This window comes from Erinaceus europaeus, chromosome 9 (genome assembly GCF_950295315.1).
Source record: "Erinaceus europaeus chromosome 9, mEriEur2.1, whole genome shotgun sequence".
Lineage (NCBI taxonomy): Eukaryota > Metazoa > Chordata > Mammalia > Eulipotyphla > Erinaceidae > Erinaceus > Erinaceus europaeus.
The window spans coordinates 26146313-26290491 of record NC_080170.1 but is presented as its reverse complement, the minus strand read 5'-3'; the positions used below and the strand labels follow the sequence as shown (position 1 = coordinate 26290491).

Genomic DNA, 144179 nt, shown 5'->3' with positions numbered 1-144179 from the left:
AAAGCTTTCCCTCTGCAGGTAGGGACCAGGGGCTCCAACCAGGGTCTTTGTGCACTGTAATGGGTGCACTCAACCAGGTACACCACCACCCAGCCTTTCCTTTTCTTTCCTCGCTTCCTCCCTCTCTCCTTCCTTGTTTCTCTTTCTTTCTCTCTTCCTTCCTTCCTTTCTTTTCTTTCTTTCCTTCCTTCCTTCCTTCCTTCCTTCCTTCCTTCCTTCCTTCCTTTCTCCCTTCCTTTCTTTCATTCTTTCTTTCTTTTGGCAGACAGAAAGAATGAAAGAAACCACAGCACTGAAGTTTCCTTCAATTCTGTGGGGCCAGGTTTGAACCTGGATCATATACATTGCAAAGTAGCTCATTATCTAGGTGGGCAGCTTTGCTGACCTATATTTTGCTTCTTATATGTTATTTTAATGTTCTTTTTTTCCTGTTGAAAAAAAGAACACCAGTATATAAACTAGACCCTACATTTTGGAAGTGGGAGTAACTAGTAACTAAATGACTATATAGTAGCCTACACCCTCCAGCTTAGCACTCAGGTTGACTCGGTATAACATCATTAATAAACTTCTTTTTTTATATTAATAAACTTCTTATTTACTAAACTGTGAGTTTATTTCACAGAAATCATTCTTTCAGGTAACAAATGCAATAAAAGCTTAGACTGGGGATCTGGAAGTAGTGCACAGGGTTAAGCACACATAGAATGAAGTGCAAGGACATGCACAAGGATCTCAGTTTGAGCCTGGCTCCCTGCCTGATGGGTGGGGGGCAGTCACTTCACAAGTGGTGAAGCAGGTCTGCATGTGTCTGTCTCTCTCCCCTCTATCTTCCCCTCCTCTCTCAATTTCTCTTTGTCCTGTCCAATAAAAAAGAAAAAAAAAATGACTACCAGAAAGTGGATTTGTAGTGCCGGCACTGAACCACAGCAATAACCCTGTAGGAAAGAAAAAAAAAAAAAAAGCTTAGACTTATCAATGAGTAAAATCATTCCTTGACATTTGGGGGATTGACTCATTTAATTCCAATATTGGTGTTGCATTTGCCCTTCAGATGTTAGTTTTCTCTTTTTTGGATGATAGCTCACTAGGTAGGACACGCACCTTGTCATGTGTAGCTACCCAAGTTTGAATCCTGGCACCACAAGAGAAGGGCTATGGGACAGGAGGAAGATCTGGTGCTGTGGTATCACTATTTGACTGAAAAAGTGACTCAAAGGTCACACACACAGACACACACACACACAGACACACACACACAATGTGGGGGGGGGCAGAGAGAGAGAGGAGAGAGAGAGACTTATTCATTATCTTTAAGGAGTACACTTGCTAAAATGCTGTCCATACAAGCAGATACTTCTGGAGTTTCTTCAAAGGAAGATACATCACTATTTATTTTTTCCCTGTAGCTAATTTTGGGCTTGTACAAACCTCTCAACAGTGCGCCCCTCTCCCACCCCTGACCCCCGGCATAGAATAAAGTGATTTCCTCTAGCTTCTTGATGAAACATCCCACTCCTTAAAGTAGGAAAATAGGAAGAAAAGAAGAAGGAGAACAAAGAAGAAAGAAAATGAGAAAGAAAGAAAGAAAAGGGAAGAAAAGAAAAAAGGACATTGGAGAGCAGTGGGTTTGCTGTGCAGCTCCAGCAATAACCGTGATGGCAAAAGGTAATTAAAAAAAATTTTGCTCTTACTGTATACCAATAGCAACCAATAAAAGCTTCTGTAATTGCCCTTACCACCTGCTAGATAATATTTCTCTTATCTCCTAGGCTAGGATACTTGTATAATACAACACTGCTTTCTTCCTCACTTTTTTCTTTTGTCTTAGTTATACCAGTGTTCATAAAAAAGTTTGATGAAATGAGTTTAACTCCCCCCCCCATTTTATTTGATAGGGCAAAAAGAAATTGGGAGAGGACAGGGAGATAGAGAGAGGGAGAGATAGACACCTGCAGACCTGCTTCACCATGTGAAACGTTCTCCCTGCAGGTGCGGAGTAGGGACTCGAACCCAGGTCCTTGAACATAGTACGTGCACCACATAGTACAGGGAGCACCACCACCCAGTCTCCTGATAAAATGAAATGAGTTTACAGAGTTCCCCCTTTACTACAATGGTGGTGGCTGCGGTACGTTTCAGTCAGGATGATGCATTTTGCAGGTGAAATATGTGAAAACTTCCCCCCTAACTAGAGCTTAACGAATATGCAAAATGAATGTGTAAATGCTTCATTACTTAATAGCACTGTTTCCAATTAGTTCCTGCCTCTAGGTTTCATTTTCCCTATGTGATTTAGATGATGTTTTACCTAAGACAAAGTAAACCAGAGATTAAATTAATGGCTCAGCATACAACAGAGGGAATCACTATTAGTATATAACATTCAATGACATTTGATAAAAAGTACTGCTAAATATTGACCGGACTCTGTCTGTGCTCTGGGGAAGTAACACTATGAGCATTCTGATTTTATTTATTTATTCCCTTTTGTTGCTCTTGTTTATTGTTGTAGTTGTTATTGATGTCGTTGTTGTTGGATAGGACAGAGAGAAATGGAGAGAGGAGGGAAAGACAGAGAGGGGGAGAGGAAGACAGACATTTGCAGACCTGCTTCACTGCCTGTGAAGCAACTTCCTGCAGTTGGGGAGCCGGGGTGCCGGGGCTTGAACCGGATCCTTACGCTGGTCCTTGAGCTTTGCGCCACATGCGCTTAACCTACTGCGCCACCGCCCGACTCCCGAGCATTCTGATTTTTATTTCATTTTTATTTCTTCTTCATTTTATTTCTCTTTTCTCAGAATAGAGCATTTACAAATTTAATAAAAGTGTCCCTTGACAGGGAAAATGTGATTTATTCATCCTCCCTGTAGAAAGTTTGTGTCTGCCCCTTTAAAAAGAGTGTTGGGGTGCTTTGTTGCAAGAAGTATCATCTGTACTTAACATTAAAATTTTCTCAGTACAGCAGGGAGTTAGGGTTGGGTTTGGGAGGGAGTCGCCTCCAGTTTAGGAAGCTACGTGATGATGCAGAGAAATTTAACTCTGTGTACTTCACTAACTAGACTCAAGTTCCCCCCCGCCCCCGGGGTTCAGTGTCTGCAGTATGAATCCACTACTCTTGAAGGCCATTTCCCCCATTTTGTTGCCCTCACTGTTATTTTTTTATATTTATTTATTTATTCCCTTTCATTGCCTTTGCTGTTTTATTGTTGTAGTTATTGTTGTTGTCGTTGTTGTATAGGACAGAGAAAAATGGAGAGAGGAGGGGAAGACAGAGAGGAGGACAGAAAGATAGATACCTTCAGACCTGTGAAGCGACTCCCATGCAAGTGGGGAGCCGGGGGCTCGAACAGGGATCAGTGTGTGGGTCCTTGCGCTTCGGGCCACGTGCGCTTACCTCGCTGCGCTACAGCCTGACTCCCGGCCTTGTTTTTATTATTGTTGCCATTGCTGTTGTTGCTGAACAGGACAGAAATCGAGAGAGGAGGAGAAGACAGGTGGAGAGAAAGACAGCTGCAGACCTGCTTCACTTCTTGTGAAGTGATCCACCTGCAGGTGAGGAGCTGGGGGCTTGAACCGGCATCCTCACGCAGGTCCTTACCGACTACAGTACTGCCTGGCATTGTAGACTCAAATTTTTATGAGTGAAATACATTGTACTTCTCAAAGGCATCCCAATACATTCAAGACATTGAGTCTCTAAAATGACAGGCTTGGTGGGGACTGGGTGATAGTGCACTCAGTTGAGCTCACATATAACCAAGCAACTAGGACCCTGGTTCATACCATTGGTCCCCAGCTGCAATAGGGGAAGCTTCACAAGATGTGGAACAGTGCTGAAGGTGTCTCTCCCCACCTCCTACTTCCTCTCTCTCTCCTCTTTTTAAAAAATTATTTCTTATCTTTAAATTATTATTATTATTATTATTACCTCCAGAGTTATTGCTGGGGCATGGTGCAGGAATCAGCTTTCAAGATCCTGTATCCACCATTACAATAAAGAGACGTGACAACTCCATAACCAGAAAAGTTTCCTTGTCAAATCGTAACCATCCTAGAATTGGAGAGGGAAATGGCTGTTTGGTAGTAAGTGCTCATCGAAACTCCTCTGTGCCTTGAAGGAAGAAAATATGACTTCATCTCTTAGGACTGCTCTCCCCACCCATCCCCTCTCTCCCCATCACTCCCCTCTCTCCCCTTCCTTTCCCACTCATGTTCCTCTCCCTACCTTTTTAAAATTTATTTATTCCCTTTTATTGCCCTTTTTATTGTTGTGGTTATTATTGCTGTTATTGATGCTATTGTTGTTGGATAGGACAGAGAGAAATAGAGAGAGGAAGGGAAGACAGAGGGGGGAAGATAGACACCTGCAGACTTACTTCACCACCTGTGAAATGACTCTCCTGCAGGTGGGGAGCCTGGGGCTTGAACCTGGAGACTTACACTGATCCTTGCGATTTGCACCACGTGTGCTTAACCTGCTCTGCTACCACTGAACCCCCCCTCCCTTTATTTTTATTAGCCAGAGCACTGTTCAGTGTTCTGCTTTGGCTTAGGGTAGTGCTAGGAATTGAACCTGGGAGTTCAAAGCCTCACTCAAGAAAATCGTTTGCATAACAATTATGCTGGCTCTCCACCTGTCATGCTTTTTTTTTTCTTTGCCTCCAGGGTTATTGCTGGGGCTCCTGCACAAATCCACTGCTCCTGGAGGCTGTTTTCTCCCATTTTTTTGTTGCCCTTGTTGTTTATCATTGTTGTTGTTATTATGATTGTTATTGCTGTCGTTGTTGTTGGATAGGACAGAGAGAAATTGAGGGAGGATGGGAAAGGCAGAGAGGGGAAGAGAAAGACACCTGCAGATTGCCTGTGAAGCGACCCCCTGCAGGTGGGGAGCTGGGGTTCAAAGTGGGATCCTTACACTGGTCCTTTCACTTTGTGCCATGTATGTTTAACCCACTGTGCTAATGCCCAGCCACCTGCTTTTTTTTTTTTTAATCTGAAAAAGTTAGTTTGGATCAGTGAAGCCCTGAGGTGACAATAAACAAACAAATAAAAATACATTTAATTATAAGAGAGGAAGAAAAGACATCCAGAACATTGCTCAGTTCTGGCATATGGTAGTGCCAGGGATTGAACCTGTGCCCTCTAGACTTCAGGAATGAGTCTGGTGCACAATAGCTGTGTATCTCTTTAGCCATAAAAATGGTTTTCTTTCTCCAAATTTTAACTCAGCTCATCTGCATTCTAGGCTCAGCCATATCAGCTACCAACTGAAACCACATTGCCAACCATTTAATCTTTTTGAGCCACTCTTTCCTTTATCTGTAGAAAGGTCTGTGTTACGCAGGGGTTTGTAAAGCCATCTAAAGTCTCTTTTAACTCTAACAGCAGGCTTGGGAAGTGACACAACCAATCAAGTGTTGCCCTCTCAAGTATGAGGACCTATCTGCCATATTTATTTATTTATTTATTTATTTATTTATTTATTTATTTATTATCACACAAAGAGAGAAAGAGAGGGGGAGAGAATAGGACAGAGAAATAGAGAGAGGACAGGAAGACAGAGAGGGGGAGAGAAAGATAAACACCTGCAGACCTGCTTCACTGTCTATGAAGCGAGCGACTCTCCTGCAGGTGGGGAGCCAGGGACTCGAACCAGGATCAGTGTGCCGATCCTTGCACTTCTTTTGTGCTTAACCCACTGCCCCAGCATGTGTTTATGCTTATGTTTCTTTATGTAGGTGATATTTAGATAATGAGTGTGACTATTGTTTTAGTATTAGATGGAATTCTAATTCAGTCAATACACTGACAGAACTGTAGTCATGGACTAGCTCTACATCATGCTTCATCTAACAACCAGTATCTCTAGACATAAACACACTAGAAGTGTGAGTTTCCCTGTGTGAGTTTCCCTAGGTGAGACAATTGACCTTCCTCCATCTCCACCACCTACCTTCATTCTAACCGGCAGGGTCAGTGAGGAAACCCACTTGTGAGGTTCTGGGAGGGGCATAGCTACAACCTGGAGAGCTGGATGGGGAAGACACAGTGGGTGAGACCTCCTTCTCTGGCCTCTTGCCTGCAGGAGGTACAACAGAAGCAACAGCAGGTGAATCTGAAAGGTCTCTGCATTGTCATGACTTCTTGGTCCACACAATCTGTGACCTGGAGGACAAAAGGCCTTAGTGTCCACTAGGTGTTCCTGGTGAAATCATCTGTTTCTTCAGTAATCATATAAACCATCTGGTCTAAGTTGATTTTAGTATCTATGCTATTATTAGTTTAACAACATTCCATTTTTAAAAGGCAAAGGATGAGAGATATCTTAAATTAGAAGTTGTTAAAAGAGCCTTCTAAAAGTATTTCTGCATAATTCCCAAGGGTGCAAATAAAAGTGTCTTTTTACAAGCCCCAGCTGAACCATACAATGAAATGGAGCACCAAAGCATTTCATAATATTTGCCAGTCTTTAAATCACTGGGAATTTAAACTGTTTATGTCATGCTCAGAGTAAGACAATTTGAATTTTTTTTCACATAACAGGAAAAAAATAAAACTTTCCAAAATAAGACTGATCACATACAATACCTATATTTAGAATACACTAGTTAGAGAGAATATTTTGAATAGTTATATATTACATTATGAATTAGTTCATGAAAAATGGTATGATGACCACAATCAATATATTTCACATAGAATGAAGAAACAAGAAGAGTTGAAACTTTGTGTTGTAGTTAAATGAATATGAAGAAAGACACTTTCAGTGTTAGGGACCATTTACTGAGGAAGGAGGTTGGATTTGTGTGTTCTATTTGTTCTGTCCTGGTTACAAAGCAAAATTACTGCACTAGAATTCAAGTACATCTCGACTCTGGGTGTACACTATTAGTTCATTTAGCTTTGCTCTTCTTTATTTTCCTCATCTGTAGAGAGTGAATGATGATTAGGGGTGGGGACAGTATGGTGGCTATGTGAAAAGACCTTCATGTCTGAACCTTCAAGATCCCAGATTAAATCCCTGGCATCACCATAAGCCAGAGCTGAACAGCATCCCAGTAAATGTAAATAAATAGATAGATAAATAAATAAACAAACAAAGGTTTAATTTTCTCTCTGTGTGTATTTGTATGTGTGTAGTGGGTTTGATCAAATAATATATATATATATATATATATAGAGAGAGAGAGAGAGAGAGAGAGAGTAATTTTCAGTCTTGGACTGGAAGGTTATAGGATTCAATAAATAAAATTTATAACCTCATTCCTTTCACTACTTTCTAGAGGTTAGTCTTTTCTCTATCAGTTACTAAAACTGGTAATATTTGAAGGATATTAAATACTAGAGATTTCTGCCTGGTTTAAATATTGTGAGACATTACTACTAAAAGTATACCTGCTTTTCAAGGGGCCTAAATGCTGAGGAATGTGCATGTTGTCCAACTATTGGGATTGGGTAAAGAAATTAGAAAATAGAATCAGGACAAATTAGTATTAGAAAAAGAGATTGAGGGGCGGAGCCAAGATGGCGACTTTGGAGCCACAGCTGCCCTAAGCTCCAAGAGGCAGCAGCCTGTAACCCAGAATCTGCTGGATCTGCCACCAGGTTCCAGATGCCAGCATGACTCCGACCAGACTTCCCTGGACTGAAGACCATACCAATGTGTCCTGGAGCTCCACTTCCCCAGAACCCCACCCTACTAGGGAAAGAGAGAGGCAGACTGGGAGTATGGATCAAACAGTCAACATACATGTTCAGTGGGGAAGCAATTACAGAAGCCAGACCTTCTACCTTCTGCAACCCACAATGACCCTGGGTCCATGCTCCCAGAGGGATAGAGAATGGGAAAGCTATCAGGGGAGGGGGTGGGAAATGGAGATTGGGCGGTGGGAATTGTGTGGAGTTGTACCCCTCCTACCCTATGGTTTTGTTAATTAATCCTTTCTTAAATAAAAAAATTATAAAAAAAAATTTATTTTAAACGATTTTATAGTTGAACACTTGACCAGAAGGATGTGGGGAGAGGAAGACAGAGCAGGATGGGGGAAAAGACATGGGATTGAACAATTGGATGTCACTGCACTCAGTTGTGTGTGCGTGTCTTTAAGCTTGAAGAATGCAGGGCAGGTAACTCCTGGTAGAGTTAACATCCAAGACTCTTTATTTCCTGATCAGATGTTTAGAAAATCACTTCTAGAATGCTAACTGTTGTACAACTCACTATAAATCATCGCTATTTACAGGCATATGAGGTAATTTCAGGGATCATTCTTCACAACCTCCTGCTGCACAGAGTGTAATAGGAAGAGAGTCTGGGCCCAGGCAGAAATAAGGCTTCAGTGAGTCATCAAATGTCTGCCAGATAGAATGGATGTGGGAGTTGTCACTAAAAAAAAAAAAAAAAAAAAAAAAAAGAGTCTGCAGTGAGTACCCCCAACACTTCATCTGCACTATTCCAGCCTTTAGGTCCATGATTGTTCAACAATTTGTTTGGCTTTGTATGTTAACTCTCTTTTCAGCCACCAGGTTCCAGATGCTAGTATGATGTCTACCAGACTTCCCTGTGCAGAGGACCCCACCAATGTGTGCTGGAGCTCCGCTTCCCCAGAGACCCACCTTACTAGGGAAAGAGAGAGGCAGACTGGGAGTATGGGTCGACCAGTCAACGCCCATGTTCAGTGGGGAAGCAATTACAGAAACCAAACCTTCCACCTTCTACAACCCACAATGACCCTGGTTCCATATTCCCAGAGGGATAGAGAATGGGAAAGCTATCAGGGGAGGGGATGGGATATGGAGATCTGGTGGTGGGAATTGTGTGGAGTTTTACCCCCTCTTGTCCTGTGGTTTTGTTAATGTCTCCGTTCTTAAGTAAATAAATAATTTAAAAAGAAAATTATTTTGGATACAGAGAGAAATCAAGAAAGAAGGGGGAGATAGAGAAGGAAAGAGACAAACACCTGCAAGCACTGCTTCACTTCTTGTGAAGCTTCCCCTGCATGTGAGGACAGAGCATGAGCCCAGATCCTTGTACCCTGTAATGCATGCTCTCAACTGCCCCTCCCATCTTACTTTTTGTAAGGTGGAGAGGGAGACTACTGTGTGCTGGATCTCATTATTCCCTGGCAATTTCATTCAGAGAAAGAAACAGAAGGAAAGGCACCACAGCACTGCTTCATCACTTTAGGAGCTTTCCCTGGTGCTGAGGGCTTGCTAGCAGGGGAGAGGAGAGGCTCTGAAAAGTAAGGTAGGCTGTCCTCTGCTCAGAGAGTGTTTTTCAAGTTGAAACCACAACGAAGCACCCAGGGGTAAGAACAGTAAGTAAAACATCTCTCCTGCCAGCCCTCACCCACCACTTTTTTTTTTTTTTTTTTTTTTAAATCAGAGCACTGCTCAGCTCTGATTTATGGTGGTGCATGTGATTGACTGGATGTGGGACTTACGGTGCCTCAGGCCGTGCACAGCCCACCGCTCACCTAAGCAGCTCCCATCACCCCGCTTGCCACAACTTTTTTAATAATTTATTTTTATTTGTAGAATGGAAATATTGACAAGACCATAGGATAAGAGGGGCTCTATGCCACACAGTTCCCACCACCAGAACTCCGTATTCAATTCTCTCCCTTGACAGCTTTTCCATTCTTTATCCCTCTGGGAGTATGGACCTAGGGCCATTATGGGGCGCAGAAGGTGGAAGGTACGGCTTCTGTAATTGCTTACCCACTGAACATGGGCATTGGCAGGTCGATCCATACCCCCAGCCTGTCTCACTCTTTTCCTAGTGGTGCAGGGAACTGGGGAGGTGGGGATTCAGGACACATTGGTGGGGTCCTCTGCCCAGTGAAGTTTGGCTGGCATCATAGTATCATCTGGAACCTAATGACTGAAAAAGAGTTAAGATATAAAGCAGAATAAATTGTTGACTAATCAGGGAGTCGGACTGTAGCGCAGTGGGTTAAGCGCAGGTGGCGCAAAGCGCAACGACTGGCATAAGGATCTGGGTTCGAGCCCCTGGCTCCCCACCTGCAGGGGAGCCGCTTCACAGGCGGTGAAGCAGGTCTGCAGGTGTCTGTCTTTCTCTCCCCCTCTCTGTCTTCCCCTCCTCTCTCCATTTCTCTCTGTCCTATCCAACAACAACCACATCAATAACTACAACAATAATAAAAAGACAACAAGGACAACAGAATAGAAAATAAATAAAATTAAAAAAAAATTGTTGACTAATCATGAACTTAAAGGCTGGAATATTGCAGATGAAGATTTGGGGGTATTCCTTTTGGAAAAAACTAGGTATATATTCCACGGGGCCTATGGCTTTACTAGTTTTTGTTTGCGCCTGACATCTAATATGCAAGTGCCCTAAGTTATTGTCTGGTGGGGGGGATGGTGTCACAGTTGGAAAAAGGACCAGAAATCTAGATCAGGGAAGAGAGTAGCTCCCAAATATGGGAAAAGTATATAAATACTGTTAGCTGTAGACCCCATGGATTTGGTCTGGGGCCCTTAGTCAGCATCTGAGCCCACACCCTCTCTCTACCCCCCCCACCCCCGCCCTCAGCTGTCCTATCCAATCAGGGAAGCCCATCGTCCAATTGGACTCCTGCCATGTTAATGCTTCAGGAGGGGAAATGAAGCTGGGAGGCTTTGCTCCTAGCAGAAGCCAAGGAAGTTGCAGGGTAAGATCTAGTCTCTTGCCTCTGAGGGCAAGGAAGGGTTTCTGCCCTGTGAGGTCCAGCCAGGCTGAGAGGATTCTGCAACAGCAGAGGGGAGAGGAGGGGTTCCTTCGCAACCTCTCCCCTCTTGCACACACCGAGGGCGCCCAGGCTGGAGCTGCAACTTCTTCCAGGGGAGGGAGTGAGGGGTGAGGGGTGTCCAGTGGCGACAGAGCAGGGGTGTCCTTCGTGTTTTCTGATGTTTTTAGCAGATGTGACACAAGTGACTTGACCCTTGTCAGACGTTCTCGGGGCTTCAGGGATGCGGTGTGGGGGCGGGGGGAGCACAGAACCCTGACTGGGCGGGTGTCAGGGTCCCGGCTGGATCCTGCGAGGCGTCAGAAGTGGACAGAAAGACAGAAGTGGACAGAAGGAGTTGACCTGGCAGAGCTCTGCGCTGGAGCTGGAAAGGTTTGGATCAGGGGGCCCTGGTTTCAGGAGCTTCCTTCCCATTTTGATTTTTTGTCAGTATCTTATCTGTGTGAGAATAAAATTTTGCAAAACAAAAGTGGTGTTTTGTTGTCGGTTTTTTCATTAGAAATTGCACGGAGGGCCTGGGGAGAGAGCATAATCATTATGGTTATGCAAGCGACTTTCATACCTGAGGTTCCAAGGTCCCAGGTTCAGCCCTAGGCACCAAGATAAGCCTAAACCAAAGTTGAGGAGAAAGAAAAAAAAGAAAGGAAGAACATGAGACTTTTGCCAAGTGTAGAAATATCCCATGAGGGAGTGGGGCGGTAGCGCAGCAGGTTAAGCGCACATGGCGCAAAGCTCAAGGACGGGCTATAGGATCCCGGTTTGAGCCCCGGGCTCCCCACCTGCAGGGGAGTCGCTTCACAGGTGGTGAAGCAGGTCTGCAGGTGTCTCTCTTTCTCTCCTCCTCTCTGTCTTCCCCTCCTCTCTCCATTTCTCTCTGTCCTATCTAACAACTACGACAACACCAATAACAACAACAATAATAACTACAACAATAAAAAAACAAGGGCAACAAAAAAGGAAAATAAAAAAATATTTTAAAAAAAGGAAAAAGAAATATTTCCATGAAGTGGAAACTAAAGACACAGCCATCAAACTCAGGGCTGATTTTGATGTTTATCATGTTGTAACATGGATCAGTACTTCTTTTCGTCGTTATTTTAAATTATTATTCCTATTATTGCCAGCAGATATATCTCTGGGGTGGGGGTTGTGCCTACAGGATTCCTCTACTCCAAGTGGACACTTTTTTCTTTTTAGATGAAGGGAGAAAGAGAAGGAGTGACAAAGGAAAGGCACCACAACAGTCTTCCACTGTTTGTAAAGCTTCCCTCATGTAGGTGCTCCCATGTGCTGGCTGGGTCCTTGAACCAAGGTCCTCCAGCATGGCAAAGCATGCCCTCTACTGGGTGAATCATTTCCTGCTCCATGCCCACCCCACTCCATTTCTCTTTCCTGGTAAATACTTCCTGGTATAGATGTTTATTTACACATTCATACATTGATCTTAATTTTTTTCTGACCATATTATTTTCCCCCAAAACATAGTAAACTATTATTAATCCTAAATAGTTAATGCTTTTTTGTAATTATATTATTATTGTTTGTTATTATGCTACCAGTTTTTGCTGGAGCTTAGTGTCTGCACCACAACTCTGTCATTCCCAGTACCATCCCTCCTCCCCCACTTCTTCCCCCCTTTTCTCTTTCTTTTTTGATAGGAAGAGAGAAAAAGAGAGACACCTGTATCATTTCTCCACCACTTGTGAACCTTTTCCCTTGTAGATGGTGACCTTTATCTTACCTCAGTTCATCGCCATGGTAACTTGCACTCTACTAGTGGGTATTCATTGCCCAGACTTTTTTTTTTTTAATTTTTATTTAAGAAAGGATTAATGAACAAAAACATAAGGTAGGAGGGGTACAACTCCACACAATTCCCACCACCCAATCTCCATAACCCACCCCCTCCCATGATAGCTTTCCCATTCTCTAGCCCTCTGGGAGCATGGACCCAGGGTCATTGAGGGTTGCAGAAGGTGGAAGGTCTGGCTTCTGTAATTGCTTCCCCGCTGAACATGGGCGTTGACTGGTCGGTCCATACTCCCAGTCTGCCTCTCTCTTTCCCTAGTAAGGTGTGTCTCTGGGGAAGCTGAGCTCCAGGACACATTGGTGGGGTCTTCAATCCAGGGAAGCCTGGTCAGCATCCTAGTGGCATCTGGAACCTGGTGACTGAAAAGAGAGTTAACATACGAAGCCAAACAAATTGTTGAGCAATCCCAAGCTTGGAATAGTGCAGAGGAAGTGTTAGGGAGGTACTCACTGCAAACTCTAGTGTACTTCTGCTTTCAGGTATATATTTTGCAGTAGTTTATGGATACGTGTGAACATAAGCTCTCTCTCACAGAAACTGCTGTACATCTAGGTTATGGGACTTTGTTAGAAAGTGAACTACCTGAGATGAAATTAGAGTGTACTATAAAAGGAAAGGTCTCACCTGAGTAATGAAGCTGAAGGGTTGTCATTCCACATGTGAAGTCTCTGGACATAGTCTGAGGTGAAGCATGTTGAGGTGGCAATCGTTGCGTTGGTTAGGTTGTGATCGGCGGATGCAATATTATTTGGTTTGGATTGGGAGATGCATACGGGAAAGTGGGCCCTATCCAAGGGTTCCAGGACTGGGGGAAGTAGTGGAGATGTGAGGTTCCTGTTGTCTTAGGGTTCAAAAAGACAATCGATAGTTAATGTTATCATCACATTATTTGTTAATTGGGTTAACTTTGAAAAGTCCTTTTGTTATGGTTTGCTGTAAAATATCCAGTATCTTGTATATAGCTGTGCTATTGGATGCTTCTAATCTACTTGGTCTAGGCTTTTGAGAGAGTGCGCATATCAAATACACAGCCTATATATTAAAAAGATTCAGTTTGTGTTTTGAGAAACTTTGAGACATACCATTGATTTTCCGCCTCTCATATTAATTAACTACTGATTTATATGTCTACATTTTGCTAGGACTGTACATAAACACCATTCCCACCACCAAAAGACTGTGACCCATCCCTCCCGCCCTCTCCCACCCCCCACTGGCCCAGGAAGCTGCATGTCTACCCCTCACCACTGGGTTTTTACTTTGGTGCCCTACTTTCCCAGACTTTTTTTTTTTTCTCTCTTTTACAGAGCACTGATCAGCTCTGGTTTGTGATGGTGCTGGGATTGAGCTTGGGGGGACTTGAGGCATGCAGGTCATTTGCATAACCATTATAAATCATCTTTCTGGCCCTGTAACTATATATTTATATTTTTAAAATTTATTTATTATTGGATAGAGACAGAGAGAAATTGAGAGGAGAGTAGAGGAGAGACAAAGAGAAACCTGCAGCCCTGCTTCACACTTGTGAAGCATCCCTTTTGTAGGTGGGGACCAGGGACTTGAATCCAGGTCCTTGTGCACTGTAGTGTGTGCACTTAACCAGGTGCACCACTGCCTGGCCCCCGACTATATTTTTAAGTCATGGTCATGGATTGCCCAGATTAAACATTTCTATGTATCTGTAAGACTTTGAGCATGAAAAGTTGATTAAGATTGCCATACAAGCAGGGACACTACTAGAGGAAGGTCAGTAGAATTCATGATGCTCAATTCCCTTAGGAGATTACACATATCCAGTGCCAAAGATAAGTGATGAAAGATTTTTCTAATTAGTTCCCAGAAATTCTGTGATGATTCTTTCAATATCTTAAAAGAAATGAAGTTAAACTAAGCAGAATGTATGATGTTTATCTCACACTTGATTACTTGTGGAATGAAGGAGTGATTCAATAAGTAGGAAGCACTGGATATCTTGCCAGGTGAAGTTGCTGCAAATAAGCCACCAGGTTTCATTAGTTCATAATAAAACCATCCTAATGAACTAAAACGATCCTGTGTCCTGTCTTCTCTTTTGTTTACTACTTATATCTTGATAGTTCAGAGTTTCTACACAAGACAACAAACTTTTTATATATTGAAAAAGCCCTAAAGAAAAGATACTGTGATTCGTGCTCAAATTTGATATTTGGAAAGATAGTAAATCTTTATTTTTATCTACTATTGGCACAATAATGCCAGCCTTCATGTTTTAAAGAATCTTTGTGGGGGCCGGGTCTTAGCACATTAAGTGCACATGGCTAGAAGTGCAAGGACTGGCATAGTGATCCTGGTTTGATCCCCTGTGTGCCCCACCTCCAGGAGGGTCGCTTCATGGGTAATGAAGCAGGTCTGCAGGTGTCTATCTTTCTCTCCCCCACTCTGTCTTCCCTCCTCTCTCCATTTCTCTCTGTCCTATCCAGCAACAACAGAAATGGCGACAATAATAACAACGACATAAAGGGCAACAAAATGTGAAAAATAACCTCCAGGAGCAGTGGATTCATAGTGCAGGCATTGAGCCCCAGCAAGATCCCTGGAGGCAAAAAAAAAAAAAAAAAAGAATCTTTGTGAAGATTAAGAGAAAAGGCTGCAATACTCTCTGAGAATAACTTCTTTGAATTTGTATTCGGGTGTTAATACAAATAGTGGTATAGTGGGAGATTAGTAAATATTTGCTGTGTATTTCACAACTGAATAGTTACTCAAATAAAAGTGTTTAAAAGTAACATTGGATTTAATAAGTCTCTCTTTTCTCTTTTTGGTCTGCCAATTTGACTACTTCTGTGTTTTCCTTGTTTAGATTAAATGGTCATCATTTCTGAGCTTATAGAACCAACAGTTTCTGCAAAGTTTTAGAACACAGTGCTTTTTCTTCTAATGAAAACACTCACTAAGCCCTTCCTTGTTAGGAAGCTGAATGGTGGTGCATCTGTTATCATGTACAAGGACCAGGGTTCAAGCCCACTGGTCCATACAAGTTGTGAAATCAGTGTTGCAGGTTTCTCTCTTTCTCCCATTTTATCTCCCCTTCCACTCTTAATTTCTCTTTATCTTATCAAATAAAACAATAAACAAATAATTATTAAGACAATTTTTAATAGACTTGGGCAAATTCATGGATGTTTGGGATAAGTAAGTCTCTCTAGTTCTAAGCAGATGAAAGAATTATTTACCTGATTATCACTGTTTATTTATTTAGTTCCTAGAAAATAAGTAAATAAAGGTTTAAGGAGCCCAGAAAGCTTCTGACACAATAAAATTGCATCAAAGAGAAAGTTCAACTCTTAGAAAATCGTGATAGAATTAAGAGGTGGAACAAATTAATGAGCCATTAGAATAAAGCAATAAAATAATAGCAAGGTGCAAAAGCTAAGGTGATCTACGCAAAAGGATTTTTCATGAGAAAAGTAAAATGTGTCATGACCCTTTACTGAGTTCTAGACAATCTTGAGAGAACTGAGAAAACACATTTCCTTTGTGATTTCTTCATGGTAGATTCAAGAGAACTAAATTACAATGAGAAGCAACTAATTAAAATTAAAACATGTTTTTTTTCACAAAAGATGTCTTCTTGAATAACAGTCATTGTGGTGCACAATGTATTTGTCCAGTTCACTTATTTAGTCCAAGAAGACTTTAAACTATTTTGTATTTGGGAACAGGGCAGTGACATACCTGGTAAAGTGTACACATTACCCTGCACAAAGACTCGGGTCCAAGCCCCCAGTTCCCACATGCAGATTGAAGTGGTGCAATGAAGATTCACATGAGCAATGAGACAAGTGCTGCCTCTTTCCCTCCTCTCTCAATTTCTAGCTGTTCTGTCAAAGAATTTTTTTTTAAAAAAAAAAAAACCTATTTTTTAAAATTTGGGGCTGGGGAAATGGCATCATGGTTATGCAGAGACTTTTATGCCTGAGGCTCCAAGGTCCCAGGTTCAATCCCCAGCACTACCATATGCCAGAGCTGAGCAGTGCTCTGGTATCTCTCCCCTCTCCCTGTATCTCTCGTTAAAATAAATAAATAAAATATTAAAAAATAAGATTTACTTGAATGAGGGAGATATAGATAGATAGATAGATAGATAGATAGATAGATAGATAGATAGATAGGCACCAGAATACTTCTCAGTTCTGGCTTATGTTTGTGCTGGTGGCTGCACCTGGAATCTCAGAGACTGAAGCATGAAACTCTTGCATAACCATTATGCTGTCTTCCAATCCCATAATAGAAGATTTCAAAGGGGAAAGTACTTGGTGTTTGTATCAATATGAGAAAAATAAATAAATTCATTAAATAATGGAAGCATGGTGATTGCAAAAATTTTTTATTAAAGAAATGTCAGACTGATTATAGAGTTATGAATAAAGGAAAAACAAACAAACCAGAAATTGAATTTCATATGTTGCAAGTATATTTATCTTATTTTTGATGTATTTTTTTATTGGGGCATTAATGGTTTACAGTAAATATAGTTGTTGAAATGTGTAAAATTTCTCAATTTTCTGCAAAATATTCTCATCCCCAGCTTGGGTCCTCCTCCACCATCATGCTTCGGAACCTGAAAGCCTTCCTCATGCCCCAGAGTCCTTTACTTTGGTGCAATTCACACAAGTATATTTAAATGAAGCATACAATCATTTTGATAGTAAAACATCTGCAACAGATGAAGTATATGTGAAAATAATTCACAAGTATATTATGCCTAGACAAATTTGAACTCCCCACAGAATAATTTGAAGTTGAATTCCAGTGAGCTTTTAAAAAATGAAGACACAAAGAAAATGTGTCCTTTTTTATGTCTCTCTGTATTATCTCTCTTAGTGGTATCTGAGAAGATGTGAAAAGTGAATAAAAAGCAGATAAAATGCAGGCTAAAAATAGTATCAAACTTTCCTCAGTACATACTTTTTACAGTAACAAAATATGAAAATAAAAAAAGGGTTTTGTTCGGACTATAGCATTAATTTATATTTGGAACTTGAGCATTTTCTGCTTTTTTTTTTCCTTAACAATAAAAATAGATTTTGCATACCTTGGGCCTGAAATGCAACTCAGACTTCCAGACTTCCATGAAATCAACTCTCTTTCTCACTTTCTTCCCCCTCCACCCCCCCACCCCCCGCTCCCACCACACACTCTACAGTGTCTTTTCCCTTACTGTTTAAAGTCTCTGGCAGGTTTATGGCCTTAATTTTCTTTGAATAAACTCATGAATATGTATATATCAAAGTGGTATATATTTCTGTGTTTGTGCAGTATTCATGATATATTTTTAAATGTTGGTGGAAAAACTGTATTAATAAGAGTAATTTATTGACTGGATACTGAGGTGTCTTCCATGCTCCACAGGAGAAGAACATCTGAGCCTCAACATATGTGTCGAATTATGATTGTCAAACATAGCTGCCCCTTTTTGTAGATAATTGAAAAAAAAAATCCAGACTCTCAGCACCACTCCTGAGACTCTGATGTAGTTGTTATAATATAGGGTCGAGAAATTAATACTGTATTCAGTTATAGAATTTTGTCAGTTCAGAACCAGTATATCTTCTAAATCCATCATTTTCTTTTGCCTCTCTATATTGTCTTTATAGAATTCTAATTACAGTCTGGATTTTTCTATTCCTGAGTTCATGGGGTTGAAAATGGTCCCTGAACCAAATGACTATGGAATGAGTGGATGGATCTCTTGTACAAGCATGGTTGTGTCTGTGGTGACCTCTACATGAAGTGAGGCCCTTGCTGTTCAGTTTCCAGAAATGGTGGCCCAGAGCAGGTAATATTTATCTGGGAGAGGACATTTCAACAAAATGTCTAACTCTTTTTCTTAAAATATTTCAGTTTGATGTATTTTCACATTGACAGGTGAAATGCATTTTAAATAATGAAATTATTATTTTTCACTCAACTACCTCAATTCTGTATTTACTAGTTTCCAAAACATTATATTTTATTATATATTAACATAATCTATCTATCTATATTTTCTTCTGCTGTGCAGAGGTATCTGCTGTTAGGAGGCAACCATGGTGTTCTTGAGCCTTGGTTTGCCTGATGGACAAGGAAGTCTGTGAAAGGTGAAGGGGTAGGGACAAGGGAAGGTAGGAGTGGTAGGTGGTGGTACAGAGGCATGCTTTTTCCTTTCCAGCTACCTACACATATAATAAGAGTGTCAAAGATCTTCTGTGTGGGTCTAATGATCTTTTTTAAAAAAAATTTTATTTATAAAAAGGAAACACTGACAAAAACCATAGGATAAGAGGGGTACAACTCCACACAGTTACCACCACCAGAACTCTGTATCCCCTCCCCTCCCCTGATAGCTTCCCTAATCTTTATCCCTCTGGGAGTATGGACCAGGGTCATTATGGGGTGCAGAAGGTGGAAGGTCTTGCTTCTAAAATTGCTTCCCTGCTGACCATGGGCATTGACAGGTTGATCCATACTCCCAGCTTGTCTCTCTCCTTAGTGAGGTGGGGCTCTGGGGAAGTGGGGTTTCAGTTCACATTGGTGGGGTCATCTTCTCAGGGTAGTCTGGTTGGTATCATGGTAGCATCTGGAACCTGGTGGCTAAAAGAAGAGTTAACATATAGAGCCAAATAAGTTGTTGAGTAATCATGAACCTAAAGGCTGGAATAGTGCAGATGAAGAATTGGGGGTCTCCGTTTTGTAGATAGCTAGTAGGCCTATTTTAGTTATTTTCCAGAGGGCTCATGACTATACTAGTTTTTTTTTCCTTGAGCCTGACATCTGATATGCAGATGGATCCAAGTTATTGTTTGGGGAGATGATATCATGCCTGGAAAAGGGGCCAGAAATCTGGATCAGAGAAGAAGTAGCTCCCAAATATGGGAAAGGTATATAAATATTGTTGAATATAAACTCCATCGCTTTGATCTGGAGCCCGTATTCAGCTTAGGCACCTGTGTGACCTCTGCATCCCTGTAGGTCTGAGTTCACATTCTGTGGTCATGAGTAGGAATGTTCCAAGCTGCCCCAATATCAGGACCCATCTTCCTCAGGTGGAAGATAGAGTATGTTGCCCAGCCTCCCTTCAGAGGATGGAACATTCTCTACCATCGTTGGTCTATGTTGAGGGAATCTGATGATCTTTAAGTAAAATTTCATCACCTTTGTAATTTTTGATATCTTTCAGATTTAAAGTATATTTCCATCCTACTTGCAGTTCTGAAACTAGTTCTTTCTTTCTTTCTTTTTAAAGATTTTATTTATTTATGAGAAAAATAGGAGGAGAGAGAAAGAACCAGACATCAATCTGGTGATGTGTTGCCAGGGATTGAACTCGGGATCTCATGCTTGAGAGTCCAAAGCTTTACCACTGTGCCACCTCCCAGACCACACTTCTTTCTTTTATAAAAAATATTTTATTTATTAATCAGAAGGATAGGAGGAGAGAGAAAGAGAGAGAGAGAACCAGACATCACTGTGGTACATGTGCTTCCAGGGATTGAACTCAGGCAGGACCTCATGCTTAAGAGTCTGATGCTTTATCTACTGCACCACCTCCTAGACCACCTGAAATTAGTTCTTCCTTATGTTTCCCCCATCATCAAAAATGTTCTCATATTTATATTTTTAAAATATTCTGCAGCTACAAAATGCTTAGAAATGCCAAACATACTCTTATTTATTTATTTTAACATGTCTTTGGGCTCTTTCTTCACCTACCACTTATCTTTGCATTTGTCATTCAGTTCTTGTCAAAGGAAAGTGGGTATTTTCTCAGTCTTTTCTTCTCTTCTCTTCTCTTCTCTTCTCTTCTCTTCTCTTCTCTTCTCTTCTCTTTTATTTTTCTCTTCCTTTCCTTTCCTTTCTTTTCTTTTTTCTTTTTGCCTCCAGGGTTATCACTGGGCTTTGCTGCCTGTACTATGAATCCACTGCTCCTGGAGGCCATTTCCTCTTATTTTTTGTTGCCCTAGTTACCCTTGTTGTTATTGCTGTTGTTTTTGTTGGATAGTACAGAGAGAAATTGAGAGAGGAGGGGAAGACAGAGAGGGGGAGAGGCAGACAGGCATCTGCACACCTGTTTCGTTGCTCCTGAAGCTACCACCCTACAGGAGGGGAGCAGGGGGTTTGGACCCTGATCCTTACCCAGGTCCGTATGCTTCACTTTTCTTCTTCCTTCATCCCTCCCTCCCTTCCTTCCTCCCTTCCTTCCTCTTTTTGAGATAGATAGGGGAATTGAGGGGGGAGGGGGAGAAAGAGAGTAAGAGAGACACCATCAGTACTGCTTTACTGCTCCTGAAGAGTCCCCTATCCTACAGGTGTGGGCCAGGGACTTGAACATGGTAAAATGTGTGCTCTATCAGGGCCACCACCACCCAGTCCCTAGCTAATGCCTTTGTAAAGCTGTTAACCTTAATATAAATTAAATGACCCTGTCTATGAATACCTCACGTTAATGGTGATACAATGCAATAAAAACTATAATATGCAGCTTGGAGAATGTATATGATATATATTCTTAACCCTGTTATTTTTATTTACGTATTAAAGAATTGGATGTTAAAGTATTGTTTACAGTAAATCTAACTTGTGATTGGTAGCACAAAACTGAGAGGAGGAATAGCCTTAATGAAAAAGAATTTTTTTAAAAAAAAAAAAAGATATCAAAGGACTGTTTAAACACGAGCATTTTATAAATAAACACCAGGGAGCCACAAAGTAGCTCACTTGAATAGTGTTCTGCTTTGCCATGTGTGTGAACAGGCGCAAGTTCAGGCCCTCACTGCAATGGAGAAAGATTCAGTTCTGTGTTGTCTTTTTGCTATTTCTGTCTTTCTGCCTCTGTCTCTGTCTCTCTCAAAAAGATGGCCTGTAGAGATAGAGCCTCAGTGATGACCAACAAAACCAAAGCACACAACATTAATATAAGTATTATAATTTTATTTTGTAATTTGTTTTCAGACTTTAAAAAGTGATACAGGTTCTGGGAGTCTAGTGATAGCGCAGCGGGTTAAGCACACGTAGCACTAAAATGATATAGGTTCTGGGGAGGTAGTATAGTGGCCAAGCAAAACACTTTTTAGCCTGAGGCTCTAAGGATCAATCCCCAGCACCACCATAAGTCATAGATGAGCTAAAAAGAAAGAAAAACAAACAAACAAAACAAAACAAAACAAAAAATATACTCGTTATTTGTGAGTTAACCAGAGGGAATATATATATATATCCACATGTACTTGTTAGAACTTATAATGGGAGATTTAGTTTGCATACCTACATTTCATTTTTTAAAAACTTACTTATTTATTGTCATTTCCCCCACCACTCTTTCTTTGACATTTGTATTTATTTATTTATTTATTTGTTTTCCCTTCAGGGTTATCGCTGGGGCTCAGTGCCTGCACTTCTTCTTCTAGCTTTTGCCCTTCTTCCACAGCCAGTCAACAGCGTCAGGTTGAAAGCTGTCAGGAGCTGCTTGTTGCTGGCTTTGAAAGTGACTGGGATCCATGTGGATTCAGTCGGCTAGGAAGGATCGTCAGTTTCCCCAATGAATGGGTACTCAGGGATGCACCGCGAGAAGGTTGATCCAATGCACTATGAATCCACTGCTCCTGGAGGCCATTTTTCCCCTTTTGTTGCCCTTGTCGTTTATTGTTGTTGTTGGATAGGACAGAGAGAAATCGAGAGGATGGGAAGACAGAGAGGGGGAGAGAAAGATAAGACACCTACAGCTTTGCTTCACAGCTTGTGAAGTGACCCCTCTGCAGGTGGGGAATCAGGAGCTCGAACCATGATCCTTGTACCGGTCCTTGCATTTTGCAGCCATGTGCGTTTAACCCGCTGTTCTACCACCTGGCCCCACCCCACCCCATCTTGTCACCAAAGATCTGCATCCCCATCCCTACCCCATAGATAACCACTTTAGTTCTCCCACAGTCTTAAAAATAAGTTGACTTTTTTTTTTCCAACAAGGAAATGGAAAATTTTGAAAGCTGTCCAACATTCAGTAGGTATTGTGATGGAGGTACAATTAAGATCTGTATTCCAGATACAGTTTTCCATTCTGTACTAAATGGGAAATGTTTACTTTTTAAATATATAAAGTGATTCTCTCACTGGTCAGAGTTGATTTCTTGGGTCTATAAGTTGTGTGGCATACAAAGCCCCAGGTTTGATTTACTGTGTTCCTACTGCATGCTGAAATTGACCAGGTGGTGCTGTTCTTCTACTTTCTTCTGAGCACATCAAAATTTGTAAGTGGTCTTGCTTTTTTCCCTACAAACTTCCATGTATGAGAAGTGATTCAATTCATTTGAATCAACAGCCAAATAATTTTATGTACCATTGTATATAGGAAGAAACAGAGGTAGAGACAGGAAGAGACAAAGAGAATGAGAAATGCTCTTTCAGTATAGACTTTGTTTCCCATCTAGAAGGAATGAATTGCTCATTGTGTTCCACAGAACGTTCTATAAATCTCTTAAATTGTGCTTATCACTAGATAGGGTTATTGGTTTAAATGTGTTTTTCCTTACTAGGCTCCTTAAGTGGTGGGATGCAGCCTTGCTAATCTCTTTTATTTTTGCATTTCTAGCACTTCATCTAGAATTTAATGGAATGTTTGGTGAAATAATAATGCCAAATTCCTTTCACTCATTTTTTTTTGCATTTTCATATTTCAATCACAAATGTGCCTTTTTTTGTTTTGTTTTGTTTTAAGTGAAAAGTTTCCAAAGCTAAAACTAAATGAATCCCCACAGTGGCTGTGTAAGTGTTTCATTACCCAAAAAACAATGTTTCTAATTAGTTTCTGCTCCTGGATTTTATTTTCCCAGTGTGATTTAGCTAATGTTTTAGCTAGAGACAAAGTGAACTACTGATTAAATTAATGTATTAGCACAAGACAAAGGGAACCATTATTAACATAAATCTTTCCTCAGTAGCTTTTGACAAAAGCCACTACTAGGTATTTTGCCAGTTACAACGTACTTGTCAGGTACCAGAAGCATGAAATTCTTTCCCTCCTTTCTTCACTTGTTTTTTTTCTTTCTTGAAATATGGCGCATGGATGTTACATATTAATTAAGAGATTCTCTTGAAAGACAGTGCACTGGAGAATATGTTCTTTGTAAGAAGGGGAATTATTTTTACCTAAAAGAAAGGAGGGGGGGAAAGCATTATCTATTTCAGGAGAAGCAGAACTTTTTCAAGCTTATTCCAGAACTCTAAATGCAATAAACCTACCCTATGACCTGGCAATTCCTCTCCTGAGGATATATCCTAAGAAATCAAACACACTCATCCAAAAATATGGGCATATCTATATTTACAAAAGCACAATTTGTAATATCCCAAATCTGGAAGCAATCTAGGTTGCAGCACACCAGAGTTCTGATGTAAGGAACCTATTGAGAATTGTTCCAACACACTTTAAACACTAAAAAAAAAAAAAAAAAAAAAAAAAAAAGTGCTATTGTGTTGGTATTTCATTGTTTTTCTTAAGCTGTTATTTGCATTCAGAGTTCTTTCTTTGTTTTCTATTTTTTGTATTTATTTTCCCTTTTGTTGTCCTTGTTTTTCATTGTTGTTGTAGTTATTATTGTTGATGTCATCATTGTTAGATAGGACAGAGAAAAATGGAGAGAGGAGAGGAAGACAGAGAGGGGGAGAGAAAGATAGACACCTGCAGACCTGCTTCACTGCTTGTGAAGTGACTCCCCTGCCAGTGGGGAGCTGGGGGCTGGAACTGGGATCCTTATGCTGGTCCTTGCACTTTACGCCATGTGCGCTTAACCTGCTGTGCTACTGCCAGACTCCCTTTTCTTTTTGTTGGGGGAGATTAATGGTTTACTGTACAATTTTTGGTACATGTGTAAATATTCTCGTTTTTTGCAAAATATTCTCAACCCCAACCTCGATCCTCATCCACCATCATGAACTAGGACCTGACATTCCCCCACCCCCACCCCCAGAATCCTTTACTTTGGAGCAATACACCAAACTCACTCCAAGTTCTGCTTTGTGTTTCCCGTTTCTGTTCTTATTTATCAATTTTTGTCCATGAGTAAGATCATCCCATATTCATCTTTCTTTTTCTGACTTATCTCATTTAATATGATTCCTTCAAGCTTCATCCAAGATGAGGTGAAGATGAATTCTTCATTTTTAATAGCTGAGTAGTATTCTATTGTTTATATATATACATACACACATATATTTATGTATATAAATATATGTATCTCACACCTTTCTAGCTAGTTTCCTTACATCAGAACTCTGGTATGCTGAAACCATGTGCACATACTTATAAGAACCATCTCTTTCTTGCTCTGAACTCCCTGCAGTTTTTGTTTTGTTTTGTTTGTTTGTTTTGATTTTTGTTTCCAGAGCACTGTTTAGCTCTAGCTTATGGCAGTGCAGGGGATTGAACCTGGAACTTCAGAGCCTCAGGCATGAGAGTCTGTTTAACTATTATATTATCTACTCCTGCCCTTGCTGAAGTTTTATTTATGGTTCTGTTTTGCCATTTTAATGAAGTTTATATATTAATAATTAGTATGAGTAAGTTTAACAAAATATCACTATTTGTTTTGAGAATGAATAATTGTAGAATAGACTTGAGAACATAGTCCTTAAAGCATCAGCGTACTGCATGTTCACCAGTATCAAAGTCATACTGCATATTCAGAAACCACCAGTATCAAAATCCTTCATAGAGATGGGGAAATGGCCAATTGTACACCTGAAGGTCCCCAGGATATGGTGACTTGCATGATTCCAGGGGTCCTCTCAAACATAAGCACAGCTCATGAGATTTATACTCACATCTGTTAATTTATTCTAGCGGCAAGATTTTCAGTGGCTCTCATCAGCAAACAGTAGTTTTACTCAGTAGCTGATTAGAAGTGCAATGATCAGGCGCCACAAAAGACTTGCTGATTAAGATACCCTGGGGATGGGGTGTAGAAATATGTGTTTTAAGAATCTCTCCAGGTGATTTGAAAGCGTGCCACTACTTGAAGACCACACTTCTATGAATGGTCAAAAACCTGTCCATAGCACTGACTTTCCCCCAACATATAAGCACCCATCTATGAATGAATTATTTTAGTGGGTGACTATTAATATGTTTTCTAAGATAATCTACTTTTCTCAGAAAGACATAGGTTTTCATGTTCACATACGTATCTGATTAGAGTAACTGGTGGTTTATTTCTGTGCAAAGTGGCATCTTCTTTGGAAAGTTTAAAATTCCTATTAGCTTGCCTAAAATTCTACACTATTGGTTTTCTAAGGTAGTTGGAAATCTCATTTGCTGCATATCAAATGTATTTCTTAGATCATAATTTTGTGAGCATATGTGCCCCCCTCATATTCACACTTTCAGTAACTAAAACAACAACAAACAAAAGCCTATGGTAGACAGGTTGATTGCTTCTGGAGAATTTCACATTTAGAAATCAAACAAAACACCACACTATAAAACCCACTCTAGATGCTGTTGCTAAGTTATCTTCTATAACTGACAGAAATAAAATGATAGGGGAGCTCCAGCGGTGCAATCGGTTAGCACAAGGTACTTACACAGAAATAAAATGATAAGATATTAATATTATTAACCTAGACCAGATACCTGCTATCTCAGTAGCTCTCTACCTGGTGTTAGTAAGGATTCACTGCTTCTCTAATCACTGCTTATACAGCCACCAAGCCACACCAGTCTATGCCAGTACCGCATATGCTTTTAAAAACCAGTCTAGCCCTGTTAGTCTCCTCAGTCTCTGCCTGTATTCTGTTCTTTGATTTTTGTGCTCTTGCTTCCACTTCTCCATTTATAGTGTCTACCAAGGAAAAACCCCTTCTGTTTATGGGAAACAATTTCACTGTTTATGCCAAGGTCACGGTTTCGGTGCTGTCAGATTAAGGGTGCTAGAGAATCCTCAATCTATTTACAGAGGTAAAGTTGAACTTTGTTCCCAATACATTTTTATTTATTTGAAAATGCCCATATAATAGTTTTAAAACCAGTTTATGATCCAGAATATTTAAATTACAAGGACAGGAAGGACTAGAAATAATAATAATAATAAAAAAAAACATAGCCATGTGCTGAGCTGTTTCCTGGCTGTCACTTCCTGTAGTTATTTTGACCTCATCCTACTGTTGAATGCCTTTTTAGTTTTAAAATCTCTGTGGAGAGCCAAAAAGAGAGTTTATCTAGGAAGGTGCCTATATTCTCATGCACATGACCCAAGTTCAAGTCCCTGGTACATTTGAATATGAACAAACTGGGAGCAGTTTTAGTGCATGAGCTCTCCTCTCTCTCATCTGAAAAAGTCAGCCCAGAGTGATGAAGTCCAGAGACAAAAATGATTAAAGAAAAAATAAGGAGGTGGCAGAGGGGGTATAGCTCACCCAGTAGGACATGAGTCTTATAATGTGCAAAGAAAGCCATAGGCTCAAGCCCTAGAACTACATGGGAGATTCAAGACTTCTGGGAAATGTTATAGACGATGGAGAAGTACTACTTCTCTCTTCTTCCTCGGTTTCTTTCTATCTAAAATTAAGAGTGAAAAACTTAGACCTGGGAGTGGTGAAGTGATATACATACAAGGTCCTTTTATCAAGAAAAAAAAAAAAAGGAAGAGAAGGAAGAGGAGGAGGAGAGGAGGAAGAGGAGGAGGAGAAGGAAGAGGAGGAAAAGGAGGAGGAAGAGGAGGAGGAGGAAGAGGAGGAAGAGGAGGAGGAGGAAGAAGAGGAAAAGGAGGAAGAGGAGGAAGAGGAGGAGGAGGAAGAAGAGGAAAAGGAGGAAGAGGAGGAAAAGGAGGAGGAAGAGGAGGAGGAAGAGGAGGAGGAGGAAGAGGAGGAGGAGGAAGAAGAGGAAAAGGAGGAAGAGGAGGAAAAGGAGGAGGAAGAGGAGGAGGAAGAGGAGGAGGAGGAAGAGGAGGAAAAGGAGAAAGAGGAGGAAAAGGAGGAGGAAGAGGAGGAGAAAGAGGAGGAGGTAAAGGAGGAGAAAGAGGAGGAAAAGGAGGAAGAGGAGGAAGAGGAGGAGGAAGAGGAGGAAGAGGAGGAGGAAGAGGAAGAGAAAGAGGAGGAGGAGGAGGAGGAAGAGGAGGAGGAGGAGGTGGTGGAGGAGAGCAAGAAGGAGAATGGGAAAAAGAAATGGAGCAAGTGATCTGGACTTTTTCCTGATGCTTTAATTAAAAAAAGATTTGGGAGAGTCTTGATAGAATTGAATATATTTTGTATATGGGGAGAGTAAAGTGTGACAAGAGAATGTGCAGAGGTAGATTGTAGTGGGAGGGAATACTGAATAGGCCACAATATTCATTAATAGCAATTCTCTTAAAGAAATTTTGATATGTATATTTGGCAGAGTTGGGTCCTCACTGCATTCATGATGCCATGTTCCTCTGTCCCTGGGCCACTTTGTCATTTAGATAGAGAATGAGTGACCACAACACAGGAGGTCCTCACAACATCTCATTTCTCAATGTGGTGTCAGGTCCGAACCTGGCCCCTGTGTACAGCAAGGCACGTGTCTTACCCAGTGAGATTTCTCTTTCTTCCTCTTTCTCTCTCTCTGCCTCTCTCTTTTTCTGGACCAATTTTTCTACTTTTTGCATCTGGGCTTGGCTATGTGAATTGATTTAGCTAGTGGAACATTAGTTAAATATAATAGGAAAAGTCTGGAAATGCGTCTGAACATCTGAACATGCTTTCTTTTTCCTTTTGTAACATAGTTATCAAGTGTGAAAGATTGGAGAGTCTCCTAGATGAAAGCTAATGTGGCTTGTTGCCTCTATTGACAGAGCTATAAATAAGACTACACATGACTGTGTGAGTGGGCCAGGCCTTGAGCAGTATGATTTAGTATTCAGAGGGGAACCCTGAGTCTAAGTGAACTTATAATTTTAAGCTCTTAAGTTTTGGTGTGACTTATGCAGGAAAACTTTTTCATTTAGATGATTTTAGTGTAATGAACGTTTATTGCAGCTGGGAGGTGGCTCCAAATTTAGTAAGGAATGTGCACATGTGAGGTCTGACTCTGATCCTTTGGCACAGGATATGCCAGAGTTGTGTGGTGTTCTGGTCTATTTCTCACTTTATTTCCCTCTCATAAAATAAATTAAGAAGAAGACAAAAAAAAAAGAAGTAGATCTTTATTTAGATGTTCTCAGTGACATTTATTTTTTGTTGAGTGCTGGCAGAATTTAATGGTCATAGTCTGTGTTGTACACTTTCAGACAGATTCTTAACACCAGAGTTTAAAATACATGCAGTCCTAGAAGGAAAATAAAAAATATAGTGAGATTGGTTTATTAGTAGAAACAGGCATAGACCTTAGATGGAAGAATAACCTTTTGTATCTTATCATGACAGTATAGTTATAAAGCAATCTGAAATAATTTTTAAAAACAGATCTGTGCAAAACTATATTCTATGGGCCATATGAATGATTGGTTTTCTACTTTTAAATACATCAAATCAATAAATTAAAATATGAAGACTCCTTGAGAACAGTAATTAATTCTACTCCATTTTTTTTTTTTTAAGCCAGAGTAGTTCTCAGCTCTGGCTTATGATGAGGAGGATTGAAACTGAGACTACTTCTTCCTTTTTTTTTTTAAAATTTATTTTCCCTTTTGTTGCCCTTGTTGTTTTACTGTTGTAGTTATTATTGATGTCGTTATTGGATAGGACAGAAAGAAATGGAGCGAGGAGGGGAAGACAGAGAGAGGGATAGAAAGACACCTACAGACCTGCTTCACCGCCTGTGAAGCGACTCTCCAACAGGTGGGTAGCCAGGGCCTCCAACCGGGATCCTTAGGCTGGTCATTGCACTTTGTGCCACGTGCGTTTAACCTGCTGCCTATCGCCCAACTCCCAATTCTAATTCATTTTATTTATCTTGTCATTTAACCTGCTGCCTATCGCCCAACTCCCAATTCTAATTCATTTTATTTATCTTGTCATTTATATACACAATAAAGAAAAGGAGTAGTGAAGGGGAAAAGTTTTATTTTCATTTCCCTCAAATCTATCATTAATATTTAGGTTTAAATTCCTTTTAGAGGCATACAGTTGATATTATAAAATACTAGTAACCTGCTTGTTTTTGCTGTAAAGCATAGTGATACATGCAACATCTATGATAATAATATATTTGCATCATGGGGGCCGGGCGGTGGCGCAGTGGGTTCAACACACATGGTGCAAAGCTCAAGGATCCTTACCTGCGTAAGGATCCCAGTTCGAGCCCCGGCTCCCCACCTGCAGGGGGGGGGGGGTCGCTTCACAGGTGGTGAAGCAGGTCTGTAGGTGTCTGTCTTACTCTCCGCCTCTCTGTCTTCCTCTCCTCTCTCGATTTCTTTCTAGCCTATCCAACAGCAGTGACAGCAATGACAACAATGGCAATAATAAAAAGAACAATGATAAACAACAAGGGCAACAAAAGGGAAAGGGTGGCTTCCAGGAGCAGTGGATTCATAGTGCAGGCACCAAGCCCCAGCAATAACCCTGGAAGCAAAAAAAGAGAGAGAGAAAAATATATATATATTTGCATCATTAAAGTTATTTGAAAATATTTATTTTGAGCCTTAAAAAGTACACAGAGATATACAATAATCAAATGCTTATGAAATACATTTAATATTTAATAAATCCAGGACTTTAAATTTTAGGTTGTTTTAACTTACTAAAGTAACTTTTGCTACATAGAGTGTACATTGCTGTTAACTAGAGCAGACGTATTTACTTGCCTGCATCTTTGTTAATTTCTAGAAAGAAAATAAAGCATACAATTAAATGTAAACATTAACATTTTTGATAATGAAAAACTTTATTATATGATAAACTAGAAGAAATGTTTAAACACTTTTTATAATATGCTTCTCTTTTACATATTTTTTGAAAATGTTTTTTTTATGGCTTTACTTTTTAATGATTTTAATTGTTTTTCTATTTTCTTTGTCCATGCCCATTGGGAATTTGATACTTTTGTTGTCATTTAAACAAAATGTTTCATAATGTAAGAATGTTATTACTTGGAAATGCTTATGGGATCTACTTTACTGTTTGCTTTAGAAAGTTTGATATGATTTATTTTAAGGTGTAGAAGTTTAAGATCTTTAAAATTTAGTAGTCTCCAACTTTGTGATTTACTGATGTTGAAGCTCCTTTCCAGCTAGAGATCAGGTGTAGATATTTGATCATCTTTGATTAGTAGTTTCTTACCTTCTTGGGGCTATTATTTTAGAGGATGAACACTTAATTTTTTCACTTTTCTTCAATAAGTAAATAGTTACATTCTACTTAACATTTTTAGGTATGCCCCAAGAGTGTTGATATGTGACCTTGAAAGTGGTCATATGCATTGCTTTTCAACCCCTGAATTGCTTATAAGTTTCCATTGTGTAAACACTTGAATTATTTATCTTGATCAATTTTGAGTTTAGTGTTTACTCATCACCAGGCTTAAGATAAGACCCATTTCCTGAAATTAGTTGAGACTTGCTTCTTGGACTACTGTGAGAATTATTTTTGTAAACAACAACAACAACAACAACATCTGCCGGACTAGCTTCGTGGGCGGGAGACAGAGAAGACCAGAGACTCATGGCTGAGCTGTACACAGTATCTCTTTATTCATGTGGAACGCAGCACAATCTAAGCTATCTCTAATCACAATCCTGTCCTTATATATATACTCGCCAAGTAGGGTGGAAACAGGATGTGACATAGAGAGGGTGGCCCGAAAAGACAGTGGTGGAAATCAGGGTGACTACTAGAGGGGGCAGAGCAAAAAGACATCCTGAACCAGTGGGGATTAAACCAATACCCTGCAGGCAAGGCGGTGATTAGTTAACAGTGGTTATGTAAATAGAATACAGTGTTTTTGGGTCCATGATTGCTCAACAATTTGTTTGACTTCGTATGTTAACTCTCTTTTCAATCACCAGGTTCCAGATGCCATCAGGATGCTGGCCAGGCTTCCCTGGATTGAAGACCCCACCAATGTGTCCTGGAGTTCAGCTTCCCCAGAGACCCACCCTACTAGGGAAAGAGAGAGGCAGACTGGGAGTATGGACCGACCAGTCAACGCCCATGTTCAGCGGGGAAGCAATTACAGAAGCCAGACCTTCTACCTTCTGCAACCCTCAATGACCCTGGGTCCATGCTCCCAGAGGGATAGAGAATGGGAAAGCTATCAGGGGAGGGGGTGGGATATGGAGATTGGGTGGTGGGAATTGTGTGGAGTTGTACCCCTCCTACCCTATGGTTTTGTTAATTAATCCTTTCTTAAATTAAAAAAAATTTAAAAAAAAAGAATACAGTGTTAAGCAGCGGGGATTAAACCAATGAAACAGAAGGGGTCTAAGAAGCGTACCAACAAACCCTTTTGTTTTAAACCAGTGTGTCATGTGAATGTGAGTGTGTGTGTCTGTATTTTGCCACCAAAGAAAATTATTGCTGGGGTTCGGTGCCTGCACCACGGCTCTACCATTCCTGGGGGCCATCTTCCTCCTTGCCTCCCTCCCCTAGAGACAGAAATAGAGAGGAAGGGATGAAAGGAAGGAGGAAAAGATGGAGCTAGATAGGTAGATACACAGACAGACAGACAGACAAATACCTGTAACAATGGTCCACCACTCCTGAAGCTTTCCTCCCTGCAGATGGGACTGGGTCTTGAATCCACCATCATCAAACATGGAAATGTATTTGGTCTTACATGTGTGCCACTACCTGGCCCCTGATAAATTATTATTATTATTTTTATTTTTTTAAGTTCTTTATTGGAGAATTAATGTTTTACATTCAACATTAAGTACAGTAATTTGTACATGTATAACATTTCCCAGTTTTCCACATAACAATGATAAATTATTATTATTATTATTAATTTTTTAAAATTTATTTATTTAGTTAGTTTCTTTTGTTGTCCTTATTACTGTTGTTATTGATGTTGTCATTGTTGGATAGGGCAGAGAGAAATGGAGAGAGGAAGGGAAGACAGAGAGGGGGAGAGAAAGATAGACACCTACAGACCTGTTCACTGCTTGTGAAGCGACTCCCCTGCAGGTGGGGAGCCAGGGGCTGGAACTGTGCGCTTAACCCGTTGTGTTACCATCTGACTCCTGATAAATTATTTTTTAAGAATAATGTTGATGTTACTGGATATAGATAACTGCCTGCCCCCTGTAGTTCAACTTTTAAATAACTTTGTGAAGGTACTTTTTCCTACATCTCATAAAAAATTGAAAGCGTGTGTGTGAATTTCCTATTGTGATGAATTTGTTATAAAATTTTATTTATTAAATGAGACAGACTATAGAGACTCAAAGTGATAAAACCAGAATATTAGTTTGGCATATGAAGTGCGTGAGCTTGAACTTGATGCCTCAGAGATACAAATCCTGTGCTTGGGTTCAGGAGGTAGCTCAGCGCGTTAAGTGCACATGGCGGGGAAGGGTAGTCCGGGAGGTGGCGCAGTGGCTAAGGCACTAGACTCTCAAGCATATGGCGGGAAGGGCAAGGACAGCCTTAAGGATCCCGGTTGAGCCTAAGGCACCCCATCTAAAGGGAGGTCGCTTCACAAGTGGTGAAGCAGGTTTGCAGGTGTCTTTCTCTTCCCTGCTGTCTTCCCCTCCGCTCTCGATTTCTCTCTGTCCTATCTAACAACAAGGGCAACAAAAATGGGAAAAATAGCCTGTAGAAGCAGTGCATTAGTAGTGCAGGCACCAAGACCCAGTGATAACCCTGGAGGCAAAAAACAACAAAAAAAAGACAAGAAAAGAAAAGAAAATAACATCATCAAAAACAACAACAACAACAAAAACCTGTGCTCTGCACTAAATTACCACTGGATGCCTCTTATTTGTTTTTAACTGTGTGGCATATTTCTCTGTAGTTTGAGAACAGTGTGTATGCGAGCCTAGGATTATATCTTTTGAATAGAACTTCTATTATCATATAGTTATTTAACTCCTCTACCTCTGCCAATAACGATTATTATTATTGTTATTATTGGTATTGATCTAGTTTACTAAAGGTTCTCTTAGGGCTAGTGTCTTCCATTCCGACACCCACGAGATCTCCCTTGCCGTCACTGATGGTGTTCCCATTTGGTGTCAGGGCTCAGATCTGTGTACTCACATATGTTAAAGCATGTGCTCTACTAAATGAGTGTTCTCCAAACCCCTCTTATCTGTCTTTTAAAGACTATATGGGTGGTGATAATTCTCTTTAGCCGTTAGTATTGGTGATTTAACATCCCTTGTAGTCAGCTAGAGTTTTACCCATTGTATTGGGATTTGCAAAGAACTCTCTTCTGGCTTCACTGTTTTTCATCTACATAGTCAAAAAAATTTTTTTTTCTACTCTTCATTATTTTCTCCCTGCTAGTTTTGGCTTTTATTTACTTTATTTTTTAAACTTTTACTTTTATTAGGTCCCCCTCCCCCGCCAGACCCCCTGAATCTTTATTTTAAATAAAGGTATTTAGTTCTCTTAATTTTTTTAAAAATAATTTTCTTTCTTTCTTTCCCTTTTTTTTTTTTCCTCCAGGGTTATTGCTGGGGCTTGGTGCCTGCACCACGAATTCACTGCTCCTGGTGGCTATTTTTTTCCCATTTTGTTGCCATTGTTGTGTTATCGTTGTTGTGCTTATTATTATTGTTATTGATGTTGTTGTTGAATAGGACAGAGAGAAACGGAGAGAGGAGGAGAAGACAGGGGGAGAGAAAGATAGACACCTGCAGACCTGCTTCACCTTGTGAAGAGACACTCCCCAACCCCCGCAGGTGAGGAGCCGGGGGGCTCTAACTGGGATCTTTATGCAGGTCCTTGCGCTTTCTGCCATGTGCGCTTAACCCGCTGCGCTACTGCCGGGCCCCTCTTTTTTTTTAATTTAGTTATTTAATTTGATGTGACAGAGAGAAATTGAGAGGGTGGATACAGGGAGGAGAGACAGAAACACCCTCAACTCTGATTCACCGCTTGTGAAGCTTTTTCTCTCTTCAGGTGGAGATCGGGGCTTTGAGCCTGGGTCCTTGTGTAGAGTAACATGTGCACTTAACCAGGTGTGCCACTGCTCGGCCCTAATAATTCTTTAGTTATATCCTATCCCATTTTTGATCAATTCTATTTTCATTTTTCTCAATGTATTTTCTAAGTTCCTCTTTGACTTCCTAACCTAAAAGTTATTTATACGAGGTAGTTTAATTTTCAAATATTTAGGGAAGTTTTTCAGTTATCTTTGTGTTAACTGATTTTCAAGTTGATTTTAACATGGTCAGAGAATGTTTTTATTATTTGTTACTTTATGGGACGGGCAGTGGCACACCCAGTAGAGCACACAGGTTACAATGTGCAGAAAGCCTGGTCCCCACCTGCAATGAATGGGAGAACTTCACCAGTGGTGAAGCAATGCTACAGGTGCCTCTCTTTCTCACCCTTCCCTCTCAATTTCTCTCTCTTTTTTTGTTCAATAAATAAACACATAAAATATTTGAAAAATAATTTGTTGCTTTAAAGTTATTTTATAGTATTGAATATGGTCTATTTTGACTTGTGTATTTTGATTAGTATATTTTGCTTTTGTCTTTAGTGTTCTGAAAGCATCAACTAGGTCAGGCCCATGATTGCATTGTTCATGTCTCTGTATCCTTGCCAGTTTTTGTTTACATGTCTTCACTACTACTGAAAAAAAAAATGTATAAGTTTCAGGTATAATTGTGGATTTGAATAGTTTTCTTTTTCTTCTTTTTTCCCCCTCCTTATTCTCTTCCTTTCTTTTTTTTTTAATATTTATTTATTGGGAGTCAAGCGGTAGCATAGTGGGTTAAGCGCAGGTGGCACAAAGCACAAGGACGGGCCTTAAGGTCCTGGTTCAAGCCCCCAGCTCTCCAACTGCCGGGGAGTCACTTCACAAGTGGTAAAACAGGTCTGCAGATGTCTTTCTCTTCCCCTTTCTGTCTTCCCCTCCTCTCTCCATTTCTCTCTGTCCTATCCAACAATGACGACATCAATAACAACAATAATAACTACAACAACAACAACAAAAAACAAGGGCAACAAAAGGAAATAAATAATTTAAAAGTATTTATTTATTCCTTTTTGTTGCCCTTGTTTTTTTATTGTTGTAGTTATTGATGTCATCCTTGTTGGACAGGACAGAGAGAAATGGAGAAAGGAGGGGAAGACAGAGAGGGGGAGAGAAAGATAGACACCTGCAGACCTGCTTCACTGCTTGTGAAGCAACTCCCTGGCAGGTGGGGAGCCGGGGTCTGAAACTGGGATCCTTACTCAGATCCTTGTGCTTTGCACCATGTGCACTTAACTTGTTGCGTTATAGCCCGACTCCCAATAGTTTTCTTTTATATCAGTTTATGCTTCAAGTATTCTTAACTTTATGTTTAGGTGCATATATATGACTTAGAACTTTTATGTCTTCTTTGCGAGTTAACTTGTATCTTAATGTTACAAGCCCCTTCTCCCTAGTGCATTTCCTTTTTGGAAGTCTGTGTTCCTTATTATTAATATAGGCACTCAGGTTTCCTTTCTATGACTCTATTTAGGAAGCAATGCTTATAGAATTGTTGTCATCCTTTGGCAGATTTTCTTTTGTTAGTGTTATATGTTATAGCTTCCTGTGTTCATGGGTAAGCTAGGATTTCTAGTCGGTATAATTGTATTTTAAAAATCCAATATGATAACATCAGCCTATTTTGGTATTTTTACATTTAGCCTAATAATTATATTACTAATTTTAATTTTTATTCCTTTAAAATGTGTTTTTACTTGCTTTTTGTTTGCACTGCAGTGTTTCTTGTTCTTCTATAACTATTTCTTCCTTATTTTGATTACAGAAATATTTGTAGTATCGTAGTTTATTTTGTAAATTTTTGGTATATATTTCTACATTAAATTTAGTGGTCTTTATGGGAACTACAGTGCACAGATGTAGGGTTTGGGAGATGGCATGCACATATTACCATGCTAGGTGCACATATTACCATGTTCGAGGACCCAGGCTCAATCCTTGCTCTCTACCTGCAGGGAGGATGCTTCATGAGTGGTGAAGCAGGTCTTCATGTGCTTGTCTGTCTGTCTGTCTGTCTGTCTGTCTATGTATCTATCTACTTATCTATCTTCTCACCCCCTCTCCATTTCTCTCAGTCCTATCAAATAAAATAGAAAGAAGAAAAAAACATAGCCGCCAGTAGTAGTGGATTCATAGTGCTGACAACCAGGCCCCAGCTATTGCCCCGTGGCAATTAAAAAACCACACAAATAAAAAACAATATACAGATGTAACTATTTATGGCCTACTGCAAATTAGTATTTCAGACAATGAAATATTAATTCTATTTCATATTTCAATATTAATGCCTGTTTCAATGTACTAAAGTTTCCAACCACACAGGATCCTTTGTCCTCTCCTCATACTATTCTTAAATATATTACATCTAAATATATTAAAATTCATTCAATGTTATTTTTTTGTCATGACTCAGGCTTCACCATAAGAGGCTGATTTTGAGAGAGTTGGGGGGGAGAAAAGGGGGAGACAGAGAGAGAGAGAGAGACCACAATGCTGACTCCTTCCCCAGTGTTGTAGTACTTCCTATGTGGTGCCAAGATTAAAACAAATCTCAAGTTCTTTGAGTTTTTTTTCTTTATTGGGGGGATTAATGGTTTATAGTAGACAGTCAAATACAGTAGTTGGTACATGTGTAACATTTCTCAGCGTTTCACATACCATTATTACCCCCCCCACATACCTAGGTCCTCCTCTGCCATCATGTTTCAGGACCTGAACACTTCCACCCACCCCATAGTCCTTTACATTGGTGCAATACATCCAACCCAATCCAAATTCTGTTTTGTGTTTTCTCTTCTGTTTTTATTTTATTTTTCAACTTCTGTCTATGAATGGCATCATCCCATACTCATCCTTCTCTTTCTGACTTATCTCACTTAGCATGATTCCTTCAAGCTCCATCTAAGATGAGGTGAAGAAGGTGGACTCACCATTTTTAATAGCTGTGTATATATAGCACAACTTTCTTAGCCGCTCATATGCTGTTGGATACCTGGGTTGTTTCCAGGTTTTGGCTACTACACAAATTGTGCTGTTATGAACATATGTATATAGAGATCTTTTTAAATGGGAGTGTGTGGTCCCAGGAGAGGAATTGCAGGGTCATAGGGAAGGTCCGTGTCTAGCCTTCTGAGAGTTCTCCAGACTGCTTTCCACAGGGATTGGACCAATCGACATTCCCACCAGCAGTGCAGGTGGGTTCCTTTGTCCCCACAACCTCTTCAGAATTTGTTGTTGCTATTATGTCTGGTGTGTGACATGCTCACAGGATGAAGTGGTAGCTAGCTCCTTGTTATCCTTAATTGCATATCCCTGGCAATAAATGACTTGGAGCATTTTTCATATGTTTCTTGGCCATTTGAATCTCTTCTTTGGTGAATATCCTCTCCCCATTTTTGTATTTTTTTTTTCACTTAGTTTGGTGAGCTCTTTATATATTTTGGTAAGTAGCCCCTTGTCTGATGCATGGCATGTAAAGAACTCCAATTCTGTAAGGGGTCTCTTTTTTGGGTAATATTCTTTTAGTTTTTATTCATTGAAAATGTCTTCATAACTTTATACATTTCTACCAATAAGATATATTCTTCAACAGAATTCCTAGTTGACACTTAATTTCATTATCGTCACTTTTAAGATGTCCCACGGCATCCTGACACTCATAGCCTCTTACATAGTGGTGCATGGCATATAGCAAATGGCATCATAGTCATCTGAGCCACTGCCACCACCACTACCACCACCACCACTATTACCACCATCACCGTCATTATCATCATCGTCATCATCAAATTACTTTAGACAAAGAGAGGCAGAGAGAGAATGAAAGGGATCATGGCACCAAAACTTCCTTCAGTGTGGTGGGCCCAGACTCGGGCCTGAATTACACACAATACAAGGCAGCTCACTATCCAAGGAACTGTTACTTGTGGTATTATATTATTTGAGAATTTATTTCTGAATTTGAATTTAAGATTCTTTTCTGAATCACTGGATTCATGTTTCTCGGTTCTGGAAATTTGTTTTTTCTCTATTCCATCTTATCTGTGACTCTTGATTTTCACATTTCCTTCTATGTCTATACTGCATTGTGAACAACTTCCTTGCTACATCTGTCAGTTTATTAATTATTTCCTCTTCTGTATTTTATGTTATTCAGTCTGTTTTTTCTCTTGTCCCCATATCTTTAATACTATGTACTAGGCCATGCATAACCCAGTGCTATATAATTCTCTTACCATTTTCTGTTCCCTTGTAATAGTTGGAAAATGAAATAAGCCCTTATATTCATTCTTCCCCTAAGATCTAATATAATGAAGAATGAGATTTTCCTTTAATTCTTTTCTATCTATTGTGTTTTATTTTGTTTTTATTAATATTATTTTGCCACATTGGGGTTTCATTGTTCTGGCTTGACATTTTTTTAGAGAGTGACAAAGAGAGTGAGATATACCATAGTACTGAAGCACCCCCCACCCCCACCCCCGTGGTCTACTGTGAATTCAAATGTGGATTATGCTCATGGCAAAGAATACTTCCGTCTGGATGAACTATCTTACTGACATTTCTAAATTAATGATGTTCTATTTTTCAAAGGAAATGTACCAATGGTACTTATCATAGCAGTAAGTCAGATTGCATTTCGCTAAAAACTTTTTTTTTTCCAGTGCCCTGGTGGTTTTTTTTTTTTTTAAAGGAATTCAGTACCAATGGTCATATTTTCAGGACTCTTTAATTTTCACTCCTTTAGCAGTATGAACACAGCATTTTTGATGTTATTTGGGGACAGAGAACTAAATTATAAAGGAAACCGATAAATTAGCAATTGGTCTAGATTATCTGCATAGAAATATTTTCAAAGGGGAACTGGGTCATGACACACCTGGTTGAGTACACATGATACAATGCACAAGGCCCCAGGTTCATGCCCCCATCCCCACTTGCAGGGGGAAAGTTTTCCTAGTGGTGAAACAGTGCTGCAGGTTTCTCTCTGTCTCTGTCCCTATCTCGCCACCTCTCCATTGCTAGCTGTCTCTATCCAATAAAGATAATAATAAAAAATTTTAATGAAAGAAATATTTGCAAAGGTAGATAAATAATCTTAGTGTTATTTCTAGCTAAATGTAGTAAAAAGACTCACAATGAGGAAACTTGCTCCGAGTATCAATGCTTTTATTTTAGCATCAAGATCAAATGGAAACTGGACCCCAAATTTACCATCACTGGCATTTAGTCCCTCCATTAGTGTATTCATCTGATTTGAAATCTTTCCAATAACCATTTCTTCATCTAGAGACAATATCTGAAAAGAAAATGCCAAGGTTATCTATTTTCAGTATTAGTTCTTTTCAGACTATTCTATCCTTTTCCTTTTTTTTTTGTAGGTAATCTCACTATGATTGTAATTCATACTTTTTAGGTATTATAAAGCTGAGCTGACATATTTCTCGAGGAAAAAAAGAACAGACACTAGTTTACTTAGAATTTTTTCAACTTTCTGACTAGATATTTCAGTCATTTTAAAAATCCTGGCAGACATGTACTTGATAAAAATGGAGTAGTTTTTTTTTTTTTTTCAAATTGAGTCTCCCTGTAAACCAAGACAATATCCTTTGTTGCTCAGGAATGTTCATATTAGTTAAGGATTGTGAAATGCTTTGTTTTAATTATATTTAGTAGTTAATTTCACAAGGCTTTGTAGAAATATTAGCTATAGTCTGAGAATAAATCAAACAAAGAATGTTAAACAAGTTCAGAATTTTTACAATTAGATTAATATAAAGTACGATCTATAGTTAATGTCAGGCTATGTCATTGTTCATTACATTATATTTAATTTCCTTTTTCTTTTAAATGTTAAGTATAAAACCTGTTTGATAAGTATACATTTAAAATATAGATAACTAATAATTCTACAAATTAGTTATAATTGATGCCAGTTATTTAAGAATTTCATTGTAAATTATTAGACATTAATTATTTGGTATTAGTGATACTGTGCTATATGTAATTGTGTATATTTTGTGTTCTATATTATATACTTGAATGTTATTACTAGAAGTAATAACATTATTATATTAGAAACTATATTAGAAGTTTCCATCACAAAACATTTTACAACTATATGTGATGACATATTAATTATAAATATTGAACTACTGCATATATATGTAATATATAATATATAAATATTTGGTTTTAGAGGTGCAATATGTACTATACAGGTACTATGTATAATATACATAAAATATGTCTTATAAGCAGCTTGGACTTGTAGAGCTTAATTAAGCAAAGATTTAGAAATTCAATTAAAATAGTTAATTAGTTTTAGTAACATAATGAAGATCTGGCTCTACTTTTCTTTAATAAAATTTATAAACTGTATGTATTAGAAAATAATCACACCAAGTGGGGAAGTACTACAATAGTTATGCAAAAAACTTTGTCTGGGGTTCAAATCTGGCAGCACCATAAGCCTGAGCTTACAGTGCTCTGGCAATACAAACTAGCAAGCAACCAACAATTTGTTGGACACAATAATAACAGTAAAGCATAAAGAATTACTCACATGAAAAGTTAGATAGTTGAGATAACTGAAAACCGTACACGGCCCTCTGATTATCATTATAGCCTCCTTATTCTTATCTTTAATTATAAACTCAGGCGAAAAAGGATGACAGAGTTGATAAACATACCCAATTGTTTCACCAGGAGGCATTATAACTTTTAACTATAAAAGATTAAAAAATAAAATAGTGGTCAAATGAGATATATGTCAGTGGTAAGTTATAGTGCATTTAGTTATGTTCTCCGATTGAACAAAACATTTTCCAGAACTTTTCTCCTTCTAAGGCATGTCTTTACATGATTTACTTAATAAACCTGTGAATCCCTGATGCCTCCTCTTACAATGACAGTTGTGGATAAGTCACTAAACTCTAAAGCCCAATTTCTGTTTGCAAACAAGAAATAACAAATGTTTGTTAAATGCAAATATGTATGGTTCTTAATTTTTCATCTTCTTGAGACATGCCTTAACCTTCAATCACACTAAAAATGGTTTGTTATATAATAAGCTAAGAACTTTTATACTTCTATGCCAAAGAAAATATGAATTTATTGACATTTTTATGTCCACTACGATTGAAATTCCAGTTTGTCAGATTCATTAGGGGTCAGAAAATAAATAATGACATGCAAGCTGTACAATGGGTTACTATGCTTCCAGAGCATACAAAATATTTTTTAAAAAGAACCAAGTGAAAACTGAAGAGTTGAAAAATCTATCTAGAATAAAAACATTGATAGGTGGACGCAGTGAACCTGCAGATATCAATAGGTATTATTGAGTTGACTAGTAAACTAATTAGCAGTGATCTATACAATAGCTAGAAAATATCTAAGTCTACCATACTTGTATCTGGAGCCACTGAGAAAAAGAGAGGGGTAAGACTAAAATTGAAGAATATTGAAAATTCCCAAGTTTGATGAAAGAAATACCTTTAGAGATTGCTAATATTAGAAATGAAAGTAGGTTTAGACAATAATATACAAACTTTAAATGATAATAAAGGAATATATTAATGACTGATGTAATTAATTCAACAGCTTAGACAAATTCTTTGAAATACATATATACAGTAAGTCAAGAAAAAAATCAAAATCTGATAGTCTATATGTATATTAATGAAGATGTAAAGTACACCTAAAATCCTTTATGAACATATGCATAAGGATACATACTACTCCAAGCTGCAATAGCTTTACTATTGAATACAAATATTTAACTAAGATAGCAATGCCAATTTACACAAACTTTCAGAAAATATATAGTTTTTCCCAACTTTTTTTTTAAATCAGCATTATCCGAAATATGCTTCACTTTTTAAAAAAATTTTTTTGAGGAGGTTAATGCTTTATGCAATCATTGACATACGTATATGGTTCCATTATATAATAGGCCCTCAGAATTTTCCTTCTGTCCATCCCTTCCTCCCTCCCCAGAGTCCTCTGCTTTAGTGCAGTACACCATGTCCAGTCCATGTTTCACTTTGTGCTCTCCCTCCCTGTCCCCACTTTATTAAGTCCTACTAATTAGTGGGATCATTACATAGAGTTCAGTAAACTAAGCACCAAAACAAAACAACCCCCCCCCCAACCAGTCAACCAGACAAACAAACAAATAACACCCCCATGCAACCACATTAGAAAATGGGGCCAGGAAATGGACAGACATTTCATCAAAGAAGAGATCCAGAAGACAAAACAGATATATGAGAGGTTGTCATACATCAGAAAGTACAGAAATGACAAGTGTTGGAGAGGATGTGGAGAAAAAGGGACATTTTTTCACTGCTGTTGGGAGTGCAAAATGGTCCTCTCATTGTGGAAAGCAATTTGGAGACTTATTGGAACTCTAGCCTGTATCCCAGCAATTCCTCTCCTGGGGATTTACCCAAAAGAGACAGAAACACCTATCAGAAGACATCCGTCTATACCTGTGTTCAGCACAGTTTGTAATTGCAAGAACCTGGAAGCAACCCAGATATCCAACATCAGATAAGTGGTTAAAAAAATTTTGTGATAGGGGGCCAGACAGTAGTGCACCTGGTTATGTGCACATAATATGAAGCACAAGGATCCAAGTTTGAGCCCCTGGCACCCCACCTGCAGGGGGGTCGCTTTGCAGGCAGTGAAGCCCTCCTTCCCCTCCTCTCTGTTTTTCTGTCCTATTCAACAACACAACAGCAGCAGCAGCAGCAACAAAAACAATGGGAAAAAATGGCCTCCAAATAATATAGAATAAGTTACCTATACAGAAGTAAATAAAAACGTACAGGTGGCAAAAGAGAAAGTAAAAATATATGTTTGCATTACATATTTGTAGAAAATCTTAATAAATCTACCCAAAAGCTAATGGAATTTTAAGTTTTTTTTTTGCAAAGTCAAAGGACAGTGTTTCATGTTAAAAGATTAATACTTTTTCTATATATCTGAGAAACAAAATTTGAACTTTGAGAACATACTACCTGGATTTACTAACATAAAGTACATAACTTTATTTCTTTTTCTTTTTTTCATAACTTTATTTCTTTTTTTAAAATTTATTTATTTATTTTATTTATTTATTCCCTTTTGTTGCCCTTGTTGTTTTATTGTTGTAGTTATTATTGTTGTTGTCGTTGTTGGATAGGACAGAGAGAAATGGAGAGAGGAGGGGAAGACAGAGAGGAGGAGAGAAAGATAGACACCTGCAGACCTGCTTCACCGCCTGTGAAGTGACTCCCCTGCAGGTGGGGAGCCGGGGTTCGAACCGGGATCCTTATGTCGATCCTTGTGCTTTGCATAACTTTATTTCTAATAGGAGACAGAGGTTATTCAATGCAAGCAACTATTAACTGAGAGTCATTTAAAAAGTTTTAAATACGGGGTTGGGCGGTAGCGCAGCGGGTCAAGCGCACATGGCGCAAAGCCAAGGACCAGCCTAAGGATCCTGGTTCAAGCCCCTGGATCCCCATCTATGGTGGGCGGGAGGCAAAGGTGGGGGAGATGGGGGTAGTTTCACAAGTAGTGAAGCCGGTCTGCAGGTGTCTATCTTTCTCTCCTCCTTTCTGTCTTCCCCTTCTCTCTCCATTTCTCTCTGTCCTATCCAATAACAATGACAGAAATAACAAAAACAGTAATAGACACAACAATGATTTTAAAAAAGAAGTTTTAAATACTATAAAAAATGTAAGGGGATCAGCGGCCACATACCCAGTTAATATACACACTACCATGTATAAAGACCCAGGCTCAAGCTCTTGGTTTCCACTTGCAGCAGGGAAGTTTCACAAGTGGTGAAACAGTGCTGCAGGTGTCTTCCTGTCTGTCTGTCAGTCTGCCTGCCTGTGTGTATTGCACCAAAGTAAAGGACTCTGGGAGAGGGGTCTCAGGTCCTGGATCATGATGGTGGAGGAGGACATCGGCAGGGGGTTAGAGTGTTATGTAGAAGAGTGAGAAATTTTACATATATACCAACTACTGTATTTACTGTTGACTGTAACTCATTAGTCCCCCATTAAAATACCTACATGCTAAATTAGATTTTGTCAAAATTAAAACATCTTTTATTCAAAGACAAGAAAACAAAAAGCCAAGCCATAAGTCTGAAGTCGCTGTTGGCACCATGCATATATTTGACAAAATCAAATCCTATTAATAATTTTTATATTTAAATAGTAAGACAAATAGGTTCATTTTAAATGGGCAACATATTTGAACACTTCAGAAAAGAAATCAATGGTTAAGAATGCAAGTAGAGTAATTTTAGAATGGAAAATTTCTAAAGATATATACATTTTGAGATCTTCAGTGTCTAGGAAAAAAAAAGAAAACCAAAAATAACACAGTATTGTTGCATAGTACTTGAAGGAATCATGTTGAGATAAGCCAATCAAAGAGGCTGAATACCACACGGTCTCACTCATAGGCAGAGCTTCATAAACAAGGACATAAAGGGAAAACACAAACTAAAACTTGGACTGGATATGGTTTATTGCATCAAAGCAAAGGACTCTGAAAAGGGAGTCTAGGGACTAGCTTGGTGGTATGGGGGGGGGGGGCTTGAAGTCCTTAGCAGAATAGTGAAAAGGGACCCAAGGTGGGGATGAGATAAGAGGGTTTTGCAGATACCTATCACAGGGAGATGGGAAATTGTATTCATCTGGCAACAACTGATCTGTAAACTATTAATTTCAGGGGGTAGGGCAGTAGCGCTGCGGGTTAAGTGCACATGGCTCAAAGTGCACGGACTGATGGACTGACTGGAGTTAAGGATACTGGTTCCAGCCCTGGCTCCACACCTGCTGGAAAGTCGCTTCACAGGTCTTCAGGTGTCTCTTCCCCCTCTCTGTCTTCCCCTCCTCTCTCCATTTCTCTGTCCTATCCAACAACGACGACATCAGTAACAACAACAATAACAACAAGGGCAACAAAAGGGAAAAAATAGCCTCCAGGAGCAGTGGATTCATAGTGCAGGCAGTAACCCTGGAGGCAAAAACAATCAAAAAATATTAACCCCCTAATAAACTGATAGAAAAGTTATCATATATTTATATATATATATATATCACTCTCTGACATAAATTTATTTCAGACATTTATTTGTAGTCAACTTAAAAAACTAACATACTCACCACAGGAAAATGAGAGGTTGAACCTACATGTCAACAAAAATACTGTAAACCATTATCCCCCCCAATAAAGTGGGGAAAAATGACCTTCTTGAAAGAACTCAAATGCATTTTAAATTATGTGATAAAATTATTATTATTTTAAATATTTATTTATTTCATTTTGTTGCCCTTTTTGTTTTTATTGTTGTTAATGTCGTCTTTGTTGGATAGGACAGAGAGAAACGGGTAGGAGGGGAAGACAGAGAGGAGGAGAGAAAGACACCTGCTGACCTGCTTCACTGCCTGTGAAGTGACTCCCCTACAGGTGGAGAGCCAGGGGCTTGAACCAGGATCCTTACGCCGGTCCTTGGTGATAAAATTATTTACTGACCTTTTGTAGATAGTAATTAGCCCAGCAACAGCTACATCCAAGAGTTTTATGCATTTTAATGACGTCTTGGCCTGAATTATCATAGATTGTCATGGTGAGAGGCCTTTGAGGTCCACAAAGGTATCGGAGGAAACAATTACATTTTTCTTCTGCAAAAAACAGTCTCTGTCCTCTATTGTTCTTAATGTCATATGTCTTATTATTTGCAAAATGACTGTTGACTAGAGAAAGAAACATTATGAGACTGCATTAATACTGACGTGAGATTTGCATCACTTGCATTTCAAACTACCTTCAAGTATGGAACTTAGTGTTGGGTAATAAACTGATTATCTGTTAATCATTTATATTTGATATCATTTTTTCCTAGCTACTCTCAGGTTTGTTTTCCTGTTAAACTTCTATTCATAGTTATATGTTGTTGTATCATTTCGAATTTCAGAGAAATTAGCTCAGTATTAGTTTGTTTTGAGTCATGTTGAGTTTTAATCCTCTTAATCTTTTTCTTTCTATAGGGCATGCATAAATTTTGTTAGATACCCAACCAAGTAGCATACACCTAAGACAAATATTTTATATATACCAAACTGAGAGTGACAGAAAGCATTAATATGTTATTCATATAATAATCAAATTCACCTTATTGCAGCAGATGGAAATTTTATCTTTTGCCCTGACAATTTTACTTCTGGGATCATGAAAACAAAACACTGTTAAAATTTAATAAAGTGCTTTCAGTATCAAATATTCATAATGATAATACATAGAAAAGAAAAAAATAACATAGAAAGAAAGTAAAAATCCAGTAAGAAGAAATAATATAGGATATTCTTTTGGTCTTTATTTAAAATGCCAGGATGTTATAGGAATGATAATAACAACAAACCGTTATGTGAAAAAGTATTAAAGAACCACATTGGAGTCATATGATTGGTGAAATTGTGCTGTGGTGTATCTCAACTTTCTCTGTCTCTTCCTCTCAAAAAACAAATGTGCTGAGAAGGCCTCTCAGCAGTATTGCATGCATAAAACCTTGGATTCATTTTTTTGGTGTTGGAAAAAAAATAATGAAAGGAATATTTTAAAGCCTTCTATAGAACTTGTAATTATGTATAGATCATTTTTTTCTTCCTATTCTTAATTTCAAATGTTCTTAAATAGTATATGTTGGTGGAATTTACTAGTGAAGTCATCTAGCATAAGGATTTCCTTTTGGAGACTTTTGACTCTTGTTTCAATTTCCTTATTATGACTGGTTTGTTCAAATTTCTCTATTCTTTATTTAATCTTGGAATGTTGGTTATTGCAAAGAATTTGTCTATTTTAGATGATTCAACTTGTTCTTTTTGAGTTTTCATGATTTTATTTCATTATTCTTTGCATTTATTTTGTCTATTGTAACTTGTCTTATATTTCTGAGTTTATTTATTTAAGTTTTCTTCCTTTACTCTGTGAGTTTGGCTTAAAGGTTTGTCCATTTTGTTTATCTTGCAGTGAACCAGGTCTTGGTTTCATTGATAGTTTGATTTTTTTTTTTTGTTATTCCTATTTCATTGACTACTTCTCTAGTTTAAATTGTTTTTGGGGTTCTGGCGGTAGTGCAGTGGGTTAAACACACGTGACATGAAGCTCAAGGACCAGCATAAGGATCCTGGTTCAAGCCCATGGCTCCCCACCTGCAGAGGAGTTGCTTCACAGGCGGTGAAGCAGGTCTGCAGTTGTCTATCTTTCTAGCCCCCTCTCTGTCTCCCCTCCTCTCTCAATTTCTCTCTGTCCTATCCAGCAATGATGACATTGATATGAACAATAATAACTACAACAATAAAAGCAACAACAAGGGCAACAAAAGGGAAAATAAATAAATATATATAAAATTAAAAAAATAAATTATTTCCTTATATTGACTTTGAAATAGCACCTATGAAATATAACTTCTACAAATATCTTGGTTCATCCAGAAAGAAAGATTTATTTCTTGAACCCAAATATCAAACCAACCAAATTCACAGTACTATACAGAGATTGAAGGTCCTACATGCAAATCCGACTTCCTGGGCCTTTTTTTCTCCCAATAATAATGGTCCCTGGGTTCAGCCATATGGTTATGTCAGTCCATCAAGTCACATGATAACAAGCCAGTTGTTCCTTTGTTATTCAGCAAGAATATGCAACAGATGCCTCTAATATTCAAGAATAGTGTATGTTGATTGGATTGGAAATGTCTAATTTCTTGTACTACAGATGGTTTGGCTATAACCATTTTCCTGACAATTTTTAGTTCCTTAAAATGTAGAGGTGCAAATTTTTCCCCCAACAAATTTTCTTTCTCTCCTGTTATGCTACAATTCATGTCTGCATTAATTTCTTTTTACATTTCCGTTAGGTTGGAACTTAATTATTTTATATTTTTATCTTTATTAAGTTTTTATTACCTTTATATATTTATAGGGTAGAGACATCCAGAAATCAGGAGGGAAGGGGGTGATAGTAGACAGAGGCAACTGTCACACTGCTTCACACAGAGAGACACCTGCAACGCTGCTTTAAAACTCACAAAGCTGTGCACAGCTTTGTGCATTGTAACATGTGCTCTCAACCAGGTGCACTACCACCCGGGCCATATATATTTTTTTATTTGTGATTTTTCTTGTTTCTTGTTGTAGGCCTCCATTAATATAAATTTCCTTCTTAGTATCACTTTTTTTCTTTTTTTAAATTTCTTTATTGGGGATTAATGTTAAGTATCACCTTTGCTGTATTTCACAGGTCTCATAAATCATGCCTTCAATATATTTATTTTTATCTCCAGGTGTTATTTTTTTTCCACTTTTCCCCCTAATCTTATCTACTCAATATGTTTAGAAGCATAGTGTTTCTCTACAAATCACTTTCTTCTCTTTTTTAAAAAATATTTATTTATTTATTTATTCCCTTTTGTTGCCCTTGTTGCTTTATTGTTGTAATTATTACTGATGTCGTCATTGTTGGATAGGACAGAGAGAAATGGAGAGAGGCGGGGAAGACAGAGGGGGGAGAGAAAGACACCTGCAGATCTGCTTCACCAGTTGTGAAGTGACTCCCCTGCAGGTGGGAAGTGGGGGGCTCCAACCAGGATCCTTTCGCAGGTCTTTAACCGGCACTTAACCCGCTTAACCCGGTCCTTTAACCATCACCTGCGCTTAACCTGCTGCATTACCGCCCGACTCCCTTTCTTCTCTTTTTGTTTTGATTTCTAGTCTCCATTATCTGAAAGTATGCTTGCTATGAATTAATCTTCATAAATTTATTGGGACTTATTTTATGTCCTAATGTATGTATGTCCCACACATATCTTTGAGAATATTTTATGAGCGCACTGAAAGTTGCGTATATTTTGCTATTTGGGGGTGAAAAACTCTGTACATATTTAGTCATCTTGTGCCATTTTTCATATAATGTGTGTGTTTCCTGAGTGATTTCTCTCTCTCTTTTTTGACATTTTTTGTAATATTTATTTATTTATTAGGTAGAGATCGTCAGAAATCAAGAGGGAAGGGGATATAGAGTGGAAGAGAGAGATACACCTGCCCCTCTGCTTTACCACTCTCAAAGCTTTCCTGCAGGTGGGGACCAGGGGCTTGAACCTGGATCCTTCTTCATTATAACATGTGCACTCAACCAGGTGCGCCACCATCTGGCTCCCTGATTTTTCTCTCTGCATGTTGATTCACTGCTTCAAGGGAGAGGGCTGAGTGAATATTGGGGTCCTGGTGCCTGATGATTGGATAGGTCCCAAGTTGGGGGTGAGAGACTTGCAGACACCTATCATAGGGAGATGAGAAATGGTGCCAGTAGCTGTACTGAAAACCATTATTCCCCCCAGTAAAATGACTTGAAAATAAAAAATCATTACTATTATTGTGTTGTTCTCAGCGCTTCGCTTTTAGTCTGTTAATATTTGTTTTATATAATTTTGTGCATACTATTAATGAGTCTATGTTTTCCTTATGTAATTCCCCCCCTTTTTGAATCTATTTATTTATTTATTTATTCATGAGAGATAGGAGGAGAGAAAAAATCAGACATCCCTCTGGTATACGTGCTGCTGGGGACCAAACTCAGGACCTCATGGTTGAGAAATCCAATGCTTTATCCACTGTGCCACCTTCCAGACCACCAGTAATTACCTCTTTATCATTTTACAAGTCTTTTTTTTCTTTCTATTTTTTTGACTTGGAAGTCTATTTTATATTATATGTAGTTGTTCTTTTAATTTTTTTTGTTTGCTTGGGATTTAATTTTCCAAACCTTTTGTTTGTTTCTTGGGTTGACAAAATAACTCACATAAAAGGGTGTCTGTTAGCCATGTGTAGGACCCAGGTTCAAGCCTGGTTCCTACTACATGGAAGGCAGTTTTAATTTTTCTGGATTCTTTCCTTCTATCCCTTTATCTCTCTATTTCTGTTTCTCTTTATCTAAGAAAACTGTTGGCTTGGAGTAGTGAAGTCCTGGTGACTACAAAAATATGTTTGTCTTTATAACTTAAATAAGTCTCTAATAAGTAGCATATGGTTGCATTTGGTTTCTAAGCTATCCAGTCACTCTATATTTCACTTGAATTTAGTTTACAGTTAGGGTAGTTATTAATATATGAAGGCTTGCTATTGCTATTTTGACTTTAGTTTTTAGGCTTTATCTTACTACTCTGATCAATTTTTTGGTAACTTTTTTGTTTAGATAAAAGATTTTCCCCCCTAACATTTCTTTGAAGGGAGGTCTTTGTAGTAACCCCCCTGAAGTTTTGTCTGAAAAGTCAGTGACTACTTTGAAAATCATTGATTTTAAAAATATTTTTATTTATTTATTTGTTATTGGATAGAGGCAGAAGAAATTGAAAGGGGAGGGATAGAAAGGGAAAGAGACTCCTGCAACCCTACTCCACCAATCATGAAGCTTTCCCCCCTGCAGGTGGAGACTGGGGGTTTGAACCTGGGTCCTTGTGCACTGCTATTTTCTGATATTTTCCTATTTGCCATTATCTCTTTCATAATTTTTATGACCTCATACTGTGCGTTTCATTGGAGTATATTCACCCTCACATTTCAGGGAAGACTCTTTAGGACAGTCACAAAGAAGGCAATGACTTCATGAGTTCTTGCATAATTCTAGCATATGTTTTGTTTATTATAAGTACTATGAGTACTTCTATAACAAGTGGTCTTTCATAATAAAAAGCATTTAGTGTGGCCTAGGAGATAATGCAGTGGTCAGAGTGATGGACTGATGTATAAATAGGAGGCCATGAGTTCAACCTCTGGTGTCATATGTGTCAGAGTGATGTTCTGGTTCTCTCCTCTTTCTATCATAAATAAATAAATACTTAAAAAGTAATAAACAAGGGGACAGGTGGTGGTGCACTTGGTTAAGTGCACACATTACAGTGCACAAGGACCTGGGTTCCAGCCGCTGATCCTCACCTGCAGGGGGAAAGCTGCACGAGTGGTAAGACAGGGTTGCAGGTGTCTCTCTTCTCTCTTTCCCTATCTTTCCATCCCTTCTCAATTTCTCTCTGTCTCTATCCAGAGGTAAATAAACAAAATGTTAAAAAAGAAACAAGAAGAAAAAAAAGTCACAGTAGAAAAATGATTTTATTTATATATCACAGCTTCATCTACATGAATGAATTTTTTTGTTCTAAATTCAGGAGATTAAGATGAAAAAATCTTCCAGTGGAGTTGTATTCTAAATGCAGTTTAACTTCTTACATTTGGGAGTAGAACAGAACTGCCCAGAAATTTGCCTGCATTCTGCTTCATCTAGCAGAATTTCTGAAGAATCTGGAATCATTGCTTTTTTGAAATAGTGATATTTGAGGAATTAAGAATGGGGAAATAGGCACAAAGCACAAGGACCGGCGTAAGGATCCCGGTTCGAGGCCCCGGCTCCCCACCTGCAGGGGGAGTACCTTCACAAGCAGTGAGGCAGGTCTGCAGGTGTCTGTCTTTCTTTCCCCCTCTCTGTCTTCCCCATCTCTCTCCATTTCTCTCTGTCCTATCCAACAATGATGACATCAATAACAACAATAATAACTACAACAATAAAACAAGGGCAATGAAAGGGAATAAATAAACAAATTAAAAAAATTTAAAAAAAAGAATGGGGAAATCAAGCTGATGGCTTAATAAGACTAAAAGTAGAGACCAGAATTTTCAAGCTGTGTTCAATATTTTCCTCTTTTCTTAAAAGAAGACTACTGTCAATTTCATCTTGTCATCTAAGGGAGTTCTCTATATTTATTCTCTTTGTATTTCAAGGTTTAATTTTATTCTGGTATAAGCATAACAGGGGTTGGATGAACTATAACAAAAATAAGTTAAATATTACAGAAAGGATGTATGCATGTATCTGGTACATACCTTGTAGGAGGTCAAAGCGTTCACCCACTAGTAACTGATTTATCTATTAAAGCAGAAGATGAAGACAGGTGGTGTGAAGTAGAAGTAGTCAAAGTAAACTTAAATACTGGCACATATATATATTAATACTTTCCTCTATAATATTTGCAGTGATCCCTTATCAATATCTTATATTTTTTTCTGTCTGATTTCTAATATACTAGTCTACACGTGAAGCTCTAACATTTTTATTATGTAGAAATGCAAAAATAATATCAGGATGTTGATATAGTGTGTTCTTTTTGCTCTGTTAATATACTTATGATTTTAGTTTACATGATAGTTTAGAAAACTATTATCTTTGAGATGCAAGATTTGAAAATTATCACTTGAGAAAGAATTTTAGTATAGTATTTATTCAAATTCTAAAATGTCCTGTTAAATTTTATATTGTGAGAAGTCTAAAATCAGGCAGTGAAAATGACAACAACCTTTCCAAGAAGAAATAAGGTTTTGCTACTTATTATTTTTTTTTGACATTTCATTTTGTAACAATTAAGGATTAAAATGTGAGAAAAGGCTGATCATGCAGCTGTAGAGTAGTGGATTTTCATGCCACAGGACTCAGTTCTCACATTTAATCTCAGCACTACTATACGATATAGGCTTGCAGTGCTGTGGTATCTCTGTGTCTCTCTTTGTTCTTATGAAAAAATAAATTAATAAAAATAAAATAAATTAAGATGTGGTCAATTTGTCATATGAAATATCAAAAGTCATTACTTAGAATCAGTACTACAGGAAACAAAATCAGAATTGATAGCCAGAGTAAAATAAGCAAATAGTACTGCAACATCATTAAGTATAGTAGCAAGTTAGAGACATTTTCTAACTTTATTTTCCATATGTCATATTTGCATCCTGGGCTCCTAATAATAAAGCAGTTGGGTTTTAGATGAAGTGAATTAGATGTACTAATCTAATTCTGGTTTTAGATCAGGTGAATTAGATGTACTGATTCCTGAAGTACGTGTTTATTAACATTCCCCAAATCCAATTTCCCAATTTAAAAACATAGATGTTTATTTTAAAAAGATTTTCCCAGGAAGTAATAAATAATATACTGCTAATATGATGATATTATCTTATTTTAAATGTAAATTTGTTGCTTAGTAATAAATTCAAATAAAATTTAATGTTACATGGATTTTCTCTCAGTCTATAGTTAAGATTTTCCAATAATAAAATTATGTTCTGAAACTATCTAGACTCTTACTATGGATCAAATAATTTAAGAAACACATTACCATACTTGAGTCAAGTATTCCAAGCCAGGATGACAGGTGGATTTGGATCCTGGTGTTTTCAACCATTGTATTGTGGGTTGTAGATCAGAAAATTCCATAATCTGGATTATAGAAATGGATAATTACATATGGAAAACTTTCACTTTATGTAAAATATTTAATACTACAGAGACTTATTAACTCAGTCAGAATCAATGTCAGATTTATTTTTTCCTCTTTCATTGATTTAAACATCATTAATAATTTACAAATAGTTTTTCTCTGAAATATTTATGATTTTGATTTGGAATTCATTTCTCAATTAAGACCAATGTAAAACTTCAGGAATACTGGGTCCATGCTCCCAGAGGGCTAGAGAATGGGAAGGCTATCATGGGAGGGGGTGGGTTATGGGGATTGGGTGGTGGGAATTGTGTGGAGTTGTACCCCTCCTACCTTATGCTTTTGTTCACTAATCCTTTCTTAAATAAAAAATTTAAAAAAAAAAAGAATTAAATAAACAATAAAAAAAAAACTTCAGGAATACAAGATGTCTTAAGTTAATGTAGTCCTTTAATAATGTCTTTTAATTCAACTAGTTTTTTTAACATTTATTTTTTATTCCCTTTTGTTGCCCTTGTTGTTTTATTGTTGTAGTTATTATTGATATCGCTGTTATTGGATAGGACAGAGAGAAATGGAGAGAGGAGGAGAAGACAGAGAGGGGGAGAGAAAGACACCTGCAGACCTGCTTCACCGCTTATGAAGCGACTCCCCTGCAGGTGGGGAGGCGGGGGCTTGAACCGGGATCCTTATGCAGGTCCTTGCACTTTGTGCCACGTGCATCACCATAGTTTTTTTTAAATATATTTTCTTTTATTTCTTTTTTAAAAATTTAATTACGTATTTATTTGGATAGACAAAGAGAAATTGAGAGGGAGATAGAGTGGGAGAGAGTGGAAGAAACACTTGAAGCACCTGCTTCACTACTTGTAAAGCCTCCACCCTGCAGGTGGGGACTGAGGACTTGAACCTGAGTCCTTGTGCATGATAAGATGTGTACTCAACCAGGTGCATCATCACCCAGCCCCTCAACATCATTTATTTATAAAAATTCATGTTAAAAATTAATATCCTCTTGGGGTCACTATCTCTGTGTACGTTTTCCCAGTGTTTGTGGTGGGTTTTTCTCTGCTCCCTCCTCCCCTTTCCTCCTACATTCCAAAGACATGCATATGAGGCTAATTTGTGACTTTTAGTTGTCTTAGTCTGAGTAAATGTGTATTGGAGAATAAATATATGTGTTAACATGCCAGGTTTTGTGCCTGCCTCAGGCTGCACAATCCATAGCATTATTATTTATATTATAGATCTAACAACTCCTGTGACTTCTCAAACACTGACAGGTGTGTTGGGACTATGTGTAAGCCTATTAGAGCTTAGGGAGAACCATCCCCGTCCTTGAATGGAGGTCTGAGAAGATAACCTCTTGGTAAGTCTCTCTCAACCGAGGTGAGCATAAGGGGGGAAACTCAGACTTGGTTCTTTCCTTCTTGACTCTCAGGCCCACAGATACCCCAGTACTTCCCTCCATTAACCACAGGCCACATGGCCGCAGACTCACTTATTCAAAGTCACCTTCTGATCACAGAAGAACACACCTTATCACACACTTGCTTCATTACACACCTCAGACCCCAGACAAGAGAAATTCCAAACTATATGGCCTTTTGATATCCATCTTCTTCTGTCTCACCCTATGGGTTTAACCCCTATGCTTCTCTCAGATACCTTTGGATAATTAAGTTGCTTGTGTCATGGAGAATAACTGTCTTGTATCTCATCAATTCTTGTCATACCAGCCCCCTACCATAGGGGCATGCCATTAAGAAACCTGTAATTTCTTACATATTTCAGTAATAATTCCCTTCGTTTGTTTTTCTATTTAACTCATGTCCACCTTGCTAATAAACGAGTTCTGAGTTCTGAGTTAACACGCTGAGGAGCTCCCTGGTGTCTTTTACTTCATGTCACCCCTGTCGTGAGCGAGAAAGAACCAGTCCGTTACCTTTTCCCTGGAGATCACCTGCCAGAGAGACCCCGACACAGGTGTTTTTGGAGCTCGAGCCTTGTGCCGGAGCCATGTGCACCCACAGTGAATGAGAAGGTGCATGACTTGTTGGCCCTTGGCAACCATATATCTGCTAAGATACTATTAGTGGTGCTAGTTAGAAGAAACCCTGAAATGTTGGATAGTATGCCAGCTCCCTCTGGCTTCTGCTTAACCATATGCCTATATAGGGATAGATTTAATCCCATTCAAAGATTTGGTCTATTTACATAAATCACTTTTACATTTACATAAAGCACTCCCTCCAGGGCATTGGTGGTTCAGTGATAGGATTCTCGCCTGCTCCGCCCCCTCCTTGTCACACTCTGATTTTCACCAGTCACTTTTCTCTCCACCCTCTCTATATCACATCCTGTTTCCACCCTACTTGGAGAGTATAAAAACAGCTGCTCTTCTGAATAAAGACACTTGGAAAAGATTAATAAAGGATTTTGAAATCTGAGTATCACGTTGCCTCTTCCAGGGTACCTGCTTGGAAATTATGTTTCTGAAAAATCACTGTCAGGATGTCTTCTGTTCTAAAGCTAGTTTTTCCACCCACCATTCACAACCCCTCTGTATGTGTAAACAGAAGCCCAAAGATGACATCAACATCTTCCAACATAAATCAGCAGAGAAACTGCAGGTGCAGGGAAACTTTAGGGAAATTAAAAAAAAAAAAAACCACAACTTTACCTGAAACTCCTCAGACATTTCTTGATATGATAGTTACAAGACTTCTAATTGATCTTACTTAGGGAATTGACCTACTGTCTAGCCTTTCCATCTGAACACACAAGTTCACTCTAGATTCTAATGGGAAATAAGAATGGAATATGGTAACTCCTTAGGAGCATACTGGATTACTCAGTGGTTTCTATTAGTGGTAACCTTTACCTGCCTACTTTGTCTAGAACTCTAAGTAAGAAAAAATAGGTACTTCAATATTTAAAGGTTGATTGGTCTTTTTTGCTTGTTTGCTTGCTTGCTTTTGGTGTATTGCTCTTTAATAGTTTCCAGGAGAGAGGTGAAATGGATTATGAAAGTGGTGTTTCTGTCAAGATTTTGCATTCTGCTCCAAAAATCATTCTTGTCATTTGGATGAACAAGTTGAGTAAGAAAATGCATTAAATCCCTCTCTGCCTTTCACTCTCTGTATGTTTTTATTTTTTTCAATATTGAATAAATTACTTCTGACAATTTAAATCAGAAATATAAAAATGGACATTTGCGGACCGGATGCCGGGATAGCCTGAGGGTACTTCTTCCCGAGCTAGTGCTCTCTGGGTTGGAGAGAACTCAACTGGAGCCGATCTAGGCTGCTGCGTGAGAGAGGGATCAGGAACTCGTGCCGCACTAACTTCGCAGGAGATACACTCTGGAACTCTCGGAGCCGGAAAGCAATTTCCAAGTGTCTTTAATCAGAAGAGCAGCTGTTTTTATACTCTCCAAGTAGGGTGGAAACAGGATGTGATATAGAGAGGGTGGAGAGAAAAGTGACTGGTGAAAATCAGAGTGTGACAAGGAGGGGGCGGAGCAGGCGAGAATCCTATCACTGAACCACCAATGCCCTGGAGGGAGTGCTTTATGTAAATGTAAAAGTGATTTATGTAAATAGACCAAATCTTTGAATGGGATTAAATCTATCCCTATATAGGCATATGGTTAAGCAGAAGCCAGGGGGAGCTGGCATACTGTCCAACACTGAAATACTGAAAGCTTGTTGGTGGAAACTTGAGGGCCTATTTGTAATCTCTGCTGGAGCTCTTCTGAAGACTTCCTTTCTAAATTTTGTTCCCTTTGTCCATGAACTCATTATGCCTTTTGGAGTTCCTTTGATGTATTGTGTAACTAACAAGGAGAGGATGTATGGTTTGCTGTCTTCTTAGGGATAAAGGGTGTAAGCCACATGGAGCCCCAAAGTTCCAGACATGAGCTGTTGGGAAGTTATTTATCTGAATAATGAATCCTGGATGTTGAAGTCTCAGAGAATCAAAGGAGTGTGTGTGTGTGTGTGTGTGTGTGTGTGTGTGTGTGTGTGTGGCCATGGAGCCCTGGAGTGAAAAGTATTTCATTTGTCTCAGATTATATATATCCCAATTTGACTCCGGGCTACATGATTTTGTTTTGGCTCCTTATGACCCTAAACCAACAACAGGAGGGCTGGATAATGAGTGGATGAACAGATAGAAGTTACTATGTAATATTAGAACTGTTTGGGGGTTTTCATTTAAAAAGTTTGATGAGGATTTTTATGACTAGTAATTTGCCATAAGAACTTAACTTTTGTTTATATTGATTCACCCAGGATAAAATTGGTTATACTATGTAACCTCTCATTTAAAATCACAACTTCCAAAGTCCTACCAACATCAAGCAAGAACTCTACTAGATTTACAGAATACAAGTTGTTACACATTCTTACCCTGATCTATTGAGTTATAATTAAATCTTTACATTCAGAATCATTTGACAATGACAGGTTGAACTATTTCACTCCAACATGGATGGATGTATAGTGATAGACATGCCATTTTGCCTTGGCTAGAGATTGGTTTCAATGAGGTTTAGGAAAGGATGTCCACAACTTAACCTCAGAATGAGTATATGTGAAGCTAAATTTATCTTAGTGATTTTGATGAATGCCTCACTAGCTTCTGTATTTTCCTTGGGTTCTTGCAGAATTAAATGTAAGAAATTGGTCTATAAGTCCATGCTTCCAACTCAAAGAATAAAAGTATGTTTCAGTGAACAGTAAAAACACAATGGAGGTACTAATAACTCACATTGTTTGGGGGCAAGTATTGTAAGAGATAGCATTCCATTTTTTTTTTTTTTTAGTGGAAGGGAAGCAAACAAAAAGATCATGACATGAACATGTTAGATGAATACCAAACATGAAAAAACAAAAGTATTTGGGAAAAAAACATTTGCTATAGAATTATGTGCTATCGAAAATAAGAATGAATTTTAAATGATAGGCTGCATTTAAAATAATGAATTTGTGAAATGAGTTTTGAGATTTAAAAAAAAGTTAGAAATGCATCCTAGTAAGAGAGGAAAATGCAAATTTAGGACTTTTTTTTTTAAGTTTAACCATATTACACAGTAGCTATTTACATTTTTGAGGAACTGCAAGATGTTTTTATGAAATACTTGTTCATTTAATAGTCCTACCAGCAATGTATGAAACTTCGAATTTCCCCATTTTTTTGCCACTACTTTTATTCTTCTTTATTTATAGGTGTCCTAATGGATGTGAAGTCATAATCATAGAGTACTTTTCATTTACATTTCTCTAATGGCTTATGTTTTTGGTCAGAGTTTGTATTTCATATTGCTAAAAGTCACTGTATTGAAGGCTTAACAGTCTATTATACAGTTGTTGACACATGGGCACAGTAAATATACCAGAGCATTGCTCAGCTCTGGATTACGGTTGTGTAAGGGATTGAACTTGGACTTCGGAGCCTCAAGTATGAGGGTCCTTTTGCATAAACAGTATGCTAATTGGGAGAGAGAAGGACAAATACCAAATGATTTCACTTATAAGTGGGACCTAATTAGGAATAGGGAAAAGAAAACAAAGTAAAAATGAACTGGGCATGGTGTATTCCATCAAAGCAAGGGATTCTGGGGGATGGGGAGGGGAGGAAGGGGGTTGTACTGCTGGAATGATTTGCTCTTTTTTGTTTTTTAAAGAATTTATTTATTTATGAGAAATATAGGAGGAGAGACAGGAAGAACCAGACATCACTCTGGTACATGTGTTACCAGGGATTGAGGACCTCATGCTTGAGAGTCCAATGCTTTATCCACTGCGCCACCTCCGAGACCATTATTTGCACATTTTTTTTTTGAGGACCTTTGTGAATATAGTCTCTCTCTCTCTCTCTCTCTTTTTTTTTGGTCTGTTGCTTTCTTGTAATGTTTTTTTTCTGTTTATATTCAGTACTAACTGTAACATTAGTTTCAAGAATGCATTGAAAAGCATATACCTCATACTTTTGGGAAGAACAAGCAGTAATCCTTTAAAAATACTTTTTAAAAATTATTAATGAGAGACCTGCTTGCAAGTCCTGAACCAACTACAGATGTATTAATTCTTCTTTAACTGTTTAAAAGAATGGACCAAGCAAGCTGAGTTTGGACATTTTTGTAGGTAGTTTTTGATCTGATGTATTGTTACAATTTTATTCAGATTTTGTATTTCTTCTTGAATCAACCCTCAAGGACTGTACCTTTAGTGAACATGTTCATTATTATACATTATATAGTTTATTTGTATACTCATGTTCATAGTATTTCTAAACTTTTGTACAGTTGATAGTGAGGCAGGCAAGGGTTAACTTTTAAAGAGAAAAGTAAGAGCTAACTTAATTAAAGAAAAATGCTGTTGGTGGCTGTGTATCTCTCTTCCCACAAGATATGCAGTGCTTTTTACTGCTGTAATCAAAGTGACCTTGGTCAGCGGCCTTAGAATCTGCTACTTCTGTCCAGGAGTCTGCTGATAAGCCAAACAAGTTATACTCTCTGTATACACAAAAGAAAAAATAACCTGTTAATCTTGTTGCTCTGAGTTACTATGGGAAGGATGATGATAACTATAAAAGGGCAAGCACCATTGTGCTTAGGCCCCAGTTGTCAGTGGACACAAGTCCAGCTGGGTCTGCTGGCATAAAAACACCAGTTCCGGCATTACAGCCCAACTGTGTCCTGTCTCTCTGCCTGAGAATCCAATAACAATAGTACTATCATTTGTTCATAATTTTAGTAATTAGGGTCATGGTTTTTTTTCTTACTCCATCTGGGCTTGTCAATTTGAACTATGTCTCTGGTGACCATCCTTTCTGTTTCTTGGTATGCATCACATTTGTTGAAAAATTGGATAATGAAAACAATGTGATGTGGTAGCTCTGGGAATTATATTTCTACCTCCACCTGGTTTGTTATTAAACTTTGTTTTTCTTTTTAAAAACATTATTTTAAAGTACTTTATTTATTATTTCTTTGATAGAGACAGAAATAGAGGGAAGGAGGGTGGGGGGGAAGAGAACAAAGAAGAGAGAGGGAGAGAGATGTGATAGGGAGAGGGGGAGAGGGAGGGAGAGGGAGAGGGATAGAGGGAGAGAGGAAGAGAGGGAGGGGGATAGGGAGGGAGAGGGAGAGGGATCTGTAGCACCGTTGCACAGCTCATGAAGATTCCCCTTGATGGTGAGGACTAAGAGCTTGAAGCCAGGTCCTTGCATTTTGTAACATTTTGCACTCAACCATGTGCAGCACCAACAGGCCCCAATGTTTGATGTACTTCTTGCTTCTGTAGTGACTTTTCTTCTGTAAGTCTGTATTCTTAGTTTAATGTGGCCAGTTTTATCTACTCAGCATATTTATGCTGTTAATGAATGGACAAGTTTTGTCTTAAGTGCTCTGCACCTATGTTGTTTACAACACAGACTAAAATTTTTATTTTTGGTTCCCTAGATCCTTAATGTCAGTCAGAGGTGAGAAGTAATGGCCTCTTCAGACTTTCTCTTGGTACATCTACAGTTCTGCATATGCACTTTGCCTTTAAATTTGCTGGGATATATTGTGATTTACAAACGTCTTTTGTAGTTTTCTCATTCCCCAGCTTTTGTTTTAAATAATTTTTCTATGCTTCAGGATTATCATTGACTATGCCAAACAAGTTCTACTATATGTATTACATATATATTCAACATATATATGATGTTTTATCTATATCTACATATTATACATATATTTTAACTAGACATTGCTCATATGCTGGAAATTGAACCTGGGACTCTGGGATCTCAGGCATGAAGAGCTGTTGTACTAGAGATGCCCAGAGCTTACTGAATACCCCCAGATCCACTTAATTTTTTAACTTATTTATTATTGGATAGAGACAGAGAAGAATTGAGAGGGGAGGAGGAGATAGATGGAAAGAGACAGAGAGACACCTGCAGCCCTGTTTCACCACTGTGAAGCTTTCCACCTGCAGGTGGGGACCAGGGGTTTGCACCTGGATCTTTGTGCATTGTATTGTGTGTGCCTAACCCGGTTTGCCTCCACCTGTCCCTGCCACTTGATTTTTTAAACAATTTTTATTATTTATTCCCTTTTGTTGTCCTTATTTTATTGTTGTAGTTATGATTGATGTCATATGATGTTATGATTGATAGGACAGAGAGAAATGGAGAGAGCAGGGGAAGACAGAGGAGAGAGAAAGATAGACACCTGCAGACCTGCTTCACCGCCTGTGAAGCGACTCCCATGCAGGTGGGGAGCCAGGGGCTCGAACCAGGATCCTTATGCCCCTCCTTGCGCTTTGAGCCACCTGTACTTACCCGGCTGCACTACCGCCGGACTCCCCTGATTTTTTTTTTTTTTAACGCGCTGTTTCTTCCCGTTGGCTGAGCTCATAGTTAAGTTAAATATAGATAAGAACTATAGGTGGAATTTTAAGAGAATTTTCAAATCATTAATATCTGTTCTCTCATTCTGAAACTCTGGGCAAAGTCAAAGGTTCAAGCCTTTTTATTGATAGTAGATGGCCATTTTTCATGGCTATTGATTTCTTAAGGCTTTTGTAACAAGTTCTCACAAGCAGGTGCTTACAGTATTAAAATTAAATTACAGGGAGTCAGGCGGTAGTACAGTGGGTTAAGTGCACCTGGTGCAAAGGGCAAGGACCCCGTGTAAGGATCCCGGTTCGAGCCCCTGGCTCCCCACCTGCAGGGCCGTTGCTTCACAGCGGTGAAGCATGTCTGCAGGTGTCTTTCTTTCGCTCCCCCTCTGTCTTCCCCTCCTCTCTCCATTTCTATCTGTCCTATTCAACAACAACGACATCAGTAACTACAAAAATGTTAAACAACAGGGGTAACAAAAGGGAAAATAGATAAATAAATAAATAAATAAATAAATAAATAATACATTACTGTATGGTTCTGAAGTCTAAGTGCATTCACAGGAATGTCTTTCCTCTAGAGGCTCTAGAGAAACTCCTCTTGTTTGCTATTTCTAGCATCTGAACTTCTGACTTCTTTGTGATCTTTCCTGAAGAACTAGAGAGATTACTACATAATCCAGGATAATCTTACCACAAATTCCTTAATCCAATCATGTTAAAAAATTACCGTTTTTCTTATTCCTCCCTGAGGTCCCTAAAGATTAATGTTCATCCCCCAAACAGAATAATTTCACCCCTTTCCAGATCTAAACTCTTAGTACTTCATGTAATTTATTCAAAAACCAAAATGTCATATCTATTGCATCTTTTCAAAAACCCTATATTCAATAACCTGGATCGTGTTTTAGTTCTGACTATGTGATACATTCTGCGATGAATTCCTTGGCTTACCAAAAAAATAAATAAATAAAGTCTATCTGTGAGTAACTGTCAAAATCAATGTTCTTTGGAGGGATTGGCTAGAAAACTCCAGTTCTGCTATTGTTTTTGGCATCCCTTCACCACAGGCTTACAGATAAAAATAGAGCAAATAAAAACAACTTCAGTTGTTTTGTGGTTATTTAATTTTAAAAAGAACTAGAAAGAAAACTGAAATACTGGAAGAAGAGGGACAGGAATATTGATGGGTAATGGACAGAGATATGAAGTATGATGGAGATAATAAATGTCTGCTTCCTATTTTGCCTACCAAATACTTGAGTGGAAATTTCAGTAGTATTTATCCTATGTTTAAGAAGCTAGACATCTACCAAAAAGTTTCTCATATTTTGGGGTAGCAGCAGTGAAATGCCAGCAAGATTATAGAACCTTGTGCCTATTCCTTAAGCAGGAAAGAACTTACCAAAAAGAAAATATAGACCTATATCCCTAATGAACCTTTATGCAAATATCCTCAACAAAGTCTTTGCAAATTGAGTCTAACATTATATAATTAGGCTAAGCTCTTGGGGGTAGATAGCATAAATGGCAAAGACACTCTCATGCCTGAGGCTCCAAAGTCCCAGGTTCAATCTCTTGCACCACCATAAGCCAGAGCTGAGTAGTTCTCTGGTTAAAAAAAAAAGGCTAAGCCATGGACACCTAAATCTATTACAAAGAGATCAAATGGAATTTTACCATTCAATGGAGGAAAAGAAGAACTCATCAATAAATGGTGATAGGAGAACTAGATATCCACATACTTAAAAAAAAAAATAAAAAGGACAGTATTTATTTGTATCTTTTTCTGTTTCCCTGAGAAGAGTGTTTCATAGATTTTTGGAGAACAATTATCATTGTCAGAAGACTAATCCTAATTCTGAGGAAGGAGAGAAAGGAACAAGAAGAAGCAACACTGGGGTTGTGTTGTGTCTCCTAGACCAATCAAGGAGAGATGAGAGGTTTTTATCTATGTGTTATAGACTACACTGAAAATCACTATCCCGCACACACACAAAGGGAAAATAGAGCGCCACTTAACACCATGTACCAAAATTAACTCTAAGTGGATCAAAAACATGAACATTAATTAGATCAGAAACGACAAAATGCAGAGAAGAAAACATCAGTGATACACTTTGGGATCCGACCATCAAAGAATTATTCAGATACCCAATCCTATGGCAAGTGAAATGAAAAAAATATTAAATAAATGAGACTACATAAGATTGAAAAGCTTTTATTCATCAAAAGAAAATTGCACAAGGAGAGGACTAGATGGTGGCATACTTGACTGAGTGCACATGTTACAGTATGCAAAGATTCAGGTTCAAGCCCCCACTCTCTACCTGTGGTTAGGAAGCTTCATAATTGGGGGAGCAAGTACTGCAGGTATCTCTCTTTCTCTCTCCCTCTCTATCCCTTCCACCTCGATTTGTATCTGTCTTTATCCAAACAAAAAAATATATTTTTTTAGAAAATGAAAACTGCACAAGGATAAAAAGGCAACCCAGCAACTGAGACAATGAGCTGATATAAAAAGTTTGTGAGGATCTCATTCAGCTCTACAGCACAATAGAAAACAAAACAAAAAAGCAAATAAGACATTAAAATTGGGCAGAGATCTGAATATATAGTCTTCTAAAAAAGATATACATATGGCCCACAGGTATTTGAAAAAATCTCCTACTTGACTCATCACTAAATAAATGTAAATTAAAACCATATTCTCACATCTGTGGGAATGACTTATCAAAAAGAGCTGACAAATGTTGGAAAGGACATGGGAAATAATTTTCTCTATCTTATATTAGTGGGGATGTAAACTAGTGAAGCCCCAATGGAAAAAAATAGAAATACTTTCTGATTCAAACATATATATATATATATATATATATGAAAACATATATATCCTGGATAAAGAAGTTATGGAACATATATTTAATGGAATACTACTCTGTAATTAGAAAAGATGATACTATGTCTTATTGGGGCAAAATGGAAGGGTCTTGAGATGATTGTGCTGTGAAATATGGAGATGTAAATAAGAAGGCAGACAACTACCTGAATGTTTTTTGCTCATATGTAGAATTTAGAGAACTGAAACAATGCACTTGCAAAACACACACATACAAACAAAAAAGGTAGCCAAAATGTTGCCAAGAATTTTTGAGAACTATGGTAGTTATTACAGGGGTATGGCAGGATGCACAACATTAGTGTTGAGTGCGATGTGGATCTGGTTCCCTATAATTTTATACATTAATAATACATCATTCATTATTAAATCACTAATAAAGTTTTAAGGAATAATTAATCACCAAGACCAAGTTGTTTCCATTTCTGGGAAGTAGAGATTGTTCAACATTCACAAATCAATCAATGCATCATGTCAACAAAAAGATAAGACTCTTCTGCATGAAGACTATTATATTCCAGTGTTGTAAAATCTCCATTAGATCATACTTAAATGCTGCCATGAACATAAACAAGAGTAAAATTCAGTAATGGCTACCACTTTGTTGGTTGAATTTCCACATGATATAGATACCTGGTAGGTAAGTGAATTCGAAGTGGTGTGATGTTTCTGCCTGGTTTTCATCAACCGTTTCCCAGAGTAGTTCTGAGGAGGAGTCTGAGATGGGCCATCCAAGCAGCAGCAACAGTAAACATTCCATTCAGAATTCTGAAGCTAGTTAGTTCTATGAGTACTCATAGAACTTTCTCTCAAGTATAGAATTATAAATCTAATCATTCACTTTTAGTCCTGGAATGGCAGCAGACATACAAAGGAGAAATGACAAACACTAGAAGCACATTAGATTCAAATAATGGACCAAGTTGAGGGCAGTTTCCTCTTGAACTTACTGATAACTGTATTTTGAGCAATAATCCCAAAAGGTTTTTTTGAAATGACATCATAATATCATTAAATATGTCCATAAAATATCATCACAAGCATTGTATGTAGTAGTTTACTGTACTGGCCTCCTTTTTTTTTTTTTTTTTGCACCTTGTATAAATGATATTCCAAGAAGTTTCACTTCAGATATACGAGAAAGGGGAGGAGACTAATATAAATGAGGACACCGATTTGGTATCAGTCTTCGGTGAGGGGAAAAGTTGAGGCTGGCATTTGGTATCTAAACAAGAGTGAGAAATATTCTGGGTTGGAAAGGAGCAAATGAACATCCCAGAACTGAATACCATAGGCCCCAGTAATGTAGGTCATTAGCTGACATGAACCACAGATTCAAGGAAGTGCAGAGACACAATGTCTCACTTGAATTGTATGATATCTGGGGTTTTGAAAGAGACAACTCTTCACAAGCCTCTTTATCCAGAACAGTTCTATTAATTTCTTTTTTCCTTCTCTTGCTGAAATGAAGCTGTTTTCCACTTTTAACCAGAACTGGGTTATATAGAAAATTCAAAAATCCAGAATTATTATTTTTTATATTTATTTACTGGATAGAGGCAGCCAGAAACTGAGACAGAAGGGGGAGATAGAGTAGAAAGACACCTGCAGCCCTGCTTCACCACTTGTGTAGCTTTCCCCCTACAGGTGGGGACCAGGGGCTTATACCAGGGTTCTTACACATTGTAACATGTGTGCCCAGCCAGGTGCCAGAATTATTTTTTTAAAAACATGCCATCAACTTTATGATTAATTAACAGTAGACTCAGTTTCCTTATTTATGAATAATATTTAAGGTTTCCTTTAGTTGTAAAATTTTACAGTTGTGTATGTTCTTTTGCACATCCCTTTTTGGACACTAAACATTGGATATATTTATATCTGGATCTATGGGAGTAAGATGAATTATGTGGTGGTTTAATTTCAATAAAAGTAAATGCCAAGAAAATTAAAAGTTGGAAACTAGAGTTTGACAAATGATCAACCGGTAGAGCTCACAGTTTACTATCAGTAAGGGCTTGGGCCTCAGCCCTGGGACACCACATGGGAGAGCTTGCAGTGTGGAGTAAGCTTCACAAGTGGTGAACTTCTCTGTTAGTCTCTGTCCCTTATTATCTCTGTGCTAGATAGACACATGCAAAAGCATGAAGTTCAACCACTATGCTGACTACACACACACACACACACACACACACACACACACACACACTCCCTCTAAACAGACTTGAATAAAGCTTATAAAAGGAATCCTAGGGGATAAGATCCTTGATAACTCTATTGGAAATAATTATTTGGATCTGAAAATAGCAAAAGTCAACAAATGGGATGGCACTAAACTTAAAAGATTCTGTACAGCAAGATGTATCACAATCATCAACAATAGAAGCAACAAAACGGGTAAATGCTTGGTCTAAGAAAATATTTGCAAGTTGTACATCTGATAAAAGATACTATCAAATCCTATAAAGAATTTATACAGTTCAATACAGAAAACTTGAACATTCTATTTTTAAAAAATGAACAGCAGAGAATATGTATAAACTTTTTTCTTCAAAGGTGACATATAGGTAATGAACAAGTACGTGAATAGGTGCTCAACATCATTCATCATTAGAAAAATGCAAATCAAAACCATAATCACCTCACACCTTAGAAAGGCCAAGATCAGGGCACTGGCAGTGATGTGTCTGGTTAATTGCACCTATTACCACGTGCAAGGACTCTGGGTGGAACCCCTGCTTCCCAACTGAAGTGGGTGTGCTTCACAAGCAGTGAAGCAGGTCTGCCAATATCTATCTTTGTCTCTCCTTCCTATCTCCTCCCCCCTATCAATTTCTGTCTTGTCAAGTATAAGAGAAAAAGAAAGGAAAAGAAAGGCTAAGATCTAGAAATAACACAAGTGTTAATTAGCATGTGAAGAAAAGGTAACTGCAGTACTCTGTTAGTATGAATTCTATTAGTTCATTAGGAATGTCCCCAAAATTTAAAATTAGAACTACTTTATGGTCTAGCCATTCCAATTTTAGATATTTATCTATAGGAACAACACCACTATTCTGAAATATATTTATGCTATCATGTTCATTTTAGGATTATTTATAATAGTGAAGAAATGGGAGCAACCTAAGTGTGCATTGAGAGATGAATGGAAAAATAAAAGCAGGACACACAATGTAATATTTAGTCATAAAAAGAAGGAATTATTTTTTTAACTTTATTTATTGGGTAGAGACAGCCAGAAGTCAAGAGGAAGGAGAGAAAGAGAGAGAGAGAGAGAGACCTGCAGCCCTGCTTCATCACTTGTAAAGCTTTCCCCCTGCAGGTGGGGACAGGGGGCTCGAACCCGGGTCCTTGCGCATTGTAATACATGCGCTCAACCAGGTGCACCACCACTCAGCCCCCCAAAAGAAGGAATTCCTATTTTGGTCCATACCTCTAGACGGGGAGAAATGTAAGGGGAAATGACCAGCGGTCTCTGAACTGTAACTCCATCAGGACCCAGAGAGAGAAGAGGGAAAAAGGAAGGACATTTGGAAGTATTAATAGATGTAGGTGTTACTTAGAAAGGAAGAGAAGGCAAGACTATAGAAAACAATGGGCAATACATATAAATCTACATAGTGATAGAATTAATAGCCAACCCCTATCTGTGACCTTGGGAGATCTACTGCCATTTCCAGTGGAGCGAATGGAGACATGGGACTCTGGTGGTGGGAATTATGCCCCTGTTATCTCACAATTCTGTAAATCAATATTAAATCTGTCATTTTCGATGGGTTAGGTTGTTTTCGCCGGGCTGGCTTCACGGGCAGGTAACAGACGACCAGGGACTCATAGTTGAGCTGTAGGCAGTATCTCTTTATTCATGCAGGATGCAGCACAATCTAAGACGAGCTAAGTTAAACTCAAAGTACAGTACAGTACTCTAAAACTCACAATGCTGTCTTTATATATACTTCCCAAGTAGGGTGGAAACAAGATGTGACGACGTAGAGAGGGTGGAGAGAAAAGTGACTGGTGAAAATCAGAGTGTGACAAAGAGGGGATCAGGGTGTGACAAGGAGGGGGGGTGGAGCAAAAACATATCATGAAACAGTGGGGATTGAACCAATGCCCTGGAGGGAGGTGCTTGTTAACAGCGGTTATATAAATAGAATAGTGTTAAGCAGGGGGGATTTAAACCACATGAAACAGAAGGGGTCTCATGCATACCAACAAAATCACTAATATAGAATTGAAAAAAAATGAAGTAATACTTGCCTTAGTGACAACATGGATGAGTCAGATCATTTATACTAAGTGAAATAAACCAGAAAAAGACAAGTATTTTATATCATTTTTTAAGATTTTAATTATTTATTAATGATTAAGATAGGAGGAGAGAGAGAAAAAAAAAAAAAACAGACATCACTCTGGTACATGTGCTGCTGGGGATTGAACAAGGACCTCATGCTTGAGAGTCCAAGGCCTTATCCACTGAGCCACCTTCTGGACCACTATCATTTATATGTGTAATCTGAACTGTAAGATGATGAATGTTAATCATATTATTGTATCATTTTGCAATGTACACACATAAATCTTTGTGTTTTACACTCGGCATTAATGCAATATTATTTTTTCAAATATACTCATACAGTATAAAATATGTATTCAAATGGCACAGCATGCCTTTCATATGTATTATTCCTAAATAATATGTTGATTCTATTAAGACAAGCCTTACTGCATTCATCAAGTGATGCTCAGTTGTATTTTTGTCTCATTACTAATAATGATTATTTTGATTGTGATGATATGCCTGCCAGATTTTTTTTTTTGGTAAAAGTTACTTTTCTCCTTTCAAAATTTAAAGAATTTTGTGATATATATATATATATGTCAAATTTTTAATGTTTGTAAATAGTCTATCAACACATAGGGTGTTCTTAATTACTTAATAGCAATAAGATCTGATGAACACTTTGATGCTCCAATTATCCTTAATTTTGCTGGTGAGCAACCTTTCTTTTTAGTGCTCTATCCTTTTGACAAAAGAACATCATCCCAGAGTTTTATTATTTAAGGTTATCAAAAAACTGTTTCTCAAACAACAAAACCAAACCCAGTTCCTCTGAGTGAGAGAATGGCTTTTATTATAGAAACTAATACCTAGAAACGAATGGGCAGAAAAATGATCTGAAATGCGCTTTTCCTTTGTTTTCCTCAGGGAAAGTGAACCCTCATACTGAATGAGTCCATCACGCCTGCCTTGTCTGTCACATCGCTAAACCTCACATTAATGTGAGGGGATATTTTTCAAGTGCTAATGTAAGAGCTCAAATGCAGACATGGGAAAGGGAAGGAGGAGATGAGGCCATAAGGACCTCTGTAGGATTTTACCATTTTGTTCCACACCTTTAGCCCTTTTCCAGTGCCCATGATGAAAGAGTACTAAATGGATTCCACCCTATTGATGAGGTGAGAATAAATGAACATTCAAAGAAAATGTACAAAACATTTGTAAGTACAGAAAAATAAAGTTTTTAATTGAAAGCAATCACATGCCTGGATTATAGGCATCATAGAGTAATTCAAAGAGGAATACTTATTTTCAAGACAAAAAAAAAATCACGGAGTTATTCCTTTAAAAAGTTCCAGTCAGTGCAGACACTTCAAATTTCTTGAGTCTTAAGAAATCAATATTCTGTTTATGCACAGTTTGAAGATGGCACAGCGCTCATAAAACATGAAATCCTAGAAAAAGGCAAAAATACAGAAATGATTTTTAGCAGCAAAACTATTAATTCTCTGATGCAGAAATACTAAGGTATTTGATGACATACAGCAGTATTTCTATTAAAAGAAACATTAACTGTAATAAGTAAGTCAGTGAAAAACCAGCAAATATAAAAAATACTTTCAGTATTTCATTTTAACAACGTTGATGTCTGCATGCTTTTAGTTAATTTTCTGACTACCTAGAGAGTTTTCAAAAAGAAAATATGTCACCTCCCTGTAACAAAACAAAGTTCTGATTCTGAACTTACATTTAGTGGGACAGATATTTAACTTGATATTTGGGTTTTTAAATCTCCCTATTAATGTGAAGACAAGGTCAGAATTATAACTCTATCCCTCTGAATTATAGTTCGATCTAGTGGCTTGATTAGATATATAACATTATTTTACTTTATAGTCCTGTGTAAAATAATTTACATTTATAATAAATTTATTTCAAAGCATCTTATACCAAGCAAGGTGATATTCATACTGTTCTTGGAAGCACCAATTTTGATTTTTTTAAATATAAATCTTGAAGACCTGAGTCTCTCCCAAACAGTAAAAAAAATTTTTTTTTTAATTTATTGCCACATGAAACCCACTAGACCGTAGCCACCTATGAATTCAGTTTCAGAAGAAAATGGAATTTCAGAGCTGGGGTTAAGTTGGGTCCTCACTGTCTATGGCAAAACTTAAGCAGTTAACTGAAAAATGTAAAATTTACTTGGTCATTTCACAATGATGTTGGGTAAATCAGTCATACATAAGATTAGCAAGAATACACTTACAATGAGGAAACATGCGCCGATTACCAGAGCTTTCATTTTGACATCAAGACCTGAAGGGAACTGAATGGCATAGTTACTGTAATCTGTGCATAATCCTTTTATTAAACCAGAAAAGAGCTTGGAAATATTGCCAACCACTATTTTTTCATCAAGAGATTTAATCTAAGATGAAAAGAAAAAAAAAGATCTTAGTGAAGCTTCTTAAAATTATGTCATATACAGCTGGACTGGATGCATAGAGACTCCTTTATCTATTTATAAGTAAATATAGAAAGTCAAAATAGAACATTACCATGTGCACCTAGATAAGTATAAAATCAATGTAGTAATCAAAGTGTAAAATATTAGCATATCAATACAATTCAAAGAAAGTGATCATACTACAGTTGCTAAGACATTTTATTATTTACTAATCACTCATCTATCCAATAATCTATATGTATAACACACAAGGATTTTACAATTGTTAGGGTGTTTAATGCTTAGAAAACAACCTTAGAATATATAATTTTACTATATGCAATTTTATCTGAAAAGTATAATCAAAAAGAAAAGAAATCTAAGCAAAGTGAGGCAATATAATTTGTCCATTACACACACACACACACACACACACACACAGAAATTGTGAAGACAGTTTCCAAAACAGATATTCTGGCTATAGTCTGTACTCTTGACCTTTATAATATCTTGCCTTTAAAATTTTAAATATTGGGCAAGAAATACACTAGCTTAGCACACTGGAACATATGACTACATACCTGAGAATCCAGATATAATCCCCAGTACCACCTTATGCCAGAAAATGAGCAATGCTATGGTATCTCTTAGAAAAATAAATGAAAAGGGAGTCGGGCAGTAGCGCAGCAGGTTAAGCGCAGATAGTGCAGATAGCACAAAATAAAAGGACCAGAAGAATGATCCTGGTTCCAGCCCCCAGCTCCCAACCTGCGTCATGGGGGAGAGAACTTGACCTGAACCAACCTGGGCTGCTGCCTACTCAGCGACGAGGGAAAGGAACCAGGAACTCATGGCTGAGCAGGAACGCAATGCAATTTTTTATTGATCAGATACAACGCCATATATATATATATATATCTTTAACCGGAAGTGACAAGTGGGGAAAGGAAATGGCTAGGAGAGGGGGTGGAGCAAAAAAAGAGCATGAACATAGAAAGCTTCCATAACAGCTGTTTGGAAGGTTCTAACCAGTGGGGATTAAACCAATACCCTGCAGGCAGGGTGTGTCTCAGGCAAAACAATGATTATGTAAATAGACCACAGCATTCAACAATGCAGGGGACCTGGCATAATGACCAACACCTACCGCAGGGGAGTGGCTTCACAAGCAGTGAAGCAGGTCTGCAGGTGTCTATCTTTCTCTCCCCTTCTCTGTCTTCCCCTCCTCTCTCCATTTGTCTCTGTCCTATCCAACAATGATGACAAAAATAATAACTACAACAATAAAAAAACAAGGGCAACAAAAGGGAATAATTAAATAAATATAAAAAAATTAAAAAATAAATGAATAAATTTAAAAAATTAAGTAGGTAAGTATTCCTAATAAGTTCCTCAATCTTTAGTCAGCAAAAAATATTGGAATAAATGAACCTATTCTTGTAACTTTAAAAATATATTTATTGGAAAGAGAGCCAGAAATTGGGAGAGAAGGGGGTGATAGAGAAGAAGAGAGACAGAGAGACACCTACAGCCCTGCTTCACCACTTGCAAAGCTTTCCCCCTGCTGGTGGGGACTGGGGGCTTGAACCTTGATTCTTGTGCATTGTAACATGTGCTCTCAACCAGTTGTGCCACCACCGAGCTCCTCTTGTAACTTTTGTCAGTACTTAAATATGTTTATTTATGAACTACCTATGACTATTTTTTAAAAATATTTTATTTATTTTATTTTTGAGAGAGATGTAGAGGGAGGGAGGGAGAGAGAGAGTGACAGAGAGAGAGTGAGAGGGAGAGGGAGAGAGAGAGTGACAGAGAGAGAGGGAGAGGGAGAGGGAGAGGGAGAGGGAGAGGGAGAGGTGGAGAGAGGCCAGAGCACTGCTCAGTGCGGGGGATTGAACCTAGAACTTTGGAGCTTCAGGCATGAGAATCTGTTTGCATAACCATTATGCTATCTCCTCCACCCTGAACCACCTATAACTATTTTTTTTAATTAAAAAAATTTTTTATATTGATTTATTTCCTTTGTTGCTCTTTTATTGTTGTAGCTATTATTGGTGTCGTTGTTAGATAGGACAGAGAGAAATGGAGAGAGGAGGGGAAGACAGAGAGGGGGAGAGAAAGATAGACACCTGCAGACCTGCTTCACCGCCTGTGAAGCATCTCCCCTGAAGGTGGGGAGTTGGGGACTCGAACCAAGATCCTTATGCTGGTCCTTGCGCTTTGCACCATGTCCTATGACTATTTTTTTTTAAATTTTTTTATTTACTTTATTTTTGAGATAGATTCAGACGGAAAGACACAGAGGCAAATACCAGAGCACTGTACAGCTCTGGCTTATTGTGGTGTGGGGGATTGAACCGGGGACTTCGGAGTCTCAGGCATGAGAGTCTCTTTGCATACCATTATGCTATCTACCCCCACCCTCCTATGACTATTTTTATACTATGTCAATAGAATTTAGAATTGTTACATTAACCATATGTCCCACAAAAATCTAAGTTTCTAAAGATTATCCTTACCTTAAACTTTTTCACAGTAACTTTAAATCTATACAGAGAAACTAAATAAAATGAAACACCTACATTTAATAGTAAATACAGTCATGTGACCAGATAAAAGATTTTTAAAGTAACGTCTCAACATTAGTAATAATCATCTAAAATATATATTTTTAAATATTTATTTTTATTATTTATTCCCTTTTGTTGTCCTTGTTGTTTTATTGTTGTAGTTATTACTGATGTCATTGTTATTGGATAGGACAGAGAGAAATGGAGAGAGGAGGGAAAGACAGAGAGGGGGAGAGAAAGATAGATACCTGCAGACCTGCTTCACCGCTTGTGAAGCCATTCCCCTGCAGGTGGGGAGCCGGGGCTCAAACCGGGATCCTTAGACCGGTCCTTGTGCTTTGCACCATGTGCGCTTAACCTTCTGCGCTACCTACCGCCTGACTCCCCATCTATTAATATTAATAGATAATAATAATAGATAATTAATATTAAATATTAATATTCCTGTTTAACAGTGGCAATGACTGGGAATAAACTTAAAATGAAAAAGGATATACAGTTCTATGCCAAAAGAAACTGATAATAAGTTTTAAATACATAATAAGATATGAATACATTTAGTGTCATGTAGTATCATATAGAATATAATATTAGAAAAGCAATAAATTCAAAGGACATGATCATACAACAGATGGTGGTGGGGACTGAGGCCTTGAACCTGGGTCTTTGTATACTGTAATTATATGCTCTATCAGGTGTGACACTGTCTGGCCCCATCCTTTCTAATGTATAATATTGTCACAGGTGGGAAGTTGTAGTTTTGTCTTAATTTGAATTTCTTTTATATTTAGTGACTGAGAATTTTTTCATATGTCTTTGGTCATCTGGATTTTTTCTTTGTGTAAATTCTATCCATGCCTTTCCCTCATTTTTAGGTTTTTTTTTTTTTTGTTATTGCTATGCTTTGTGAGCTCTTTGTATATTTTATTAGCCCTTTATCTGATATTTTATTATTTATTAATCAAGTACTTATGTACAAAGCATATGATATCAGTTTTTAAATTTATTTTGCTCTCTTTTTTTTTTTGCCACCAGGGTTATCACTGGGGCTTGGTGCTTGCACTAAGAATCTACTGCACCCAGTGGCCATTTCCCCCCCCCCCACTTTTTTTTTTTTCACAGGACAGAGAGACATTGAGAAGGGATGGAGGGATGGGGAGCTAGGGTGAGAGAGAAAGATAGACACTTGCAGACCTGCTTCACTGCTCATGAAGCATTCTCGCCTACAGGTGGGGAGCAGGGACTCAAACCCAGGTCCTTGTGCATGGTGATATGTGTATTTAAGCAGGTGTGCCACCACCTGGGCCCACTGTCAATTTTGTACACTAAAGAATTAAGGCTAGATCCCAGAGGTAGGACATGTCTCTTTTATCTTCCACTGAGAATGTTAAGATAAAACTCACCTGATATTTTTATTTCAATTACACAGGTTATGTGTAATCATAAGTTCTTTTTTGAAATTAGGTTAATAAGGATTTACAGTGTTGTCAAGAGGGTACAGTTTTTTCATCCTTTTGTGACATGTGTCTGCATACCATTCTCACTAACAACTTGGGTCCTTCTCTACCATCATGCATTGGGGTTCCCAGTGGCCACTAAGTTCCCTTCCTACTGCCCTCCTCACATCCTTGCAACAAACCACATCTAGTCCAAGTTTTACCCTGTGCTTTTTCTCTCCCCCTTTTTTCCCTTAAGCTCCACATATAAATGAGATCACCTGATATCCATCCTCTTCTTCTGGTTCATCTCACTTAACACAATTCCTTCAAGTTCTTCTCAAGGTAAGGCAAAGGAGATGACTTCATCATTTTAACATCTGAATAGTATTCCATTGTGTATATACAGACCACAAGTTTCTTAATCATTCATTTATCATTGGGCATCTAAGTTGCTTCCATGCTTGGGTTATTATAAATAGTATTACTATGAACAAAGATCTACATAAGGTCTCTTTGGACAGATGCTTTTGTTTTCTTTTGTTGGATCCCTGGGAGAAGGATTGCTGGGTCATAGGGTAAGACTATTTCTATTATGAGGTAGCTTCAAATTATCTTCTATAGGGGTTGATCTAATTTATATTCCTAACAAAAAAATATTTCATCTCCCTTGCATCATTGCCACCACTGTGTTTATCCTTTTTTTAAAAAAAATAAAGGTATTTTAAAAGTATCTTTTATCATACATATATATACATATATATATATGTGTGTGTGTGCATATATATATATATATATATATATATAGAGAGAGAGAGAGAGAGAGAGAGAGAGAGAGGGAGACTGAAAGGGAATTAGGAAGTAAAGGGTAAGAGGGAGATATACTTATACTGTTTCATCACTTGTGAAGCTTCCCCATGCTGATGGGTACTGGGGGCTTGAACCTGGGTCCTTGTATACTATAATTATGTGCTCTATCAGGTGTGATGCTGTCTGGCTCCAACCTTTCTGATGTATATTATTGTCATAGGTAGGAAGTTGTAGTTTTGTTTTAATTTGAATTTCTCTTATAATTAGTGACTGAGAAATTTTTCATGTCTTTGGCCATCTGGATCTTTGGTATAAATTATATCCATGTCTTTCCCTCAATTTTTTTTCCTTTTCTTTCTTTTTTAAATTTCCTTATTGGGGAATTAATGTTTTACATTCAACAGTAAATACAATAGTTTGTACATGCATAACATCCCCCAGTTTCCCATATAACAATACAACCCCCACTAGGTCCTCTGTCATCCTTCTTGGACCTGTATTGTCCCCACCCACCCACCCCCACCCCAGAGTCTTTTACTTTGGTGCGATACACCAATTCCATTTCAGGTTCTATTTGTGTTTTTTTTTTCTTCTGATCTTGTTTTTCAACTTCTGCCTGAGAGTGAGATCATCTCATATTCATCCTTCTGTTTCTGACTTATTTCACTTAACATGAATTTTTCAAGGACCATCCAAGATTGGCTGAAAACGGTAAAGTCACCATTTTTTACAGCTGAGTAGTATTCCATTGTGTATATATACCACAACTTGCTCAGCCACTCATCTGTTATAGAACACCTAGATTGCTTCCAGGTTTTGGCTATTACAAATTGTGCTGCTAAGAACATATGTGTACACAGATCTTTTTGGATGGATGTGTTGGGTTCCTTAGGATATATCCCCAGGAGAGGAATTGCAGGATCATAGGGTAGGTCCATTTCTAGCCTTCTGAGAGTTCTCCAGACTGTTCTCCACATAGGTTGGACCAATTGACATTCCCACCAGCAGTGTAGGAGGGTTCCTTTAACCCCACACCCTTTCCAGCATTTGCTGCTGTTGCCTTTTCTGATGTGTGACATTCTCACAGGAGTGAAGTGGTATCTCATTGTTGTCCTTATTTGCATTTCTCTGACAGTCAGAGACTTGGAGCATTTTTTCATGTGTTTCTCGGCTTTTTGGATCTCTTCTGTGATGAATATTCTGTCCATGTCCTCCCCCCATTTTTGGATGGGGTTATTTGTTGTCTTATTGTTGAGTTTGGCAAGCTCTTTATATATGTTGGTTATTAAACTCTTATCTGATGTATGGCATGTAAAGATCTTCTCCCATTCTGTGAGGGGTCTCTTGGTTTGGGTAGTGGTTTCTTTTGCTGTGAAGAAGCTTTTTAATTTGATGTAGTCCCATAGGTTTATGCTTGCCTTAGTCTTCTTTGTAATTGGATTCGTTTCATTGAAGGTGTCTTTAAAATTTATGCGGAAAAGAGTTCTGCCATTATTTTCCTCTGAGTATCTGATAGTTTGTGGTCTAACATCCAAGTCCTTGATCCACTTGGACTTTACTTTTGTATTTGGTGAAATACAGTGGTTCAGTTTCATTCTTCTGCATGTTTCAACCCATTCTTTCCAACACCATTTGTTGAAGAAACTCTGTTTTCCCCATTTAATAGTCTGGGCTCCTTTGTCAAAGATTAGATGTCCATAGGTGTGGGGGCTCACTTCTGGGATCTCAATTCTATTCCACTGGTCAGTGTGTCTATTCATGTTCCAGTACCAAGCAGATTTGATGACAATGGCCCTATAATATAATTTGAGATCTGGGAGTGTGATGCCTCCGGTTCTGTTCTTTTTTCTCAAGATTGTTTTGGCAATTCTAGGTCTTTTCTGGTTCTGGATAAACATTTGTAGCATTTTTTCTATTCTCCTAAAGAATCTTGATGGGATAGCAATAAATTTGTAGATGGCTCTGGGTAGTATATTCATTTTGATGATGTTAATTCTTCCAACCCATGAACATGGAATATCTTTCCACTTCTTTGTGTCTTTTTCAATTTCCTTGAGTAGTGATTCATAATTTTCAGTATACAAGTCTTTCACTTCTTTGGTTAGGTTTACTCCTAGATATTTTATTGTTTTTGTTGCTATAGTAAAAGGAACTGATTTCTGGATTTCAATTTCTTCTAACTTAGTGTTTGCATAGAGGAATGCCACTGACTTTTGAATGTTAATTTTGTAGCCTGACACCTTACTGTATTTCCTGATGATTTCCAAAAGCTTCTTGCTGGATTCCTTAGGTTTTTCTGTGTATACTATCATGTCATCTGCAAATAGGGAGAGTTTGACTTCTTCTCTTCCAGTCTGTATCCCGTTAATTGCTTGCTCCTGCCTGATTGCTATGGCAAGAACTTCCAACACTATGTTGAATAGTAATGGTGATAGTGGGCAGCCCTGTCTAGTACCTGATCTGAGTGGAAATGCTTCCAGTTTTTCACCACTGAGTATGATGTTGGCTGTAGGTTTGCTATATATAGACTCCACTATCTTCAGGAATTTTCCATCTATTCCCACTTTTTGTATTGTTTTGATCATGTGTTTCCCTCATTTTTAGTGTTTTTTTTTTTTGTTGTTGTTATTGCTATGTTTTGTGAGCTCTTCATATATTTTTATTAGTCCTTTATCTGCTATATGGCATATGAAATTCTTCCACTAAGTAGGGTGTCTTTCTGTTTTGGAGATGATTCCTTTAGCTGTATGGAAGCTTCTCAATTCAGTGTAGTTGCATTAGTATATTTTTGTTTTTATTCTCCTTGCTGTTTGACTTGATTCTTCAAAGACATTCCAAAATAAAAAAAAGACATTCCCAAAGTAAACATTGTATTGTGTTTTCCCTAAGTATTCTTCTATGAATTTGATTATTTCTGGTCTTACTTTCAAGTTTTTGACCCACTTGGAGTTGCTTTTTGTGCATGTTAATATGTAATTATCCTGCTTCATCCTGTCACACATGCATCTCAACCCAATCTTCTCAGCACCATTTGTTGAAAAAACTCTCCTTTCTCAACTTGGTATTTTGGACCCTGCTGTCAAAAATTAGTTGTCTGGGGAGTTCGGCGGTGGTGCAGTGGGTTAAGTGCACATGGCGCAAAGCGCAAGAACCAGCTTAAGGATCCAGGTTCCAGCCCCTGACTCCCCACCTGCTGGGGAGTCATTTCACAAGTGGTGAAGCAGGTCTGCAGGTGTCCGTCTTTCTCTCCCCTTCTCTGTCTTCCTTTCCTCTCTCCATTTCTCTTTGTCCTATCCAACAACAATGACATCAATAACCACAACAATGTTAACCAACAAGGGCAACAAAAGGGAAAATAAATAAATAAAATGTTTAAAAAATTTTTAAAAAATGTTGTAAAAAAATTAGTTGTCTGTAGGTGTAAGACGACACATCTAAGAAGGAGAGAGCTACTGCCATATATATGTTAACTTAGACAAATCATATACAGATTTAATATAGTATATGACTGCATTGTAACTTCTGAAAAAATGAAGGAGGGGTCAGCTAGGTGGTGGCACACCTGGTTGAGTGCACATGTTACAACTACACAAGGACCCGGATTCAAGCCCCTGGTCCCCACCAGCAGAGGGAAAGCTTTGCGGACGGTGAAGCAGTGCTGTAGGTGTCTCTCTTTCTCTGTCCTTCTCTATCTCCCTCCAACTTCTTGATTTCTGGCCATTTATACTCAATAAAAACAGAAAAGAATGAACAAGACAATCTTATATTCACATGGAAAGAAACACAAGAGAAAATGAAAATACAATACAGAAGAATAATGATTATTTTGCTATGAATAGACAGAGAACATAGTTACAAGCTACTACAGTAATAATATGTAGGTAATTCAGTACAATACAGGGAATGAATCTATTTGGGAAGACAGTGGGTGGGGAAGATGCTATTTCAATTGAGCAGTTTAGCAAGGAATTGTATTTTACATGAAAAAGTTTGATGACACATTTCCATTAAAATAGAATTTGATCTATTTTTGTAAAAATGAAAGTTTCATTAACATCTTGAAAAATTAACACTTAAAAGGTAAAAATATTACATTAAGTATAGACAGTTATAGAAATAACATTCGGGGAGTCGGGCTGTAGCGCAGCGGGTTAAGCGCAGGTGGTGCAAAGCACAAGGACCGGCATAAGGATCCTGATTCAAACCCCGGCTCCCCACCCGCAGGGGAGTCGCTTCACATGCGGTGAAGCAGGTCTGCAGGTGTCTATCTTTCTCTCCTCCTCTCTGTCTTCCCCTCCTCTCTCCATTTCTCTCTGTCCTATCCAACAACGACAACAACAATAATAGCTACAACAATAAAACAACAAGGGCAACAAAAGGGTATAAATAAATAAAATAAATATTAAAAAAAAAGAAGAAAAAAAAAAAGAAATAACATTCGACCATGTCTGGGAGGGCTACTGCAGTTTCCAATGGAATAAATGGGGACTCAGAACTCTAGTGGTGGGAACGGTGTGTAATTATACCCCTGCTGCCTCATAATTTTGTAAAGCAATATTAAATCACTAATATAAAAAGTAGAGAATAAAAAAATGGCTTGAGAAACATGTTCACAATCAAGAGAGTAGTGCTTGAAACTATGAAAATAGCCATCAGTAAGCACTTCAGGATTAAAATTTTGTAAGGCAACTACTATATGTGTGAACAGTTTAAAAACATGGGGCCAACTCTGCAGCTCCTCAGGTAGAGAACACACTTTGCCGCATGCTAGATCCATGTCTGAGAACCGCATGGCAGTACCCAGAACTAGGGGGATCGCCAGTGCTCTGGTTTCTCTGTCTCTCTCTCTCCATGCAAAAGTTGATCTGGAGCACTGAAATTACATGTGTATGAACCCCAGCTCCACAATCAAAGAAATAGCAAATAACAACAACAACCCTTTGAATTATTGACTTTTGTAAGAACTCAAAGGCATCAGCACCTCTGAAGTGAGTCTTGAGTCCTGGCAGCCCATGTTTCAGACTAAAAAACATGCTTCCGAAATACAATTTAGCAGTCAGACCTAGATGACAATGTTAGCATTCTAGTCAACGTAAACAATGCAGTGTCTCCATACAGAACTCACCATGTTTCCATGGTAGATATTTTGCTTCTATTCACTTGGTTATAAGGTTCTGCTTTTCTTTTTTTTTCTATTCGAAATCAAGACTGATACTTTATCAGAGCAATAAACACCTTTCTGACTAGATTTTAAAATATGAGTGTATAAAATTAAAAAATTAAAAAATGAGTATTGTTTCCCATTTGAAATTTCAGGAAACAAGTATTTTTCTAATACATTTGTAACAGCTTACAAAGTTATTTTTTTATTATTGTAGGAAAGCAAATATTATAAAAGTGATAAATCTCTTGCCTTATATTCAATATCTCTCCAACAGGTGCACCAAAAAAATGGACCAACAATTCTTAGTATATCTTTTCTTTCCTCATCTTGAATTGTAAACTTTCGCAGAAATGCATGCCTCTTCTGAGAAACATAGCCTATTAGAATTCCAGAGGGAGTGCAGATTTTTATCTACAAAAGGAAGAAGCAATATGTAATATAAAATCATTATCATCATCATAATGTCTAGAAGAGGTCCTTCTATTTAGTTTCATGATTTAGAATTGGTAATATTTCTCTTTCCTATTTATTGATATTTAATTGGTAAATAAAATTATATATTAAGTGTATAATGTGATGATATATTTGTTGTGAATATCACAATAACATGATCAAATGAATGAACACTTCTATCACCTCATGTACATTCATACAATTGAGATATACTCTCTTAGAAAATCTGAGTTATATGTCATGTATCATTTTATGATATTTTGATCAATGATATAGCGCCAATTTCAAAGAAGTCCCAACAAGTTATATTATATTATATTACATTACATTACATTATATTATATTATATTATATTATATTATATTATATTATATTATATTAGTTATTGACTACGTACACAACAAGATTATGCAAAGGTGCATTTTTCAAATGTATCTCTATTGTTAAGCAACTTACTATGATATTGTGTAGAATTAGATATAGTTGCTAGATGTCAAATGTCATATCTTTAAAAGTTGAAAATTTGTACTGTGTAACCAAACTGTGATTACTCATATTCTCCCCTTCCTTCCTTCCTTCCTTCCTTCCTTCCTTCCTTCCTTCCTTCCTTCCTTCCTTCCTTCCTATAGAATTTTATTCTCTGTTGTTGGAAATCTAAGTTGCTTCCAAGTTGGGATATTACAAATTGTGCTGCTATGAAATTGGATGGGTATGTGTTTTTCCCTATGAAAAGTATCCCTAAGAGAGGAATTGCTGGGCCATAGGGTATGTCCATTTCTAGCCTTCTGAGACTTCTCTAGATTTTACACCACAGAGATTGGACCAATTTACATTCCCACAAACAACAGAGGAGTGTCTAAGAAAGGTGTGGTATATATACACAATGGAATACTACCCAACTATTAAAAATGATGAAGTTACTCTTTTTTACTACATCTTGGATGGAGTTTGAAGGAAATATGTTAAGTGAGATAAGCCAGAAAAAGAGGGTTGACCTTATTTATAAGTAGAACTTAATAAACATGAGCAGAAAGGGGGAGAACAAAGTAAAACTTGGACTGGTTTGGTGTATTGTACTAAAGAAAAGAACTCTAGGGAAGGAGGACAGGAAAATGGGTCACAGCAGTGGAAGCTTTCAGCTCCTGGTACATGATAGGAAAGGACCGCACCTGGGGGTGAGAATATTTTGTAGACACTTGTCAACTGCACTGTGAACCATTAACCTATCCATAATAAAAAGAATTCATTGTCAAGCATAAGCCAGTAGTTTCTAAATTACCTTTCCTAACAATCATATCTTATTATATAGAGTCAATGAAACAGTGAACATTATTCTTCAATATTTTACTAATCACCCAGAAATTGCTCACTGACCTCCTGAAGGCATCCGTGGGAACACAGCCAGTTGCACCTTAGTGGTCTCTCCAGAGTTATAACTTCTTGGTTTGTAAGATCACAAATCTTTATGGTAAAAGGCCTACAGTATCCAAGTATCATTCGTGTACAGAAACAATTATTCTCTGTTGCCTTATAAATCTTCTCTCCAAGACTGTTTGTAAGTACATATTTGTTATTTTTTTCAATACATAGGCAGACTGAAAACAGAGAAGAGGAAGTCATGACCATAATGGTAAAAATATACTGAAAGTAAACATATGGATTAAAATACTTTTTTATTTTTAAAAAGATATTTATTTATTTATGAGAAAGATAGGAGGAGAGAGGGAAGGAACCAGACATCACTCTGGTATATGTGCTGCCAGGGATCTAACTCAGGACCTCATGCTTGAGAGTTCAGTGCTTTATCCTCTGCGCCACCTCCCAGACCACTGAATTAAAATAGTTTTAGATATTACTTGAGGTGCTATTTCATGTAGCATAGAAATAAAAGAAAAAGTGTTTATAGGTAGATGATAAACCATATAAAAAAGATAAAGAGCAGAGCAAAGGAAATTACAGGTTAGAAAATCTAGGAGCCTCTATGTAAAAGGGGAAGGAATATAACTCCTATCTTTCTAATTCTCTTAGACCCATGTCAGAATGGAGACTGGACGGAAGGAACATTCAGGCAGTGATCACACTCATAATAGGTTTATGCAGACAATGTCCACATGTTCATAGTTTAATGATGGAAGATAAAGGATGATTGCTATTTTTACATTCTATGAGATAGTAAATTCACTGGGTGTTTTGTTAATGAACCATACTAATGCCTTATCTTTTTGCAGTGCGTAAGGTGGAGATAATATAGTTAAGGGCTCCCTTTCAATGTATGTATGCAAAAACAGTGCAGATAGGTAGGAAATTCAAACATTCTACTGGATCTAGAAGGAGAAGAAGAGATGAGGAAATGCATATACAGTGTTTACATGTTGACATATGTTCTTGAAAACACTTTGATTTAGCCCTTTTTTCCCCCTTTCACATCCCAAGTCAAGAACACCAATATCCATCTCTCTCTCCTTTCCACTCTTAACTTTATTGAACTAGGTAGAACTGACATACATTATTTAAGTTTCAGGGTGTGTATTATGATGGTATGACTTTGTGCAAAGTGGTTATTATGACACATGTACCATCTTTTCTTAACAATTTTTGAAGTTGCAATAACAGATGATTAATGTCCCTGTGGGGTTCATTATATAGCCTTGGCTTATTTTCCAATGTGTGCTACTTCTATTAGATTCAGAAAGAAAGAACAGAACTAGGCTACCCACCAATTCTAGTTCCATATGGCTTTACCTTTTTTCTTTTATATGCTCACATCTTCACATTTTCTCAATTTAATACTTAATATAGACACAAGAATACTATGAATGAATAGTATGTTTGATGTCATTGATCAGTAGATGATTTATTATGTTCTACCCTCACTTCCAACATAGCAGCATTCACTGTCTCTTTTCCCTTTCCCATATACACCTATTATTAAATAAATAACACCAGAATCTAGTAGAAGAGTTAGCTCTGGAGATTTTCAAGAGTCAGTTTAAGGGGGCAGGTGGTAGAGCACCTGCTTAAGTGCACGTATCAAGAGGCAGTTTGATATCTTCACATAGATTTTTGAGATGAAATTAAGTCCAAAGCAGGTGAATTTTTTTCTTTATTGGGGGGATTAACGGTTTATAGTCAATAGCAAAAAACAGTAGTTTACTTATTTATTTTCTTAATTAAAAATGTTTATTTATTTATTGGATAGATACAAGTAGTAATTGAGGGGGAAGGGGGTGATAGAGAGGGAGAGAGATACACAGAGACACCTGCAACACAGCTTCACCACTCGTGAAACTTACCCCTGAAGGTGGGGACTAGGGACTTGAACATGGGTCCTAAACTCACTGTAGCATGTGCGCTCAACCAGTTGCACCACCACCCAGCCCCCAAACACAGTAGTTTATATATTTTTAATATTTTTCAGTTGTCCACATAACAATTAAACCCCATCTAGGTCCTCCTCTGACCTCATGTTCCAGGAGCTGAACCCTCATCCCACCCCAGAGTCTTTTACTTTGGTGAAATACACCAAGTCCAGTCCAAGTTCTGCTTTGTGGTTTTTTATTTTTCAACTTTATTTTTTTATTAGTATTTAGTGATGATCAAGAAGACGGTGGGGTGAGGGGTACAATTCATACAGTTTCCACCACCAGAGGGCCATATCCCATCCCCTCCATTGGGAGCTTCCCTATTCTTTATCCCTCTGGTAGTATGGACCAAAGATCTCTATGGGGTGCAGAAGGTGGGAGGTCTGGCTTCTGTAACTGCTTCTCCACTGGACATGGATGTTGACAGGTTGATCCATAACCCTAGCTTGTCTCTACCTTTCCTTAGTGGGATAGGACTCTGGGGAAGTGGGATTCCTGGATACAGTGGTGAGGCCGTCTGCCCATGGAAGGCAGGTTGGTGTCATGGTAGTATTTTTCAAACTCTGTCTATGAGTGAGATCATCCCATATTCATCCTTCTCTTTCTGACTTATCTCACTTAACATGATCACTTCAAGCTCCATCCAAGATGAGGTAAAGAAAGTGAAATCACCATTTTTAATAGCTGAGTAGTATTCTATTGTGTATATATACCATGACTTTCTCAGTCACTTGTCTGTTGTTGGACACCTGAGTTGCTTCCAGGTTTTGGCTATTACAAACTGTGCTGCTATGAACATAAGTATACACACATCTTTTTGGATGGGTGTGTTTGGTTCCTTAGGATATTTCCCTAGGAGAGAAATTGCAGGGTCATAAGGTCCACTTCACCCAAGATATGGAAAAGGAGATTATTTTATACATTTTTTCATATGTGTTGACCACTTGGATCTCTCCTTTGGAGAAGATTCTGCCCAGTGAAGAGGCTCCCATTTTTTCAATGGAGTTTATTTATTTATTTATTTATTTATTTTTGTTGTTGTTGATCTTTTGGCGAGTTCTTTATGTATTTTGCTATTAGCCCTACCTAATGTATGGTGTGTAAAGATTTTCTCCCACTTCTTGGGGAGTCTTTTTAGTTGATGATTCCTTCTGATGTGCAGGATCTTTTCAGTTTGATGTAGTCCCACTGGTTTATTTTTGTTTTCATTTTCCTTGCAATTGAATCTCAGTCATCTAAGATGATTTTAAAGCTTACCTCTAAACAAATTCTGCCAGTGCTTTCCTTAAAGTATTTGATGGTTTCTGATCTAATACCCAAATAGTGTTGACTTTCAAGCACTTCATTTTTCTTTTCTTTTCTTTTCTTTTCTTTTTTTTTTTTTTTTTGCCTCCAGGGTTTGTTGCTGGGGCTCGGTGCCTACACCACAAATCCACTGCTCCTGGAGGCCAATTTTTCCCCTTTAGTTTCCCTTGTTGTTTTATCCTTGTTGTGGTTATTATTATCGTTGTTATTGATGTCATTGTTGTTGGATAAGTCAGAGAGAAATGGAGAGAGGATGGGAAGACGGGGTGGGGGGAGAAATATAGACACCTGCAGACCTGCTTTACCACTTATGAAGTGACTCCCCTGCAGTTGGGGAGCTGGGTGCTCGAACCAGGATCCTTAGGCTGGTCCTTGTGCTTCACATCATGCGTACACTATCATCCTGCACTACCACCCGACCCCCGACTTTCAAGCACTTTCTATAGTCTATTGCATTGAGAGTATATTTAAAGGACAATTTTCCTAGTAAAAGTCAAGAATAGAATCTAGCTGAAATGGAAATACTGAAAAGTTGTTGAGTGTTGATCAAGGTGTGAAAATATATTAGCCAGTGAGTTCAGAGTTGTTGTTATGTTGACACATTATTTTGGTAAGAACTTAGACCAAGCTATTTATTTCAAACAGTGATTAAAAGCAGTTTAAGTGCAGACTTTCTCCTTAGCTTTCTCTCATTTGTAATGTACATTGCAAAGAAAGCTTGGCCAGCAGGGCTAGGGTGGTAGCCCACTGGAAGAGATTTTTCTTGGTGAGCAGGAAGTCCTCAGGTTCAAAACCCATGGGACAGCAGGGCAGTAATTAATATTGCAAGTGTTTGAAACATATGCATCTATTATATAATGAGCTTAAAAAATCAATACATAACTTTCCTGTGCATATTTTCAAACTAAACCCTTGTAAGTCTCCCAAGTTTTAATGTTAAAACCATCAAGCACATTATTTTATTTTATTGGGTTTTTTTTAATGAATTATAGTACATCTGTTTACATATGTGTATGGTTTCTCCATTGTACATAACAGGTGTCTACTGCACATTTTATTCATCCTCCCCCCAATCAGGGGCCTGAAACTCCCTCTTCCTCCAGTGCTTTTCCTCTCTATAGTTCCTTGCTTTGAATAGTTCTCAAGATTCCTTAATTTTAGTTTGTATATTATGGTTAGAGTCCTGAATGGCCTTTGTAATTAGCTTTCTGAAATCATATTCAGACATGTCTTTATAATCTTTATGGAGATGAATATTTTTTCTCATGTTTTTGTTGGATGTGGTTTCTGTTCTTGAACTTGGCAGGTGGTGCTGTGGTGGTGTTTTTGTGGTGGTGTGGCCAGGAAAGAGTGTCTTCCCTATTCACTTAGGCTAGGCTGGGGTGAACCCTCAGTAGGTGGTTTCCCATAGAGTTTCCCAAGGGTTCTTTTCTAACTCTTGTTCTGGGTTGTTATCTCAGGCTTGGGATTTTGCTGTGCCTGTGGTTTTCAGATCACACTGTGGTCTCTGACTTCCATATTGTGCATTCTGCCCTGTGCTGCTGTCAGGTGCTCAGTGTCTACAAACCAAGATGGTTCCCCAACTGTGGCTGTAGCTGGGGAATCAGCTGCCTCTGTTCTCCACAAAGTTCTATCCACCACTTTCCACATGTCTGTTGATACACACCCGGATCCTTGTAGGCTGTGCTGTAAGATTCGGGTGTTCTGTTTTGTAAATTGTTTTTGTATTTATTTCCTGGGTGTGATCTTTCATTGCTGTTACTCTTTGGCCATGCCCCGGAAGTCCTGTCAATCATTTTCTAGTCTGTTGCATTGAGAATAATTTCAAAGGACAATTTTCCAAGTGGAAGTCCAGATAGAAAGAATCCAGTTAAAGTGGAAATATAATTTAAAAGTTCTTGAGAGTGTCGACCAAGGTATGAAAACATATTGATGAGTGTTTTATGAATGTCAGGAGCTGCTTTTGCAGTACTAGGTGTTTTCTGATTCCAGATAAACTTTTGTAATTTTTATTCTATTCTCTTAAAGAAATGTGTTTCACCTTGATGAGGACTGAGTTGAATCTGTATATCGCTCTGGGTGGAAACATTATTTTGACTATCTAATTCTTCCAACTTGTTAGCCAGGTATATCTTTCCAGTTACTTGTTTAATAGCAAGATGAAGGTGGATGCTCAGTGTATTTTATCACTTGACTCCTAATTTCAAGACACAAGCTGCTGAGAATCATCAACATTTCCTTTCCTTTCCTTTTCATTTTGCCATCCAGGTTATTGCTGAGGCTTGATGCTTGCATGCCTCCACCACTGTTCCTGGGAGGTAATTTATTTATAAATAATCATTGTGATTTTATTTCATGTTTACAGGTACGAAGAGTCAGAGGGAGAAAGAGAAAGAGACCACAGCTCCATAATGTTTGTCAATGTGTTGAGGGCTGGGCTTGAACCTGGGTCACACACATGACAATATAGCCCACTATCTAAGTGAGCTTTATTATTTGTCCTTTATTATTTTTTTCTTTATTTTTGACTGATGGTGATAGAGAGAGATAGGAAGGGAGAGAGAGAGAAAGGGAGAGAGAGACAGAGAAGAGAGGCACTTGTAGCACTGCTCTACTGTTCTCCCCACCCTCTGAAGATGGAGACAAGAGACTTAACACCAGACCCTCCAGCACGGCAACCTGTGTACTCTTGTGGGTGTGCCACCACCTGAAAAGCTTTTCATTTTCAAGGAAGCCGGCTTTCCCTATGTCACACCATCTAATATATTTTTATTTGTTGATGTGCTTTCATCTACACACATGCCTTCTCTTTTTATATACATATATGATCTATGAAAAGAATACATACCTTCCAGAAGTTGAACTTTCTGATGAATCATTATCTTTTCTAACTATAATAATAAAAAATTAAGCTGTAAGTATGTGTGATACATGTAAATCAACAAAATAAAGACTTATCCTTTCACATTTTAATAGTATATATGTCCAATATCAGTTTTTATCAATAACTGACAACATTTAACAGTTTGCTAGTTTTGAGTAAAAATAAAGTTATTGTATTTTAATTGAAAAATACCAATTCCATGGATTCACTCTTAATGTAGACAAGCACATATAAAATTATTTATTCTGGAATCCTTATAAACACTGAACCAAAAAAAAAGCTTCTTCTAAAAGGGACTTGGAAATGTTAATTCTTTTTCATCTATCTAAAAGAACTATAAACACCAAAATTTATTTATTTAAGTATTAAATTTTAATTTATTTACTTATTCACTTATTTTTATTGCCACTATGGTTATTTCTGGGAGTCAGTGGTTGTAGGACAAACTCACTGTTCCTAATGACTATATATTTTTTCTTTAACTTATTTGATAGATCAGAGAGAAACTAAGAGGGGAGGAGAAGATCGAGAGGGAGAGCGAGATAGAGAGAGAGACACCTATGGAACTGCTTCATTGCTTATGAAGTTTTGCCCTTGCAGCTGGGGACTGGGGGCTTTAACCCAGGTCCTTGCACATGGCAACAGGTGCAGTCTACCCAGTGTGCCACTATTTGGCCCCTAAAGTATAATTTTTCATTATTTGTAGAAGTTGATAATTTTCCCTTCACATTTTATGTTCTTTTTTTTAATACTCTTATTTACAGGGTCCAAAGACATTTGTATTTAGTTTTACAAATAAAACTAACAAAGTAATTAGCATAGTCATAAAAGTTATATCAATAACAATTAGGTAAAAGAAAGGAATAAAAGGGATACATGTTGGAAAAAAGGAATGAAACTATCACTATTTTATGATATCATAATACACACAGGAAATCCAAAAATAGCTCAACGTTAAACTCCTGGAAATTGCTATGCAATGTAGTGAGGTGGCAGGCTACAAAATTAATCTACAGAAATCCTCTAGGTAAACACTAAGTCAGAAGAAGAAGGAACCAGTCACATTTATAAAAGCAGCAAAAATATGTATCTAGGAATAAACTTAACAAAGGAGGTGAACAATTTGTACACTATAAATTACGGGTACCCACTTAAGTAAATAGAAAAAGACATAAAGATGTAAAGAAATATCATGCTCATGGATTGGAAAAATCAACATTGTTAAAATGACTAGTCTACCTAGAGCCATATAAGGATATAATGCAATCCCTAAGAAGGGTCCATCAAATTTCTTCAAGTGAAAAAAACAAAATTACAAAAGTTTTTCTTCAGTTGGAAAATATCCAGAATCACTGAAGTAGTCTTGAGAAGAGGGAAAACACACACACACACACACACACACACACACACACACACACACACACACACACACGGAGGAATCATGCTTCCCAACCCCAAATTATACTTCAGAGCTACTATAGTCAAAACTGTCTGGTACTGGAATACAAGGGTGTGGTGACAAGGGATGGGACAAGGAGACTTTGTAGTCCTGGTGTATGACAGGAAAGGAGGCCTTAGGTTGGGGGAGCAAGCATCTCCCAGACACTTAGACTCCTATCATGGGGGCCGAAGGGCTGTGCCTATGTGTCATTAATTGTACTGTAAACCATTAATTCTCAATAATAGTAATAATAATAAGAAGAATGGACACACATGCCAGTGGAATAGTATTGAGATCTCAGATATAAGTCCCCCCCATCAATGGACAACTAAATTTTGACAAGAGGTTCAAAAACATTAATAGAGAGAGCCCTTTCAAAAATTGTGCTGGGAAAATTGGGTTGAAATGTGCAGAAAGATAAGACAGGACCATGGTGTACTGCACCAAAGTAAAAGACTCTGGGATGGGGGGGAGAGTACAGGTCTAAAAAGGATGACAGAGGACATAGTGGGGGTTGTCTTGTTATGTGGAAAACTGAGAAATGTTATGCATGTACAAACTATTGTATTTACTGTTGAATGTAAACCATTAATCCTCCAACAAAGAAATTTAAAAAAAAAAGGTAAGACAGGACCACCATATGTCAACCTGCACAAAAACCAACTTCAAATGGGTCAAAGACTTGGACAATAGGTCAGAAAACATTAAACACATAAAAGAAAACATTGGCAGAATACTTCACTATGCTAGCTTTGCAAATATCTCTGAAAATCAAGTCCAACAGCAAGAGAACAGAAACAATAATAAACCAGTGGGACTAGATTGAATTGAAAAGCTTCTGCACAGCTAAAGAGATCATCACCAATTAGAAAGATATCCTACAGAATGGGAGATCTTTACATGCCATGCATCAAACGAAAGGCTAATAACAAAAGTATACAAAGAACTCATAAAGCTCAGCAATAACAACAACAAACAGTTAAAAATGGAGAGAGGACATGAGCATTATCTTTACCAAAAAAGAGATCAGATGGTCAAAGGAAATTGAAAGATGCTCAGTTACTATCAGAGAAATGCAAATAAAAACAATGAGATACTACTGACCAATGTGAGAATAACATACATTAGGAAGGATGGAAACAATAAATGCTGGTGAGCATAGGATGTGTGGGGAAATGGAACCCTTCTACATTGCTGGTAGGAATGTAAATTAGTCCAACACCCATGAAAAAGTCTTAAAAAAAAAAGAAGAAGAAAAACAGGTTAGAGATTCCTCAGAACACTAGAGATGGACCTACCCTATAAACTGGCAATTCTTCTCCTAAGGCTCTTCCCAAAGAACACAAAAACATCTTTCCAAAGACATCTGTGTATACCTATGTTCACAGCAGCATGATTTGTAATAGCTCAAAACTGGACACAACCCAGATGCCCAGATGGCTAAGAACACTGTAGTATGAATACACAAAGAAATACTACTCAGTCATAAAATATAATGAAATCATTTCCTTTGCCTCCTCTTGAATTAAGGAGCAGAATTGGATGGAAACTTGAATGACTTACACTGAGATAAGCCTGAAGGAGAAGGATGAACACTCCTAGATGACCTCACTTTTTGCTGGAACCTGACAAACACGGAAAGATAGTGAAAACAGTGAAATTTGGCCTGGATGTGGCATAGTGCGGCAAAGCAAAGGAATACAGGGGATAAGAGGATGTAGAGAGGGCACTGAGAACACAGTGCACGAAGGTGGAAAAAGGCTTGAGTTTGTGGTACCTTTGTGCAGACACCTTTCTTAGATAAGAATTTCTACCCATGTGCCAAAAATTGCCCTGTAAGCCTCATTAAATGGTTAAAAAAAACTAGTTATTTATTAGCTAAAATGTTGCCTTTTTTATTTCATACTTTTGGGAATTAGTCATTGATTAAACTCTCTAAGCTGTAGCACATTTTATCTTTAAAAAGAATATATGGGACGAGGTGGTGGAGCACTTGTTTGAGCGCACACGTTATCTTGTGCAAGGACACAGGTTCAAGGCCCCTGTCCCCACCTGCAGAGGGAAACTTCACAAAACCTGAGTTGCAGGTATATCTCTTTCTCTCTCCCTTTCTATCTCTCACTTCCATCTCAGTTTTGTCTGTCAAAATCTAATGAATGAATGAATGAATAAAATACTTAAAAATAGTATTGATTCAGTAATTTTAAAGAAGAACATACAATTTTATGAGTGTAAAGTAGATGCCATCAGAATGTGCACATATATAATATGAAGAATTTAAAAGTTTCTTTTGTCTCATTTTATTGGAGTGATAATAGTTAACAGCGCAGTTGTTGATTCATGGGTACAATTTCTCATTTCCCCATACTTAGTGTATTGTATCCAAACCAAGAACTCTGGGAAAGGAAAGGAAGGGGCTGGTTGAAGAAGGTGTTTACCAGACACATTTTATTTCTTAGGAGTATTTTCTGTGTTATAGTTACCTCACTTAGACATTCCAACCCAGGTGGACAGTTCTGTGTGGGCAACTGTTCTTCCTTTGTAGATTGCTTTAATTTGATAGACACTGGCTGCTGTTGGACTGGTGAGCTTGAAGAGCTAGCCTGCTGATATGTGGGAATAATGTCTTTTGAGGTTTCTGAAATATGAAAAAGGGAGATAATGTTAACTATACAGAAAAACTGAATTAAAACATTTACTGTTTTAAGAGTATTCCAGTGAGTCAAGCTGGTGAGGAATGTTCCAGGAGGAAGGAAAGCCAATTGCGAAAGACATTTAAGGGGTAAATTTGAGTTGTCTGACAGAGGAAAAAGAAATAACTGTCTAGGAAAGTACAGGAACAACATCTTGTGGGTGTCTCTGAATAACGAATCGAGATTTTATTCCATGTTTGATTGATGAGCATTAGAGGAATTTACCTCTAGTTATTCCCATGATCTCTCCAATACCTAGAAAAGTCTTCTGAAGTATCCAGCAAGGGATTTAAAATAAGAAACATAGTGGTCATGGAGGTGGCCTCACGGGTTGAGTCCAGGACTTGCATACACGAGACCCTGGACTCAGTCCTGGTACTGCATATACCAGATATGAGCAATGCTCTGATCTTGCTCCTTCTCTCTCACTAAATAAATACGTTTTTAAAATAAAATAAGAAGCACGGATATAATCACTGTCCTCATTGCCTAGTAGGAGAGAGAACTGTATACTTATACTTTCGTATGAATATTTTTTAGAGACAGTTTGTTTACTTCTGGTTTTATTTATTTTTGCAAATTCATGTGTTTCAGTTTTCTAGATTCTGCATATGAGCATATGTGAATAATGTATCTATAAATAAGGGGGCTATGCTTTGACCTTGACCAGCTTCTAGATGACCTAGCCTTTTCCCAAAAGATGTTAAAGCTTCCTTGGTGGGAAAGCCTAGTGAGAAGGGATGTGGCTAGAGGCTAACAGTGGGGGGAGGGTCCCTGATGGAGTTATAAGGCAGATGTTTCCCCTTTGACATTTCTGTTTCATAAAACACAGGGGCCACTGGGCAGTCATCTCAGCCTCGTGCAGAGATCATTACGATGTTTGAGTGGAAGAGAGCAAGAGAAGGAACTGGAACAGCCTTTCTGAGGGACCATGTTCCAGCTGAGACCTAAAGGGTTGAGTGGAACAGCAGCACAGACATTTCAGAGGGAGACTATAGGAAATTAACCAACAAAAGGGATTTTCAGAATATGAAAGCACTATGTATATTCTCTATAAAATTGCTTTAGTTCGTGTATGAATGATGTTTAAATTATATCCAATGTCTTTTCTTGGCTTAACAGCTCATTTCTTTATTTTTTCCATCCTAGAAAAATGGGCACTTCATGATTTTTGTATCCATTCAATTACTGAAGGGTATTTTGGTTACTTCCAAGACTGGGTAATTATGATAAACCTCCTGGAAACCTCTCTGAGAGGTGTGTGTGTGTGTGTGTGTGTGTGTGTGTGTGTGTGTTTTCTCATACTTTGTAGGAAAATTCCAAGAAGTGCACTTGCTGGATTATAATCTATAAATATGCTTAGTCTTCTAAGAAAATACTATTAGCTTTTCCAAAATGTCTTTACTATTTTGGAGTCTTACCAGCAATGAATGAAAGTTCCTGTTCTACATTTCCCCAGCATATGGTATTCTCCTTGTTGTAGAATCTGGCCACTCTAATAAGTATGTGGTTGTATTTTGTTCTTGTTGTTCTGATTGTCCGCATTTGTATTTTCCTGATGACATGTGATGTAGATGATCTTTTCACATCCCCCCCCAATGTCTATATCCTCTTTGTTGAGGGGCTCCTATATGCTCTTTGGCTCATTTTTAGTAGAGTTTGTTTTGTTTTTACTTCCTTTTCTTATTGTTGAGTTCTTTGAGGACTATGTTAGTTGAAGTAAGTCAGAAAGAGGTAGACACATGGCATATAATTCCACTCATATATGGAATGTGATGAAAGCAAATCTTTAGATACTAACAACAGCATGGTGCTTACCAGTGGGGAAGAAGGTAGGAGGTGGGTAGCATGAATAAGGAGGTGAGTTGGGTTGTAGTGGATGGTAATAAGACCTTTGATGATATGTGTGGTTTAGCATATATGTTTATCCAGGTGACAATGTCACCCCCCCCCTTTTTTTTTTCTCACCAGGCTTGGTACCTGCACTACGGTTCCACTCCTCCTGTGGCCATTTTTTCAATTTTTTTTCGGGGGGGGGATAGGACAGAGAGAAGTTGAGAAGGGAGGGGGAGATAGAGAGGGAGAGAGAAAGATAGACACCTGCAGACCTGCTTCATCACTTGTGAAGCTACTTCCCTGTAGGTGTGGAGCTGGGGGATTGAACCGGGGATCCTTGTGTGGGTCCTTGCACATCATACTATGTGTACATAACCCAGTGTGCCACCACCAGGCAGTGTCACCTCAATAAAATTTTTATTTGTATATTTTTGACAGTAGCTCTTTATCTGTTGTTACTTTTTTTTTCTTTCTTTTCTTTTTTTTTTTTTTTGTAGATCTGGTGACTCAAGCTTATGTGATTTCACAGCTTCCTGGCTAAATTCCTTATTCAGAAAGAGAGGCAGAGAAATACAGAGAGAGAGAGAGAGAGAGAGAGAGAGAGGAGAGAGCATAGTATTATAACCCCCCGCCAGTGTTGTGGCACATGGCCTGTGAATGGCTAGGTATGTACTCTACTAGGTGAGCTATCTCTCTACCCCCCAGATGTGACTTTTGCAAATGCTTTCTTTTATGTGTGTCATGCCTCCTAATTCTTTTGATATTAAGTCATAACAGAGGAAAAATAGGTATGCATTTCTGTACTCTATCAGGGTGAGTAATCTTTCCAACCTATACATAGTCATTATGTTTATACATTGCACAGGAGAAGTAAAACACATCTGCATGGATTATAGTATAATTTATATGTCCCCAACAATCCAAAAATGCCTAAAGTTTCTTTTCAGAGTGAAAATCAGCAGTACTGAATATGAATATCTATTTATATATTTTCTAGACATTGAACATTGGATTCAGGAATAACAACAATATGACATTATGACAACTTGTTAACAGATAGAATTGTAGAGAGGAAAGTAAACAAGTCACTTACTTTGGCCTTCCATAATTTAAGGAGTTCTGAAAAAATAAAAAAAGAAGAACTTACATTAATGCATCATCTACAACTGCATGGATTAAATAAGACTGCTCAAACAACACACTGAAACAATGCTGTTATACACATGAAATGTTCCTCTCTATTCATCTAGTGTATCCATATCTGTTCACTTAAATATAGTGGCCGTTATAACCCTTTGGGGTTGATGCATTCCCAATTCTTGTCTTTCTGAGAGGACTTAAAGTTGTAGGCCAGCCTAGGATCAAGGGCAATTTCTATAAAAATACTGAGAAGAGATGGGTCTAATGAGTCAGGAAATCATGAAGAAATGCTATGAATCTAAGAACTCACATGATAGCTAGATTAAAAAAAGGAAAAAAAATCAGCCTTCACAACCTATATAACCCAAAGAGAGCATGTGACATAGCACTCAATTTCAAGTACCAGGCACAGTCTAGCAGGAGAAAGGTCAGCCCATGCTCTAGCAAATAGCTCCAGAAATTCCAGATCCTGCGACCCAAGCTTACTTAGTACATTTGATAAGACCTGCCCCCATTCTGTGTATCAACACAGACTTTTAGTCTGAAGATCTACTCTCAGAATTTGCAGTATCTCTTAACCAGGACAATCCTATTGAAATCCTATGTTGCTTATAGTAGTTCTGTTGAGCCTGGGAACCTCAGGGCCTCAGGCCTGAAAGACCTTTTTTTTTGCATAACCATTATGCTGTCTCCCCAGCCAAAATTTATTATGTTTTTTGTCTTTTAGTGAAATAGGGCCTTAAGTTCAAAAGACACAAATCACAAAATATTTCCATCCAGTTAGTAGTGACTTTACTATATAGTATTCAGTAATTTAATCTCAGGGTTCAGTTTTTTCCCTTTATTGGGAGGAAAGGAAACCACTCAAAATTGTGAGGGAACTCTGAGTGGTCAGGAATATTTCTGAGGAGTGTTATGACAACCAAACTAGGATCTGACACAAAGATATTTTTTTCCTTTCAGTTCTGTTTGTTACTATAAGTTTTGTAAGATGTTTAATCACCATTTCAGTTGCTCCCAATTGAAGAAGTAACTACTTTTGTTTTCGGGGCTTACTATAAAATAAATTTTACCCATACAGTTCTGAGTCTGCTCTATTTCTTTGAGTGTAAAATACAGAAGGTTCTTTTTCTTTTTCTTTTCTTTTTTTATTTTAAGCTACAACTTTTACCGGTTCCTTTCTGCCCTGCCAGACAGCTCTAAGAAGTTACACTGATATCGTACATATTTCAATTCTTGTAGCTTTTACTATGGCCAAATTTCATAGATGGGACAAGAGAGAAAGGAATGATTTGCGTCCACAGATACTAAATAGTATTAGCAGTAAATTCAGGTGCTCATGGTCTCTGTAGACATGATGCTTCTGTATTTCCAGCAATTCTGGTGTCCAGAGCGCCTGGCAGGGTTGGAGCTCCAGTCACACCCTTAATGAATACTTACTGGAAATGGTACTTCTCGGGCTCTAGTAATTGTCCCATCTACCACCCAGATATGCGGCTTGGCACCATTGAGCCCGGGTTCTAGTCATTGAGTTGTTCCTGCTCAAGCCAGGGGAGCCGCTGGGATAGCTGGGATTATTCCCTGATCCTTAAAAGCTCCTCGGCAAGGCAGCTGGGTCTCCAACTCCCATCCTGTGACGCAACCATGATACTCCGCCCTCGCGCCACTCCTTCCCCCCACCCCCACCCCAGTGCAGGGGGACCTGGTCCCATTGGAGGTGGGGGCTCTGTCCACTGCACTCACCGCCCCACTCCCCCCACCCCCTCCACCACCACCAGTGCAGCGTAGAGTTTCTGTCTCTCTACCTGTGTGACTCCAAACCTGTGGTTCCCTGTTTAAAGAGGAACTGGGTTGTGGGTATCAGTTGGAAATTGCATAAATCATTAGCAGGGGAGTGGCCTTGACTTCTACTCTTTAGATTCCTGTCATCTACACAGTTGAAAAGCAGAGGTCAGAAGTTCAGCGCAAAGGAGGACTGGTTAAACTTGAGTTCTGTGAGTCAAAGCAAGCATACCTATAGGCTAATTTTCTGGCGCAGTGACTGACACCTTTTAACTGAAAATGAAATATTAAATGACGTCTTTTTCTTTGAAGTTTTAATTTACTAAAATAGAAAAGAAGGGGGTTGGAAGAAGAGAGTTAAGATGTACAAAGGGTGTAAGAAAATGAAATCACTTCGGTTTGAATCTCTTCTTTTTTTCCTGTGACATTAAGAACATTTTGGGCCTCTTTTTTCAATCTGTGAAATAAGAGTAGTGTGTGTGTGTGCGTGTGCGTGTGCGTGTGCGTGTGTGTGTGTGTCGGGGGCAGAGCAGGGAGGGGGCTTCCCATCCCCTGCAGATATTATTGATCCCCTGCATGTTATTGATAAATTTCTCTACCTCTTTTTTTCTTTTACTGATCTGTTTAATTGTCCAGTCTCTGTAGAGGTGTAGAGTATGATTTATTTCCTACCTCTACAGTGGTAGCCCATAGGATTTATATGAAGATTAAGGAAGATGAAATATGTAATGAATGTTCAGTGTTTGCCTGGCAGAGAATTACCACTCAGGAAATGTTTTTATAACACAAGTATGTGCATTCATAGGTATGATGATTTTTGTTACATGACCAGGATTATTTTTTAAAGTTTTATTTTATTATTTAAATTCTGAGAGAATTACAGATGAATGAAAGAGACATCAGAGCACCACTTCAGCAATGTCCACATATTAATAGGGGATTCTTGCCTATTTGTACAGAAATTACTAACTAGAAGCTACCATAAATCTGATAAGCATATTGGTTAATTGAATGAAAACAAAGCTTTATTGTTGTAAATTAGAGATAGTGAAAGTCAGGAAAGAAACATCCAAGGTGGTGGTTTCTTCCCACCCACCACCTTCTGTCTTTGTTTTCCTATTTCTGGTTCAGCTCCAGGCTCCTGTTTCTGGCTGTAGATTCTTCTCCTGTTGTAGACACATGTGGAGAGAGAGACAGAGAGAGAGAAAGAGAGAGAGAGAGAGAGAGAGAGAGAGAAATGGGGGAAGCACTTGCACAAGAGATAGCAGAGCAGGAGAGTGAGTGAGCAAATGTAAGAGTGAGAGCCTTTTCCATTATTGACCATTTCACATTTTCCATTATTGCTGGGAAATTGTGCAGATGCAGTCACATCTGCCATGTTGTCCCCTCAGGCTACTGCTAGTTCCCACGAGAGTTGGGACATTCTCTGAGCGCCTGTTTCTCGCCATGTTGTGCCCTCAGGGCATTGTCTATTTCCCCACCATATTTGGAGTGCTTTGGTCACTCCTCCCCCCTCCCATTCTCATGAAAGCTGCTCCTATAAAAGCCCTTCTTCTTCTGCACCTCTCTCTCTTGTCAGCTCTCCACTTTAGTGTTCAGATGCATGAAAAGTTACTGCATGAGGCAGCCATTTTTACTACCTCCATGTGGCCCAACCTGCTTCTCTAGCACCCTACTCTGAGGTGCCAGTACAAATAAAGATTTGTGTTCCCTCTTCGCTCCAGACCTCCTCTCTCTCTTCTCCGCGGCACACAACAACACATTATTGACCATTATTTTCCATTATTGACCATTTCACATTATGTGGACCTTTGTGGTTTGCATAGGTGAAGTTTGGCATGACTACATCAGGTCATTGACCATGCAGAGATTCTTGGGAAATGTAGCTTATCTATATCTAGTTGCATATAAGTAATATTGGGTGGTTGGAAAAGTCATGGTGCATTTTTTTTTTTGCATAGAAAAACATTAAATAAGATGTCATGACTTTTCCAACAACCTAACAGTGCTAGAGATTAAGCTGGGAACCCCAGATGGGCAAATTCTGTGCTCTGCTAGCCAAGTTATTTCACAGGCAGACAGGATTTTTTTGTACAAATTTTTCTCTGATGGATTTTTTTTCCACCTAAAGATGTATCTTGGAAATTTCTAATTCAGAAATGTATCATTGATCTAATATTCTAGGATATGCTATTTTCAACTTTTCACAGTTATAAATTATGTTATCATCATCTGGGCACATATCTGTCTGTACAAAGTACAGAAAATCATATTATTCAAGTGCTTCATCAATGAAATATGAGAAAACTTGTTTTTTCCCAGACAAATAGAGCCCCCTGCCTTGTGCCATAGGTTAAACACGGTCACAGCAGATTTTACAAAAAGGCAAAGGCTTATTTATGGCTTTCAAATGTTCAATGAAGACAGGAAGGATGCTTAAATTTACCTTCCATTTCTCCCTGCCCCCATTTTAGGGAATATCTATATATGTGTATTGTGTATTGTGTGTGTGTGTGGGGGGGAGTTAAGTGGATTCCAGTGTAAACAGGATTGGGGGGATTCTGAGGTCATCAGATAATCCAGCTTCCTGGCTAACAGTGGGCTTCTGTGAATCTCCTTCTAACATAAACCTTGTAATGGGTCCCAACTTCCTCCCCCTCTTTCTCCTTCTCCTTCTTCTTGACCAAGGTGTGATAAGGCTGTCTGATATGGCCCTAGCAGAGGAGATGACCTTAAATTGATTTTGGATTTGACTTAACTCCAGCAGCTAATATACTAATCCAGAATCTAGAAACAAGGGTAATCTCAAGCCCTCAAAATTCTGTTAGTTTTACCTTCTTGAAACAATAAAGAATAGTCAAGACCCATTTGGGACTCTGTTCTTCAGGAAGTTTGAGAAGACATGGTCCTGTGGACTGAGAAAAGAAAGAGTCTTAACTCTCTTTGTAGCGGGGAGAGGGTGCAACTAACTGGGGCTGTTTCCCAGGTTCCTCCCTTGGGGTTCTAGACTAACTTCTACATGGAAGAATCACAGAAGAGCCAGTCATGTTTCAAGGAGCTGAGCATTTATTAGGAGAAATAAGGACAGAAAAGGAAAAGAAAGTACAAGTACAAGCCTGTAGGCATTTAGAGCCCCAAGAAAGAGAAAGGCCCCTGGTTTCCTGATTTTCAGGGATTTATAGTCCCTTCAGAGGAAGGGCTGGCCCCTCAGGAGATCTGATTCAGCCTTTGTGTTCTGGTGATCCATCTACATTTCCAGCCTTTGTAGTCCTGAAGGAGGGAGTGCTGGTGCTCTGATTTGCTTTTGGCCCCTGCCTCTGGTCCCTTCTTCTGGCTTCTTCCAGGGCGCAAGGGAAGGGGTGCTGCTTTCCCTAATCTGCCCTCCCTCACCTTCATAATTTCCTCCAAATCCAGATACTGTCTTTGCCTTACTTCCACCTGTATGAAAACTTGACATTCCGTATTAGAATACGGAAATTGATTCAATATTAATACAATTATGTCCCTTTGTGAAAATGTTGATGTGACAGTTTGATTTTCTGTAGCACTATGAAACAGGTCCTTATTTGACTTCAGTATGGATCTCTGTTTTCATATATATATATATAATATTTATTTATTTATTGGATAGAGATAGTCTGAAATCAAGAGGGAAGGGGGGATAGAAAGGAAGAGAGAGAGAGGTACCTGTAGCACTGCTTCACCACTCATGAAGCTTTCCCCCTGCAGGTGGGGACCAGGGACTCAAACTTGGGTCCTTGTGCATTTTTTTAAATATTTATTTATTTATTCCCTTTTGTTGCCCTTGTTTTATTGTTGTAGTTATTCACATTGTCGTTGTTGGATAGGACAGAGAAAATGGAGAGAGGAGAGGAAGACAGAGAGGGGGAGAGAAAGATAGACACTGCTTGCAAAGCAACACCTCTGCGGGGGGGGGGTGTCTGTGTCTGAATTAATTCTATATCTAGTGCTTTTAGGTGGGGTCCTCTATTAGCAGTTGTATTGTTGTGCAAAAGACATGAATGGTTTCAATCATTTGAATCTTATGAGACTTGCGTTATGGTTCTTTGGTACACAGTCAATTTTTTGTAGGTATTTTATAATTTCTTGTAAAATAGATGTAGTCTTGAGTTGTGCATCTGTTATTGCTCTGTTTTATCTATGGCTCATTAATTGTAGGGTTATTTTATTTTGCTTATTTAGTCTGTCTCATGTTACAAGTTATATTAAAATATCATCTATAATTACAGATTTTTCTTGCTCAGTTTTTATATATTTGGAGGCTATATAATTAACTAAAAACCAAAAAGTTATATGATGCTGATGAATTGAACCTTATCAGTATGAAGTGTTTTTCTTTCCTTTTAGTAATGCTTTTCATTCAGCTGACTGAAATTGATACTTGAATTACATATACACTAATGTATATGATCATATATATATATACACATATATCAGTAGATAGGTATATTCCCTTACTTATAACACATCAAGAGGGACAAATATGGGCAGGGGAGATAGCATAATGGTTATGCAAAGAGTCTCTCATGCCTGAGGCTTTGAAGTCCCAGGTTCAGTCCCCCAGCACTACCATAAGCCAGAGCTGAGCAGTGATCTCCTTAGAGAGAAGGGGAGGGAGAGGGAGAGGGGAAGGGAAAGAGAAAGAAGAGGGACACATATATACTGTGCTATTTTTACTTCTGTTTCATTTTACAAGGTGAAAACTTTATTAGCCCAATTTTTAGTAGAGATCTTCTGCTTATACCTCTTTCTCTAAAAATATTTTTTTCTTTATTGTTTTTAGCACTTGTCTTTATGGAGGAATAATTGACACATAAATTATATTGCTTCAAGTATACAATATAATGATGTGATATTTGTGTATATTAAAAAGTGATAAGAACAATAAGCCTAGTTAACATCTGTTGTACAAACTATTAAGCGCAACTTAAATGTTCTAACCATTTTTTTTTTTTACTGTTTTTGGTTATTTTCTTGCTCCATTTGATTTATGTCTGAAATTTCAGAACTCCATATATTGAAGTTGCTGTATCTTAGGAACCCCTTTCTCTCTATACTTTGTGTTTATCTGGTTTCTAGAATTTCTAAAAATGTGGCTTCATCATGTTGTCCCTCTATCAAATTTACTGTTTCAGTATCTTTATCATGCTTTAACATGTGGTCACTTTATTTCCAAGCTTTTTTAAAACTTGGCTGAAGCAACCAATAGCACAGCTATATACAAGATACTGGGTACTGTACAGCAAACCCTAACAAAAGGACTTTTCAAAGTTGACACAATTACCAAATAATGTGATGAGAACATTAACTATCCATTGTCTTTTGGAACCCTAAGACAGCAGGAACCTCACATCTCCACTATGGAGCCTCTACTTCCCCCAGTCCTGGAACGATTGGATAGGGCCCACTTTCCCGCATGCCTCTCCCAATCCATATCAAATAATATTGCATCTGCCAATCATAACCTAACCAACACAACGATTGCCACCTCAACATGCTTCACTTCAGACTGTGAACAGAGACTTCACGTGTGGAATGACAACCCTTCAACTTCATTACTCAGGTGAGACCTTTCCTTTCATAGTATACTCTAATTTCATCTCAGGTGGTTCACTTTCTAACAAAGTCCCAAAACCTTGATATACACCAGTTTCTGTGAGAGAGAGCATATGTTCACATGTATCCGTAAACTACTGCAAAATATATGCCTGAAAGCAGAAGTGCACTAGAGTTTGCAGTGGGTACCCCCCCTAACACTTCCTCTCCTCTATTCCAAGCTTTGGGTCCATGATTGCTCAACAATTTGTTTGGCTTCATATGTTAACTCTCTTTTCAGTCACCAGGTTCCAGATGTCATCAGGATGCTGGCCGGGCTTCCCTGGATTGAAGACCCCACCAATGTGTCCTGGAGCTCAGCTTTCCCAGAGACCCACCCTACTAGGGAAAGAGAGAGGCAGACTGGGAGTATGGACCGACCAGTCAACACCCATGTTCAGCAGGGAAGCAATTACAGAAGCCAGACCTTCTACCTTCTGCAACCCTCAATGACCCTGGGTCCATGCTCCCAGAGGGATAGAGAATGGGAAAGCTATCAGGGGAGGGGGTGGGAAATGGATATTGGGTGGCGGGAATTGTGTGGAATTTTACCCCTCCTACCCTATGGTTTTGTTAATTAATCCTTTCTTAAATAAAAAAATAAAATAAAATAAAATAAAACTTGGCTGAGCAGTGCCTGTAATGTGAACACATTTTAATCTCCATTTATTTTTAGAATTAGTTACTAGAGGGAGGGAAGGAGGGAAGAAGGAGGGGGGAGAGAGAGGGAACCAGAGTATCACTGTAACATATGCAGTGCCAAGAAATGAACTCAGGACCTAGGCATGCAGATGTAGCACAATACCAAGGCACCACATTTCACAGCCCAGATTTTTCTTTCCTTTCCTTTCCTTTCCTTTCCTTTCCTTTCCTTTCCTTTCCTTTCCTTTCCTTTCCTTTCCTTTCCTTTCCTTTCCTTTCCTTTCCTTTCCTTTCCTTTCTTTCCCTTCCCTTCCCTTCCCTTCCCTTCCCTTCCCTTCCCTTCCCTTCCCTTCCCTTCCCTTCCCTTCCCTTTCCTTTCTCTTTCTTTCCTTTCTCTCTCTCTCTCTCTCTTTCTTTCTTTCTTTCTTTCTTTCTTTCTTTCTTTCTTTCTTTCTTTCTTTCTTTCTTTTCTACCAGAACACTGTTCAGTTCTGGCTTATGATGGTGCGGGGGATTGAGCCTGGGACATCGGAGTCTCAGGCATGATTGTCTATAGCCATGGCCATGTTCTGACCTCTGAGAGCTTAGAGTACAAGTGAAGAGTTAGAAAACCTCCAAGAACTGTCCCAAGTATACCTATCTATCCTGGTGTCTAATGCTCTCTCTCTATTTGCTCTGTAACCCAGAGATCTCTCATTCCTTTAAATGAAACAATCTTCTGTGAACCTGTGTAGATCTCTTTGTCTACAATGCCTTACTCCACCTTCACTCCATTTCCAATCACTCCCTCCCTCACCACAGACACATGCACACGCGCATGCACACGCACACACACACTTCCACTAACTTGTTGCTTTTAAACTACTTTCAGCTTCCAGATCTCACCTTCTGGATAACACAACCATCCACCTTTATCTAAATTAGTACCCCTGGCAAAAAAAAAAAAAAAAAAAAAAAAAACACTAAAAGGAAGAAAATAAAAATTAAAGCAGGAGTGATAATATAATGGTTATGCAAAAAGACTTTCATGCCTGAGGATCCCAAGTCCCAGGTTCCGTTCCCCAGGTACCATCACAAGCCAGAGCTGGAGTTGGGTCTTTGAAAGGATAAGCAAAATTAGCAAGCAGTCAGCTAGGCCCACTAAGAAAGAGAGAGAGAGAGAGGAAAACCTAATAAATAATATCAGAAAGGAATGGAGGTTGGTTATAGCAGAAGATACATATTCATCTTTACACTGTGAAGTGGAAGAAGAACATAATAGACAAAATATTAGAACCATATACTCTCCTAAGTCCAAATCTGGAGGAAAAAGAAAACCTCAATAGACCATATACAAGTAAGGATATTGAAATAGTAATCAAAAGTCTGTTCCCAAATAAAAGCTGCAAAGTTGGTTTAGCAGGTAACGCACAACACTTTCTTGCATGAGACACTGGGTCTAATATCCTGTATCACATATGCCACAGCAATCCAGACAGAATTGTTTCACAGATAAGTTTCACAAAACCGTCAAAGGTAACCCATACTCAAAATCTCCCCACAAACTAAAGAGAAGGAAATTTTTGAGACATTAACATTACTATAATTCTAAAAATACACACAAATATCACACACTCAGGGAGTTGGGCAGTAATGCAGCAGGTTAGGTGGGGTAAGGATCCCGGTTGGAGCCCCTGGCTCCCCACCTGCAGGGGAGTCACTTCACAAGCAGAGACTCAGGTCTGCAGGTGTCTACCCCTCTCTGTCTTCCCCTCCTCTCTCCATTTCTCTCTGTCCTAGCTAATAACGACGACATCAATAACAACAACTACAACGATAATGAAAAACAACAAGAGCAACAAAAGAGAAAATAAATAAATAAATAAATATAAAAAACTTAAAAAAGAAATATCACACACTCAAAAAAGAAATTTATGAACCAAGGGTAGCCAAGGTATTTCTTAGATAAAAAAAAGAGTAGGAATACCATGCTACCTCATTTCAAACCATAATACAAAGTGACAGTAATCAATAGAATGGGAATAGCATTCTCCAACTCAGAGTGGCTTAGTGGTTGAATAAATCAGAGCATATGTACAATCGCTAGCACTATTCATTACAAATGTTAACTGAAAAAAATATTTGCTAGAGCACTAGTAATGGTTTTAATCAATTGAACTTAATATAAATGAAAATAGCTATGTTTAAGGGATTCTGAATGCCTAGAGCTTGAGAAGTATAAGGTAATGTTATAATTATAATCAACTCAAATCTCAAAAACAAACAAAAAAAACCTCACAGCTCCACATGCCCAGTAGTTTCTCTATAGTCTGATCTTTGCAAGGTAGCCAATGATGTTTAAAAATAAAAATCTGGTGGAAGGTAGACAGCATAATAGTTTGCTAACTCTTCACTTGTACTCTAAGCTCTCAGAGGTCAGAACATGGCCTGTCCTTTTCAGACAGGTACTTAACTGATGTGCCCACGGTATTATTTCATCCCTTTTACTCACAAAGAACAGCTTGTTACAGACATAAAGCCTCTTTCCTGTATAACAGCCAATTTACATGTCCCATTTCTAGCCTACTGCAGAAATCCATTTGCTTCCCTTTTTTTGTTTGGATCCTTGAGTTTGCTCAGTGTTCAAAACCTGTGTCTGCTGTCCTTGCTGGGGTAGAATGAAAGAAAAAATTATTACCTTTATTTATGTATTGGGTAGAGACAGTCAGAAACTGAGAGTGAAGGGGATGATAGAGAGGGAGAAAAACAGACACCGGCAGACCTGCCTCACCACTTGTGAAACCTCCCCCCCCTGCAAGTGGGGACCGCAGGCTTGAACCTGGGTCCTTATGCATTGTAACATGTGGTGTACCACCACGTGGCTCCATGAAAAAAAATGTGTGTGTGTGTGTGTGTTTGGAAGTTTCAAGGAAGAAATAAAGGACTTTCTCTGGGATCAGGTGGTGGTGCACCTGGTTAAGTGCACATGTTACATTTCAGAAGTATCCGGGTTCAAATCCCTGGTCCCCACCTGTGGTGGGGAAGCAGCTTGAGGAGCTGCAGGTGTATCTCTGCCTCTTTCCCTCTCTCCCTCTCTCTCCCCTCTCAATATCTTTCTGTCTCTATCCAATAATAAATACAAGATTAATAATAATAATAATAAGTAAAGGACTGTCAACTCACCTAACATTTAACACCAAAGACATGACACTACCTATGTAATTACTGCTAAATTAGGAGAGCTACTCATTGCAGAAATATAGTATCATACTCAAATGCTTTCTGCATGTTTGTTTTATTAGGGAAACAATGATTAACAAGATCATTGTTCTTCTTAGGGAAGAGGGGAGGGGGAACTAGAAGGGGAGAGAGACAGACCACTTGTGAAACTTTCCCCCTAGAGGCAGGAACCAGGGGCTTGAACCCTGGTCCTTGTGCACTGTAATGTGTGCACTTAACTAGCTGCACTAACATCAGACTCTTTTTTTTTTTTTAATTTATTTTTATTTAAGAAAGGTCTTCTCATGTTTTCTATTTGTCTCCATACTTCCCTCTCAGATTTTCTAATTCTTTGCTTCTTGGTGCTGCTTTCTGAAATATTTTTCTAGCTAATTAGTTATTTTAATTTTTTTAATTTATTTTTATTTAAGAAAGGATAAATTAATAAAACCAAAGGGTAGGAGGAGTACAACTCCACACAATTCCCAACACCCAATCTCCATATCCCATCCCCTCCCCTGATAGCTTTCCCATTCTCTATCCCTCTGGGAGCATGGACCCAGGGTTGCTGTGGGTTGCAGAAGGTGGAAGGTCTGGATTGTGTAATTGCTTCCCTGCATGGATGTTGACTGGTCGGTCCATACTCCGAGTCTGCCTCTTTCTTGTCCTAGTAGGGTGGGTCTCTGGGGAAGCGGAGCTCCAGGAACATTGGTGGGGTCTTCAGTAAAGGGAAGCCTGGCTGGTGTCCTGATGGCATCTGGAACCTGGTGGCTATAAAAAGAGAGTTAACATACAAAGCCAAACAAATTGTTGAGCAATCATGGACCCAAAGGTTAGAATAGTGGAGAGGAAGTGTTGGGGGGTACTCACTGCAAATTCTAGTGTACTTTCAGGTATATATTTTGCAATAGTGTATGGATACGTGTGAACATATGCTCTCTCTCACAGAACCTGGTCTATATCTAGGTTTTGGGACTTTTTTAGAAAGTGAACCACCTGGGATGGAATTAGAGAATACTATGAAAGGAAAGGTCTTACCCGAGTAATGAAGCTGAAGGGTTGTCATTCCACACATGAAGACTCTGGACACAGTCTGAGCTGAAGAATGTTGAGGTGGCAATCGTTGCGTTGATTAGGTTGTGATCAGCAGATGCAATATTATTTGATATGGATTGGGAGAGGCATGTGGGAAAGTGGGCCCTATCCTAAGGTTCTAGGACTGGGGGAAATATAGGCTCTGTAGTGGAGATGTGAGGTTCCTGCTGTCTTAGGGTTCAGAAAGACAATGGATAGTTAATGTTCTCATCACATTATTTGGTAATTGTGTTAACTTTGAAAAGTCCTTTTGTTAGGGTTTGCTGTATAGTACCCAGTATCTTGTATATAGCTGTGCCATTGGTTGCTTCAGATCTACTTGATCTAGGCTTTTGAGAGAGTCCGCATATCAAATACACAGCCAATATATTAAAAAGACTCAGTCTCTGTTTTGAAAAACTTTGAGACATACAATTAATTTTCCCCATATCATATAAATTAACTAGTGATTTATATGACTACACTTTACTAGGAATGTACATAAAGACCATTCCCACCACCAAAAGACTATGTCCCTTCCCACCAACCCACCCCCACCCCCACCCCCCACCGGCCCAGGAAGCTGCATGTCTACCCCTCAAGACAGGGTTTTTATTTTGGTGCCCTACTTACAGTTTGCTCAGGTCCTGCTTTTAGTTTCCCTTTCAGATCTTCTTTCTCAACTTCTGTTGATGAGTGGGATCATCCCATACTCATCTTTATCTTTCTGACTTAGCTCACTTAACATAATTCCTTCTAGCTCTGTCCAAGATGAGTCAGAGAAGGTGGGTTCATTGTTCTTGATAGCTGTATAGTATTCCATTGTGTATATATATCACAGATTTCTCAGCCACTCATCTGTTGTTGGGCACCTGGGTTGCTTCCAGGTTTTAGCTATTATGAAAACCCAGTTCTCTAAGCACCATTTATTGAAGAGAGCCTCCTATTCCATTTAATGCTTTGGGCCCCCTTATCAACCATTAGATGTCCATAGGTGTGGGGATTTATTTCTGGGCTTTCAATTCTGTTCCACTGGTCTGTGTGCCTATTTTTGTTCCAATACCATGCTGTTTTGATGATGATGGCTTTATAATATAGTTTGAGATCGGGAGTGTGATGCCTCCATTTCTGTTTCTTTTCCTCAAGGTGGTTTTGGCAATTCTAGGTGTTTTCACGCTCTAGATAAATGATTGTAGTGTTTGTTCTATTCTCTTAAAGAAGCTTGGTGGAACTTTGATGGGTATTGCATTAAATTTGTATATGGCTCTGGGGAGAAAATTCATTTTGTTGATATTTATTCTTCCAATCCATGAGCATGGGATATCTTTCCATTTCTTGGTATCAGTTTCTATTTCCTTCAGTAGTGACTCATAGTTTTCAGTATACAAGTCTTTCACTTCTTTGGTCAACTTTATTCCTAGATATTTTATTGATTTTGCTGCAACAGTGAATGGGAGTGATTTCTGGATGTCTTCTTCAGATTTAGTGTTTGCATAAAGAAATGCCACTGATTTTTCTACATTGATTTTGTAGCCTGATACCTTGCTATATTGCCTAATAACTTCCAGTAGTTTTCTGCTGGATTCTTTAGATTTTTCTATGTATACTATCATATCATCTGCAAATAGTGAGAGCTTGACTTCTTCCCTTCCAATCTGTATTCCTTTGATTTCTTTCTCTTGCCTGATTGCTATGGCAAGAACTTCCAAGACTATGCTGAAGAGCAACGGTGACAGTGGACAGCCCTGTCTAGTCCCTGATCTGTTGGGGCATGCTTTCAGCTTCTGTCAATTGATTATGATGTTGGCTTTAGGTTTGCTATATATGGATTCCACTATCTTGAGGAATTTCCCATCTATTCCCATTTTTTGTAGAGTTTTGAGCATGAATGGGTGTTGGATTTTGTCAAAGGCTTTCTCTGCATCTATTGAGATAATCATGTGGTTTTTGGCTTTGCTTTTATTGATGTGGTGAATGACATTGATTGACTTACGGATGTTGAACCAGCCTTGCATTCCTGGGATGAATCCCACTTGATCATGATGAACAATCTTTTTGATGTGCTGTTATATCCGGTTGGCCAAGATCTTGTTTAATATTTTGGCATCTATGTTCATCAGAGATATTGGTCTGTAGTTTTCCTTTTTTGTTCTATCCCTATCAGCTTTTGGTAGCAGGGTGATGTTGGCTTCATAGAAGGCGGAAGGGAGTATTCCTGTTTCTTCAATCTTATGGAAAAGCTTAAGAAGTATGGGTACTAACTGTTTTCTGAATGTTTTGTAGAATTCGTTTGTGAAGTCATCTGGTCCAGGACTTTTGTTGTTGGGGAGATTCTTAATAACAGTTTCAATTTGTTTGTCTGTGATTGATACATTTAGGTTTTGTAGTTCTTCTTGGTTCATTTTTGGAAGGGCATATGTTTCTAGGAATTGTTCATTTCTTCCAGATTCTCTAGCTTGGTGGTGTATAGTTCTTCATAGAAGTTTCGCATGATTTTCTGGATTTCTGTAGTGTCAGTTGTGATATCTCCTCCATTCTTTACAATTCTATTAATTTGAGTCTTCTCTCTTTTTTTGTTTGGTGAGTCTGGCTAGGGATTTGTCAATTTTGTTTAATCTTTCAAAGAACCAACAATTGGCTTCATTGATCTTTTGTATTGTTCTCTTATCTTTGATGTTGTTTATTTCTGCTCTAACTTTAGTGATTTCTGTACTTCTTGTTGTTTTAGGGTTCCTTTGTTCCTCTTCCTCTAAGTCCTTGAGGTGTGCAGTAAGGTCATTCATTTGAGCTTTTTCTTGTTGTTTAATATGTGATTATATGGCTATGAGTTTCCCTCTCAATACTGCTTTAGCTGTGTCCCAAATATTTTGATAGGTTATGTCTTTATTTTCATTTGTTTCCAGGAACATTTGAATTTCCTGCTTGAGTGACTCTTTGACCCAGTGGTTCTTAAGGAGTATGTTGTTTAGTTTCCAAATTCTGTGACTTTTAATAATTTTCTGTTTGTTGTTAAATGTTAGTTTTATTCCACTGTGGTCTGAGAAGATACTTGGGATGATTTCAATGCTCTTGAATGTATTGATGCTGTCTTTGTGGCCTAACATGTGGTCTATCCTTGAGTATGTGTTATGTGGATTTGAAAAGAAGGCGTATTCCAGTTTTTTGGGGTGAAGGACTCTGAAAATGTCCAAGAGGTCTAGTCTGTCAATCTCTTCATTTAACTCTCTTGTATTTTTGTTGATTCTGTGTTTTGTTGATCTGTCTAAGTGTGAGAGTGGGGTATTAAGGTCTCCCACTATTTTTGTATTACTATTGATGTATTTTTGAAATTCTTTCAGTAGGTGCTTGATGTATATAGATGGTCCATCATTGGGTGCATAGGTGTTAATAATTGTTAAGTCTTCTTGGCTGATTGATCCTCTAATAATTATGTAATGTCCTTGCCTATCTTTTATTACTTTATTTAATTTAAAATCTATTGTGTCTGAGATGAGAATGGCTGTTCCTGCCTGTTTTTGGTGTTCTGTTAGCCTGTATGATAATTTTCTATCCTTTCACTTTAAGTCTGTGTTTATCTTGTTGTGTCAGATGGGATTCTTGCAGACAGCATATGGTTGGGTTTTTTTTTCTGATCCATCCCCCCACTCTGTGCCTTTTGATGGGTGAGTTTAAGCCATTGACATTTATTGATATTATGGATTAATGTATTGTAGTGCCATTGTTCAACAAATTTTTGTTTGCTTATATATATTGCAAGTATTATAGTGATGTTCTTGTTTATAAGAGGTCTTTTAGAACCTCTTTCAGGGCCGGTTTGGTGATGGTTGCCTCCTTTAACTGTTGTTTGTCTAAGAAGGTTTTGATCCCTCCATTTTGTTTGAATGAAAGTCTAGCAGGATATATTATCCTTGGTTGAAACCCTTTTTTCATTCAGGCCTCGATAGATATCTTGCCATTCTCTTCTGGCTTTTAGAGTTTGAGTGGAGAAGCCTGCTGATAGTCTTATGGGTTTTCCCATGTATGTGACTTTTTGTTTCTCTCTTGCAGCCTTTAGGATCCTTTCTTTATCCTTACTTCTTCTCATTGTGACTATGATGTGTCTTGGTGTCTTCAGGTCTGAGTTGATTCTCTTTGGAACTGTCTGGGCCTCTTGAATCTTGATGTCCTTTCTGTTATTCAGGTCTGGGAAGTTTATGTCTATTATTTCCTCTAGAATGTTTGCTTCCCCTTCCTCTCTTTCTTCCTCTGGCAGGCCAATTATACGAATGTTACTTCTTTTGAGATCATCCCATATGTCTCTGTTGTTGTTTTCAGTGTCTCTCAATCTCTTTTTGAGCTCTTTCTCCTCTTTCTTAGTTTTCTCTGACTCATCCTCTCTCTGACTAATTCTATTTTCTGCTTCTGTTTGTCTGCTTTCTGTTCCCTCAGCTTCTTTCCTCAGTTCAGCTATTTCAGCTTTCAGTTCTCTAATCGCCTCAAGATAATCAGTATTTTCCTTGGTGGTCTCAACTGTTGTTTCCCTAATACTGCCATTCCTTTCCTCCAATGTTGTTTTCATTTCTGTGATTAATAAGTTTATTATTGCTTGCATACTTTTCTTATCTATGGTTACTTCTGGCTGATTTGTAGTCTCTTCTGGGCTCTTCATTCATTGGAGTAGCAGGTTTATTTGGTTTTGATCTACCCATTTTTTTATTTATGTGTTTCTTATATTTATGTTCTGTTGTTCCTCAGTTGTTGTGTTTTGAGTACAAGCAACACTGTACTAAATACTTTTATGACAAATGCAATCACCAACCTCAGGGATTACAATAGCAACTGAAGCAAGGATTGAAGCAGTTCAATCACTACCAGTTAGCCAAACAATGTCTCCAGTCCATGAAAAAATAGCAACCAAGTCAAAGTGAAGAAGAAAGAGAAAGGAAAGAAGGGATAGCAAGAATAATCAATTATGCAAATCTACTATCCACTGCATATTCTAGGGGTAGCAAGAGAAGAAAGGGAAGTAGAGCAGAGATACACACATAGAGAGTCCACTCTGAGTCAGATTTCTTCCCCAAAATAATTCACACATGAATATCAGTGAATTCAGAAAGACAAAGAAGAAGGAAGGAAGAAATGGAGGACAATATAAAAAAAAGAGAAACAAGAGAGAGGAAAGAAAAAATATAAGAAAAAGAGCTGTAGTAAAAGAGAAGTGAAAGGAAAGTTTTTTAATTGATTAATTTATTTTTTATTTTATTTTTTTAATTAGCTAGGAGGAAGGAGAAGGGGAGAGACTGTAGAGGAGGTAGGAGTAGTGAGACAAATTCCTCTCACAATGGATAAGATACCCAGTTCCCTAGCAATGAAAGATACCTTAAGAGTTAATTCTGGTCAACCTAAAGGAGGGAGGAAAGAGATACACCTTTATATAATATTAATAATAAAATAGAGCAGGGTAAAAAACCTGTCCCAGATTGCCTCAAGCCTCCTGAGCAGAGGCAGCTGACTGTTAAGAAAAAAAAAGTCTGAGGCCTAGATAGTTATGCAAATCTACTATCCACTGTATATTCTAGGGGTAGCTAAAGGAGAAAGGGAAGTAGAGCAGAGATACATGCAGAGAGAGTCCATTCTGAGTCAGATTTCTTCCTCCAAATAATTCCCAAATGTGTATCAGTGAATTCAGAAAGCTGAAGGAGGAAGGAAAAAGGATGACAAGAATGAGAAAAATAAGAAAAAAAGAAAGAGAGAGAGAGAAAAAAGAAAAAGATAAGAAAAAGAACAGTAATAATAGAGCAGTGAAAGTCAAGAGTTTTTTATTTATTTATTTTTTATTATTTAATTAGCTATGCGGGGGGTGGGGAATGGATAGGGGCGGTAGGAAAAGTGAGACAAGTTTTTTAGCAGTGAATAAGACACACAGTCCCCTAGCAATGGAAAATTCACTAAGAGTTAATTCTGGTCAACCTGAAGGAGAGGGGGGAAAGGGGTACGTGTGTATCTTGTATTGATAATAAGATAGAACAGAGTAAAAAAATCTGTCCTGTCTTCAGCTTGGATGGCTCCAGATTGCCTCAGGCCCCCTGAGCAGAGGCAGCTGATTGGCTACTTAGAAAGAAAAAAGGCCAAAGGTTTCAGAAGGGAATAGAATTAGAATGAATGACACCCCGTGGTGGGACAGGAATCTTGGTAAAGAAAGAAGCTCAGCAGGGGAGCCTGCTAGGAGTAGATCTCTGGTCCCCAGGGACCTGTTATTGGGGGGGGAGAAGAGAGGGGGTGTGCTTTGGGAATAATAATTTAAAAGAAAAAAAATTGTTTCCCTTTCTTTTTACTCTGTTTTCTAACCCAAACTGAGTTATAGTCACCTCCTTGGTGTGACCGCTAGGACCCCTTATTGACTGGCCTACTAAAGGCAAAAAATCCTACCGTTTCCAGTAGATGTGGTCAGAGCTCAAGCCACTAGCAGCTTCTCATTCCACCATCTTCCCGAGTGAAATCACAGACTCTTCTTTTATTCCTTCTTTCCATGTAGCTATTGACAATAACTATGGATTGAGTTTACAGGTTCCTTGTTGGCTGTCAACTGGGGCCTACCCTTAGCTCCGTGTGAGGCCTTGTATGTCAGACCCAGCAACACTGCTGAAGCTTCCTTAGTCTTAAAATCTGTCTCGCCTCATCTCTTTCTTTCTATTTTCTAGATAGAACATGGTTTCATTGGGCTCACCTGGAAATTTCAGGTGACTATCCCTAATAAGGTCAACTGATGAATAACCTTAATTACGTTCACAGCAGCACCAAGATGTTTGCTCACCCACATAGGGGACAGAAAACTGGGAAGATAGATTTAGTATTTGATCTACCTAGCATCTGATTTGACCACTTGGCTCCTGTGGCATTCTAGTGATGCTTTTGTCATTCTGGATAGAATCCAGTGGTGAGAGCAGTAAGATGCATCAGAACCTTGTGCATCAGCCGTTCAGTGCTCACTTATTTTGGGTGAGGGAGTGCAGTTTATTCACTGGGCATGACAGGGTGAAGTCTGAGTTAGTAGTTGCAGTTGCTTTATCACGTGGACCAATTTTGATTCTCTGTGCTTTACCAGGTGTTCTGTAAGGTTAACTCCTTCTCCTGGAGACCAGTTTTTCAGACATCATTTGATTTAAACTTAACCATCTGTTGAGTCTGTAAAGATAATTACTTTAAGCTTTGACATTTGGAACAAATGCTGCTTGTTAATTTGGTACCTATCATTGGGCTTTTAGATAATAAAAAATGCAGGGCTGCTTTAGTTCCAAATGACATCAGTATGGAGAGACCTATCTTTTTTTTTTTTTCAAGAATATATACTGGGCAGGCATAGATAGCATAATAGTTATGCAAACAGACTGTCATGCCTGGGGGTCCAAAGTCATATGTTCAATCCCCTGCACCATCATAAGCCAGAGCTGATTAGTGCTCTGATAAAATAATATATATATTATACTAAGGTCTCATATATGGAAGTTCAGCACTTCTACTGAGACATCTCCTTGGTTGTGAGAGCCCTATTTTGAATTAGAGTCTGTGAAAATTTAGAATGTATTTTTTAGAGATATTTTGAGTTCTGGAATAGCTATCATACTAACTTTCATGAACTGGGACACAGACTCCTCCCTCCAATGAAGAGCATTATCTCTATAATTAGAAGAAATTATACTTTTCCAAGGCCTCACTCACAAATTGTCTATATTCTCCTTCCTAGAAGAGATGGGCCATTTTATCATATTTTTTAAAGAGAGTTTATAAACTGAAAAAGAACACGTAGATTAGAATACATGCTTCAATTATCTACTCCTCTCAGCCCTTACCTTTTCTTGGAATCATATAAGCTAATTAACAAACAGCAAGAACAAACCACCCCCACTAGGTAGTTTCATCCTAGTGTTTCATGTATCTGACACTGATGTTTCCATTTGTATACTGTTTGTAGCAAGTGTTACTTCTTTCAAGGAGCAGAATGAACCCATGTCCTTTCGAAATAAGGTGTCTAAATTCACCTTTCTCATTTTCCTTCTCCCTCTCTTCCTTCTTCCATCTGTCATATAACTTCAGTTTTTTTCTATTTTTGTATGTTAAGATTTCCAGTAGATTTTCTCAATGCATTGTTCATACTCCAACTTAACTTAAAACATCTACTATCTAATTCTCCATATCTATCTCTCACCCCTGTCCATTCTTATTTCCTATTTTTTATTTCACACTTTTTTTTTTATGTCTCAGAGGATATAAATTATAACAATCTTTCTGCTTCTGCATGATTTGCTTTTTTGGGTGCACAGAGTTTACATTACCTGGTTACCTGAAAGTCCAGTTTTGATCCTCACAACTGCATATATCAGAAGGAGTAGCCCTTTGTTTCTCCTCACTCATGAAAATAAATATTAAAAAGATTCATGTTTCTTTTTTGCTTTTATCTCTCTTGCCCAAATCTTTAATCAGTATCTAGAAATTCTTAGATTGACCATTTAACATCTCAGGGGCAGCAAATGAATAAATGTCAGTGTCAGTCCTTGTTGACTTGGCTTGCCTCACTGTACACTGAATGGGTAGAAAGCCACAATTATTATTATTATTTTCCTTTCTGGACTTTTTTTTTTTCATTAAGTATTCAACTTTTCCCCCTCAGACTTAATTTTCTGACCATGTGCTCAGAAGTTGTTGTAAAGCTATTGTGATCTTTTTAACCCCCCCCTTTTTTTTTGCATTACATATGAGGGGGAGTAAAAGACTCAATCTTTTCTTTTCTTTCTTTCTTTTTTTTTTTTTTTTTTAATAAAGAGAGAGAAGTAGAAGGATGAAGAGGGAAAGGAGGGGAAAAAAAGAAAAATTAAGTTATGGAAGAGAATAGTAAATTTGGATATCCTAGGAGGAGAGGAGAGGTACAGGTGTGCCTTGTTCATTAAAAAAAAAAAAAACGTAAATCATTTTGTACAGCGAAAAATTCAAAGCAGTTGGTTACAAACTGGCCTCTTTGCAGTGTAAAATTCCCAAAACCTCTATCTCTACCCACAGAGCTCCGAGGAATACACTCTTGGGTACACAAAACTTCTTGAGCAGTACTTAATAAAGAAGTCTCCTTTTCCCAAGACAGGTAAATGCCTTTAGTTTTTTTTTTTTTTTTTTTTTTTTTTTTTTTTTTTTGCTAGAGCACTAATCAGTTCTGCTTTATAGTGGTGTGGGGGATTGAACCTGGGACCCTGGAGTCTCAGGCATGAGAGTTGGTTTGCATAACTATTATGCTATCTCCCCCACCCTAATAAGTGCCTTTAGTAGGAATCTTTTTTTTTTTTTATTTTTCCTTTTGTTGCCCTTTTTTTATTATTGTGTTTGTAGTTATTGTTGTTATTGATATTGTTAGGACAGAGAGAAATGGAGAGATGAGGGGAAGAGAAAGACAGCTCAGACCTGCTTCACCGCCTGTGAAGCCACTTCCCTGCAGGTGGGGAGCTGGGGGCTCAAACTGGGACCCTTACAGAGGGTCCTTGGGTTTCCCGCCATGTGCACTTAACCCATTGCACTATGGCCTGATCCCTAGTATGAACCTTTTTAAGCCACATTGTTGGCCCAGGGTTATTTGCAAATGGAAAAAATCCTAGAATCTCTTTCCAATATCTGGCTGACATTGCTGGATATAACATAACTGGTCATATCAACTATGTTCAGTTGATAGAAAGCTTCTTCTTCTAGTGTTTGCCCTTCTTCCGTAGCCAGTCAACAGCGTCAGGTTGAGCCTGATGTAAAGTTTCGAGACCTCCTTTGAATCTGGAGAGGTGGCAGTCGTTGACTATGTGGGTCATAGTCTGCTTGTAGCCACAGGGGCAGTTCGGGTCGTCTCTGGCTCCCCAGCGATGGAACATAGCGGCACACCAGCCATGGCCTGTTGGATAGCGATTGAGGAGGGCCCAATCATAACGTGCTAGGTCAAAGCCGGGTTGACGCTTGCAGGGGTCTGTGATGAGGTGTTTCTTCTTTACCTCAGCTGACTGCCAACTCTGTTTCCAAGAGTCTGGAACAGAGAAGTTCACTGTAGGCGTAGGGGACCAGATTGGATGATGAGACGTCAAGCATTGGACAGGGTGGGCGAAGATATCCCCGTATATTGGCAGGTCCGGTCTAGCGTAGACGTGAGAAATGAACTTAGATGATGCCACAACCTGACGAATATCTGGCGGGGCGATGTTGCTAAGAACTGGCAGCCATGGAACCGGGGTGGAATGGATGGTTCCAGAAATTATCCTCATGGAGGAATATAATTTGGAATCGACCAAGTGGACATGGAGGCTATGGAGCCATACTGGGGCACAGTATTCTGCAGTGGAATAGCATAATGCCAGAGATGATGATCGTAGTGTGGAAGTGCTCGCACTCCATGAGGAGCTGGCCAGTCTTGCAATGATGTTATTCCTCGCGCCCATCTTTGCTGCAGTTTTTATGAGATGTTCGTGAAATGACAGGGTGCGATTGAGAGTAATGCCAAGATAGACTGGCTGGGCTTCATGCCGGATTCTCGTATCACCAAGCTGCACATTAAGCTCACGCGAGGCCGAGGCATGGTGTAGATGGAAAACAGATGATACCGTTTTTGCAGTGCTAGGGATTAGTCGCCATTTTTTACAGTAATCAGATATTAGAGACATGTCTTTCGTGAGTGTTTCCTCAAGGATGTCGAACTTTGGTGCCTGAGTTGCACAGCAGATGTCATCGGCGTAGATGAACTTCCTTGAAGAAGTTTCTGGGAGGTCATTGATATAAATATTAAATAGCGTAGGAGCCAGAACAGAGCCCTGGGGGAGGCCACTTGAGACAAGTCTCCATCTGCTAGGCTTGTCACCCAGATGCACCTGGAATCTTCTGTTTTGGAGAAGTAACGATATAGTGTTGGCCACCCATGGAGGCAGGCATCTTGAGATCTTGACTAGGAGACCACGGTGCCAGACCATGTCATAGGCTGCTGTGAGATCAACAAAGACAGCACCCATCTTTAAATTCTTCTGGAATCCATTTTCAATGTAAGTTGAGAGGGCCAGGGCTTGTTCGCAGGTAGATCTTCCTGGGCGGAAACCAGCTTGGGCGGGTGATAGGAATTTCTCTGTAAGATGAGAAATACGTGACAGAAGCAGCCTCTCAAGGAGTTTGTAACACAGGGAGAGGAGAGAAATTGGTCTATAGCTGGCGGCCAGTGTTGGGTCTTTCTTTGGTTTCAAAACCGCTATTATCTTCGCACGATGCCAAACTTTGAGCATAGACTCAGAATCCAAGATGTGGGACAGGAATGAAGCGAGCCACTTCTTTGCCGCGGGACCCAGGTTAAGAATGAGTTCTGGGGTGATGTTATCATAGCCAGCAGCTGTTCCCGGTTTAACCCTCTTCAAAGCGTCTTCCAGTTCAGACAGTGTAAAGGGAGAGAGTTTTGGAGATGGACAAGATAACCTGAAGTGGGATGACCACTCGTGGGAAATTTCTCTTTTCCAGACTGGGTCGATCTTAGCACGTCCAACTTGAGTTAGGTGACTGGCCACTGAGTTTGGAGATATGGGAGGATGGGAGACGGGAGGGGGTTGGCTACCGGCACCCAGTCTGTGAAGAAGCTTCCAGGCCTTCCTACTTGAGTGGGTGAAGTTCAGACTTTCTGTGAGTTGTTGCCAGTGGGCTTGGCGTGCTGCATCCAGGGAGGCAATGAGCCAAATCTGGGTCACCCGACTCATCATACTGCTTTAGTAGTTGCTCGCATTCAGCATTGAGATGCATTGGATTGACCTTCCCGTGGTGCATCTCCTGAGTACCCATTCACTGGGGAAACTGATGATCCTTCCTAGCCGACTGAATCCACATGGATCCCAGTCACTTTCAAAGCCAGAAACAAGCAGCTCCTGACAGCTTTCAAGCTGTTGGTCCTGCTCTTCGAGTCCTCCAACTTAATGTTGAGGGGCTGTCCTTTGCCAAACGCGTTCTTATTGGTCAATTGGCGATACAACATCAGGCAGATGTTATCTGCCTACAAGAAACACATATAGCAGTTGATGAAGCTGCTCGATTCACCATCAGTGGATTCAATTTAATATGCTATAATCTCCATCCTAAACACGGCCGAGCCATCTACGCCAAATCGTGTCTTGTGGACGTTTACCATATGGCCTCTTCGACCTTCTATGACTCCATTACTATTGGAACTATTCAGCTCGTCAACGTATATAAGCCTCCCAGTGCCTCATGGGATAATGAGGTCCTGCCTAGCCTGAATCACCCAGCCGTTTACGTTGGAGACTTTAATAGTCATCACCAAGACTGGGGATATTCCTCCACTCGTGCTGATGGCTCTATCTTAGCCAACTGGGCTTCAGTGAATGACCTCTCCCTATTATATGATCCCAAACAGCCAGGATCTTTTCACAGTGCTAGATGGAATAAAGACTCGTCACCCGACCTGTGCTGGATTAGCACAGTCAACAGCCAAGCCTTTCCCGCTATGAGACAAGTTCTCAGGATCTTCCGGCACAGTCATCACGGCCCAGCTATCATCCACATTGGTCTCCAGCTCCCACTGATTCTGTGCTCGGAGAAACTAAGATGGAACTTTCGGAAAGCAAACTGGCATCTGTTCAGTGATCTTACCAACAAATCTATTCCGGCAATTCCAATTAACTCTATCCCCTCTGAAGATTCCTACAGGTGCTTCCGCCAAGCCATCTTCAAAGCAGCTTCCCAAGCCATTCCTCGTGGGAGACGTGCTAACTATACGCCTTGTCTTGATAGAAAGCTGTCTCTCTACAAACACCTTTACTCTTGCCTCATATGTCCATAAAGTGAGTAAGGAAAAACACATTTTTTACTTCCACTGTTGTTAAAATTCAGAGGCTCTAGCTGGCCGGGCTAGCTTCACAGGTGGATAACAGAGACAACCAGAGACATACGGCTGGGCAGGGAAGCTGTATTTCTTTATTCATGAACAACGATTCATAAACTAAACCAAACTAATCACCAAACAGAACTCTGCTGCCTCTTTCCCCCTGTGGTGGCGCCAAACACTCTCTCTAACTCTGCAACTCTGGAACTCTGGAACCCTCTCGGGGTTCCTTGGGGCAGGGCCAAGCGGCCCGCGAAATTAGCAGGACTGATCCAATTTTCTTGGCAGGGGAGAGCTAGAACAAACCAATGTAAAGCATACAACATCCACTGAACAATGATTGCTTTTGGACTAATGTTTGCTGAGGCTAGCTCACCAGTGAGAGAAAATGATCTAAAATTGGTCATTTCTTTTTTTTTTATTGTGAAAGGACTACAATTAAACTCTGAGTTCTACTAAGATTGCTTCTAGTACTAGCAATTTTAATTTTATAGACCAAAATTAGAGATGTTAACTTTTCAAATTATAGGACACAGAAATCATGGGCTCTGTGATGGTAGAGGTGGACCTACTAAGGGTTGTATTGTTATGTGGAACTTGGAAATGCTATGTATGCATAAACTATTGTATTTTACTGGTGACTGTAAATGACTGTAAATCATTAATCCCCCAATAAAGAATTAAAAAAAAAAAGAAACCATGAGTTCTTAGTCTAGAGGGAAATTCTGATGACATTGAAAGAAACTAAAACAATAGAAGCAGAAAATTAAAAAATTGCAGGGTGATTTATGTGTTCTAGGCTATTAAATCATACACCACTGTGCCAGAGCAAAGCTTTTTAATTTGCTTGCCATCATATAGATGAATGCTGGTTTGGGTGAGTCAATTTTGGTAGGTTAGCTAATTAAAATACAGCCCACTTTTCATTATTTGTAGCATAATTACTAAACAACAGAGAACAAGATTTTTTAAAAAAAGGGGGGGTGAATTCAGGGTAAAATTTGGACTAGGAGACCAAGATATTTTCATAGGTACCAGTCATTTTATTTTTTCAGTTTCTCCTTGGATCTCCTATACTTATGACTTAAGAACTAACTGCCTTCTGATCAGAAGGAAGGTTGTTTAACTGACAAATTAGCATTTCTAAATATATGTGTTTCACTGTTTCTTATTAAATTATGTGTTGCCAGTAGTTTTTTTTGTTTTTTTTTAAGAAAGGAGACATTAACAAAACCATAGGATAAGAGGGGTACAGTTCCACACAATTCCCACCACCCGATCTCCATATCCCACCCCCTCCCCTGATAGCTTTCTTATTCTCTATCCCTCTGGGAGTATGGACCCAGCGTCATTGTGGGTTGCAGAAGGTGGAAGGTCTAGCTTCTGTAATTGCTTCTCCGCTGAACATGGGCATTGACTTGTCGGTCCATACTCCCAGTATGCCTCTCTCTTTCCCTAGTAGGGTGGGTCTCTGGGGAAGCAGAGCTCCAGGACACATTGGTGGGGTCTTCAGTCCAGGGAAGCCTGATGACATCTGGAACCTGGTGGCTGAAAAGAGAGTTAACATACAAAGCCAAACAAATTGTTGAGCAACCATAGACCTAAAGACTGGAATAGTGCAGATTAAGTGTTGGGGGGTATTCCCTGCAGGCTCTTGTGTACTTCAGCTTTCAGGTATATATTTTCCCCTAGCTTATGGGCACATGTGAACATATGCTCTATCTCAGGGGACCTGGACTATATGTAGGTTTGGGGACTTTATTGGGGAGTGGAACACCTGGAATGGAATTAGAGAATACTATGAAAGGAAAGTTCTCACCCGAGTGATGAAGCTGAAGCGTTGTCATTCCACACTTGAAGTCTCTGGACACAGTCTGAAGAGAAGCATGCTGAGGTGGCACTCGTTGCTTTGATTGGGTTGCGATCCAAGGATGCAATATTATTTGATTTGGACTGAGAGCAGCATGCAGGAAAGTGGGCCCCACCCTAAGGTTCCAGGACTGGGGAAAATATAGGCTCTATAGTGGAAATGTGAGGTTCCTGCTGTCTTAGTAATTTTTTAAAAAGCCTATCAGGCCCTAATTTGGGGGATATGATTGAAGGTTCTTCATAATTTAACATAACTAATGGTGCCAATACTTAAATTTAAGAACTTCAATTTAAGTCTGGGAAGGCTATGTTTTTAACAGCAAGTTTATTCTCTGTTCTTGCTGTTTTGATCTTTAACAAAGAAAATGTCCTGGTCAAATCTTGCAAACATACTGACATGTCTTCTGACAAACTGATGGTGTTTTCTAGAGATGCTTAATCTTTGCAATGCTTATAACAAGATGTTACTGATTTATTATTTGAATGATAAATAATTCTGGAGTCTATTTATGGAACAGAAGATACTAGATTCCTGGTTATTATCTGGGTGTAAGTGTAAATGCTTTGTGACTAGCAGTTCTTTTTTGTTTATTAATGTTGCCATGTCATATGGTTAACCATCTTTCATATTGTAGTGGATTAGACTATGTCCTAGTAAGAAAAGACCCACAGAATTGTAGATTTGTTTCTAGTTCAATTACTGCTTCTGTACAGAGAGACTAGTTGAAACTCTTCATGTTGTCTAACACTGGGTAAAATCTCTTATGTGAGTCAGAAGAAATAGGAGTCCAGATGTGAAACAATTTATTACAATAAGTAACTATTTTTTTTACAGTTTAAATATACGTGGTCTGTCATCTAACTGCTTATATTCCAACTCCACATAAACAGTTCAACTCATTAAGAGAATAGAGGTTAAACTGCTGTATTTTAGAAAACTTTTGAAATTCAAGGTAAATTTTGTTGGACTTGGAACAGAATCACTCAGTGGTCGGTCCAGTCTTATCCCACAGGGTGTAGTGCTGGGCTTCTAAAATGCCCCCAACCCTTTCTGCCTCTGCTGCCTTGGGGATTCTAAGCAAGGAAATCTACTCAGGATGAAAAGGCATGTTTAGAGGGAGAGAAGAGCCGTTTCTTTTTCTTTTTTTGAGCTTGGACATCAGGCATGCACAATTTCACTGCTCCAAGCCCCCCCTTTTTTTTTTGTTAAGACAGGGACAGAAGAAAGGAGAGATGTCAGCACTATTTTCGACAGCACCACCATAACACCTCCCATCTACTGCTGGGACTTTAGCCTGGACCCTGCTCATGGCAGTGCAGGGGCCCTACTCAGTGAGCTATATCTCTAAGGGGAGCTCTCCAAAGTAGGCCTCCATCTGCCCGTCTAGGATTATTGTACAATACTGTGATTCAGAATTGAGCCACAAAATCTGGTCCTTTGGAAGGGGAAAGTCCTTTAGTCAGCCGATGTGGTACCTAGGCATTAGTCAGCAGTCTCAGGTTAGATGGGTGCTTGTTCACGTTCAAAGGATTTATAGCCAACTAGATAATTGGGGATGGGTTGGGTGGTAGAAGTAGTGCTGGCTGCATTTGGTCTTATAGCAGTTGTTAGCGATTAGTTAAAAGGCACCAAAAATGATGTGTTTTCAATTTATTAAGATAAATAAGGTAACAAAGAGAAGAAATGTGATTTGTGGGGAGTCAGACGGTAGCACAGCGGGTTAAGCGCACATGGTGCAAAGCACAAGGACCGCTGAGAGGATCCTGGTTCGAGCCCCTGGCTCCCCACCTGCAGGGAAGTCACTTCACAGGTGGTGAAGCAGGTCTACAGGTGTCTCTCTTTCTCTACCCCCCTCTGTCTTCCCCTCCTCTCTCCATTTCTCTCTGTCCTATCCAACAATGATAACATCAACAGCAATAATAACTACAACAACAACAAAGACAACAAAAAGGAAATAAATATTAAAAAACCAAAAAAAAGAAATGTGATTTGTGGGCTTAAATTCTTTTTTTCTTTCCTTCTACTTCACAGAAGAGAACCATGGTCATGGTGTCAATTTTTCTTCAATGCTGTTCATTCAAACTGTTGGGAACGACAGGGATCCCGTCTTTTTAAAGCTGAATTGTACAGAGTGTCAATTCAGTGTATGTAAATGCCAAATTCTCTTTATCAGGTTCTTTGTCTATGGATATTTCTGTTGCTTCCACATCTTGGCTATTGTAAATGTTGCTACAATGAACACAGGAGTACAGATTTCTATTTCATTAGTATATCCCCCAAAGTGGGATTGTTAGATCACATGGTAATTCTATTTTAAATTTTTTTAGAGCTTCCATAGTGCTTGAATGTACTAATCTATTTTTTCCACCAATACCATACAAAGATGTGATTTTTATCCATCCCCTTGCCAATGCTATTTTCTGGTTTTTGATAATAGACATCTTAGGGGTGTGAGGGACTGTATCACTTAGTTTTGGTCTGTGTCTCTCAGTTTATTTGTGATGTTGAACCTCTTTTTTATTTTTTTTTATTTAAGGAAGGATTAATTAACAAAACCATAGGGTAGAAGGGGTACAACTCCACACAATTCCCACCACCCAATCTCCATATCCCCCCCCCCCCCGATAGCTTTCCCATTCTCTATCCCTCTGGGAGCATGGACCCAGGGTCATTGTGGGTTGCAGAAGGTAGAAGGTCTGGTTTCTGTAATTGCTTCCCCTCTGAACATGGGGGTTGACTGGTCGGTCCATGCTCCCAGTATGCCTCTCTCTTTCCCTAGTAGGGTGTGTCTCTGGGGAAGCTCAGCTCCAGGACACATTGGTGGGGTCTTCAATTCAGGAAAGCCTAGCTAGCATCCTGATGGCATCTGGAACCTGGTTTTTGAAAAGAGAGTTAACATACAAAGCCAAACAAATTGTTGAGCAATCATGGACCTAAAGCTTGGAATAGTGGAGAGGAAGTGTTAGGGAGGTACTCACTGCAAACTCTAGTGTACTTCTGCTTTCAGGTATATATTTTGCAGTAGTTTATGGATACATATGAACATAAGCTCTCTCTCACAGAAACTGGTATATATCTAGGTTTTGGGACTTTGTTAGAAAGTGAACCACCTGAGATGAAATTAGAGTGTACTATAAAAGGAAAGGTCTCACCCGAATAATGAAGCTGAAGGGTTGTCATTCCACACGTGAAGTCTCTGGACACAGTCAGAGGTGAAGCATGTTGAGGTGGCAATCGTTGTGTTGGTTAGGTTGTGGTCGGCAGATGCAATATTATTTGATATGGATTGGGAGAGGCATATGGGAAAGTGGGCCCTATCCAAGGGTTCCAGGACTGGGGGAAGTAGGGGCTCTATAGTGGAGATGTGAGGTTCCTTCTGTCTTAGGGTTCCAAAAGACAATCGATAGTTAATGTTCTCATCACATTATTTGGTAATTGTGTTAACTTTGAAAAGTCCTTTTGTTAGGGTTTGCTGTACAGTACCCAGTATCTTGTATATAGCTGTGCTATTGGCTGCTTCTAATCTACTTGGTCTAGGCTTTTGAGAGAGTCCGCATATCAAATACACAGCCTATATATTAAAAAGATTCAGTTTGTGTTTTGAAAAACTTTGAGACATACAATTGATTTTCCCCCTCTCATATTAATTAACTACTGATTTATATGTCTACATTTTGCTAGGAGTGTACATAAACACAATTCCCACCACCAGAAGACTGTGATCCATCCCTCCCACCCACTCCAACCCCCCACTGGCCCAGGAAGCTGCATGTCTACCCCTCACCACAGGGCTTTTACTTTGGTGCTCTACTTACAATTTGGTCAGGTCCTGCTTTTAGTTTCCCTTTCAAATCTTCAGTCAACTTCTGTTGATGAGTGGGGTCATCCCATACTCATCTTTATCTTTCTGACTTAGCTCACTTAACATAATTCCTTCTAGCTCTGTCCAAGATGGGTCAGAGAAGGTGGGTTCATTGTTCTTGATAGCTGCATAGTATTCCATTGAGTATATATACCACAGCTTTCTCAGTCACTCATCTGTTGTTGGGCACCTGGGTTGCTTCCAGGTTTTAGCTATTATGAATTGTGCTATGAACATAGGAGTACACACCTCTTTTTGGTTGGGTGTTATGGAGTCCTTGGGGTATAACCCCAGGAGAGGAATTACTGGATCATATGGAAGGTCCATGTCTAGCCTTCTGAGAGTTTTCCAAACTGCTCTCCACAGAGGCTGTACCAATTTACATTCCCACCAGCAATGTAAAAGGGTTCCTCTGTCCCCACATCCTCTCCAGCATTTGTTGCTGCTGTCCTTTTTGATGTATGCCATTCTTACAGGAGTGAGGTGGTATCTTAGTGTTGTCTTAATTTGCATTTCTCTGACAATCAGTGACCCAGAGCAGTTTTTCATATGTTTGTTAGCCTTTTGGATCTCCTCTGTAGTGAATGTTTTGTTCATATCCTCTGCCCATTTTTGGATGGGGTCATTTGCTTTCTTGGTGGTAAGTTTGCTGAGCTCTTTATATATTTTGATGATTAGTTTCTTGTCTGATGTTTGAACCTCTTTTTATATGTCTGTTGGTCATTTGCTATTTCCTTTTTCATGAAGTATCTATTTACTTCCTCTAAGCTTACAATTAGGTTGGTTTGTTACTGAGTCATACACATTCTTTATATATATTGGATATTAATCAGATAGCATGTTTTGCCAAGGTTTTCTCTCATTTGTCTGATAAGATTTTAATTTTTTGTTTCTTTTTTAAATTTTGTTGTTGTGAAGCAATTACTTTAATGTATTATATATATTATTTTAAATTTATTTATTGGATATTTTGTTATTTATTGTAGCCAGGGTTATTGCTGGGGATTGGTGCCTAAATGAAGAATCCATTGCTCCAGGGGGTCAATTTTTCTTTTTTTTTTTTAGTTGTTTTGATAGGACAGAGAGAAATTGAGAGAGGAAGGGCAGATAGACACCTGCAGACTTATTTCACCACCAGTGAAGCTTCACCCCAGGAGGTGGCCTCTTGGGGCTTGAACCCTAGCCCTTCTGTATGGTAACATATGTGGTCACTCAGGTACATCACTATCTGGTCCCCTCACTTTTTTTTTTTTTTTGGTTTTTCTTCCAGTGCTTTTCATGTCTTGGTCTAGAATCATTTCTACAATTGATGTCCGGAATGTTTTCCCTTATTTACTTCCAAAAAATTTATGGTTTCAGATATTACACTGAAGTTTAATACATTTTAATTTAATTTTCTGTATTGTTTAAGATACAGATATCTTTATTATTTTGTATGTGGATATCTAATTTTCCTGACATCTTCCATTAAAAAGCCTATACTTTTCTCGAATTCAGAGTCTGCAACCATGCCTAAGATATTTTTAAGTGTATGAAAGTTACAAATTAGCATTCAAATTTTATTATAGCCCAAGCTATAATTTGTGTTCTGCAGCTGTGAAAACATAGAAAAATCATTTATTCCTTTTGCATGACTGATATAATTTCAATATAAAAGCTATGATGTACAATGCCAGACTACATGTCTCTGCAGAATTATTTTCCTGCTGTATAATTAGATTCAAAATAATTAAAATTCGATCTTCTGACTTTAATTTAGGCATTATGTACTTTTCTGGATTTTATTACAAAACCATCCTATCTGGAGTTTTATGTAAATAAGACTGAGTCATTGCAAAATCAGAAGCCACAATGATACATCTGATTATTTTTCATCATATTTTTCATTCACTTAACAAAGTAACATATGAGGCTCACTCTTTTAACTCAGGTTAATCAAATTCTCATGCTTTTGATTCTGAAATATTGCCTCATGCTACTCAGGATTATTGGCTTAATCGTCCTACCATCTCATTTATTTTGTTGTATCATTCCATGGCATTTGCTGATAAACTTCTAATACTTCTGCCTCCTGTTAAGGTGCTCCTTGCCTAAGAAGGACCTGACATTGGCACCCTTTCCAGAATCTCACTGTTGTTGACATGAGCTCTCTAAATTAACTAATTCCAATTTAGTTTTTAAATTTTATTTATTTATGAGAAAGGAGGAGAGAGAGGACCAGACATCATTTGGTACATGTGCTGCTGGGGATTGAACTCAGGACCTCCAAGACCGCCAATTTATTTTTGTTACATTAAACATTCACCAGTCCTTTCTGCTGCCTCCTTGCATTCTGTCATTCCCACATGCACCAAATCAGGTTTCTTTACGAAATTCATTTATACCTCCCCTCCAAAGGTGATTAAAAGACTTAATTCAAAGAAAATAGTTGTTATTCCTTTCTATAAAATCTACTGTAGCATTTAGATAATTACTACTCTCTTCATGGAAACATTTCCTGACTTAGCCTCTAGAGTATCATATGCTACTGTTTCTTTCTCCTGCTGGTCTCTAGGCAGTTGCCTGCTGTATTCAGTTGCAGTTCTTTCTAGCTGCAAACGTTGGTGTCCCAGTGTCACCTTGCATTTTTTATAATCTCCTTATATTGTAGAGTTTCTATGGGTTCAATCATACATTCATTGCTTCCATTCTAACAGTTAGACCCTTTTGCTCTTTGTTCACAGATAATTGACTGTTTTCTTCACTTTGATGTATCTTATAACCATTCAAAAGAGATGTATCTTATAGCCATTCAGAGTATCTTATAACCATTCAAGAAGAGATGAATGCCCCTTCTCAACCTCTCTCCTAACTATGCTCCTTATGTGGGTAGAAAACTTATGTAATAAAAAGATCATAATGAGTATGGGTGAGAAATTAGATATGAAGTGCTCAGAGAGTTTTGATCTCACTAGTATATTGAAAAATTAGTTATTCTTTTTTCACCCTACTTTTGTCCATTGATGTAATCACAAATCAAATTGCTGTTGAATCATAAGAAAGGGAATACTAATTGGCTGAAATTTAAATAAGACCACAGCAGCATCATAAACCCCAGGATTCCTGGTGCATCTTTATAGATTAGACATTATGACAAATAAATCAATAAAATGGACATATGTATATATGATAAATTAAATTAGAATGCATTAAAATGGTTAGAAATAGTTATAAAATATTTTATTTTAAACAATTTGTTCTTAGGTGTTTTTTTTCCCATGAATTGAAGAAATTCACAAATCTTTCTCTTGTGGGGCAAATATGAATAATTATAAGGTTCTTTAACAACTATGGGTATGCATTCAATTGTTTACTACTTAAACATTTCATTGACATATGAAGTAGTGATTAATTGTCCCATTATGCAAGTCTCAACTATAAAATAATTACTTAAACTCTTGGCATTTATTCTTTCAGATTTTAAATGTAGTAGTATCCTATGTCATATCTATGCAATAGTTTTATACAGTAAGTGATGATAACTTTGCATACTTCTGCAATGTAACTTGCTTTTCCAAATCTTCATACTATTTTATAGATAATATATATATATTTTTTTACCAGAGCATTGATCCGTTCTGATTTATAGTGGTGCAGGGGACTGAGCCTGGGACTTTGGAGCCTCAGGCATGAGAGTCTGCTTGCATAACCATTATGCTATCTACCCTCACCCAATTTTCAGCTTCTTTCCCTACCCTCTGCCCTCTGTTGCCTTTCCCAATCAGAATGACTATCAACCTATGTAATTTTAAGAAAATTCCATTACATGTTTGAATAATTATTTAACTAATCCATCACTGGTGAACATTTAGGATATCTCCATTCTTTTCATTATGAATATTATAAATGTATGAACACTGGCATATATGTATTTGAAAGCTTTTAAAATATCTAGCATAACTATAGAATGAATCCCAAGAAAACCAAAATTATTTGCCAACTGAGATGTATATTTAAAATTTTTTATTTGCTACCATATTTTCCTTCCAGTTATATTGAAATAATAGTCCACCACAAGTATATATAATGTAATGCTTTCTGCTCATTGATAAAAATGGATAATTCACACTTTTTGAACATTTTCTGGTTTATTTCTTTAATAGGCAACTTGTACAAAATTTGATTTTTACTGGACATGAATATTTGCTTATTAATTAATCCTATGCTTGCTTTTCTGGAAAAAAAGAAAGGCTTTCTTCTTTTTTGAATAAGTACAACTTTTCTGTATCTTGCAAATTGTGAGTCTTAAATTTTAATTAACCATATATATTAATAATATTTGACACCAAGGTTGTTGCTGGGGCTTAGTGCTGGCACTGTGAATCCATGCTCCAGTGGCCACTTTTTCTCTTTCTTTCTTTCTTTCTTTCTTTCTTTCTTTCTTTCTTTCTTTCTTTCTATCTTTCTTATATTTACTAGATAGGATAGAGAGAAATTGAGGAGGGAGGGGATATAAAAAGGGAAAGAGAAAGATAGACACCTGCAGACCTGCTTCACTTCTTGTGAAGCGGACTTCCTGCAGGTGGGGGCCAGGGGCTCAAACTCTGATCCATATGCAGTTCATGTTATATTTTCCATAGAAGAAAATATTAACCTTCTCAAATGTTATGATTTTATTTTTATATTTAAATTTCTGTTTGTGTGTAATCTTTAAATCATCTTTTAATTTCCCTAAATGTTTATAGCATATAGTATTACTTTCAGTTGCATGTTATATTCTGAATATAGCGTGGTAATTTAAGCAGTAAAACCACTATGATCTTAGCTTAAACATTTTGAAGGTAGCTACAGTCTAGGACAGGTGCAACAGCTGCCTCCATTATTCCTTTTATCATTTCAGTCGTAATTCTTTGAGTATTGGTTTGTGGACTCATGGTCACAAGACCGTTGCTGTATATTCAGTTGTCATTTCATGTTCCAGGGAGGAAGAATGAAATGAAACGAAAAATAGAGCTAGTTACACCTGCTATTTCTAGCAGACAAGTAGATGCTTCACTGGTTATGCTTAATAGACAAGGCCCGAGTTACAGAAGGGACCACAGATTCAAAGAAACTGAGAAAATAATGATTTATTTATGAATCCAGGGTCTTATGCATGCGTGTTTTTAACCACTACATAGCCCATATATAATTCAAGGGAAAGTATACAAATGTCAAAGTGAAGAAACATCCTGGATTTAGCTAAATAATTTTCGATCTTGTATAATGGAATATATATATTTTTTTCCTCCACTAGGTTGCTTGGTACCAGCACTATGAGTCCTTTGCTCTTGGCAGCCATTTTTTTAAAAAATTTTATTTGATAGGACACTGAAAAATTGAGGGGGGAGTGTGAGATATTGAGGGAGAAAGATAGACACCCGCAGACCTGTTTCACAACTTAGGAAGCTTTCCCCTGCTGGTGGGGATTAGGGGTTTGAACCCGGGTCCTTACACATGATTATGTGCACACTCTATGGGGTGCACCCCCACCTGGCTACATATCTTAAGTGAGAAACTGGAAATCAGTTTGGGGCTTCTACTTTCAATTTAGGTATAATCTTTTATAGCTGCTGTTCTTTTCATTGTTTTATTAAGAAAATAACTTATAAAACAAATGTTGCCATATGAATACAGTTTCTCACCTTTCTATGACACCTATCTGTAGACCATGCCACCTACCAACTTAAGTCCTCTACCCTGGTGTGGAGGGTCCTCAGTACCCACTCAACTCTAGTCCCCCCCCCCCCCCACACACACATACATAGAGTCCTTGAGTTGGCTGCAACAGACCAAGTTTTTGGTAAGAAAGTGTTACTCAGTTTCTTTGGAAAAGCAGTAATATATGCACTCATAAAGTTGACTGAAATTGTCTCTAGTCTGTTCATTAAAACTAGTTTAACTACTAGTTACAAAACTTTAAAAAAAAAATTTATCTATAAAAAGGAAACACTGACAAAAACCATAGGATAAGAGGGGTACAACTCCACACATTTCCCACCACCAGAACTCTGTATCCCATCCCCTCCCCCGATAGCGTTCCTATTCTTTAATCCCTTGGAGGTATGAACCCAGGGGTACAGAAGGTAGAAGGTCTGGCTTCTGTAATTGCTTCCCTGCTGAACATGGGTGTTGACAGGTCGATTCAAACTCCCAGCCTGTCTCTCTTTTTCCCTAGTGGGGCAGGGTTCTGGGGAAGCAGGTCTCCAGGACACATTGGTGGGGTCGTCTGTCCAGGGAAGTCAGTTGGCATCATGGTAGCATCTGGAACCTGGTGGCTGAAAGAAGAGTTAACATATAAAGTCAAACAAATTGTTGAATAATCGTGAACTTAAAGGCTGGCGTAGTGCAGATGAAGATTTGGGGTCTCCATTTTGTAGAGAGCTAGTAGGTCTATTTCAAAGGTCCCATGACTATGCTAGGGTTTTTTTTTTTTTTTTTCTGAGCCTGACATCTGATATGCAGGTAGATTCAAGTTATTGTCTGGGGATATGATGTCATGGCTGCACAAAGGACCAGAAAACTGGATAAGGGAAAGAGTAGCTCCCAAATATCGGAAAGGTGTATAAATATTGTTGACTGTAAACCCCATCTATTTGATCTCATCTGAGGCCGATATTCAGCTTAGGAGCCTACATAATCTCTGCATCCCTATAGATCTGTGCTCACACTCTGTGGTCATATGTAGGAACATTCCAAGCTGCCCTAATTTCAGGACTCATCTTCCTCAGGTGTAGCACAGAGTATGTTGTCCATCCTCCCTTCAGAGGATGGAGCCTTCTCTACCATTGTTGATCCATGTTGAGGGCAAGGTCCTATGGGGGCCCACAAAGGCTTCTATTGTGTTCTTCCTGATAGGAATGACTGGTAAATATTGGGGAGAGGGATTTATTTGATGTCTAGGCCCATCATGTCTGTTTGGGAATCTCAGGACTCCCCAACTAGGGCCCCAGCTGATTGGGTGTCATTAAAGTATGCCAGTCTCTTGTTCTTATTCAACTTTTGCAGTCCTTACTTTGAAAAGGTTAGCTTTGGAGTGACTGAGGGAAATGTAATACGAAGCAGGTGAGGAGGTTATCTAGGTCTAAGTAGCAACTGTTTCATTAGGTACTTTAAGGTGTCTTTTTAGGTCTTTCTACTTGCTTGCTTCATTTATTTTAGATTGTTCAAATGCATGCAAGAACCAATCTGTTTACTATTGTTAGAATTCTTTTTTACATTTCTTATCCTTTTCCCCTTAAGTCATTGAGTTAGGGAAATTATGATTTAAAGGATAGTTGTTGTATGGATACAATTTCTTATCTCCCTGTGATTGGTGTTTGCCCACCACTCATGCCACCAACTCAGGTTCTCATCCACCATCTTGCAACTCGTTTCCAAACTTCCTCCAGACTTTCCTGCCTTTACCCTGATTCCCCCAGGGTCCTCGCTTTTACTTCAACAGGCTACACCCATCCAAGTTTCACCCTGTGTTTTAAACAGTGCATTGTTTAAATCTGGCTTATGGTGATGCAGGGGAATGAACCTGAGACCTTTAAGTCTCAGGCATGAAAATATTTTGCCTACTCAATATGCTACTCCCCCCCCCACTTTATATTTCTTTCTGAATATTTATTTATTAATGAGAGCAATAAATCCAGAGAGAGAATTATAATATCACTCTGGCATATGTGATTCCAGGGATTGAATTCTGGACTTCATATTAGCAGTGTTAGCCTTGGTGTCACCTTCAGAGCTGCAAAGAAAATCCATCTGTTTACAGTATGACAAGAAGAATGACATCAAATCTCACCACTTTACTTCACAAAGCAGCACTATTTCTTTTTCAGATTAGAGAAAGAACAAACTGAATACTCAACAGGAATTTGTATGTCAATGATTCTGCTGGGATAGCAAAGCAGAGCTGCTAATATGAAGTGTTACTGCCATCTGCAGTATGAAAGACATTAAATGCATGTGCTCTGTGCTTATATATTTAAACAATTTGATTCTTTAAAAAGATGTGCTGAATTTCCAGATTATCTTTCTATGATTTTTTTACTGTTAGTTTCCAACTAACTTAAACTTATAATCTATTTAAAGAATTCAGAAAACTAGTGAATATGCTGTTTGGTGTTACAATGAATACTGAGTGTATGTTTATCATTTGAGTATGCTGAAACTAATTTGGAAGAAAACAATTAAATGGTAAAATTCAAAACCTGTATGATTCATTGATACTAGGAAATATTTTAAAGTCATTTATGTCTGATAAAGTTTTAAAAACCTATTCAGTATAATTAAATTTTTTCTCTCAAGGAGATTTTTTTTTTCTTCATGTTTCAATATTACCTCCATAGTTCATTATGTGGGATACAGGCCACAGAGAATATTACAAAAATAACATCAAATATTTAACTGCCTGTGAATTTTATGTTGTTTTTTATACATTGCTTTTCCAAATCGAGTATGACATAAAATGTTGATAATTCTCGTCATGTTATAAATGACTAAAAGTACCTAATTCTCATGTTAAGTATTTTCATTTTTCTTTTTTTTTTTTTCATTTCTTGTTCACTCCTGTTCTCTTCTAAGAAGATAAACAAATCCTGGCAATGTCAGTCAAGTAGAAAATTGACTGACATTCTGCAAATCGCCCAATTTTTCTTTGTAAGAGTTTTCTCACCTGTAGTTTTAATTTATAATAATTTTGTGCATGTGTTGCATTGACACTGGATGAGAATTATATGCAGGAAGTCTAACACAATATCTAGAACAAGCTCCTTAATGCTAGTTTTATATTCATAAAAGAAATAATTTCAATGTATTTGATTTCATTTCAGATAAAATAGCAAACTTTCATATTTTAAATATCTTAAATTTTGATTCTGATTGATCTTTAAAATGTAGATTTTGGAGGCTGGATGTTGATGTGTTCACATAATACAACTGTAAGCACCATGTTCAAGTCCCTGGTTCCTACCTACACATAGGAAACTTCATTAGTAGTGAAGCAATGCTACAGGTGTCTCTCTCGTTCCTGTTCTCACTTAACGTGATATCTTTTTTTTATAAGAATGTTTTTTAAAATATTTATTTATTTATTCCCTTTTGTTATCCTTGTTGTTTTATTGTTGTAGTTATCATTATTGTCATTGTTGGATAGGAACGAGAGAGATGGAGAGAGGAGAGGAAGACAGAGAGGGGGAAAGAAGCAGACCTGCTTCACCACTTATGAAGCGACTCCCCTACAGATGGGGAGCTGGGGGCTCAAACCAGGATCCTTATGCTGGTCCTAGCACTTTGTGCCACCTACACTTAACCCACTACATTATTGCCCGACTCGCTAATGTGATATCTTTGAGCTCCATCCAAAATTGGGTAAAGAAGGTGAATTCACCATGAACCTGAGACTTTGGAGCCTCAGGAATAAGAGTCTCTTTTCATAAACATTATGCCATCTATCCTTCTTCACATTTCTCAGTTTTTCACATAACAACTCAACCCTCCTCTAGGTCCTCCTCTGCCATCATGTTCCAGGATCTGAAACCCCAACCCCACCCCAGAGTTCTTTACTTAGGCACAGTATACCAGAGACAGTGCAAGTTGTGCTTTATGTTTATTGTTCAACTGTTTTTTTTTTTTTTTTTGTAATTGGATTCCTTTCATTGAAGATGCCTTTAAAATTTAGATGTAAAAGAGTTCTATCAATACTTTCCTCTAAGTGTTAGACAGTTTCTGGTCTAACATCCAAGTGGTGTTGAACTCCCCTACTATTACTGTGTTGCTGCTAATACACACACACATACACACACACACACACACACACACACACACACACACACACACACACACACACACACATTTACTCCATTTTTGTTGCCCTTGTTGTTATTATTGTTATTGTTGTTAGATAGGATAAAGAGAAATTGAGAGAGGAGGGGACAACTGAGAGGGGGAGAAAAAGATACACACCTGCAGACCTGGTTCACCGCCTGTGAAGCGAATCCCCTGCAGATGGGGAAACAGAGGCTCTAACTGGGATCTTAAGGTGGTCCTTGCACTTTGTGCCATGGTCACTTAACCCACTGTCCTACTGCCTGACCCCACTGTTAATTATGTTGTAGCCTTTCAGTAGACATTTGCTGTATTTAGATGGCCTCTCATTGGGTGCATAGGTGTTAATAATTGTTAAGACCTCTTCACTGTCTGAACAGTAAGACGCTTTGAAGAGGGTTAAACCAGGAACAGCTGCTGGCTATGATAACATCACCCCAGAACTCATTCTTAACTTGGGCCCCGTGGCAAAGAAGTGGCTCACTACATTCCTGTCCCACATCTTGGAATCCGAATCTATGCCCAAAATTTGGCGTCGTGCGAAGATAATAGCGGTTTTGAAACCAAAGAAAGACCCAACACTGGCCGCCAGCTATAGATCAATTTCTCTCCTCTCCGTGTGTTACAAACTCATTGAGAGGTTGTTTCTGTCACGTATTTCTCCTCTTACAGAGAAATTCCTATCACCTGCCCAGGCTGGTTTCCGCCCAGGAAGATCTACCTGCGAACAAGCCCTGGCCCTCTCAACTTACATTGAAAATGGATTCCAGAAGAATTTAAAGACGGGTGCTGTCTTTGTTGATCTCACAGCAGCCTATGACACGGTCTGGCACCGTGGTCTCCTAGTCAAGATCTCAAGATGCCTGCCTCCATGGGTGGCCAACACTATATCGTTTCTTCTCCAAAACAGAAGATTCCGGGTGCATCTGGGTGACAAGTCTAGCAGATGGAGACTTGTCTCAAGTGGCCTCCCCCAGGGCTCTGTTCTGGCTCCTATGCTATTTAATATTTACATCAATGACCTTCCAGAAACTTCTTCAAGGAAGTTCATCTACGCCGATGACATCTGCTGTGCAACTCAGGCATCCAAGTTTGACATCCTCGAGGAAACACTCACGAAAGACATGTCTCTGATATCTGATTACTGTAAAAAATGGCGACTAATCCCTAGCACTGCAAAAATGGTATCATCTGTTTTCCATCTACACCATGCCTCAGCCTTGCGTGAGCTTAATGTGCAGCTTGACGATACGAGAATCAGGCATGTAGCCCAGCCAGTCTATCTTCGCGTTACTCTCGATCGCACTCTGTCATTTCACGAACATCTCATAAAAACTGCAGCAAAGGTGGGCGCGAGGAATAACATCATTGCAAGACTGGCCAGCTCCTCATGGAGTGCGAGCACTTCCACACTACGATCATCATCTCTGGCATTATGCTATTCCACTGCAGAATACTGTGCCCCAGTATGGCTCCGTAGCCCCCATGTCTACTAGGTCGATTCCAAATTATATTCCTCCATGAGGATAATTTCTGGAACCATCCGTTCCACCCCGGTTCCATGGCTGCCAGTTCTTAGCAGCATCGCCCCGCCAGATATTCGTCAGGTTGCGGCGTCATCTAAGTTCATTTCCCACGTCTACGCTCGACCGGACCTGCCAATATACGGGGATATCTTCGCCCACCCTGTCCAACGCTTGACGTCTCGTCATCCAATCTGGTCCCCTACGCCTACACTGAACTTCTCTGTTCCAGACTCTTGGAAACAGAGTTGGCAGTCAGCTGAGGTAAAGAAGAAACACCTCATCACAGACCCCTGCAAGCGTCAACCCGGCTTTGACCTAGCACGTTATGCTTGGGCCCTCCTCAATTGCTATCGAACAGGCCATGGCCAGTGCACCGCTATGTTCCATCGCTGGGGAGCCAGAGACGACCCGAACTGCCCCTGTGGCTACAGACAGACTATGACCCACATAGTGAATGACTGCCACCTCTCCAGATTCAAAGGAGGTCTCGAAACTTTACATCAGGCTCAACCTGACGCTGTTGACTGGCTACGGAAGAAGGGCAAATGCTAGAAGAAGAAGAAGACCTCTTCATTGACTGATCCTCTGAGCATTAAATAATGTCCATCCCTATCTTTTAAAATTTTATTTATTTTAAGGTCTGTCATGCTAGATTGAGAATAGCTGCTCCTACCCTTTTTTGTAGTCCACTGGCCTGTATGGTAGTTTTCCATCCTTTCACTTTGAGTCTGTGTTTGTCTTGTTGAGTTAGGTGGGATTCCTGCAGACAAAATATGGTTGTGTTGTGTTTTCTGATTGATCGTCCTACTTTGTGCCTTTTAAAAGGTGAATTTAGACCATTAACATTTATTGACATTATATAATAAAGATATTTTTAATGCCATTACTCTAAAATTTTAGAGTTTTCTGATATATGGCGTGTTTATGAGGATGTGACTGTTTATGAGACCTTTTGGAACTTCTTGCAGGGCAGGCTTGGTGATAGTTGATTCCTTCAACTGTTGCTTGTCTGAGAAGGTTTTTTTTTTTATGTCTCTATCTAGTTTGAATGACAGTCTATCAGGGTACTGTATTCTTGGTTGAAAGCCTTTTTCATTGAGAACTTGATATATATATATATCTTGCCATTCTCTTCTGGCCTATATTATTTGTGTGGAGAAATCTGCTGCTAATCTTATGGGTTTTCCTCTGTATTGACTCTTTGCATTTCTCTTGCAGTGTTCAAGATCCTTCCCTATCCTTATTCCTTTTCATTGTAAATGTGATGTGTTTTGGTGTGTTTGGGTTAATTCTGTTTGGGATCCTCTGAGCTTCTTAACCTTTATGTCTTTTATGTTGTCTAGGGTATGGAAGTTCTCAGCTATCATGTCCTGTAGAATGCTTTCTTCCCCTCCCTCTCTTTCTTCCTCTGGCTAGCCAATAATAGGTATATTACTTCTTTTGAAGACATCCCATATGTCTCTGTTGTTTTTTTTTTTCAGTATCTCTTAATCTTTTTGAAATCTCTTACTTCTTTCTTAGTTTTCTCTAATTCACCCTCAATCTTGCTAATTGCTGTTTATTGCCTCACTTATTCTTTTCTCTCTCCCCTCTATTGTTTTTTTGTAGCTCAGCTATTTTGTTACCCTGTTCTGATAGCCCGTTGAACTAGTTGTACTCTTAGCTCAGCTATTTCATCTTTCAGCTCTCTAATTACCTCGAGATAGTTAGTGTTTTCATTCGGAGTGTCATTTGATGTTTCCCCATTTCTGATGATATTACTTTCAAACTCCTTCTTCATTCCTGTGACTAATGCTTCAATTAGTGTTTGGATCTTGTCCTCATTTTTATGTGCTTTTATCTTGGTGGGGGGGGGTTGTTTATCTGGGTTTTGGTCCTGGTTCATTTCTCCAATGTTTCTTCTTGGTTTAACCATTGTATACCATGTTTTATGAGGCCCCTCTCTCAGTACTATTCGATCCACTAATCACACTTACCTGGATTGACTTGTAACCTAAATAAAGTACTTAAAGAGTTCACAGTTATGGAAATTAATAGTTGTTTCAATGTTGTCTGTTAAACCCTCTTTTGCTCTTTATCTTTGCTGTAGGCTATGGAAGCCTGTGGGCTTTTAAAGTATGAATATTTTTTTAAAGCAGAACAAATCCTTTTTATTGTACTGTTTCCTTCCTTCCTTCCTTCCTTCCTTCCTTCCTTCCTTCCTTCCTTTCTTTCTTTTATTTTTCTCCATGGTTACCACTGGGGTTTGGTGCCAGCACTAGGAATCCACTGCTCCTGGAGGCTATTTTTCCCATTTTGTTGCCCTTGCTGTGGTTGTTATTGTTGTTATAGCTGTTGTTGTTGGATAGAAGAGAAATGGAGAGAGGAGGGGAAGACAGAGAGGGGGAGGGAAAGATAGACACCTGCAGACCTGCTTCACCACTTGCAAAGTGACCCTCCTGCAGGTGTGGAGCTGGGGGCTGAACGTGGATCCTCACCCCAGTCCTTGAGTTTTGCGCCGCTTGCCCTTAACCTGCTGTGCTACCGCCCAGCCTCCTAAATAGATTTTTTTAGCTTAATTACTTACTCCTAACCTAGAGATAACCCAGGTTGGTGGAGAGATGGCACAGTGGCTATACGAAGAGACTCCCATGCCTTAAGGGTTCAAAGCCCCAGGCCCAATTCAGCTTCTCTGATAGCAGTCAGAGCTAGCAGTCCTTGTCCCTGTGAGTTTCTAAACAAATCCTGTTTGTATTCTGTGGGTTCTGAGACAATTTTTCAACATGTCTCCAGATTTGTTAAGAGAACAATGTGGAAAGGCTGCCACTATACAGCCCCACTTCCACTGGGAGTGTATGTCTTCTCCAAAGTTGCCCAATCATGTCTCTGCCCCCAGTGTCAGCACAGGGCCTCCCCCCTGCTGCTCCATCCTCCAAGGGGCAGTAGCAATGGAGACCCCACAGTTGCATTTGGTGAATCTTAGGGGATACTCTGCTCCTGTTAGCAGTTTATTTGTTGATAAAATTCAGACCGAGGTGGCTCTGTGGTGCAATGGATAGTGTATTGGACTTCTTGTGACACAAAACTCAGACAGAGGCGGTGCCTCAACTGGCAAACCAGTTGCTCCAGAGTAGATACAGGCTTTCAGTCCCAGGAATCTCTCCTTAGGCCCCTCTCTGTCCACAAGCCACATGTGTTTGCACTCACCAGTGAGTAACTTGGGGGGTTTCCAAAGTAATCTGAGTCTTGTGTTCTCAGGTGATCTTTGTTATTCTTAGTTGGATGGGTAGAAGAGAGAGACACAGCGGCTGCTACTCTGTAGCTGCCATCTCCTCCTCCTTCTTTTACCAGAGCACTGCTCAGCCCTGGATTATGGTTGTGTGGGGGACTGAATGTGGGACTTGGTGCCTCTGTCATGAAAGTTGTTTGCATAAGCATTCTACTGTTTCCATGAACTTGCCCCTACTTATTCTATCTATATAACACTCTTATTACTTCCTCACTCCCTGTGCAGGTCAAACATCTCTATCTCATTTATCACTTTTCCTAGCACCTGGAAACATAGTGCTCATGCTTGAATGCTTACCTTTGCTAGTATCACTATAAGGTTCATAGTGATTTATTTAACCAAACTGTAAGTTCCTAAAGGGGGACTAATTGACATATCACAGGATGTTGGTAAATATATTTTAAATGAAGATGAAAGTATAAGTGAGCCAAAGGCAGGCATTTGTATCGGGTTAAGTCTTTTCTAAAACAACTCATGATAATCAGTGTTGTATTTGTTGAAAGCATTATGGGGATCAAGGAAAAGCAGTAATTAGAAACAGAGTTTTCTTCCTTCTAGAACTAAAATTTCACTAAAAGGCAAGAGTCTCATTGTTCTTCCAATAGACTCATATTTGATGTATCAAGGTTAAGTAGAACATGGAGGAGCTGTATAGACCAATTTCACCTTTAATGAGGAAAGAGAGATAGAACGTGTCTTAATGCTTCTAGTGTGCCAATTCAAAGACCAAGTAATATAGCAGGCTTGCAATATAGTCTTCAAAATTAGTGCCTAACATTTTTAAATATTCTAACACACACACACACACACACACACACACACACACACACACACACACACACACACACACACAAAGCAGATCATTGAACCTAGGACCTCAGAGTCTCAGGTATGAAAGTTTTTAGCTTAACTGTTATGCTGTCTCCCCTGCCCAGCACCTATCTTTTACAGAAAGGGTTATTGATAGTGAGTCTCCATTAGATATATTAACTAATCTTTTTACCACATTGAGGGTTCACCTAAATGTTTTCTTTTTTTAAATTTAGAACAGTTTGTCACAATATAATGGAATATTTACAAAAGATGTTTTATTTTTTTTCATTTCTGCTTCACTGGCAAATTGTGATGGAAATACTAAAATCTTGGATTTTGAGGCTGGGAGATAGCTCATCTAGCAGACTCTATGTCTTTCTGGGTGTGAGAGCCAGGCTCCAAGTCATGGCTCCATGTGTGAACACCATGGGCAATGGTGGGGGGCAGGGAGCTGCACAATGGGCTGTGGGGTTCCTTCTCTCTGTGTGTCTTACCCTGCCTCCTTTCTTCCTCTCATAGAAACAAACAAACAAACAAACAAAGAAGTGAGAAGGGAGGCTTCTCAGTTCTACCATGCATAGGTAGACTCTATGTTCAGTTTCCAGAATCACATAAAAGTAAATGAATAAAAGAAAACTTTTCATTTTAGAAATCAGAAGTAAGGGGAGAGAAGTTACAATGATAGGATCACACTGAGGAAGACA

General features: G+C 38.6%; 2 protein-coding genes across 6 annotated transcripts; both read right to left on the bottom strand.

Moving 5' to 3' along the window:
* Positions 1 to 28720: 28720 nt before the first annotated feature.
* Positions 28721 to 66105, bottom strand: LOC103109075 (phospholipid scramblase 2-like). 5 transcript variants are annotated; one of them, XM_060196937.1, is made up of 7 exons: positions 65934 to 66105; positions 53909 to 54004; positions 52618 to 52660; positions 46223 to 46443; positions 41244 to 41405; positions 39816 to 39977; positions 28721 to 28858 (listed from the first exon to the last, which is right to left on the bottom strand). In XM_060196937.1, exons 1-7 carry the CDS (start codon positions 65982 to 65984, stop codon positions 28829 to 28831), a joined length of 765 nt encoding a protein of 254 aa, XP_060052920.1. In that variant the 5' UTR covers positions 65985 to 66105; the 3' UTR covers positions 28721 to 28828. The 5 variants fall into 5 exon arrangements, with proteins under 5 accessions (XP_060052920.1, XP_060052922.1, XP_060052923.1 ...); XM_060196939.1 differs by having other exon boundaries at positions 53904 to 54004; positions 65934 to 66020; XM_060196940.1 differs by lacking the exon at positions 65934 to 66105 and adding an exon at positions 65704 to 65838 and having other exon boundaries at positions 53904 to 54004.
* Positions 66106 to 70799: 4694 nt separating this feature from the next.
* On the bottom strand, positions 70800 to 98741 carry LOC103109074 (phospholipid scramblase 2-like). The gene is made up of 8 exons (XM_007518080.2): positions 98566 to 98741; positions 97079 to 97104; positions 93940 to 94094; positions 89980 to 90022; positions 83839 to 84059; positions 82261 to 82422; positions 71852 to 72013; positions 70800 to 71036 (listed from the first exon to the last, which is right to left on the bottom strand). The coding sequence occupies exons 2-8, from the start codon at positions 97089 to 97091 to the stop codon at positions 70971 to 70973; spliced, it is 822 nt and encodes a 273-aa protein (XP_007518142.2). The 5' UTR covers positions 97092 to 97104; positions 98566 to 98741; the 3' UTR covers positions 70800 to 70970.
* Positions 98742 to 144179: the final 45438 nt, after the last annotated feature.

Bases quoted from the DNA above. Each gene is read 5' to 3' on its own strand.
- LOC103109075 (XM_060196937.1), bottom strand. From the start codon at position 65,984: ATGAAAACCAGGCAGAAACATCACACCACTTCGAATTCACTTACCTAC. The intron at 46,444-52,617 runs GTATGTACCAGA...TTCTTTCTCTAG, and splicing joins ACGCTTTGACCTCCTACAAG to TCAACAGTCATTTTGCAAAT. The intron at 39,978-41,243 runs GTGAGTAATTCT...TTTTCTTTTCAG, and splicing joins TCAACTATCTAACTTTTCAT to ATATTGTCTCTAGATGAAGA.
- LOC103109074 (XM_007518080.2), bottom strand. The intron at 84,060-89,979 runs GTATGTATTCTT...CTCTGTTTTCAG, and splicing joins GAAAGTTCAACTTCTGGAAG to TCTGCCTATGTATTGAAAAA. The intron at 71,037-71,851 runs GTAAGTGTATTC...GCCTTTTTCTAG, and splicing joins TCGGCGCATGTTTCCTCATT to GATTTCATGTTTTATGAGCG.